This window comes from Gymnodraco acuticeps, unplaced genomic scaffold (genome assembly GCF_902827175.1).
Source record: "Gymnodraco acuticeps unplaced genomic scaffold, fGymAcu1.1, whole genome shotgun sequence".
Taxonomy (NCBI): Eukaryota; Metazoa; Chordata; class Actinopteri; order Perciformes; family Bathydraconidae; genus Gymnodraco; species Gymnodraco acuticeps.
In genome coordinates this window covers 82,534-217,348 of record NW_022990871.1, presented here as the reverse complement: position 1 = coordinate 217,348, position 134,815 = coordinate 82,534, and the positions used below count along the sequence as shown (strand labels likewise).

At 41.0% G+C, this 134,815-nt stretch overlaps 4 protein-coding genes across 7 annotated transcripts; 2 read left to right on the top strand and 2 right to left on the bottom strand.

The window, feature by feature from the left end:
• Positions 1–4,476: 4,476 nt before the first annotated feature.
• Positions 4,477–15,286, top strand: zbtb16a (zinc finger and BTB domain containing 16a; the record flags this gene model as incomplete). The annotated part of the gene is given in 2 exon segments (XM_034233357.1): positions 4,477–4,647; positions 9,613–15,286. Coding segments are annotated over 2 exon segments (401 nt in total), but the record flags the coding sequence as incomplete, so codon positions are not given.
• Positions 15,287–22,321: 7,035 nt separating this feature from the next.
• htr3a (5-hydroxytryptamine (serotonin) receptor 3A) lies at positions 22,322–33,423 on the bottom strand. The gene is made up of 10 exons (XM_034233353.1): positions 33,354–33,423; positions 32,449–32,612; positions 31,831–31,875; positions 31,365–31,474; positions 31,105–31,274; positions 25,841–26,001; positions 23,786–23,996; positions 22,974–23,210; positions 22,624–22,651; positions 22,322–22,589 (listed from the first exon to the last, which is right to left on the bottom strand). Exons 1-10 carry the CDS (start codon positions 33,421–33,423, stop codon positions 22,322–22,324), a joined length of 1,464 nt encoding a protein of 487 aa, XP_034089244.1.
• usp28 (ubiquitin specific peptidase 28) lies at positions 24,774–113,803 on the top strand. Of its 4 annotated transcripts, none has more exons than XM_034233352.1 (26): positions 24,774–25,047; positions 65,329–65,403; positions 66,013–66,127; positions 66,356–66,443; positions 70,902–71,064; positions 78,801–78,887; positions 79,656–79,793; positions 80,765–80,832; positions 80,933–81,009; positions 82,231–82,379; positions 83,063–83,190; positions 83,330–83,425; positions 84,795–84,962; positions 85,265–85,473; positions 87,541–87,611; positions 88,475–88,703; positions 90,288–90,608; positions 92,015–92,130; positions 93,759–94,001; positions 95,476–95,571; positions 98,063–98,241; positions 99,976–100,054; positions 101,664–101,743; positions 104,924–105,047; positions 105,571–105,769; positions 112,517–113,803. In XM_034233352.1, the coding sequence occupies exons 2-26, from the start codon at positions 65,341–65,343 to the stop codon at positions 112,690–112,692; spliced, it is 3,462 nt and encodes a 1,153-aa protein (XP_034089243.1). In that variant the 5' UTR covers positions 24,774–25,047; positions 65,329–65,340; the 3' UTR covers positions 112,693–113,803. The 4 variants fall into 4 exon arrangements, with proteins under 4 accessions (XP_034089243.1, XP_034089242.1, XP_034089241.1 ...); XM_034233351.1 differs by having other exon boundaries at positions 65,326–65,403; XM_034233350.1 differs by lacking the exon at positions 24,774–25,047 and adding an exon at positions 60,675–60,844.
• Positions 35,502–59,077, bottom strand: htr3b (5-hydroxytryptamine (serotonin) receptor 3B). The gene is made up of 9 exons (XM_034233356.1): positions 59,050–59,077; positions 58,143–58,306; positions 54,126–54,170; positions 53,823–53,932; positions 52,905–53,074; positions 52,349–52,506; positions 46,953–47,163; positions 45,435–45,644; positions 35,502–36,269 (listed from the first exon to the last, which is right to left on the bottom strand). The coding sequence occupies exons 1-9, from the start codon at positions 59,075–59,077 to the stop codon at positions 36,004–36,006; spliced, it is 1,362 nt and encodes a 453-aa protein (XP_034089247.1). The 3' UTR covers positions 35,502–36,003.
• Positions 113,804–134,815: the final 21,012 nt, after the last annotated feature.

Sequence of the window (134,815 nt, the reverse complement as noted above, 5' to 3'; positions counted from 1 at the left end):
CTCCTGCTGATTTCAGGTGGTATATCAGTATGTAGTGTCTCTACTTTAAAGAGTCCTCTCCTGCTGGTGTATATCAGTATGTAGTGTCTCTACTGTGACATCCATGCTTTAATGTTCAAAAAGCTCTTTATTTTTCCTCTTTTCACCCTCCGTCTGAAACCAGAGCCCAGTCTGCTCTGATTGGTTAGCTAGCCGGCTCTGTTGTGATTGCTTAGAGATGTCCCGCCCCTTAGCCTATCACGTACAATGTGTTGGAGCGCTAGCCAACACAAGCGTGAGGGTTACATAGTGATGTCACTAGGTTCGGGAGGTAAACAAAGGAAGTCCAATGGAGGCGTTTCAGGCAGGGGGGCGGACAGAATATTTTAGCCGCTGCAGACCATTTACATATCACATATATACCACATAAAGCACAACAAGGGCCTCCTTTGTATTAGAATAACAAAGAAAGGAGCTCCTGCAGAGCGTGCTGCAGCAGCAGGACATTAGGCGTAAATAACTGAGAGTATTAGCGTCCCTCCCTGCCTCTGATCGGCTCTCTAATTAAAGTCAGGTGAGTCTGATTATTATTCTGAGAGCGTGTGCAGCCACTCGGTGATGGATTGTGATCTCTCTGCGGCTGAAACGCTAGAAAGAGCACAATGTCTTACAGCGGGAGCCACTGATAACTTCACGCAGACAAATAAAGACTGTCACTTTTATTGATTTTCACCCCCACACCCCCCCCTCCACCATATACACCCACACCCGCTGCTCCATCCCTGTCTGTGTTTTAACCCCCCTCCCTCCTGCACACCTCCATCCCATCAAAGCCCCCCTTTAATGGGGAGGCGTCCAACAGCAGGCACGGAAAACGTTCCTACTCTCAAAGTGTAGCACATAGGAAGATGTTTAGGGTGGCCGAGGGGCAAACAATGGGGAATTCTTTGCTTTAAAGGCAGGTTTGATTTTAACCAGACAATTCAAACATTAAAAAATAGAGACAAGGATATTAAGAAAATACAAAAATAATAGGTTGACTCCTTGTCTGTCTCTCTTGCTAAATAAACGTGCATACTGTATATACAGGCATAACAAAAAAACACTTTCAAGATATAAAATCATTGTGAGAAGATGTCAAATAAATACAAATTACTTATCATATTCATCCGTAGTTAATCCCCCAAGTCTGTTTCTCCTTATAAATAAATGTGTGTTCTGTACATACAGATATAAAATGATAAATAATGAAAAGCAATCAGGGTTTTTTTTGTAGCTCGGCAAGTCAAATGTTTTTAAATAACACACAAGGCATTGAGAAAAGATAATATGAAATGAAATGGGTCATCGGAAATGTCATCAACCTTTAGGAAGTGGAATACAAATTGTGATTTATTGGATTAAAAGGCAAGTTTAATTTTAACCAGACAATTCAAACATGTTTAAATAAAGGCGAAACAAAAAGGCATTAAAAAAGATAAAGGAAAGAAATAGTCCAACATGTGAGGGTCCTTTTATCCCTCTGTCTGTTTCTCCCTCCAGATAAACGTGTGTACTGTACTATCAAATGTTAAATAAAGTCAGCAGGATGGAGGTGAAATTGTCTCCTAACAGCGTGGCGGCGGCACATAACGAGAAATGCAATTTATTCGTGGGCACGTTGCTGCTCGGACAGCCACATAATGAAAGGCATAGGTCATCGACGGAGACTTAAACCTGCAGCGGCGGAGAGAAATACATTAATAAATATCCACAACATTACTCCTAACCCACGGAGGGAGAGGGGGGGGGGGGCTCCTTATCAAACACCAGAACACAATTAGTGTTGGAGCCTCCTGCAAATCATAATATCCCCGATCATTGACATGTGAATACCCATTACAGCCGCCCTGTGGGAGGAAGGTGAAGCGTGCCGTCACTTTCACTCTGCGGGCCACATGGGAGACTTTATCGTCTGTGGCATACATGTGAGAGCAGGAGAACACTTCTTATAAATTAAATGATGTGTGGTTTGCAGAGATCCACAGGTATGGAAGGAAATTCATAACAAATCTATACAAATATCTGAATCTGTGTCTGCTTTTAAAGAGGCTCTATTTGGCTTGTTGGGTTTTCTCTTCCTTGTAGTGTTTTGTGCATGCATGTAAATCAGGGGTGTCAAACTCAATTTCATCGCGGGCCACATCATATGGTTGCACTCAAAGGGCCGGTTGTAACTTTAAGACTATATAAAAATACATGTATAAATATTTAATATATATAACATAATGTACATGATTGCATCTGCATTGGATTATTTTCAGATATGGTAATAACTTCATAATTAACTACGTCTGAAAGCAGAAGTCTAGGGCCAATAATTGCAAGTCTCTTTAGTGAGAATGTCACAAAATGATTTAAAAAGAAAAGCTAAATTCTGGAAAAACAAAAAAAAAGGGACATTTTGAAAAAAAGGCAAATTCTAAGAAAAAAGGCAAATTGAAGATGCATTGTGGGACATGTAGTTTATGGGCAACGTGCTTCTGTAAAGTAGCATGTAACCGTACAATAAACATATTATATTCTTTGCAAGCTCTTGTGGGGCCACACTTCCTGAACATAATGACATCACTTTGAAACATTTGCGTTTCCATTGGCTAGCGCTCCAACAAAATGTACATGATATAAGGGGCGGGGCATCTCTAAGCGGATGACCAATCACAACAGAGCTGTCCAGCTAACCAATCAGAGCAGATCTGGGCTCTGGTCAAAACATCTTCAAAATATAAATATTTGTTTTTATTTTAATAAAACTTAAACATTTTAAATTACTTAAATGTCAACAAATATTTTTCTCTCAAAAACCTGTTTTTAGAAAAACTGTTGGCTACTTTAATGTACACCAAAACATCATATTTTATAAACCCTAAAAACATCATATTATATAAATTATTTTGTATCCAAATTCATTCATTTGAAACGTTACTTTATGTAATAATGAAAACATAAAAACTCACTACAGTTTACTCAATGCTAGATTAAATTAGGTCTGTTCTCAACCTGTAACAATACTTCTGATTGTCTGTTGGAGCCATTTGCTAAATCACCCTGTTTACGTGTTACCTTAGCAGAGAGCAGGTGTAAAATATATATTGATGTATATAAACATACGTCGGTGAGGTTATCCATTAATGCTCTGAGAGACGAGGCTGGTCAATAACACATCTCACAGCCGGTGAACGGGCATGAAAGGCGCCAATTATTCTGCACAAAGAAAAAATAACAGTGCGGGTGATTCTCAGAGAAGTAGAAAACACTTGGGGAGTATTTTCTCCATAAAGAGGGACTCTACTCGAACACAAACACCTACATACTCAGACAATTGGTGCCATGTGGGGGTTCAATTTGTATTAGATATTCTACTTAACCCTCCTGTTGTCTTCCGGTCAAATCTGACAGATTTACTACTTTCATCAATCATAACTTTTTAGTTTTACATTCGATTGCATTAAGGCTTCATGATATCCTTCACAGTAGACCTTTGAACATATACAATTGCTGATCACCACTTTCATTGCATTTTGGATGATTTAGTCAACTTTGTAACACCATGGTGTTCCCGCTCAAAATGACCACCATAAAGAATTAGTAACCATCCGGATCAGATAAAACACACACACACACACACACACACACACACACACACACACATAGGCCTACTCTAGATGTGCCCCCCCCCCCCCTTATGTGCCCAATCCCCCCATGTGAATCGCACCTGGCACACACAAACACACACACACACACACACACAGAACAATTTGATACATTTCCCGCTCTTATGTGCCCATCCCCCCACATGGATCACACCTGGCACACGCAATACATGTTCAATGTCTGTTCTTTGTATATTGACTGCAGTTCTTCATGTGTACCAGTAGTCTGATGCAATATGTACAGTTTGAAAGGGTGTTAAAGGAAATTTGGTGATGATTAATGTTTTTTGTGTTAATGTAATAGCAGTTAAAACAGGACCGGTCAAACACCAAAGTAAGGGGGGGGGGGGGGTTTATTTGATTTGATTACGTACAATATCGGCTTCCTAAATGTAGTGGATTAAGAGTATAAAGTAGCATCAAACGGCGATACTCACTTAAAGTACTTAGAAATTGTACTTCCGATTTGTATTATTCTGGTGGTGCGAACATAAACAATCTAAGAAAATAAGTTGCAAAGTAAGTAGAAAAATAAATATATTAGGATAATAATAAATAAGTATTGTTAAGAAACAATTTAGCATTCAAAAAGGATGCTAAAGACAAGTATTCACACCAAATTAAAATGCAAACTATACAAATAACCTAAAAAGCAAAGCACTTAGGACAATGAGTATACGGCAAACTACAGTGTATTATATTTTATACAGACACGTGTGCAAAAATGTGCAAAAAGCAAGTGGTATACTTTGTCCTTTTTCACATGAAGTAACATTTCCCCCCCCGTTTTTCCCCATCCTTGCAGCCGGGGACCATCCATACGAGTGTGAGTTCTGCGGGAGCTGCTTCCGGGATGAAAGCACGCTGAAGGGCCACAAACGCATCCACACCGGGGAGAAGCCCTACGAATGTAACGGCTGCGGGAAGAAGTTCAGCCTCAAGCACCAGCTGGAAACTCACTACCGCGTGCACACAGGTACGGAGAGCAAAACTCAAAGTCTGCACGCTAAAAGACAACTATCTGAAGAGTTCACTGATGTGTATCAACTGATGAGGATGATCAAAGGTTTGGGAAGTGTTTGAGCGAGTTATGTGCAGGAAATATTGATTTAGGAACAGTTTATCCTTCTGCAGAACCTGGAGTTATAGTATAGGTTGCCAGATATGAGCAGAGGTTTTAGTTTTTGTGTGTTCATGGTACCAAACCTTGCAACCTTACGGCCCGTCCACACGGCGGCGTGCGTTGAAGCTTCAACGCTTCTGCCCGTTCACTTTGAATGGGGTGACGTCACAATTTGCCGAACTGCATTGTGGGAGCGTCGCTTTGCGTTGCTCGCTTCAAAAGTTGAGCAATGTTCAACTTTTGAAGCTTCGGCGGAAGCGTCAGCCAATCAAATCATATGCCAGTACAAGCTCTAGCCAATCAAACCGCTGCTTGTGTGTCCGGGGCGGGAGATTCATGTGATTGGTTGTTGGTCGAGTTTCAGACACGCCCACCGGCAAGCTTCAACGCACGCCTCCGTGTGGACGCAGCGTTACTGTGAATAAAGGCAAGGCGTTTACTTACAATATACATTTTCTTTTCAAGTGTTTTACAAAAAAACATTAACGTACCAGCGGCGACAGCAACCGTAGTTAAAATATGGCAGCACTGATAGAGGTTTTCTGTAACCATCCAAAGTATTTTTAATGTGTAATTGAACTGCTTCTGTTAAGGTAAACTGATCACACTACACATGTAGAATATTGGAATTAGCTAGCTTGATAGGAGTTAGATGTTAGCATGTAGTTAGCCAGGCTAGCTGTTTCCCACTGCTTCATGCTAAGCTAGGCTTAACATTCCTGCTCCGTAGTTAGCAAACAGAGAGGAAGCTGATATTAATCTCTTTGCCATCTAGAAAGAAAGTCGGTTAAAACACTTATCAAAAATCTCATTGTGTAGTTATTTTATGAATGCAGCAAAAGTCAAGTATTTTGTCAAAAATGTCGATATAAATTATTGTTCTTCATATCGCCTAGTCCTGTGTTAGGGTTTTTATCTCTGAAATATCACTATTGTCACCCTCCTAAGAGATACAGTATATACAGGGGTATCAATAACACTTGATATCAGTCAGAAATCAGCCCATTCTTCCACTTCTCCTAATTTGATTTGAGTGCAACCTTCTATCTCATAGCAACCGCGTCCAAACACATTAATGCAGCTTTCTGTTGTAGGAAATCCTCGTTGCAAAGCCCAGATGAATATCTTTGTTGCTGCGATACAGTAGACGAATGTCTCCGAAGACTCTGTATTGATCTCAGTATATTTAGAGCCCCATAAAGATGTTGACACAGTGATAAGCCGGCTGCCCTGGAGAACGAGTGCAGACTGAGCGAGGATATCAAGCGATTCTCCCCAGAATGGCACCCAGCCAAGGCTTTATGCTTCCTCACCGTCTCTTTTCTCTCACACACACACACACACATCTCCCATTCAATAAGCCAGCTGTTAAGCCACACTATCAAGGCAGCCTGTCCAATAATTGGCTCCCCCCCGTCCACCCTTTTCCCCTTTTGTGTGGGGGAGGGGGCTTTGCGTTAAGCCGCAGAGCAACAGCAGATAACAAGAGCAAGTGACAAGCTCACAGTCAAAGGCCACCTCGCACAAAAGGGAGCTGCTTGATGAATCATCGACATTGGCAACATAACCCCCCCTTCCTTCGTCTCTCCACACATCCCAAATGCCAATGTCGGATCAATACCCCGGCCTCATTTGCAATTCATTATTAGCTGCTTATTTGCGGCGACCCTATTTACAGTCCGGTTATCAATAGCAACAGAAAGAAGGTGTCCGCGCTGTTTCAATGCAACACGACGACTTTCAAGATGTGTTTACGCCTATATTGGCTGAATGGAAGCTACATGAATGCATCTTTACTGTATGTCGTTGTTGCTGCGATATAGTAGATGAATGTCTCTGAAGACTCTGTATTGATCTCAGTATTCTTAGAGCGAAGTAATGCAGGTGTCCACGCTGTTTCAATGCAACACATGACGACCCACAACGCTGTGTTTACGCCTATTGGCTGAATGGAGACTGGATTATTGCAGCTTTCTGTGGTAGGAAATCCAAGTTGCAAAGCCTAGATGAGTATCTGTGTTGCTGCGATACGGTCGTTAACACTTTAATGGTCAGATCAAGTGTGAAATGTGACTTGCATCACAGCAGCTCCATGTGTAACATCAACAGACAAATATACATGCGAAACAAACAACAAACATTTAACATAATCACAATCGCTGAGAGAAACCTGCTCAAAGTGCATTTGATCTGGATTCAGCTCTGTGCTCACTGAGACGACCGACTGGAGCACAAAGGATGCTTCAGTCTGACTTTATTGAATCTCCATTAGATGGTAGCAGTCCATATTCTCTGTTCGACATGCTTTGGGTCCCAGATGATGTTGTTGGACATGTTATTATGGTATGCTAAGTCATTAAGTCTCTGACAGGGTTGACCAACAATGAGCAGATACAGCAGACAAATGTCTCCGACGACTCTGTATTGATCTCAGTAGACAGAGAGCGAGGTAATGCAGGTGTCCACGCTGTTTCAATGACAACCCACAACACGGTGTTTACTCCTATTGGCTGAATGGAGACGTAGCCGAGGCCAAGGTTAACCCTGTTGATCCAAAAAGGACAGGCACGAGTTTGCCAGTTTTCTTGTCGGCACACAAACCCGAGCCTCCAGCTGAAAGGTGACAGCGAGCGAGGCTAGATCACATCCGACAGCTCATTTCAAATGCCATTGGAAAAGGTCAGTATTTACATGTCTAATTTGCCGTCTGCCCGGCTTGAGCGCTGGTGGGTTATTCCCCGCCATCACTCAAATCATTAGCACATTTAGGACGGCTGCTGCTGTTGCTGAATTGAAATTTTTTTCCTAATATGGCAGCCCCCCCACAGCAAGAAAGCAGTGCCACGCTTTGATTTATGACACCTCCAGGAGATCTCCATGAAGGGAGCGGGCGTTTTGTGTAATGTGCCAGATTGATTAAATGTGGCTTTAAAAAGGAATGGCAGATATTTAAACATCACATATTCTAAGGGGTTTAGCACATTTAGATGTTGTGTTTATTCCTCATCTCAGTCACTGCAGGTTGTGTGAGTATTAACACATTTATTGCACTAGGGATGTGCTTGTGCCACTGAATTTGAATATTTGTAGTGAGTCTATACAAGCGTTAACGGTAGCAACTCTACAGTTTACGCACGGCAAAAGCTGCCGTGAAAATGCGATGTCCGTAATATAGTCAAATCCTAATTGAACGCTTTGGAAACAAGTCATAGTTCGGATTGGCCAACACAAATAGTTGTTTTGTTCGCTCTGGGCACCTGTACCGTAACTGTAGAGTTGTTTAACACACACATCCTTATTATTTTCTAAGGTAATGGCATGGACAGGCGCGCTGAAAGGAAACATCCCAAAGTGGTTGTTAACGAATGTTGACACACTGTTGTGTAGATTTGTATTGGTATTAGTACTTTTACGGCTCAGTGAAGGCACTTTCTGTTATCCACAGCTTTCTACAGAAACGCTGATCAAAATAGCCTCACACAGAGCACCACAGCAAAACACACGCCAAGCATGAAGAAGAATTGGTGAAGCGACCTTGGGTTTATGAAAGGCACTATTGAAATGTATGTTATTTGTATTATTATTATTATAGGTTGGCGAGATAATTGAAACTTAGACGTAAGGCGTAACCGTTGTCTCCGACCCCACTCTTTATCATGGGCAGAGGTTGGAAGTAGTGGAGTACAATTACTTTATTACTGTACTTAAGTACATTGTTCTGGTACCACTACTTTACTCCACTACCTATGTTGAACACAAATACCTGTACTTTCTACTTCTTACATGTTGAACTGAAATACCTGTACTTTCTACTTCTTACATGTTGAACTCAAATACCTGTACTTTCTACTTCTTACATGTTGAACACAAATACCTGTACTTTCTACTTCTTACATGTTGAACTCAAATACCTGTACTTTCTACTTCTTACATGTTGAACACAAATACCTGTACTTTCTACTTCTTACATGTTGAACACAAATACCTGTACTTTCTACTTCTTACATGTTGAACACAAATACCTGTACTTTCTACTTCTCACATGTTGAACCCAAATACCTGTACTTTCTAGTTCTTACATGTTGAACTCAAATACCTGTACTTTCTACTTCTTACATGTTGAACACAAATACCTGTACTTTCTACTTCTTACATGTTGAACTCAAATACCTGTACTTTCTACTTCTTACATGTTGAACTCAAATACCTGTACTTTCTACTTCTTACATGTTGAACTCAAATACCTGTACTTTCTACTTCTTACATGTTGAACACAAATACCTGTACTTTCTACTTCTTACATGTTGAACACAAATACCTTTACTTTCTACTTCTCTCATTTTCCAAACAGCTGGTTCCTTTAGTCTGAATGTGTGTTTGGTGCGTGATCATTATTCTTTAGAGTCATTGCGTGCCTATTGATTTGAACACGATCCGTGTATCCATCATTTCCTGGTCTTCTCTAAAGAAGAGGGACCAATGGAAACGTTGTCATGTTGCCGTTGTTCAGCATGGAAACATTCATTAGCTAACAATGACATTATTGTTCTATTAATATAAAGGGAGGTCAGGTACTCTTTAAAGCAGCTGCTAGTTATGGGTACTTTTTACTGAAGTACATTTCAAAGCCTCTTTACTTTCACTTGAGTAAAGAAGTTTAGTCAGTACTTCTACTTTTACCAGAGTATTTTTAAACACGAGTATCTGTACTTCTACTTGAGTAAAGGATGTGTGTACTTTTGCCATCTTAGGTGAGAAGCCACATCCTGTCACTGAGCGGCACTTTGTCTAACGTACCCCACTCTTTATCATCCGTAGGTGAGAAGCCATTTGAGTGCAAGCTGTGCCACCAGAGATCCAGGGATTACTCGGCCATGATCAAGCACCTGCGCACCCACAACGGAGCGTCGCCCTACCAATGCACCATCTGCCTGGAGTACTGCCCCTCTCTGTCCTCCATGCAGAAGCACATGAAAGGCCACAAGCCGGAAGACGTGCCCCCAGACTGGCGCATCGAGAAGACCTACCTGTACCTGTGCTACGTCTGAGGAAGAGAGGAGGAAGAGGGGGGTGGGGGGTGAGAGGTAAGGGGAATGTAATCGGGAGGATAGGAGGCTAGGGGTCAACCATTTCTTTTTTTAGAGAGACCCCCCGAAAAGCTAGAAGGTTTGTTTTTCTCTTTTTTACTTTACATGCAAAAAGGCGGCGACGACGACCAGCTGTAAGGGTGGTGACGGAGTAGCTAAGTGCTAAAGAAGAGCAGAGGAAGACTTGGACACGGAGAGAGAGAATCTCCATCATAGTTCGGATTCACCGGGTCATTCACTACATCTGCAAACTGTGGTTTTGTTTTAGGTCATCGGACGCAGCATGCACAGAGGTGACTTTTTTTGTAATGCTGCTGCGAGAGAGAAAGCAGATTCTCAAGGGCTGTCTGAACCTGAACCGGCTCCCATCACTCCATCACGAGTGGTTTGTTGTTATACTTGATATTGGTTTACAATTACCCTGCAGTCATTATAGTTTAGAACAAGAGCATCGGTTTAGACCCCTAAGTTCATCATGTCATGGTTTGCTTTCAATGCCAAAACCCTTCCAACAAACCTTCTTTTAACCGCATACAAAGGTATCTTATATTTTCCAACCCGCCAAACAAACTAAATCATGACACGCTCCAGAGTTTGAATGATGGGTGGAAATGCCCCAAATCGTTTCCATTCCTAACATTTCTGCTTTTGCAGTAGACACAAATGATCCCAGTTTTTTTTTTTTACAGAAATCCAGCAGAGAAACATGTCAAGACTGTTGGCAGCGGTGGCGGTGAGATAGCCCCTGAGAATCTGAGACAATATGCAGTAGATGAAGCAGTTGAACTGGATGAATGGGAGCACTAAAATACTGGGAGGGTTGGGGGGGTGCTAGTGCTGCTTTCTAGTTTGAACTTTTCTCAGCAGTCTTCCTGGTTCTCCGTCGATGAGGCCTGGAGAACGTCGAGTCACCACTGGCCCACTTGTGTCACTTTTTCATCTTATATATGTTCTTAGCTCCGCATGGTAGTTCATCAAGGCTTGATCACAGGTAACAAATCACGACAACAGTCTTTGTTTGATGTCTTCAGAAATATATCTTTCATTAAATCATAACTCAATATTACAGTGTACCACATTAAACCCAGCATATCCGCCTACTCAATAGCAATAGATAACTGGACTGCTTTGTATCCATGTACATTTAACCTGATGACTATCATTATCTCACACTAATGATGAACTATACACAAACTAACACGTTAAGAACACTTGCAGCAGACCTGTCCACAGGGATGGAAAACAAAATGGGAAAAGGGTTGCTTCTCGTTGTGAATGTTTGAAGAAGTTGCTGGGAACACCTGAGCGTTTCCCAAAGATGGTGTGGCAAGTTGAAGACCGTTATATGTCATCAACACATGAATGTGAGTGACTGTGAGCCGGGTTCGAACGTGGCTGTCGTCAAAATACAAACCAGGGTTAATGCTGCCCTTCATTAGGAGTCAGGGGGTTATTACTCTCCATGCCTTCATGTGTCAGTGGAGTTTTATTTAGAAGAGTACCTCCAAACAACGGCCTTAACCCTGAAATTAGTCATTATTCAAGCACTTCTTCACGCCTCGCCTCAAAGTCAAGGCGTTCTTTGAATGTGTTTTTAGTTAGATGCCCTAAATTAGGTCTGGGGTTTAGATTTGTATGTTTTGTTCTATGAGATAAAATGAGTCAGTAAAGACCCCACTGATGAATGTCTAAGGCGTGTATGTGTCTTTAAAAACATCATTGTTATACGTTTCAAGTCTCAACGTCATCCCGCCAAACATTAGCCACCTTTAGCTTGGAGGTAGTTACGTGAAGTCATGATGTAGCTCCTTTATAGCCTCAAGTTAGCTTCTTACGTCTATTGATTGCATAACAAGTGTCATTTCTGCCACAGAGCTTATTTAATGCACTATTCCAAAATCCAGCAGTAAAATCTCATTGGCTTTTTGAGGAGGGAACCAGGGAGATGCTAACTTCAGGGTTAGCCTATAAAATACGCCATCAGGGCACCACTTTTGCCAATAGTTGAAATGGTGCATATACCAGTATGCATCGGTATTTGCCAAATGTCCAACTTTCTGACGCCACTGAGGGCAGCATTGGTCCCGGATGAGTGACGCAGCCACAGGTATTGAAGATGAACCTTTTAGCGCGCATGTCACTGCAGCACGGCGGGATCACATATCCAAACGGCCGGTGGAAAAAGGGGGAAATCACTGATCGGACGAGACACTGCCCGGCAGCCGAGCGGCTGTAAGACGACAGAATAAATCGACTCTTTCTCTTCGGTTTTCGTCCCCGCGCTTCGTCTCTCTCGTCTCCTGTTGATGTTGTTGTTGTTAATGTTGTTATTATCGACCTTGAGTTTGATCTCAACGCATCGTACTTGAATTACCTCGTTATGTGACCTCATGTTGCTTGTGTATTTGTTTTCCCTTTTTTGTTTCATTTGTACACTTTTTATTTGTGGAAAAAAAGATGCATTGCACAACATGATGCAGCGATGTGTACGCAGAAAAGAATAAGTGCCACGGTGAAGAGATTTCTAATGTTGTTGTATTTGTTTGTGCATTACATGTTACCAAACTTGGTATTATTAACCCCGCTTGTTAAAGAGTCGGTCGGTTTGGTCATTTGTTATAAAAGCTACCTCTAAGTTGTTTTCATTTTTTTGGCAAAAGCACATTTTATTTGTGTTTTGCATTATGTTATCATTGCTACTTCATCTCATGCTTATTTTTGGTGATTTATGATTGTCTGTGTTTTTTCTAAGCAAAATGTACATAAAAGTGGAAGCGAGTACAAGAGGTTGATGGGATTTTGGAAAGTCATTCAGCGAGGCGTTTATTCTTCTCCTTTAGTCTCCCCCTGCCCCTCCGGCCACAGAAGAGCAGAGCAACGTAAACAAAAAAAGCAATTTTGAAGCCTTAAGTGATGAGTTGGGAAGCGGCAGATAAGAGGAAGTACTATTGCTTTTTGAGAGGGGTTCAAAACAAGAATTAAAACTTGAAAATGTGTGAATACAAGTGTAGTTTTGTAATGTGAAAAAAAAAACGAAGGTTCATGACAAACGCTGAACCGACGAAGACAGGTTTGATTTGCAGCGATGCAGAGTGCGTTGGACAATTGGAACTGCAAGTGGTAATCAAAAAAGAAAAAACCAAGAAGGTTAAAGATAGAGATTTCTCTCATGAACGTATTCCTGAACAAGAGCCAACAGAGGCAATTTGATATATAAAAATGGTGATATTTTTGTATTCAGTGTCAGTCCTTTTTCCATTTGTGGAGGGTTACAGCAGGGCACAAATATTTGTATTTCTTTTATTTTGTACCTGTTTTAGTTTTCTCTCTATGGGTGTGAATCATGTTTGCCTTGCTCCCCTTTGATATTGTTGGACAAAAAAACGTGTGTGAACATATTGTAATAATAAGTGTTGCTTTCTTGGATGTCAATTGCATTGTAGGGTGAAGGACTAAAATCTATCCGCCACAAATTCTACGAGTGTCTGTGACAAAATGTTTAAAAAAAAAAAAAGATAAAATACGGCACGGCAGGGGGGCGCTGCCAAACCGACCAATTAGTACTTCACAACTTTTCAATCAAACTTGACTGTCAACATGTCTGTTGTTTTGTTTTTGTATTTGAAAAAAAAGAAGGGATGGCATGTCCCGTGGTGATTTTATTCTCAAACACTGTGAGCCGAGGGGCTTTTCCCCCCCTCGTGTAATATCCACCCACTATGATATACCGCGTCAGTCTGAACACCACAATGCAAGACCTGAGCAGTTATTCCTCTCATCGTCCTCTGAATGTTTTCTACTTTTTCGTGCGGGTGAAAGAGTGCGTTAAAGAGTGCGTAACTACGTGTGTGTGCGTGTGTGTATTAGTGGAAAAATGCACTAATCAGATCAGATACAAAATAAATATTCTATGCCACTTTTTTTCTCTATGTTGGAAAAAATATATATATACATTGGCATCGATATAGTTCTTCCCTCAGTGTTCCTCCGATGTTTTCTGTACTATCTTTGTGCCTAAAAATGGAATTTGTTCAACAAAAATGTCCATCTATATCTGCTTAGTTTCCGTATTTTTCAGAAGAAAATAAAAATGGTGTATCCAGCACACTAGGGATGTCATGACGCTCTTAGTTTTTTATTTTATTCGTTTCTAAATCCTGAAGAGAGCAGGTCTGCAATAAAACCCTTAATGCAGATGTAACTACAAATCTGCATTCACTTATTTTCTCAGGCCGTGATTTGACAAAAGCATTTATTTAGCGCCATTTTCTGGAGTCGGGACAAACTCGGCTCCAGTTAATAGTTTTTCTGCCAGAAAACAAATCCCAAGTCTAGTTTTTGACTTATTTGTGGCTCTTTTAGTCAGCAACAGGTTTGCTGACGAGCTTAAGATACAAAAGACCTCCATTTGGGCAGGTTGGCACTCGGGAGTCCCCCTTCTGCTTTCTGCAGTTTTTTTATTAAAGTACTTTTTCCTTTTCTACACAATGCATTTAAAAAATAGGGCGGGGGAGGGTGGGGGGTTAAATTGTTCAGAGAGGAATCATGGCATCCCTGGAGCGGGCCCTCTGTGTTTTGGTGTGGTGTTTCTAGAACAAAGTAGCCATTTCATGCAGTGTTGCAAAAGCATGTGCCATCGAGGTCTAGACTAAAAACTGTTTTGAGTAACAAAGCACCAAGACATTGTATTTTTTTATATTAGCACTGAGGACCAATCGCCCTGTCGGACCAAGCTTAACGAAGCGTTTTATGTAACGAAGCTTTTCTCTCTTGTCTTTCCCCGGCTTTGTCTGTTTCTCTCCTCCATTGTTGTGACAGCACAAGTGCCAGTCAATTTGCTCTGTATTAAGAAAATAGTGTTTTTATTATGATTTGAATTATAGTTTTTGTCTACCTCAGCACCTAACCTTAGCCTAATCTTAGAAGGTGCCCAATTATTATTTTATTTTTCTTTATTTCTTATCGTTGTATGATTATTGTTTTTTGTGTGAAAATGTTGCATTAGAGCTTTGCAAAAGGTCCTTTGTCTTTTCCAGCGACATCGTGCTATTTTTTTCCGTGGCAGTACGTATTTTCCTGTTGTGCCACCAATCTATAGCCACCGTCTGTTGATAAAGAGGTTGTTCTTTTGATTTTGTTTTTATTTCCATGTAGAATCAAGACACCTCTCTTTGTAACATTTCAGTGTTCTCTGATGGAGTGTGAAAAAAAATAAAAATAAAAGATTTAATGCTGCAGGTTCTCCATGTTGTCACTAAAGTCAATGTTGTGCCTTTGATAGTGAAAAATAGAAGAAAAAAAAGAATATTTCTTTTTCTACATCCTACTAACGGTAGATTGTTTTTTGTAGTGGAATTTTTTTTGTATTTTTATTTATGAGTCTCATAATAAAAATCAAATCATGATGTTCAGTTGTATACTTTCAGTCTGCGGTTAGACAAAAATAAAAAATGGACTTCATGTTGTTTTGTCTTAGCCCTTTTTCTGGCTCCATATTTGTTTCACAACAACAAATATAACTTACGCAATAGCTGTGTGTGTTTATTGTACTCCTACAGTACTTATACTACATACATATACTATCAATATATAGTATTTAAGTCAAATAAAATGGCTTCATTTACAACAATTTAATTTGTTTGTATAAAAACATTGTAATCCCTTATACGTATACCTTTAAAGCTCTTTTGCATAAAAGATCAAACTAAGAATGAAAAAATACATTTACTTCGCAGTGGAATACTAAGAAGTAAATGTATTTTTCATCCAAAAATGTTAAGCTTTTTAAAATGACACAATAAGGAGTTACAGTATTTAACAACAGAGTGGTGCAGGAATGAGTCCTATAACCCAGAAATTAGTCAGCATGTTATCACTTCCTGTTGCCTGGTCTGTAAGTCAATGGATTTATGAATATGTTTTTGGATAATGAGTCTGTGGTTAACACTAGTTAAATATATTTATATTCAACCACATAAAAATCATCAGTAAATACTCCACTAGTGAGTGAAAAAACAAGTGTCTAAATGAGAAGACTAAACGTCATCACGCCCAACATTAGCCGCCGTTAGTTTAGTGGTGGTGACGTGAAGTCATGTGACCGTGCTGTAGTTCCTTTATAGCCCAACATTAGCCTCCTTTAGCTTAGCGGTGGTGACGTGAAGTCATGTGACCGTGCTGTAGTTCCTTTATAGCCCAACATTAGCCGCCTTTAGCTTAGCGGTGGTGACGTGAAGTCATGTGACCGTGCTGTAGTTCCTTTATAGCCCAACATTAGCTGCCTTTAGCTTAGCGGTGGTGACGTGAAGTCATGTGACCGTGCTGTAGTTCCTTTACAGCCCAACATTAGCTGCCTTTAGCTTAGCGGTGGTGACGTGAAGTCATGTGACCGTGCTGTGGTTCCTTTATAGCCCAACATTAGCTGCCTTTAGCTTAGCGGTACTGACGTGAAGTCATGTGACCGTGCTGTAGTTCCTTTATAGCCCAACATTAGCCGCCTTTAGCTTAGCTGTGGGGACGTGAAGTCATGTGACCTTGCTGTAGTTCCTTTATAGCCCAACATTAGCTGCCTTTAGCTTAGCGGTGGGGACGTGAAGTCATGTGACCGTGCTGTAGTTCTTTTATAGCTGGCTATTTATTTCAAAAATCCTAAAGTGGTGTTAAAATGTAGAGATTATCCTGCTGAACAAAACATGTAGGCCTAAGTATCATAAACGCTTGAGATCATCTTTGCAATAATCCAAAATCCAACAGAAAAATCCCATTGGGTTTTTCTCTATTGAGCCCTTGCAATGCTAACTTCAGATTGGGTCTACAAAAATACATTATTACTGCACCGCTCTATAATTATATTTTAATACAGTCCATCTGCTATTAAACCCAGTAGAAAACCTTTTAAATAACCAAAGAAACCACATTATCTATCTACTAATACATGTAATTTCCAGTTGTCGTAATGTGTGAGACTGCATGCCTGCAGAGAGAAAACCTTATGGAAACATAATCTGATGCTAGAAAGCAAACTGTTGCATACATTCAATTTAGATTAACCTTCATTAACAGTTTAACTTATCTCCCTCCACAGGCTGTTGTCTGTTCCCACATTAAAAGCTCCATTTCCTGTGTGCTAACAGTTTCTGCTGCACTTCAGGCCTCGCTGCCTTCTGTCTGCTCTCCACAGAGGTCACACATGCTGTCATTAGATATACTGTGTGTGTGTGTGTGTGTGTGTGTGTGTGTGTGTGTGTGTGTGTGTGGTGTGTGTGTGTGTGTGTGTGTGTGTGTGTGTGTGTGTGTGTGGTGTGTGTGTGTGTGTGTGTGTGTGTGTGTGTGTGTGTGCGTGTGCGTGTGTGTGTGCGCGCGTTACGTGTGCAGCGCTATCGTGGCACATGATTGTCATTACAGAGGATATGAGCCGAGACACAGAGCTTCAGACAGATTCACCTGAGGCAGCTTTTAGTGGCACGTTGTTGCTCATATTTGACCTCCAAGTAACAGAAACAGATAAAAGGAAAACAAATAATTAGATATCAGTAAATTACATTCAAAATAAATATTGTGCGATGTTAATTGTGGGTGGAAATGCATTATTTTCAAGTCTTATTTGCAAATTAGTCGTGTATATTCTTTTTTTTATGACACAGTGTTGGATTTATAAGTCATTACGAGATTGATATTTAATATTATGATTTCCAGAGGATGTTTAAAAGGTATTATTGTGACCTGAGCATTCCTCTAGTGCCACCATCAGGCCAAATACCTCCACATGCTCTCCAGAGGATGAACCACTTCCAACCACAAAAGTGTACTTTATTTATTCAGCTATTTGCAAGGCTGATAAAATGATTAGTTTTCAGAGAAACACCTCCTTCGATTTGGTGATTTTACTGGATTATTATGTCGAACAATCCATAGAATAAACTTTACACATGGTCTCTATTCTGCTTTTCATGCAGTGTTATAGGTTTGTGTGCATGTAAACGGTCTGCAAAGGCTAAAATCCCAAAGTCTGGAACCCTTGCGCTCCTATTGGCTAGCGCTAGACTCAGGGGCGGGACATCTCTAAGCGTTTGACCAATCACAACAGAGATAACCAATCAGAGCAGACTGAGCTCTGGTTTCAGACAGAGGGTGAAAAGAGGTGCAAAACAAAAACACTTGAATTGCAACAAAACAGCAACAGTATGCTTCGTTAATATTAGAAAGTGAGTCTCACAATTTATATGTTACCTGCTGTCTGTGATTTTGTCCCCAAAAAGCTAAAAAAAGGAGAAGCTAGTGTCCAACAAATAAGTTGTACATGAAAAGTGTCCCGATATCGCCGCTACACTTTCTCATTTCCTCTGTGTTCTCATAAGGAGGATCAGATCATGACTTGTGGAAACTAATGAGGCCGCTCTCCACTTATGCACCAAACACTTTACCACACACTCTCTCTGCTTATGTATCTATTTATTTATGTTAGATTGTGGCATGAAGGGAAAACAGGAAATGGGGGAAGAAGGAAAGTCTCATTGTGAAGGGTGTGGTTGGTTTTTGGTGAGACTTTGATCTTATTTTGGGGCGAAGGAAAGGGCTGGTGAACAGTGAAGAGCCTTTGTGTTGCAGAATGACGCTCCATCACTGATCTGTAAAACACTAAGTGCATTTTACTACGCTATTTTAATATGAAAGCCTAAATTACTTTACGGATTAATATTTTGCATGTAATACACTTTTACCATAATGCTTCTCTAAAGATTAAACCAGTGGGATTACTGCTTGAGGTACAAATTATTCAATATATTACCAACAATGTATACATATTTTTATCAAAACGTACCCTTTGTAATAACATCAAATATATCACATACAGTATGGACACGTACTGTACTGTAAGTAAGTAAGAAATTGAGGTACTTGCACATTACTGGAGTATTTTAACCTTATGCTACTTCATACTTTTAATCCACTACATTTGTTTTACAGATTTAGTTACTAGCTACTTTGCAGATTGAGATTATAAATACGAAATCATATATTATCATAGGTTAAGCTACCCAGTAGAAGATAATAAGTTAATAAGTAATTAAAACAACCCCCATTTCAACAGGTGCAATATTGAAGTCATGAACACATACATTTTAACGCAATATTTGAAATGTTGTGGTGCTTAAATGGGCCATTCTGTCACAAACGAGCTGAGAACCCAAATGCAACACACGGGAAACCAGGGATAGTCGGTAACCAGCTGTAGGCTATTAAAGGCAATAGGCTGGTAGGAGACAAAACGGCAGATAGTAGGCAAAGGGCCGGTCGGGGACAGGCGAGGGTTCCAGGAGAAAGCAAGACGGGAGTCGCAGGTAGGCTACAGACCGGGTCAGGGAGCAGGCGAGGCAGGCTGGTCAGGGACAGGCAGGATCGAAACCGGGAGAGCAATCTGGAGGATAATGCGGGAAAGACTGGCATGCTGCAAAGTACGATCTGGCACTGAGGTGAAAGTGAAGTGGGCCTAAATACTAATGGAGCTGATGGGTGTAACAGAGTGAGAGAGAGAGAGAGACAGGGTGTGACTACCAGGTGGTTAATGCAGAAAATAGTTGAGTGAGAAAGCAGACTGTGACACATTCTGCACAGAGTAGGCTACCTTTTACTTTGGTACCTAAAGTATATTTAATGCTAAAACCTTTGTTCTCTTTCTCAAGTACATCTTGACTGCAGGAATTTTACTTGTAGAGGAGTCATTGGACATTCATTGTATGCTACTTCTCCTTAAAGGTAGGGTAGGTAAGAATGGAGAAACCAGCTCGAGTGCGTTAGAATTAGAAAATACGCAGCCGAAAGAAATCTGCCCCTTCCTTCAGACTTCCTTACAGAGCCCCTCCTCCAACACGCACGAACGCGCACATGACCAATGAGGGCACGAGATAAGTTTGTGCCCAGATGGAAGGCTGACAGGCAGGTAGGCCATCCAGTTACTTTAGCCGGGCCGGCTCAAATGATTGGTCGTGCTTTTTACAGTACTACGGCTTCCACAGATGAAATATTTGTATATATTTATTGTCAAAGCATTTCATGTATTCATTGCTATCGGGATGTTAAGAGCATTCCATGGAATATAACAAGTGTTTCGGAAGTGAATTACCTACTCCACCTTTAACTAATACTTCTTCTTAGTGGCACTACCCCAGAGTCAGGAGGAGCATCTGTGCAGCTCCTCTCTGATGTTTTTGTGCATGGTGCCATCTGCTGGCTGCATGATGAACTACAGGAGGAAACTCTTAATCTGCAGCTTTAAAAAGTAATATATCATAACGTTTTTAAAGTGGCTTCCAAGAGAACTACTTTCTTCCTTGTACTTTGGAAAACACCAGAAGAAATGAAGAAGAACATATTCCTATCCTAGTTATTAGAGTAGCAATGATTCAATAAGTGACAACAAATTGGTAAACATATAACTTAAATTACACTAAACATTGGAAATAAAATAAAATGGTGTGCCGGATTTTTGAAAAGGTACATCTTGATAATGTTGAGACTTTATTTGATTTATTGAAATATGATTAAATAGACAATTCCTTCTTTTTCATTGTATAATATTTCAACTCGTCTCTTGTTGCAACACAGCTGTGTTATAACAATTACAACAGTTATTATACAGATGTTATTACATACAGTGACACAATGTTAAAATGATGTTGATTATCATTCTCCTTACAGGCTTATGATTTACAATATAGTGAAAAGTTATGAAAACCATGAATAATTTATGTTAATATATTTGAAATGTCACATGCAATCAATACATGTAGTGCAAAGAACATATGCATTTGTTGCCTTAATAATATAAAATCCATGTACATACTTATTTTCTATATTCATATAGGTGTTTTACATTGTTTTATTACAACTTTAAGCATTTACAAACATCCTGCAGCTGTTTCTTTGTCTATATTTTTAATTTAAACTGTCTCATGAATGTTGGATATCTCCTGGTTTGACAGCTTTTAAAGGCACATATTTTAGAGGCGCTATTTTATATTTGTTTTGATTTGGGTAAATATATCCCAAAACGTTTTCCTCCAAGACACGACCAGAGCAAACATATTTACAGATTGCAATAGCCTTGCATTTTCGTTTCTCAGTTAAATGACATGGTGCATTTCATGCTTGGGCAACTTGTTAATATACCTCTACTGTATAGTCCCAACTACAGGAGCCTCTTCCTGTCCCATCACCATGAGGCTGCCTCTCTGAATCCACAGAGCTGTACAGGCCATGGAGCTGAAACTCCGGCCTTTTGAATTCAACGCTCTCCTCTCTCTCTGTGTCTGTGTGTGTGTGTGTGTGTGTGTGTGTGTGTGTGTGTGTGTGTGTGTGTGTGTGTGTGTGTGTGTGTGTGTGTGTGTGTGTGTGTGTGTGTGTGTGTGTGTGTGTGTGTGTGTGTGTGTGTGTGTGTGTGTGTGTGTGTGTGTGTGTGTGTGTGTGTGTGTGTGTGTGTGTGTGTGTGTGTGTGTGTGTGTGTGTGTGTGTGTGTGTGTGTGTGTGTGTGTGTGTGTGTGTGTGTGTGTTTGAGAAGATCTAATACAGTGCTGTGCTTCAATCTCACTTAATTGCATATTTACACTTACAGTAGTTTTTCTAAAATAGTAGTGGTTGCAGTCTTTGAGGGGTGGAGTTGTGTGTGTGTGTGTGTGTGTGTGTGTGTGTGTGTGTGTGTGTGTGTGTGTGTGTGTGTGTGTGTGTGTGTGTGTGTGTGTGTGTGTGTGTGTGTGTGTGTGTGTGTGTGTGTGTGTGTGTGTGTGCCTCAGGCAGAGGTGGGAATTAGTGAGGTACAAATATTTCGTTACTGTATTTAACTACATGTTTCTGGTATCAGTACTTTACTCCACTACTTATTTTTCTGACAATTTTTTACTTTTACTTCTTACATGTTGAACAAATACCTGTACTTTCTACTTCTTACATGTTGAACTCAAATACCTGTACTTTCTACTTCTCACATGTTGAACACAAATACCTGTACTTTCTACTTCTTACATGTTGAACACAAATACTTGTACTTTCTACTTCTCTCATTTTCCAAACAGCTGGTTCCTTTAGTCTGAATGTGTGTTTGGTGGCGTGATCATTATTCTTCTTGATTTGAACACGATCCGTGTATCCATCATTTCCTGGTCTTCTCTAAAGAAGAGGGACCAATGGAAACGTTGTCATGTTGCCGTTGTTCAGCATGGAAACATTCATTAGCTAACAATGACATTATTGTTCTATTAATATAAAGGGAGGTCAGGTACTCTTTAAAGCAGCTGCTAGTTATGGGTACTTTTTACTGAAGTACATTTCAAAGCCCTCTTTACTTTTACTTGAGTAAAGAAGTTTAGTCAGTACTTCTACTTGTACCAGAGTATTTTTAAACACGAGTATCTGTACTTCTACTTGAGTAAAGTATGTGTGTACTCTCAGGCCACCTGCCACACGGACCACAGGGTTCCCAGAGTGATGCTGTAGGCCACCACGGCCACCAGGTAGACCCTGAAGAGCAGCACGTCCAGCACGTAGCCCACCTGCAGCCACTCTTTGGCCACCTCCCTGCACCGGTCCCTCTTCTCCAGGAAGTGGCGTATGGCCGTCACCTCTTGTAGGATGTTGTCCATGACGGGCGGGGTGGGGTCTCTGGGGAGGGGGCGGCCGAGGCCCAGCAGCACCCCCTCCAGAGACCCCCCCCCCCTCTCTGTCCAGGTGGCTGCGTCTGCGGCCCAGCTCACAGGTGTGGTGCAGAGGGCACTGAGCTGCAGGAGAGGGGCAGGGAGAGGGTGTGTTTCACTTTCACTTATTCATTAAAGTCAACTTTAAAACTGAATATGTTAAGAATACTGAGTGAATAAGATGTTTTTATATATTTATTTTATTTTATAATGTTTACCTTTTAGGCATTCCTTACATTTTTTTAATTTTAATTTGTTTTGACTTTTTGACTTATTAAATTTGACTTTTTTAAATGTTTAATTTACATATACATTTTTGTATCTACAGTCAGAATATTTTTGAATTTCTTTCTAAAATGTATTCTTATTTTGCATCGATAAACATTCAGAGAGTGCTTTTCCTTACCGGTGCCGTAGCTGCTCTCCTTGTAGAGCTCCAGGTCGGGGGGCTGTGAGGTCAGATTGGAGCAGAGGCGGGGCTTCCTGTGGATGCAGAACAACATGGGGGCCCGCTCCAGGATCAGGTACTTCAGCCAGGGCGGGACGGGGGGCTGCAGGTCCTGTTTGTGGACCAGACGCACGATCAATACGGTCTCTGTCAGGCTGATCACCAGCAGGGCCATGCACACCACGAAGTACACACCTGGGGAGAGGAGAGGGGAGGAGGATGCTCTTACAGATATTATTATTAAAGCAGGTAGTTTCATATTATTTATATATACCTTTAATTTGGCTTCTTTAGAATAAAAGAAATTGTAATAATATTAATAATTGGAAGGAAAACAATTATTAAGAAAAATACATTAAGATAAAATACAAATAAACAAACAAAAAAGTCAATACAAAATTAATTAAATATAAAATCAAATAAAAAAAATCAACATTTTAAATCAAAGTTTAAAATTAAACGTATAAAGGTTATACAATATTTACAAAAATACAATAAAAGGTGTACATTGTATTGAAATATAAAACAATGTGCAATATGTGAAAATGGGTATATAAGACTCTTAATATATATATATAACTCATTCTTATTTATTTTAAATCACAAAATGCATCTTCAGTTGGACTATTGGTTTTGATTGGCCATAATTTGTGGCCGGCAGTAAAATAAAGCAAAGTATTTTTGAAATCACAAGTTATGAGTGTTATGAACGATAACTGTTGATAAGCTGAAATCCTGTTCTGAATAGTGTTCATGGATCCCATCATCACCTATGAGCGGGGTTCCTATGGCGGTGGCAGGTAGGGTGTCAGACACGATGATGAGGAACACAGAGTACCCCAGCAGCAGAGTGATCTTAAAGGAAACCCTCTCCCCGCTGTCTGGAGGCAGGTAGAAACCCACGATGTCCATGACCATCAGGAACATACTGGGCAGCAGCAGGTTCACCGTGTAGAACAATGGCCGCCGCCGGATCACCACCTGGGGAAGAAGGGTTACAGTTATTTCAAAATGTCTGCTGGGGGGAAAAAGGCCGGACATGGTTAACTTAGCTTAGCATAAAGACTGGAAACATGGCTCAGCATGTCTTAACACTGTAAATCATTTTTAATGTTGTGTTGATTGATGTAATTAATGCACAAAACACTACTAGGCCTATATGTACTTACTCCTGCTACATGCTAAACACAATCAATATTCTCATCCCCCTCTCACAAAAAAAGCAATATTTCCCCAAAAATATACAACTGTTTTGTTCCCAATACTTCCTTTTTTATCGTTTGCAGGCATTTAATGTATTTAACAGAGGCAGTAACAGATGTAAAACTGGGATCTTGCACTTGATGGTCACCGCTTTACACCTTTCAGGGAACAGGTATTCTCAATTTAAGACGTGTTCTCAATATATTTGTAACCCTGGTTAAAAAGTGGAGATTCAAGTAGTTACATTTTGAAGTAAGTAATGTAATAAGTAATTTATTTGAAATATAAAGTTTTTTTTTTTAAATATAGTTAGATGTAAATAGTTCAACAAAGACAAGTAAACATTATTCATAGGAGAATATTTGAGGTTAAAAAACACGGAATACACCTTTAGTTACAATCTCGTTTTTTATTGGTCAAAAATAAATAGGGGTTAGAGACACCTGTTGTGGTTGGTGGAGGTGAGGAAGTAAAACATGTAGGGCGAGTATAGCGCAAACTGGCGAAGGTAAACAAATTGATAATGGAGTAAATAGAGGAAAAATAGGGGCAGTCGAATAATAAACCAACACGCACTTTAATCCACATAATCTCTTTCAACTAGCCTGAACATTAGTGTTTGTGTGTTTCCGAATATTTGAATTATGTGACCAACTGAAATCGCGTAGCAGTTAACGGCTAAGCTAGTTAGAGCAATGATGCTAACGGTTAGCTGTTTTTAGCATCTATTAGCATAAAGATTCCTGTTGGATGGAGCCGTTGGTGACCCGAAAATGCTACTCGATGCCTTAAGGAGATGTCTACTTCCCGCGACCTTTAACACACGACTGTAAGTCTTTAACTGTATTTACCTTTAGTAGTAGGTAGCCTACTTGTATTTTACTTGTGTATTTCCATTTAATGCTATTTTATACTTCTAATCTTCTTAAATTCAGTAGCCAATATTGTACATTTTTGTTATTCAACTACATTAAACTGGACAGCTTTAGTTAGCCTACTTTAAAAACTGATATTTGTGGCTTATACTGAATATGAATAATACATAAATAGATAGTGATAGCTTAAGATGTACATACATCAGGCATAGCAGTATAACGTTTTCCAGATGTGTTGAACATTCATTAATTATCATAATCCAGTCATTTCACTGTATATGACCTGAAATGGGCTATTATGGATAATGAGTACTTTTAGTATTTAAATGTCAACACTTCTTGAGTTTTCATTTAGTGAGATTTTGTATGAAAGACTTTTACCTAAAACAGTACTTTTACGATTTAGTATTGCCAATGTTATACTCAATTAAATGTATTTGATCATTTTAAGATGCTGCGAAGACTCAGATTCATACTGTATAAATTATACATTATTCAATAAAAAAATAAATGACTACATAGGCCTGATGCCTTGGTGACCTTCCAATATTATTATGAAATTGGTTATGCATAATGAGTAGATTTTTATTGTAATACTTTTATATTTTTTCGTGGAGGACTTTTACTTGTTACGTGTACCTAAGTAAAATATCTGAGTAGTTCATTCATTCCTTTCGTTTGATCGATTGCAGTAAAGATGACAAGTATTTCCTTACACATATATCTATAAATCTTTTGAATACTCACGTGGAACTTCATCTCAGCGTAATAGTCGTCGTTGTCCACGCTGAAGATCTTGTAGTTGGACAGAATGTGCAGCAGCTCCCACTCTCCCTGGTTCATGAACACACTCTTGTCCTCCCTGAGCTCCTCGGGGCTTCGCATCAGCGTGATGTTGATGTCGTCAACTAGATCAAAGTCAAAATCAACTTTATTGTCAATCTTTCAGTTTGTGCAGTGATTCCCGCAGAAATGAAATATACTTTGGGGGAACGAGTCGGGGTGGGGTGGGGGGTCGGTGCGTGAAAAAAAATCTCCTCAGAAATCTCTCAAAAATGTAGGAGCGGGGCTAGTCCTGGTGGGCTACCCAGGCTGAGTGACAAGGTGGCATCCAGGAAACTGACATTTGCAGGTCACTGCCATCGACACCAGGAACTTCCAGCTGGCAAGTTAGTACTCTGGGAGCCAACACACGGGCACCGACCAAGAGGGCGCCCCACGCCAACATACGTGGAGGTGCTGAGGAAGGATGTGGGGGTGGAAAGCTCCACAGAGCTGGCCGGGTGTATGGAGGACCGTGAGGATTGGCAAACCCGTTGGCAAACTCGTCTAAGGACGACCTAGTAGTAGTAGTCCTTGATTGGCTCAAGTTCACACCTTTTTAGGGGCGGGGCTAGTGATGTTGTCCCGGGGATGCTTAGGAGTTGATAAAGGAGATAATCCCACTGACGTCATCATTTGATTCCAAAAGTGGGTCTGGACTCGCGCCCATAGAGGCTGTTTACCAGTATAATGGCTCCCCCCCAAAGTATAATTTATGGGTGGCTCCCCCCAAAGTATAATTTATGGGTGGCTCCCCCCAAAGTATAATTTATGGTTTTTTAAGTTTTTTTTACTCACTGAGCACTCATTGCCACCAATGTAAATGCAAATGAGTGCTCACTGAGTAAAAAAAAACAAAAAACACACAAATTATACTTTGGGGGGAGCCATTATACTTTGGGGGCCCCCCAAAGTATTAACATGCTGTGGGAATCACTGTTGTGTGTACAGAGAGATCGAAATACCGTTTCCCACAATACAAAAACAAATGTATATAAAAAAGATGTATGTATACTAGGGCTGCACGATATATCGTGTCGTGACGATAATCGCGTTATGCACATGCACGATATTGACATTGCAGGACAATAAAAAATGTTTTAGGACGTGCGATATTAAGTAGGCAAATGAACTCAAACACGTCATGTTACAATTATTTTTGCTGCTTGCTACAAAATGAAAACTTGCGCGGCTCTCATGTCAGGGGTTCTTGAGTGAGTGACAAGCCGGTGTTATGCCGTAGGTTGAAGCCTTGCCATAGATTTAAGCCCTGTTCGCGGGGACGCGCAAAGGTGACGTCATCGCCTGTATTGAGCTTTTGCCGTTTTTTCACCGTTTTCTAAGCTTTTTTCACCCTTTTGAATGATATATCAGATTAAACAGCAAACGGCTGAATAAATAATGTGCATACAATTGCGAGGAGGCTCGTTTTAAGGACACGTTTCTCAGATCTGTCACAATCTTCGTATTGGAATAAACTTCCGTTTTTGAGTGCAGTCCCACTCTGTTATATTCCTCCTTCCTACAGAACAGACAATGACAGGATAATATGTGATTTGTCAATAGTCATATTTCTTAAAAACTTCTCTGTTGTTTAAGTGTCTGATAACCACGAATAGTAAGCAATGATAAAACCGTAATGATATCACATGATCATGTCAGACACTGTGTTATTTTCAATCAAGCCTAAAAGATAATGTGTTCAAACCGGCTTCACTCACTTGAATTGCTCCTTTGAATATCATTTTTATATATTCCTACTCAACACATGTTTGCATTGTAATGCCACTCCTATTTTTTTTTTAAATTGTATTTTAAGGTGACATTGAATGCTTTGAAAGGTGCCCTAAAATAAAGTGTATTATTGATCTTATATCTGTGCCTCTATTACATTACATTTCATTTTCTATCACACTATTAATGTTCCTTATTTTAGACTAGGTTAATCCTGGTGTCAATAGGGAAGATCTGCACTGTTCTCTACATAACATGTTCAGAGCAGGTATTTCTCCTGCCGGATTTGGAACCCCCCCTATATCTTTCTCCAGGATAGTCACAGACTCACCAAAATCACACTGGTGCTTGCTGTTCCCCTCTAGGTTGTGATCACAAAAGCATTTCACTCTGGGCCCAGCAGGTACAAAAATAAAGAGGGGCTTCAAAATCCGGCAGAGCAGGTGTTGGTGCTGCCGGATTTGGAACCCCCCCATATCTTTCTCCAGGATAGTCACAACTTCACCAAAATCATACTGTTGTTTGCTGTTCCCCTCTAGTTTGTGCTCACAAAAGCATTTCACTCTGGGCCCTGCAGGTGAAAAACTAAAGAGGGGCTTCAAAATCCGGCAGTGCAGTTGTTAGAGCTGCCGGATTTTGAAGCGCCCCCTGTCATTTTGGCCAGGATAGATAAATGCTTTTGTGAGCATAAACTAGAGGGGAACAGGCAACACCAGTGTGATTTTGGTGACATTGTGACTTTCCTGGCCAAAATGACAGGGGGCGCTTCAAAATCCGGCAGCTCTAACAACTGCACTGCCGGATTTTGAAGCCCCTCTTTATTTTTGTACCTGCTGGGCCCAGAGTGAAATGCTTTTGTGATCACAACCTAGAGGGGAACAGCAAGCACCAGTGTGATTTTGGTGAGTCTGTGACTATCCTGGAGAAAGATATGGGGGGGGTTCCAAATCCGGCAGGAGAAATACCTGCTCTGAACATGTTATGTAGAGAACAGTGCAGATCTTCCCTATTGACACCAGGATTAACCTAGTCTAAAATAAGGAACATTAATAGTGTGATAGAAAATGTAATGTAATAGAGGCACAGATATAAGATCAATAATACACTTTATTTTAGGGCACCTTTCAAAGCATTCAATGTCACCTTAAAATACAATTTAAAAAAAAATAGGAGTGGCATTACAATGCAAACATGTGTTGAGTAGGAATATATAAAAATGATATTCAAAGGAGCAATTCAAGTGAGTGAAGCCGGTTTGAACACATTATCTTTTAGGCTTGATTGAAAATAACACAGTGTCTGACATGATCATGTGATATCATTACTGTCATATCATTGCTTACTATTCGTGGTTATCAGACACTTAAACAACAGAGAAGGTTTTAAGAAATAGGACTATTGACAAATCACATATTATCCCGTCATTGTCTGTTCTGTAGGAAGGAGGAATATAACAGAGTGGGACTATACACTCAAAAACGTAAGTGTATTCCAATACGAAGATTGTGACAGATCTGAGAAACGTGTCCTTAAAACGAGCCTCCTCGCAATTGTATGCACATTATTTATTCAGCTGTTTGCTGTTTAATCTGATATATCATTCAAAAGAGAGAAAAAAGCTTAGAAAACGGCGAACGCTCAATACAGGCGATGACGTCACCTTTGCGCGTCCCCGCGAACAGGGCTTCGACCTACGCCATAACACCGGCTCTGCATGCACAGCAAACCACCAATCACAATCATTCTTGATCAGATCACAGCAGGATAACCGAGCTAGCTCAGCTTGTTGCTCTGATAGCTTAAGATCCAGAAGTCTGTGACTAAAATCCTTCATCCGGTTAAATATTGTTAAAAAAATACGAATTGTTATAGCTTTAAAGTTCAAGAGAGGATGGCTTACGGACAAACAAAACTGTCTTCTCTCCAATTCCTGTATTTTTTTCATATCGCAATAGGTGCTTTCACACCGGAGTACTTGTACCCGTACTTTTCCCGTTTAGTTCCGTTAGTGCCTGGAATTTTGCGTTCACACCAAAAAGAGAACTTAGTTCCGAGAACTTTTACCCCCATGTTTAGTGCCTGCTAGAGAGGTGGTACTTTCCTGGGGAGAACAAATTGGCTGGGCGAATTGCAAACCACGCCCTGTAAAACTCTGAAAAGTTTTTTGAAGCCGCCATTGTATTTGCTGGCATTAGCATTATTAGCATTAGCCCCGCGCACCAACGGAGAGAGAATAACTTATGGCAACACAAAAAAAAACATGGGAGCGGTGGAGATGAGGAGGTGTCGGAAGGCTTCAGTAGACGCCGTGAAGTTGTTTGCGGCTGCCAGTAAACCCAAAGAAGAAGAAGTGACGTTAGCGGCTTCATTTGCGTAATCTTCCCTCGGGGACTTATCCGGTGTGAACGCGATCGGCTCTTAGTTCCATGGGGGTACTAAGTACTGGGAACTAAGTACGGCAAAGTACTTGGTGTGAAAGCGGCTATTATATATCGCAGGGGGAAAAAATATCTTGCAGCCCTAGTGTATATATATATATATATATGTGTGTGTATATATATATGTGTGTGTATATATATATATGTGTATGTATATAATATGTGTGTATATGTATATACATATATGTATATATATATATATATATATGTATATATATACACACATGTATATATGTATATATACACACATATATATATACACAATCAAAAGACACATTTATACATATGCTCACATTAAGACCTAAATAAAAGCACACAAATAAAATAACAGTCACTTCAATATCTTTGAGAATGTACATTAGTGCAAGACTGTCCATAGCAGTGTAAAAAAGGCAAAAAAGTGTCTCGAAAAATAATATGGTGAGCAGCGTGAAGCGGCCGTCAACAAGTTCCCCTTCACCCTCCACTCTGATATGAGAGTGGTATCATAGTATCACAACAGAGCAGTTGTCTCACTCGAGTCTTAATGAGAATATTTGAAGAGAGAGTTTGATGTTGTTCTTCTGATTTTAGGTTAATATGTCTCAATGGTAATATGGTCTACTTTCCTGCTGTCTACCTGAGTCTGGTGCTGCCATCAAATCGAAATCTGTGTGACAGATAGTTGACTAATGGTTCAGTTGACAGTATTGAGGAGCATTAATTCTGAATCTGAAATATACTATGGATATTTTGGAGTCACACAGATTTAATCTGTATTTATTTTATTGCCACCTAATCCGCCTAAATGAGCTGTGTTCATTTTTGAGTTAACTCCATATTTTGCACTGTACTGCGACAATATTAATGTGCGTTTCTCTTCATTTAGAGATGTTATTCTCCCACACTCTAGCCTGTTAGGAAACAACACACATCCAAACCCTTTATAACAACAAGCTTGTACTAGTGATGTTTTTAAACCAAACAAAAGAGCTAAATCCCCCAAAATATGTGTTAGTTGAGTGAATAAAGCCTTACTGGTGTGCAGCCAGCTCTGGAAGGTGAGGCTGCATTTCTGCACATCGAAAGGGAAGTTGTAGATGTTGAGCGTGCAGGCCGTCACCACCTGGATGGGCTTGTAGTTTCGCACCAGTCCATCGTGGGTCACATAGACGTACGGTATGTCCGGAGACTTCCCCACATCCACACTGTCGGTTAGAGGCAAAATATTGACATTATTTGAACAGACTCTCTGAGAATAATGATTCAAGCGACAGAAAATAGGATGTTTCTCTTACAACTCATTGATGAGGATGTCCGGCACCCACACGTTAGCCGTAGGTAAAGAAACCTGTTTCACTTCATCAAAATCCTCCGGGTTCCACACCAGGAATTCATCCGTCCATGACTAAGATATGGAAGAAATAAAGAGGCTAAATTATTATATATTAAATATAGATTAGGGCTTTTTGCACAGGGTTTAAATATACTATAAATGTTAAAGTAACAGAAGATACATGTTATACGTATACATACTGTAAAGACATAAGGAGTAGGGTAACATTGGTATTGATGAGGTATACGATAACTCAAACACCGTTAAAACTAACAGGTTGTCAGTACTAATAACAGTAATCATAACAAATTGGTTTAATGGATCCAGTATTTGATAGTGAAAAGTTGCAGTAGCTTCGCCCAGATCTTTAGGACAAATCACAGTTCATGTTGTGATTTGTCATTTTTAGAAACTAAATGTAGTCTTACCTGCCTGTACCACACATACGTTGTCAAAACCTGGTTCTTCTCGTCCTGTAATTGAATCGAAATCTTCAGTTAGAGACACATTTGTAATATTTATTTGTATTCTTATGTATACTCTACTCTATTTATTTTTGTATTAGTACATTTATTAATATGTTAGAAACAAACAATAATAATAATAATTATAACAAAGAGACGCAAAATAAAACAAACGTTCAAGGTATAAACAAATAAACTCTCAAATAGTTTCCGTCATGTTCAAAAGCGGCAAGAAGAAGCTTGAGAACGTTTCTGGTCCGACCCCCTCTTGCGTGCATTGTTCATGAAAAATACATAAGTATAATAATGTAACGTTCTGGATGTGTGTAATTAGGGCTGCTCGATTATGGCAAAAATCATAATCTGCATTATTTGGGTCAATAATTGATATCACGATTATTAAAAACGATTATCCATTTACTTTGAAAACACCCATTTATTAAAAAAATTCATAAAAATAAATAAATAATCGTTTTATTTCGATTATGTTGTTTTCATAATCGTTGCAAGCCAAAATCGTAATTGTGATTAAAATACGATGAATTGAGCGCCCTATGTGTAATAGTTTATTTGTTGACTCACCACATTGAGGATGGAGTACACCATGAGGTCGATGGCCACGATGGTGGACGTCCTCCAGTCCTTCACCGGTCTCACTCCCTTCTTATAGCCGGCACTCAGAAACTCAGAGAGACGCACCAAGGTGGCGTTCGCAAACCTCCCCGTGCTGCTGCCCGACTTCTTCACTGAAATGTATCAAGTTTTCATCTTTTATACGAGCTGACGCCGCGACTGTTAATATTACATTTTTCTGCAGAAGAGATGCATAACAAAAAATCTGAAGTTAATTTAAACGTTATAGAATGACATTGTTTCTAAAGCTAATCTACTTTTTTAGAATAAGATCTGCCTGATTTCAGTGTAAATAGTGTTTAAATAAATTGCAAATAAACCATTTTGTTTGAAATTAGAAATCTGTTGAATATATTGAATAATTCAGATACAAATTCAAACCAAATACAGTTTAAAATTAAATATATTTAATAGCAGATTCCGGCTATTATAAGCAATATGACTTATAAAGAATGTATTAAGATATGGTATTTATTTAGTGCAATAGTAATAAATAGGCAAGCATTTTGGGTTAATAAAATCAAATACCAAGTATTGTAAACAAAACAAAAAACAATTAAATAAGTAGCAGCATTATAAAATAAACAAACTAGCTGCCAAATCATAATAATAATAATAACTTAGATTTATATAGCGCCTTTCAGGGGACCCAAGCTCGCTTTACCTAAACATAATAAATAATTAAAACCATATATTGCACTTAAGCATATTTAGAGCTCATCAGTCAGCAGTTAATTCCATTTTATTTTGGTACTTCCTTGGTACCGCCATTCTCTATATTCCTGCTAATAACCAATATACTACAGTTAAATATTTAAAGCCACTAAATGTAGTTTAATGAGAATCTGCTGTACCTGTGCAGGCTCTGGTCGCTCCTTGAATAAAGAGTAAAAGGAGTGCGGTCCACGCTGATGAGGCTCTCATGGTGCCGCTTCACCTGGAAGTCTTCCTGCCGCTCTGATGAAAGGCCTCTGGACGCCTCACTCACATATCCTCCGTATCCCTCCACCAAATCCATCACTACACCCTCCTGCACTATGAAAACCTTGTTAGTGTCATCGCAGTCTGACGCCACTCCTCCTCCCGGTCAATAAAGATCTGCCAGATAAGTGGAGCTAAGAGAGTGCAGAAATTAAAACTAGTAAAGTGGGTACTATGTCATGTCTGAGTAATCGTTTAATTAAGTAGTGCGTCAACATCAGACCACTGGAGTAATTAAGAGACTGTTAGACAAGACTGTTAACTCACTTACTGGCGCCTAAGATTCACAGTTTAACATAGGGCTGCACAATTAATTAATACCTTATTAAAATATGGACTTGTGCAATATCCAAATCATTGTAAGGCGATTTCTTTGTCTATTTATTGTTCAAATATTCTTTTTTTTGCTCCTTTTTTCACGACATATTCCTCTTAATGTGTTTATGTATGCATCATGCACAACAACAAAGGAAATTCCTCATATGTGTAAACCTACTTGGCAATAAGCCGATTGTGAATCTGATTTTAAAGCTAAATATGCGGTAAAATACCATTCAAAAGAAGTATCGTGGCTCGGCCTACACACGGGTTATGCCTGGCTGAATTATCATTTATGAACTGAAACATCACGTAAAATAACCGGCAATCTTTCCTAGTTTATTGTCCAGTTCCGTCCCAAATCGCATAAAACTCAATGACACATTTCAGATTCAACTTTATTGTCATTACATAGTACATATACTAGTGACGAAATGTAAGTTAGGCATCTGACCAGAAGTGCGAAATAGCAGTGCAGGAGTCTACATATGAGAATAATTATAAATAGGCTATAAACAGATGCGTATGTACAGTGTAAAGGGCATTGACAGTCAAATATATAAACAGGTGGGTGGTGGGCATGGGTTTATCAGGGAGCCGAGTTCAGCAGGGTAACAGCCCTGGGGAAGAAGCTGACCCTGAACCTGCTGGTCTTGGACTGGAGGCTCCTGAGGCGCCTCCCCGAGGGTAGGAGGACAAACAGATAGTTTGCAGGATGAGAGGTGTCTTTGAAGATGTTGTGCGCCCTCTGCAAACACCGTATCCCCTGGATGTCCTCGATGGCAGGGAGTGGGACACCGATGATGCGTTGGGCGATTTTCGTCACCCTCTGCAATGCCTTCCTGTTGAGCATTGAGCAGTTCCCATACCAGGCTGTGATACAGCATCAAACAGAAATGTGGTTTGATTTTTCACACAGATATATTAGGTGGTTTACTTTTTGAGCTCTTAAACTGCTTTCCACTATCCACTGATTTCTCATGTTTCGGTGTAATTCAGAATAAATAATAGGCAGGTTCCTGGTTGATTCGACTTCATGAGACTTTTATTTTCACTTGTCCTTTATTATATTCACAAACCATTCATTTTAAAGGCTTATCTTTTCAAGCATTGATCGAGTCTGTCCACAAAGAGATTAGAAGCTTCATACAGACTGTAACTAAGCACTTTATCGCCAGCTCTGGTTGCATAACATCATGAAACCAGATCCACTGGTTCTCAGATGTGTGTAAATTGTGTTAATATGGATCTTTCCAGTATAGCAAGTTCTCCATGACGCAGGTTTGATATTCTAGTCAGGATATCAGGAAACCACCAGGGAAAAGAGGCAACGCAGCAGAGCTCTGAATGCTTTTATTGATCTGTTTTCTGGAAACTGGATTGAATACAATAGCATAACATCACACTGAGGCTTTATCACACATTATCTTTGAGTCAAGCTTCACTGTCGGGAATACACAACAGACGCGATGTCTTTCTCAGACTGATGTTGCGTTACGGTGGCAGTGCAATATCTGGATGTTAGGCAAACTGAATATTTAAACAATAGTACTAGTTTCAGACAAATTCTATTTCATTCTACTCGTTTGTTTTAAATTATTTGTATAGTTTAGCGATAGATGGGGGAAGAAAGATGATCAGATAAAACAAAGGCAAACGGTTACATGTTTTCCCAAATTGTTCGTTTCTCGGTTACATTCAATACGAAGTTGAAAAACATGGCATAACGTAAAAATAAAGGTATGTAATATATTGGTTAACAACAATGCAACAGCATACTGTATAAAGTGTTTCCTATACGGCCTTATTACTTTTGTGGAAGGGAAATTAAATAGCAACAGTCTTTGTATACATGTGAAATGGGACACCCCAATTAGCTATGTGAAGCTTTACAATAAAAGCCCAGACACTAAAGAGAACATATATATCTTACCAACACTTCTAGAGTTGGAGAGAGTTTGTATTATAAAGAAACCTAATAAGCTTAAAAAAAACTAACACTAATCAAATAGCCTAAAACGAACCTAACCCTTACTACGAAATGCTCCCAAAACATTGTCAATCAGTCAAATCAATGGTATAAAACAGGTAAGATGATAAACACGTATACTGTATGACAAAGGGAAAAGCATGGTACACATCCAATGAGGTTCAGAGTAAAGGAACATGTTCACATCACAAGCAAGGGGCTTCACAAACAAAAAGTCAGGCGAAGCTCCAGCTGGCCCAGAGCATCAGCAGCGTCCCGGCGTACGAGATCAGGACTACGAGGTAGAAGCGAAACAGGAAGCCGTCGAGTTTTGAACACAGAGCCAGCCAATCAGCATGAGCCGAAGACTCGCTGTCCTCCTGAGATAATGCCAGGCGAAGAGTCACCAACTCCTGCAGGAGCCAGTCCAGACCAGAGGGAGACTCCTGGATCTCATTCAGCGAGAGCAGGTCCTCCTCCATAGATGCATCCATATCATACTCTAAAGAGAAGATCAAGGAGTCTGAGTTATAATGTGACAGTTAATCAGAGATGGCAAAAGTACACACATCCTTTACTCAAGTAGAAGTACAGATACTTGTGTTTAAAAATACTCTGGTGAAAGTAGAAGTACTGACTAAACTTCTTTACTCAAGTAAAAGTAAAGAGGCTTTGAAATGTACTTCAGTAAAAAGTACCCATAACTAGCAGCTGCTTTAAAGAGTACCTGACCTCCCTTTATATCAATAGAACAATAATGTCATTGTTAGCTAATGAATGTTTCCATGCTGAACAACGGCAACATGACAACGTTTCCATTGGTCCCTCTTCTTTAGAGAAGACCAGGAAATGATGGATACACGGATCGTGTTCAAATCAATAGGCACGCAATGACTCTAAAGAACTAGAAAATGCATTTCTTGCAGAAAATGCGTGTGAATGCTGTAAACTGTGAACATTTAAGGCTGAATTTAGCTGAAAATGCAGAAAAAGCTGAATATGTTATTAGCTGAATGGTAGCTGCTTTTAGCTAAAAAAAATGCAGAAAAAGCTGAATATTTAAAAGAAAAGGTTTAAAAAAGGTATAAACAACAACATGTATAGCCTTGATGTCCTGAAATAGCTGAATAATGTAATAGTTGAATGGGTTCTGCAGCTGAAAATAGGCTGAAGGAGTTAAATATCAGATGTAAGTAGTAGTGAATGAATTTGTATTAAGATGAGAAAAGAAAGTAAAAAGGCTTGGGAAACTTTTGAACTAACTTGATGGTGAATGATCTGTCGCCATGGCAACGGCATTTGATGACATCCCATAATACTCTTAGATGTGTTGATGGCTGCATTGTTACCAAACCTGTGAAGTTTTGGGCCATTTCGAGTATTTTCACTGAAGTTATGAGAAAACCGTGTTTCATGGTGAGCATTGTGTTGCCATGGCAACGACATTTGAAGAAATCTCAAAACTGTCACGTAGATGTCTTCACGGCTGGACTGTTAGCATACATGTGAAGTTTGCGCACACTTTGAACATTTGCATAGGAGTTATAGTGACATCATATTTTATGGCGAGGGATGCGTTTCCATGGAAACGGCATATGGTGAGATCTCAGATTTGGCGTAGAGCTGTGGAGGCATGGACCGGTGATATACAAGTGAAGATTGGGGGACGATTGGACCGTGTCCATTGGATTTATAGCGACATCAAGTTGTATGGCGAGGGATGCGTTTCCATGGAAACGGCATATGGTGAGATCTCAGATTTGGCGTAGAGCTCTTGAGGCATGGACCGGTGATATACAAGTGAAGATTGGGGGACGATTGGACAGTGTCGATTTGACTTACAGCCTCATCGTGTTTCATGGCGAGTGGTCTGTCGCCATGGCGATGACATTTGATGACACCCCATACTACGCTTAGATGCATTGATGGCTGCATCGTTATCAAACCTGTGAAGTTCTGGGCTGTTTGGAGTATTTTCACTGAAGCTATGAGAAAACCGTGTTTCAAGGCGAGCATTGTGTTGCCATGGCAACGGCATTTGGAGAAATCTCAAGACTGTCCCGAATCGTCTTCACAGCTGGACTGTTGAAGTCTGCTGCATGTCAGTTGGAGCGATGACATCATCGTGTTCCATTACACAGGTGTTTATAGTTGAACTAACGAGCTCTGTAGAGATCACAGGTTTCCATTGTTCTGAATGAGAGATGAACCTCTTACATGTGAACGTTTTGTGGAAGAACCGTAACAGATATCTGTGAAATTTCAAAACGTGAAGCATGTCAAGGAAGTTGAGTATCTGAAGTGTAATTTTTGTGTAGTTTTGGGTTAATAATGTGGCCTTTTTGGCAGTTTAACTAAAGGTGTGCGGCTGCTACCGTGAGGAAATATCTGCCTGAAATTACAATGGGCTTCAATGGAGGAATGTTGAACGTTTTTGTCACTTAATGCCCTCAAGAGGCATTTTCTTTAATATCTTTTCTTATTTTTTCTTTATTTTCCAAGCTAGGAGAGGTTTTCCTACGTTTTCCATGAAAAAATATGTCTGAGGAGTGTAGGGTTTGGGAAGTATGGCAAGTGTAAAACATTTTTGGGGGAGAATTTTGAGCTGTCCTGCACTCTGTTTTGAGATCAAAGCACTCTAGAGTTAATGAGCTGCTCCATCCACTCTAATGTAAAAATCTTAAAAATGCCTCTCTACCAAGCTCCAAACTAAATTCAATATCTCAAAAAGTTGAAAAGATATCAAAATTATTTTATACAAGTTTTATAGCTGAAGGTATTGTGATCATTTGAAAGTTGGAATGAAGTGTCTGGCTGAAATTATGTGGAAGGAGATGCATTTGGCGCAAAGTGTAGGAAAAGTGGATTTGAAGGCTCTTCCCATTGACTTCAATGTTAAAAAAAAGAGTTTAAAAAGCTGAATATTTCAAAAAGTATAAAATATTTTGAAAAAGTTGAAGGTTTCCCATCGATTCCTGAACAGGCTGAATAGTTTAATATTTGAATGGTTTCTGTAGCTGAAAATAAGCTGAAGTTATGGAGTGCCAAAGTATTGGCTGAAATAATAATAATAAGGGGAAGAACTAGAAAATGCATTTCTTGCAGAAAATGCGTGCGAATGCTGTAAACTGTGAACATTTATGGCTGAATTTAGCTGAAAATGCAGAAAAAGCTGAATATGTTATTAGCTGAATGGTAGCTGCTTTTAGCTAAAAAAATGCAGAAAAAGCTGAATATTTAAAAGAAAAGGTTTAAAAAAGGTATAAACAACAACATGTATAGCCTTGATGTCCTGAAATAGCTGAATAATGTAATAGTTGAATGGGTTCTGCAGCTGAAAATAGGCTGAAGGAGTTAAATATCAGATGTAAGTAGTAGTGAATGAATTTGTATTAAGATGAGAAAAGAAAGTAAAAAGGCTTGAGAAACTTTTGAACTAACTTGATGGTGAATGATCTGTCGCCATGGCAACGGCATTTGATGACATCCCATAATACTCTTAGATGTGTTGATGGCTGCATTGTTACCAAACCTGTGAAGTTTTGGGCCATTTCGAGTATTTTCACTGAAGTTATGAGAAAACCGTGTTTCATGGTGAGCATTGTGTTGCCATGGCAACGGCATTTGAAGAAATCTCAAAACTGTCACGTAGATGTCTTCACGGCTGGACTGTTAGCATACATGTGAAGTTTGCGCACACTTTGAACATTTGCATTGGAGTTATAGTGACATCATATTTTATGGCGAGGGATGCGTTTCCATGGAAACGGCATATGGTGAGATCTCAGATTTGGCGTAGAGCTGTGGAGGCATGGACCGGTGATATACAAGTGAAGATTGGGGGACGATTGGACCGTGTCCATTGGACTTATAGCGTCATCAAGTTGTATGGCGAGGGATGCGTTTCCATGGAAACGGCATATGGTGAGATCTCAGATTTGGCGTAGAGCTGTGGAGGCATGGACCGGTGATATACAAGTGAAGATTGGGGGACGATTGGACAGTGTCGATTTGACTTACAGCCTCATCGTGTTTCATGGCGAGTGGTCTGTCGCCATGGCGATGACATTTGATGACACCCCATACTACGCTTAGATGCATTGATGGCTGCATCGTTATCAAACCTGTGAAGTTCTGGGTTGTTTGGAGTATTTTCACTGAAGTTATGAGAAAACCGTGTTTCAAGGCGAGCATTGTGTTGCCATGGCAACGGCATTTGAAGAAATCTCAAGACTGTCCCGAATCGTCTTCACAGCTGGACTGTTGAAGTCTGCTGCATGGCAGTTGGAGTGATGACATCATCGTGTTCCATTACACAGGTGTTTATATTTGAACTAACGAGCTCTGTAGAGATCACAGGTTTCCATTGTTCTGAATGAGAGATGAACCTCTTACATGTGAACGTTTTGTGGAAGAACCGTAACAGATATCTGTGAAATTTCAAAACGTGAAGCATGTCAAGGAAGTTGAGTATCTGAAGTGTAATTTTTGTGTAATTTTGGGTTAATAATGTGGCCTTTTTGGCAGTTTAACTAAAGGTGTGCGGCTGCTACCATGAGGAAATATCTGCCTGAAATTACAATGGGCTTCGATGGAGGAATGTTGAACGTTTTTGTCACTTAATGCCCTCAAGAGGCATTTTCTTTAATATTTTTTCTTATTTTATTTTAATTTTCCAAGCTAGGAGAGGTTTTCCTACGTTTTTCATGAAAAAATATGTCTGAGGAGTGTAGGGTTTGGGAATTATGGCAAGTTTAAAACATTTTTGGGGGAGAATTTTGAGCTGTCCTGCACTCTGTTTTGAGATCAAAGCACTCTAGAGTTAATGAGCTGCTCCATCCACTCTAATGTAAAAATCTTAAAAATGCCTCTCTACCAAGCTCCAAACTAAATTCAATATCTCAAAAAGTTGAAAAGATATCAAAATTATTTTATACAAGTTTTATAGCTGAAGGTATTGTGATCATTTGAAAGTTTGAATGAAGTGTCTGGCTGAAATTATGTGGAAGGAGATGCATTTGGCGCAAAGTGTAGGAAAACAGGATTTGAAGGCATCTCCCATTGACTTCAATGTTAAAAAAAGAGTTTAAAAAGCTGAATATTTCAAAAAGTATGAAATATTTTGAAAAAGTTGAAGGTTTCCCATCGATTCCTGAACAGGCTGAATAGTTTAATATTTGAATGGTTTCTGTAGCCGAAAGTAAGCTGAAGTTATGGAGAGCTAAAGTATTGGCTGATTTGAAGGCTCTTCCCATTGACTTCAATGTTAAAAAAAGAGTTTAAAAAGCTGAATATTTCAAAAAGTATGAAATATTTTGAAAAAGTTGAAGGTTTCCCATCGATTCCTGAACAGGCTGAATAGTTTAATATTTGAATGGTTTCTGTAGCCAAAAGTAAGCTGAAGTTATGGAGAGCTAAAGTATTGGCTGATTTGAAGGCTCTTCCCATTGACTTCAATGTTAAAAAAAGAGTGTAAAAAGCTGAATATTTCAAAAAGTATAACATATTTTGAAAAAGTTGAAGGTTTCCCATCGATTCCTGAACAGGCTGAATAGTTTAATATTTGAATGGTTTCTGTAGCTGAAAATAAGCTGAAGTTATGGAAAGCCAAAATATTGGCTGAAATAATAATAATAATAATAAGGGGAAGAATAAAGATTTGAAGCACTATAGTGGAATGCTGTAAACAGCATTCGCACTAATAAAGATTTGAAGCACTATAGTGGAATGCTGTAAACAGCATTCGCACTAATAATGATCACGCATCAAACACACATTCAGACTAAAGGAACCAGCTGTTTGGAAAATGAGAGAAGTAGAAAGTACAAGTATTTGAGTTCAACATGTAAGAAGTAGAAAGTACAGGTATTTGTGTTCAACATGTGAGAAGTAGAAAGTACAGGTATTTGAGTTCAACATGTAAGAAGTAGAAAGTACAGGTATTTGAGTTCAACATGTAAGAAGTAGAAAGTACAGGTATTTGAGTTCAACATTTAAGAAGTAGAAAGTACAGGTATTAGAGTTCAACATGTAAGAAGTAGAAAGTACAGGTATTTGTGTTCAACATGTGAGAAGTAGAAAGTACAGGTATTTGAGTTCAACATGTAAGAAGTAGAAAGTACAGGTATTTGAGTTCAACATGTAAGAAGTAGAAAGTACAGGTATTTGAGTTCAACATGTAAGAAGTAGAAAGTACAGGTATTTGTGTTTCAACATGTAAGAAGTAGAAAGTATAGGTATTTGTGTTCAACATGTAAGAAGTAGAAAGTACAGGGTATTTGAGTTCAACATGTAAGAAGTAGAAAGTACAGGTATTTGTGTTCAACATGTAAGAAGTAGAAAGTACAGGTATTTGAGTTCAACATGTGAGAAGTAGAAAGTACAGGTATTTGGGTTCAACATGTAAGAAGTAGAAAGTACAGGTATTTGGGTTCAACATGTAAGAAGTAGAAAGTACAGGTATTTGGGTTCAACATGTAAGAAGTAGAAAGTACAGGTATTTGGGTTCAACATGTAAGAAGTAGAAAGTACAGGTATTTGAGTTCAACATGTAAGAAGTAGAAAGTACAGGTATTTGGGTTCAACATGTAAGAAGTAGAAAGTACAGGTATTTTGTGTTCAACATGTAAGAAGTAGAAAGTACAGGTATTTGAGTTCAACATGTAAGAAGTAGAAAGTACAGGTATTTGTGTTCAACATGTAAGAAGTAGAAAGTACAGGTATTTGGGTTCAACATGTAAGAAGTAGAAAGTACAGGTATTTGTGTTCAACATGTAAGAAGTAGAAAGTACAGGTATTTGTGTTCAACATGTAAGAAGTAGAAAGTACAGGTATTTGTGTTCAACATGTAAGAAGGTAGAAAGTACAGGTATTTGAGTTCAACATGTAAGAAGGAGAAAGTACAGGTATTTGGGTTCAACATGTAAGAAGTAGAAAGTACAGGTATTTGTGTTCAACATGTAGAAGTAGAAAGTACAGGTATTGAGTTCAACATGTAAGAAGTAGAAAGTACAGGTATTTGGGTTCAACATGTAAGAAGTAGAAAGTACAGGTATTTGTGTTCAACATGTAAGAAGTAGAAAGTACAGTATTTGGGTTCAACATGTAAGAAGTAGAAAGTACAGGTATTTGTGTTCAACATGTAAGAAGTAGAAAGTACAGGTATTTGTGTTCAACATGTAAGAAGTAGAAAGTACAGGTATTTGGGTTCAACATGTAAGAAGTAGAAAGTACAGGTATTTGAGTTCAACATGTAAGAAGTAGAAAGTACAGGTATTTGTGTTCAACATGTAAGAAGTAGAAAGTACAGGTATTTGGGTTCAACATGTAAGAAGTAGAAAGTACAGGTATTTGAGTTCAACATGTAAGAAGTAGAAAGTACAGGTATTAGAGTTCAACATGTAAGAAGTAGAAAGTACAGGTATTTGAGTTCAACATGTAAGAAGTAGAAAGTACAGGTATTTGTGTTCAACATGTAAGAAGTAGAAAGTACAGGTATTTGAGTTCAACATGTGAGAAGTAGAAAGTACAGGTATTTGAGTTCAACATGTAGAAGTAGAAAGTACAGGTATTGGGTTCAACATGTAAGAAGTAGAAAGTACAGGTATTTGTGTTCAACATGTAAGAAGTAGAAAGTACAGGTTTTTTGGGTTCAACATGTAAGAAGTAGAAAGTACAGGTATTTGTGTTCAACATGTAAGAAGTAGAAAGTACAGGTATTTGAGTTCAACATGTAAGAAGTAGAAAGTACAGGTATTTGTGTTCAACATGTAAGAAGTAGAAAGTTCAGGTATTGTGTTCAACATGTAAGAAGTAGAAAGTACAGGTATTTGGGTTCAACATGTAAGAAGTAGAAAGTACAGGTATTTGTGTTCAACATGTAAGAAGTAGAAAGTACAGGTATTTGGGTTCAACATGTAAGAAGTAGAAAGTACAGGTATTTGTGTTCAACATGTAAGAAGTAGAAAGTACAGGTATTTGGGTTCAACATGTAAGAAGTAGAAAGTACAGGTATTTGTGTTCAACATGTAAGAAGTAGAAAGTACAGGTATTTGGGTTCAACATGTAAGAAGTAGAAAGTACAGGTATTTGTGTTCAACATGTAAGAAGTAGAAAGTACAGGTATTTGAGTTCAACATGTAAGAAGTAGAAAGTACAGGTATGTGTGTTCAACATGTAAGAAGTAGAAAGTACAGGTATTTGAGTTCAACATGTAAGAAGTAGAAAGTACAGGTATTTGTGTTCAACATGTAAGAAGTAGAAAGTACAGGTATTTGAGTTCAACATGTAAGAAGTAGAAAGTACAGGTATTTGGGTTCAACATGTAAGAAATAGAAAGCACTGGTATTTGAGTTCAACATGTAAGAAGTAGAAAGTACAGGTATTTGTGTTCAACATGTAAGAAGTAGAAAGTACAGGTATTTGTGTTCAACATGTAAGAAGTAGAAAGTACAGGTATTTGAGTTCAACATGTAAGAAGTAGAAAGTACAGGTATTTGTGTTCAACATGTAAGAAGTAGAAAGTACAGGTATTTGTGTTCAACATGTAAGAAGTAGAAAGTACAGGTATTTGAGTTCAACATGTAAGAAGTAGAAGTACAGGTATTTGTGTTCAACATGTAAGAAGTAGAAAGTACAGGTATTTGTGTTCAACATGTAAGAAGTAGAAAGTACAGGTATTTGTGTTCAACATGTAAGAAGTAGAAAGTACAGGTATTTGTGTTCAAAATGTAAGAAGTAGAAAGTACAGGTATTTGTGTTCAACATGTAAGAAGTAGAAAGTACAGGTATTTGTGTTCAACATGTAAGAAGTAGAAAGTACAGGTATTTGGGTTCAACATGTAAGAAGTAGAAAGTACAGGTATTTGAGTTCAACATGTAAGAAGTAGAAAGTACAGGTATTTGGGTTCAACATGTAAGAAGTAGAAAGTACAGGTATTTGTGTTCAACATGTAAGAAGTAGAAAGTACAGGTATTTGTGTTCAACATGTAAGAAGTAGAAAGTACAGGTATTTGTGTTCAACATGTAAGAAGTAGAAAGTACAGGTATTTGTGTTCAACATGTAAGAAGTAGAAAGTACAGGTATTTGTGTTCAACATGTAAGAAGTAGAAAGTACAGGTATTTGGGTTCAACATGTAAGAAGTAGAAAGTACAGGTATTTGAGTTCAACATGTAAGAAGTAGAAAGTACAGGTATTGTGGGTTCAACATGTAAGAAGTAGAAAGTACAGGTATTTGTGTTCAACATGTAAGAAGTAGAAAGTACAGGTATTTGAGTTCAGCATGTAAGAAGTAGAAAGTACAGGTATTTGTGTTCAACATGTAAGAAGTAGAAAGTACAGGTATTTGTGTTCAACATGTAAGAAGTAGAAAGTACAGGTATTTGAGTTCAACATGTAAGAAGTAGAAAGTACAGGTATTTGGGTTCAACATGTAAGAAGTAGAAAGTACAGGTATTTGTGTTCAAAATGTAAGAGGTCAAAGTAAAAAGTCGTCAGAAAAATAAGTAGTGGAGTAAAGTACTGATACCAGAACAATGTACTTAAGTACAGTAACAAAGTATTTGTACTCCACTACTTCCCAGAGTATTTTTAAACATGAGTATCTGTACTGGAGTAAAGGATGTATGTACTTTTGCCATCTCTGGTCCTCCAGCTTGAAGCTCACCTGTGGACAGGTTGATGTGATCGAGGGTCCTGGTGGAGGTCAAAGCGCTCTCCGTGAACCCGTGCCCCACAGATCCGTATTTGTCGAGCAGGCAGGCGGACACGGACATCTGCCGGACCTCCGCCTCGCTGTGGTGCAGCAGCTTCACCACCAGGATGGACTTAGTGAGGCTCAGCATCAACATGGCCATAGACACCGCGAAGAACACGCCTGCAGAGTTTAGTTTATTTGTTTATCGTGTCGTGGACAGTCCCCATTGATCGACTGTCACAAATAACAGTAAATGGAGCAGCTTTAGCCGACATTGCTAAACTCCAGCTGTTGTCCGCGGACAGATGATAATAGACACCCTTAAAATCACAATAAAAAGAGAAACAGAGGAGAGACAATAACCAGAGTGATGCATTATTAATATTCAGAACTTAGATTAGATGTGCTTTAATGATCTCAGGTTTGGAAACCACATATTCACAATGACAACAAAACTGATGCTAATACTTAATAATTTGTTTTAATAAGAAAATGTAGAGAAAATATACAGGATCATTAATTATCCACGAAATTTCAAAACTCTTCCTAAGATTAAACATTACGGTTATGTTCTTTTGAAATGAATATCAACTTGTTTTATTAACTTTGTTACAGAAACCACTAAACCACTGTTTCCTGCAAGTAAATGCTCGAAAAGACAGTATTTTTAATTTGGAAGTAATGTTGGAGTTGTTTCCTCTTGTATCAGTCATGATTGATTTGCACTGAAAGTAACTGAGCAATGTGGAAAATAACTTCACTGATTGCCTTTGTTATTTGTTCAAAATAAGCTTGGCCCAATGTTAATTTAAGAACTCTTCCTAAGTTAAAACATAATAGCTTTCTTTAAAATGTATCTTCTATTCTTTGCATTATCAATCAATCAATCAATCAATGTTTATTTATAACCCAATATCACAAATGCTACATTTGTCTCAGTGGTCTTCACAGTTTGTACAGAATATAAGTATAACAATACGACACCCACTGTCCTTAGACCCTCTGTCCTTAGACCCTCTGTCCTTAGACCCTCACATACTTGAGGTCTCTCATTTTGAACTTCGGAGTAATGTTGTCAGTAGTTTAGGATTAAGCTCAAATGTTCACAAAAACAATCCTATGAATATTAAAATCTCTAAATGTTTTTGGAGCTGTGCTGAAATGAATGTAACCTTCCTGTTGTCCTTGGGTCAAATTTGACCCGTTTCCCAATTATTTTATCCAAATTGATAGCATAGCAGATTTGTAGAATTAGTCAACATTTTTGCCTTTTTTTAAACTCAGAATTTAGGTTTGAATTTGCGTAAATGAAGTCTATTGACTGTACATTTTTGAAAAGAAGAGTAACTCTTAAATCGGAGTAAAGTGTGCTCAAAAGGTGCTACACAGATTTGCGTAATTATTTATACTATATGCTTTAAAAACAACCCTGAGGACAAAAGTTGCACAGTTGATAGGAAGACAACCCAAGGGTTAATAAATACGGACCAATGAGCGGCGTCCTGAGCGCGGTGTGGGGCAGCTCGTCCGTCAGGTTGACTCTGAACACGGTGTATCCCAACAGGATGCTGATCTTAAACACGATGCGGGTCCCGCTGTCCAGAGGCAGATAGAAGCTCGTCACGTCCACCAGCATCAGGAAGATACTGGGGATCAGCAGGCCCACCACGTACAGCAGGGGGCGCCGCCGGATCAGGACCTGAGGGGAGGGGGGGAATAAGGAACACAGAAAGAAAGAATTAAGAAAACAGACATCAATACAAAAAGGAGAAAAAGACAAAGAATCAAGAACGATTGGGAAAGATTAAGTATTTTTTTGTATTAAGAGGAAATAATTAGAAAGATTTAATCAAGCAAAAAAAATGGAAGAATTAATTCAAAGAAAAATAAATAATTGAAATAATAGTAGAAATGTAAATGAAAATGATAAAAAAAAAAGAAACACTTACTTAATATATATAATTTATGTAAAAGCAATTAAGAAAACTTTTCAAGAAGACATAAGAAATAATTAATACATATACAATAAAAAAGAAATAATTTAAATGCTTAAAGAAAAGCAAATGATAAAGTTAAAAAATATATATTCAACAAAGAAATAAATGAATAAAATATCAACAAAGTGAAAATCAAGAAAGAAACAGAAAGTGAGATTTGGAATATCAGACTTTTACTAGCAATGGAGTATTTTGACATCTATGTATCGGTACATATACTGAAGTACACGCTCTGAATCTTCTTCCATTAGCAGAAAGCCTTTCGCTCTCTGAGCTGCATGAATAGCTCCCTGCTCTCCACCTGCACTAACAAGCAGTCCATTGATTAGGAGCCACTGAGACAGTCTCATTATACCCCCCCCCCCCCCCCCATCCCCATCCCTCTTTATCTGTCTCTTTACTTGCCAGAAACAGCCCCCCCCCCATCATCTGGCGTTAGCTCACTATCCTGATCCATGAAGGCCAATTGCTTTACACTTTACTGCTAACCCTCAGAGGGCAACAGTTAAAAGCTCGCCATCGATAAGCAATCACTGCAACGTGCTCACTGGTGTATCACACAGAGAGCTGCAGGAATGAGTCCTAAAACCTAGGAATGAGTTTGTCACAGTAGAGCGAAGGAAGCAGGACCCAAATGCAGATTAACCTGATATACCTTTATTTCAAGGATAATGAAAAATAGAACTAGGACAGACAGAACACTCACCGGTGAACACAGTCAACAACGAAAGACGAACCGACAAAGACAGACAGAAAAACCAGAACTTAAATACACACAAGACTAATCACACAAACAAGACACAGGTGAGGAGGGAGGAGAAAACACAGGGGCCACAGGTGAACACAATCGGGTAATCAGACACACCAGGGAAACTAACGACAGGGAACCACAGACAGATCCAAACAAGACAAAACACAACGCAGAAAGAAAACCAAAAACAGATCTAGACAAGACACCACAAAGACAGATCGTGACAGTACCCCCCCCCTCAAGGGACGGATCCCAGACGTCCCAAAAAAAGAACACAAAAGTCCAAAGCCTCAAGCAGGGTGGGTGGAGGGGGTCCGGAGGAGGGACGTATCACTAGGCCACCAGGGTGGGTGGAGGGGGTCAGGAGGACGGGACTGAGCTGACCGCCCAGAGGCACAGCAGAGGACCAGGAAGGGATCTCGGGCGGACGGCCCGGGGGCAAGGCAGAGTTCAAAAAGGGGGATTCGGGCAGACGGCCCGGGGGCAAGGCAGAGTCTAAGGTGGGGGGACTCGGGCGGCCGAGCATGAGGGCGAAGGCAGCGGCAGGAAGAGTCAGGGGGCCGGGCTCGAGGACGAGGGCAGCGGCAGGAAGAGTCAGGGGGCCGGGATCGCGGGCGAAGACCACGGCTCACAGAGAGCCGGGATCGAGGGCGAAGACCGCGGCTCTCAGGGGGCCGGGATCGCGGGCGAAGACCACGGCTCACAGAGGGCCGGGATCGAGGGCGAAGACCGCGGCTCTCAGGGGGCCGGGCTCGAGGGCGAAGACCGCGGCTCTCAGGGGGCCGGGCTCGAGGGCGAAGACCAGAGAGCTCCGGAGGCCGGGCAGGAAGGCGCTGACGGGCCAGCGCCGGAGGCCGGGCAGGACCCGGTGTCGGCCGGACAGGAACCGGAGCTGGTGGGACAGGCCTCGGCAGGATCCCCCACGGAAGAGGACCAGGACACGGGATTGGCAGGACCCCCGGCGAGACAGAGGATGGCGGGGCCTCCAACGGAACAGGACAAGGGGTTGGCAGGACCCCCGGCAGGAGAGTAGACGGCGGGACCTCCAACGGGACAGGACATAGGGTTGGCAGGACCCCCGGCAGGAGAGTAGTCGGCGGGGCCTCCAACGAGACAGGACAAGGAGCTGGCAGGACCCCCGGCAGGAGAGTAGACGGCGGGACCTCCAACGGGACAGGACAAAGGGTTGGCAGGACCCCCGGCAGGTGAGTAGTCGGCGGGGCCTCCAACGGCACAGGACAAAGGGTTGGCAGGACCCCCGGCAGGAGAGTAGTCGGCGGGACCGCCAACGAGACAGGACAAGGAGCTGGCAGGACCCCCGGCAGGAGAGTAGACGGCGGGACCTCCAACGGGACAGACATACGATTGGTAAGACCCCCGGCAGAGGAGTAGTCGACGGGGCCTCCAACGGGACAGGACATGGAGTTGGCAGGACCCCCAGCGGAACCTCCAACGGACCAGGACATTGGGTAGGGACTTGAGACGTGACTCGAGAGGGGACTCGAGAGGAGACTAGAGGAGAGACTAGAGGAGGGACTAAAGGAGGGAACTCGAGAGGGGACTCGAGAGGGGACTCGAGAGGGGACTCGCGAGGGGAACTAGAGGACGGACTAGAGAGGGGACTAAAGGAGGGACTAGAGAGGGGACTAGAGGAGGGACTAAAGGAGGGAACTGGAGAGGGGACTCGAGAGGGGACTCGGGTAGGAACTTGAGAGGTGACTAGAGAGGGGACTGGAGAGGGAACTGGAGAGGAGACTCGAGAGGGGACTCGAGAAGGGACTGGAGAGGGGACTCGAGAGGGAACCTGAGAGGAGACTGGAGAGGGGACTCGAGAGGGAACTCGAGAGGGGACTTGGGTAGGAACTGGAGAGGGGACTCAGGTAGGAACTTGAGAGGGGACTCGGGTAGGAACTTGAGAGGGGACTTGAGAGGGAACTTGTGTCGGTCGGTACGCCGACAGGACACGGGGAGCTGGCGTCGTCTGGGGAGCCAGCAAGAGACGAGGTGCTGGAGTCGGCCGGTACGCCGACAAGACTCTGGGAGCTGGCGTCGGCTGGGGAGCCAGCAGGAGACGAGGTGCTGGAGTCGGCCGGTACACCGACAAGACTCGGGGAGCTGGTGTTGGCTGGAGAGCCAACAGGAGACGAGGTGCTGGAGTCGGCCGGTACGCCGACAAGACTCGGGGAGCTGGCGTCGGCTGGGGAGCCAGCAGGAGACGAGGTGCTGGAGTCGGGACCATGACTGCTGGAGCCGGTACTTGAGCCGGAACCATGGCTGGAACTGGGGCCGGAACCATGGCTGCTGGGCCCGGTACTTGAGCCGGAATCATGGCTGGAACTGGGGCCGGAACCATGGTTGTATGGGCCAGCTCTGGTGCAGGGACCACGGTTGTAAGATTCAGTTCTGGAGCCGGAAACATGGCTATAAGGTCCGGAGCTGAAGCCTGGATCATGGCTGTGTGGGCCGGTTTTGGAGCCGGAAACATGGCTGCTGGGGCCGGCACTGGAGCCGGAACCATGGCTGCTGGGCAAGGAACCGGAACACGAATCCATGGCTGTGTGGGGTGGTACTGGAGCACGGTACCATGGCTATGTGGGATGGTACTGGAGCACGGTACCATGGCTGCTGGGTCCGGCACTGGAGCCGGAACCATGGCTGTTGGGGCCTGTACTGGAGCCGGAACCATGGCTGCTGGGGCTCGGGCTGCTAGCCTGGCCTTGCGACGACTCCTCTTAGCAGCCTCCTGAATACTCCGTGGACCTCCATAAGCCTGACGAGTTCCGGAATACGACTCCTGGACAGGAGCAGGAACTGGGGCAGAAGCACGGGTTGACTTCAAGCGGAACCCACCAAGGCGTATGGGGCCAGGTTGGGAATTGGGAGACAGGGAGCTAGCATGCCTGGAATCACATGCTTGAAGGAAGTCCAAAATCCAGCCAGGTAAAAACTCAACAAAACATGGTTCTCTGCTGCCAACCGGAGCGCCTCTACCAGAGCGGCCCTCTTCTGCCGAACACTGGATGCTCCCTTCCACCAATCGAAGCAGCAAGCCAGATAGAAAGTTAAATGCTGTAATTCAACCTCCCATGGATCATCTGCTGGGTCCATTTTGTGGTCGGTTCGTTCTGTCACGGTAGAGCGAAGGAAGCAGGACCCAAATGCAGATTAACCTGATATACCTTTATTTCAAGGATAATGAAAAATAGAACTTGGACAGACAGAACACTCACCGGTGAACACAGTCAACAACGAAAGACGAACCGACAAAGACAGACAGAAAAACCAGAACTTAAATACACACAAGACTAATCACACAAACAAGACACAGGTGAGGAGGGAGGAGAAAACACAGGGGCCACAGGTGAACACAATCGGGTAATCAGACACACCAGGGAAACTAACGACAGGGAACCACAGACAGATCCAAACAAGACAAAACACAACGCAGACAGAAAACCAAAAACAGATCTAGACAAGACACCACAAAGACAGATCGTGACAGAGTTAGCAGCACTTCCTGTTCCTTCGTCTGGAAGTTAAAGGTCCCCTGTTATACTGTGGTATAAAATAAATGTCATGTCAAAATCAGTGTAGAAACCATCCTACAGTATGAAGGCTTTTCACTTTTTGAAAGGAAGGAGAAAGCTAAGAGTAATTCAGTTTTGAGTCCTAAAACCCAGGAATGAGTGAGCATTTTAGCACTTCCTGTTCCCTCGTCTGGAAGTCAATGGTTTTTTGAATGTGTTTTTTGTTGTTAACCTGAAACAAGGTCTGTTGAAAAATTGCGCCGATGATGATCTCTTTGGCTCGTCTCCAACTCTGCCTTTTTTTCGTATTATTTCAGTGTTTGTTTCTATTTTATTTGTATTTACTTGCACTATGTTATCTGTTTTATTGTGTTCGCTGTTGGAGGAGCCTGGTACCTAAGATTTTCATTGACATATCTACACTGTAGCTACTGTATGTATGACAATAACAGCCTTGAATCTTGAATCGTGGTTAACACAAGATTTTCTGTTTAAAAAAAGTCAGTAAATACCCCACTGGTGAATTCAAAAAGGCGGTTGCTAACAAGTGTCTAAATGAGACGACCAAATGTCATCACGCCCAACGTTACACATAAGGACAACGCGTACGTTGAACTGGAGTTGGGCGTAGTCGGTGTCGTCCTGGTGGATCAGCCAATAGCTGGAGGGGATGGACAACAGTTCCCATTCTCCGTCATTCATGAACTTCCTCTTGTCGTTAGCGATGGCCTCGGCGCTCCTCCACAGAGCCAGGTCTATTTCCTTCACTGTCAGAGGGAGAGAGAGAGAGGAAAAGTATGAGGTGGCTTACATTTGGAGATGCATTTCTGGTAAACTGACCTAACTTTATTCTATGATGTAGCTTGTTGAATGCTCTTGAAGGAACCTTTAGTTAAGTTTGGTCATGCTCCCCATTAGCTTTTCTTTTTTAAAGCAGTTGAACCAAAATCCTGTTCCTCATAGGTATGGTAATGTTGTATTGTGGTAATGTTGTATTGTTTTGTAAGCGTGTTCAAAAGTATATTATACTTATACTGTTATTTGTGATTGCACCATCGGGAATGCTTGGAATTTCGCTGTACTCTGTGTAGTGACACTAAAGGAATCTAATCTAATGACAACTCTCCTCCGCAAAGATGTTTATTCATGTATCTCAGAGACTGACCTGAGTGCAGCCAGCTGCGGAAAGTCAGGCTGCAGTTCTGCTTGTCGAAGGGGAAGGCGTACATCTCCAAACTGCAGGCCAGAACCACCTGCATGGGCCGGTAGTTCTTCACCATCCCTGACGAGTTCACGTACACGTAGGGGATCGTGACGGGCTTCCCCTCGTCCACACTGAGGACACAGGAAGGAGAGGCGAGGAGAATAAGATAAGGGTTGGGAAAATAGTTAATATACGCTTCCAATATGAGAGTAACATGATAACAAAGGTATCAACTGAAGCTGTGAACATGACAGGATGTGTGATTACCTAGAAGAGCATCAGGACTGTTTGAGGCATATGATAGCTATGTGATTAACATGATGATTCAGCCTCTATGGAGAGAGACATCAAGCATGCTCATTTCTGACGTGGAGCTAATCTGAAGTAAACATTGAATACTGCTTTCTATTCCTCCATCTTGTGACTGTGTAACTCCCTCTCTTGGATATCAGCATGTGAAGGACACTGTTCAGGAACTAGTTGATGCTCGGTATGTGATGACTACTTCCATTCTGGAGAGGATCACAGACACATGGATCCTGAGGTTGAAGCTCAAGCCGGGGACGAGTGATACTTTTCTAACAGAATATAAGGAGTACTTTATTTGGGAAATGATTTTGTTGCAGCAGCATAAAAAGAAATGGCACTGTACAATACAAATGTAAAGACTAGAAATAAACAAGAAAGTAGAAAATATACTTGTTGAATTAGAAAATGTACAGTAACAAATATAAAGCAAGTTATTATATATACATAAGTATGTGAGGCATGGAATATTAAATGTTAAACTGAATACATAAATGTAAAATGTACGTAATGAGTAGAAGAAGTTGAATACTGAAGGAAACTGTAAAATGAGAACGAATTGTAATTTCTTACAATTCACTAATGATGACGTCAGGTGTCCAGATGGCGTCAGAGGACAGAGAGATTTCATTAATACCATCAAACTCCTCCGGGTCCCAAACCAGGAACTCATCCGTCCAGATCTGAACAATTATATCATTTATGGATTAGCAAACATTTAAAAACACCATCAAGTCCTAAACAATAAACTGGATGTAATTGATCAAGTGTAATCCAATCTTTAAATCAATACAATTGAGCTGTTTCATTTCTATAATATGGATTTTATGAAGGAGAAAAGTGTTTGTTACACGAGAAACAAAAATAAACGTGTACCTGTCTGTACCAAATACTGGTGGTTATGCTCTGCGTCTTTCCATCCTGCGGGGAAACGAGAAAGTTCAAGTTGTAGCCAATACATTCATGTATTTTAAAGGGGACCTATCATGCAAAATGCACTTTTTGATGTCTTTTCTACATAAACATGTGTCCCCGGTGTGTCGGGGAACTCACGCAGCGTCATCAAATAAAACCCTCTCTCTTTTCCTCCGTACACAAATCTCTAAAAACGGGGAACAACGGAGCTGATCCAGATTTGCGTCCGATATGACGTAATATCTGAAATGTGGACCCACGGCCCGATCAGAAACGTTGCTATCAGAAACAATGGCCGACTGTTTTGGACGTAATATGGTCTGTGTTTACATTAGCATCGCTAACACTCAGAGCTAACCTGTACTGGAGAGCATGTGTGTGAAGAAGCAGGAAGTAAAAAGGAACTCACCTTGTGGTATAACCGGCAAGAGAGAAAGCCTTTGAGCTCCAGACTGTTTCAGAGAGAATCCTTGATAATCCATGATATGGCGTTTCATCACGGCAGAATTTAGTTTAGACCAGGGGTGGGCAACCTCTGGCACGCTGCACCGTAACCAGTGGCATGCTAGGAATAAGTGTGCAAAATATTTTTTTTTTTTAAATCGGATCCTGAACGAGACCGCCGCCAGAGCGCGTCTCCCCGTTACCTGCAGAAGGAGCATGCACGCAGCGCAGCCCCGCTCTCTTTATCTCCAGGTGACTTTCTGCCGCTTTCCTCCGTGGTGCTGATCGTTTCACCACGGAGGAAAGCACTTCACTAATTGCAGTACCCATAAGGAACTGTGCAAAGGCCGCAGTTTTCACATGGCTGTGTCTTTAGTTGAAAGCCCAGTGGCGATCTGCTCATCTCTCATCGAAATAATATGCTACACAGGGGCGGACTGAACATCTGTGTGTTCTGGAGAATCACAGAACGGACGATCGTCCTTATTATTATGCCGTTCAAATCAATTATTAAAATGTATTTGTTAAATTCGGCATCATGTAAGTTGCGCTGACAGGTCCACACACTGCTTCCCCGCAGCGAGGCTCCCCCGTTAATTTTTATTAATGGCACTTCATATCAAAAAGGTTGCAGACCCCTGGTTTAGACAGTAGCTGCCGGGTCCCGCATGAGCTCAGCCCCCTCCTTTTCTTTTTATCAATTTCTTTATTTTGTAAAGCTTTATCCCCAAATCAGTTTGAAACAGGAAGTGAAATAGAGGGATATGAGGCATGGCTAGAATGATCTGTTTGGTATTTGGAGCAAAACACTTAATAGACATGTTTCTATATATTTTTATATATCTGAGACCTACCTTATGCTATTGCCTAAAAATAGCATGATAGGTGACCTTTGAGATAAGATTATAGAAGATACATGTGTTCAAAGGCCCATAGGGTGCATCAATTACAGTGGAACAGAGGGATATAAGAACAACCCAAATACAAATAACAAAAGGTCTAATTTTTCTCAAATTTGCATTTTTCGAAAACTAATATAATAATTTGAAAATTTATTAAATAATTATTAATAGGATTTATTTTATATTTTAAGCTCAAGTCTCGTTTGGCTGTGAGTAGATTATTGTTTAAAATATTGTTTTTATTATTGTTGTTTGGATCCCTAATGACCTATTAGTTTAAAAGGAAACCAGAACATTTCCCTCTTTTACAGCATGCAGCCAACGAGGTATTGTTGGTATTTACTTTGATTCACTCTGGGAAAAAGTTATCGTGCATGCTGTTCTTTATGTAATATGCTCTTTCTTTTACTGTTTAAAATGTGTGTTTACGAATATTCAAGGTTTTTTTAATAACATAAAACCTACAAGTAATCTGTATGTGGTTGCTTATTTAAAGCTATAGGTACTTATTGTTTTATTTTATATAATAGTTTTAACCACTTTATTCATCCGACTGTGTTTATACAGTATATGCACCATGTTCATGTGTTTTCGTGTTTCGCTCAAAATACCGAACAGATCATGCATTTTAGACATCCCTCATACCCCTCTGTTTCAGCCCTGTTTTCAAAAGGGCTGATTCTATGTCTGTAGATGTAAAGGTCCCCTATCATACTGTTTTTCATCAATATATCACAGGTCTCAGATATATCCAGAGCCTGTCTCTGATTGGCTGAAACACCAAACAGATCATGGCAGCATTACCCATAATCCCCTCTGTTTCAGCCCTGTTTCCAAAGTGCTGATTCTCTGTCTGTTACTTTAGATGAAAATAAGGAGCCCCTCCCCACGCCCCTCTGAGAGAGATTTGGTTACAAAGAACTCAATGGAGCTCTAGGAGGAGATTCAGGTGATAAGGGGGGGGGGGGGTTACCTTGGTTGCTGATTGGCTAATGGTTACACAAGACAAAACATCGTTATGACATCATAAAGTGGCCAAAATCTGATCAGCTCATTTTCAGACAGGTTTTTATAGAAATGGATCAAAAAGAGAGAGAATCTTTGTTCCTGAAACTTTCAGAGTCTCTTTCCACAGAGGGGACACATGTTGATGTAGAAGAGACATGAAGAAGAGGGGACACATGTTGATGTAGAAGAGACATGAAGAAGAGGGGACACATGTTGATGTAGAAGAGACATGAAGAAGAGGGGACACATGTTGATGTAGAAGAGACATGAAGAAGAGGGGACACATGTTGATGTAGAAGAGACATGAAGAAGAGGAGACACATGTTGATGTAGAAGAGAGATGAAGAAGAGGGGACACATGTTGATGTAGAAGAGACATGAAGAAGAGGGGACACATGTTGATGTAGAAGAGACATGAAGAAGAGGGGACACATGTTGATGTAGAAGAGACATGAAGAAGAGGGGACACATGTTGATGTAGAAGAGACATGAAGAAGAGGGGACACATGTTGATGGAGAAGAGACATGAAGAAGAGGGGACACATGTTGATGGAAGAAGAGACATGAAGAAGAGGGGACACATGTTGATGTAGAAGAGACATGAGGAAGAGGGGACACATGTTGATGTAGAAGAGACATGAAGAAGAGGGGACACATGTTGATGTAGAAGAGACATGAAGAAGAGGGGACACATGTTGATGTAGAAGAGACATGAAGAAGAGGGGACACATGTTGATGTAGAAGAGACATGGAGAAGAGGGGACACATGTTGATGTAGAAGAGACATGAAGAAGAGGGGACACATGTTGATGTAGAAGAGACATGAAGAAGAGGGGACACATGTTGATGTAGAAGAGACATGAAGAAGAGGGGACACATGTTGATGTAGAAGAGACATGAAGAAGAGGGGACACATGTTGATGTAGAAGAGACATGAAGAAGAGGGGACACATGTTGATGTAGAAGAGACATGAGAAGAGGGGACACATGTTGATGTAGAAGAGACATGGAGAAGAGGGGACACATGTTGATGTAGAAGAGACATGAAGAAGAGGGGACATATGTTGATGTAGAAGAGACATGAAGAAGAGGGGACACATGTTGATGTAGAAGAGACATGAAGAAGAGGGGACACATGTTGATGTAGAAGAGACATGAAGAAGAGGGGACACATGTTGATGTAGAAGAGACACGAAGAAGAGGGGACACATGTTGATGTAGAAGAGACATGAAGAAGAGGGGACACATGTTGATGTAGAAGAGACATGAAGAAGAGGGGACACATGTTGATGTAGAAGAGACATGAAGAAGAGGGGACACATGTTGATGTAGAAGAGACACGAAGAAGAGGGGACACATGTTGATGTAGAAGAGACACGAAGAAGAGGGGACACATGTTGATGTAGAAGAGACATGAAGAAGAGGGGACACATGTTGATGTAGAAGAGACACGAAGAAGAGGGGACACATGTTGATGTAGAAGAGACATGAAGAAGAGGGGACACATGTTGATGTAGAAGAGACACGAAGAAGAGGGGACACATGTTGATGTAGAAGAGACATGAAGAAGTGCATTTTGCACGATAGGTGACCTTTCAAGTTGGATGTGTTGTGTTTTTCTCACCACTTCCAGCACGGACTGCAGCAGCAGGTCGATGTACACGGTGGTGATGCTCGTCCAGTTGTTCACGGGTCGGACCCCACAGTCATATTTCCTGAGGAGGGTCCGGGTCAGCTGGTTCAGAGCCGACCTCTTGGGCTTCTCTGGGATCCCCTCAGCCAGAGGAGCTGGGGAACACAAAACAAAGACACAGTAAAAACTTAGCAGAGTGTGTACAGAGGTACCTTTTAGTAAAGTATAATCACCACAGTGTCGAAATACAGTAATAGTAGTCCTGCATTCAAAAAAAGTAAATGGCATCAAAATGTAGTTAAAGTATCAAAACTAAAAGTACTTATTGTGCAGAATGGCCCATTTCAGAATCATGTATACACAGAGTTATTATATCAACCAAATACCCTGACCTCGGTGCAGAATTGGCTTGATGCTTTCACAATGTTTACACGATGATATTTTGATTAATAATCATCATTAATTTGGTTTTAATGGCTAAGCAGTAGTGGACAAAAGTAATCAGATCCTCTACTTAAGTCAAAGTACTAATATCACAGTCTATACAGAAGTATTATCAGCTAAATGCACTCAAGTATCAACAGTAAAAGTACTCACTGTGCGGAAGTGTTGTATCATTATGGAATATTATATTATTCAATTTTTATCATTATAAAATACATATAAGTGTTTTTTAATGTTGAAATGTGTCAATAAGTGGCACATTTTGTAGAAGTAACGAGTGCATTGATAACATTAACACATATTTGTCAAATGTAGACAAGAGCCTTATACAATGTAAAGATATTCACAACCTAAGACAATATGTAGCCAGATGTTACGATATAGATTAAATATATGAACATTTCCCAGCCTGACCTGCAGATCATTCTTAGAGTAAGAAATGAAATTGTCTTACCTAGCAGTGTGAGCCAAATGAGAAACATGACGGGAAAACAAAGATCCAGATTTCACTTGAATTTCTGCCGGTTTGTTGACATAAAAATATCCACGATTTGAAGAGTAGCGTACGCTGTGTAGGGAAACAACAATGAAGGGCAGTGCAGACATTTTGGTTTCACTGATATCGATTTTCCCTGGGTAAGGTGATCCATCCCATAATGACTCCCTGGAGGTGTAGCTGCATTACAGAGGAGCATTTCAACTTCACTCTGTTATTGTAAAGGGGTTTCAACAAACGATCTAAACTTTCTAAACTACGCAATTCAGCATTAATACCTTTTATTTGACATTGTGGATTGTGAGTGTTATTTTATTTGCCACGGTACAAATTCCATTACTTGTACATTTAATGGACAATAAAGTGTTTTGAATCTGAATATATTATAATTGTATTTATTCTATTCTATTTGACTTTTACTGGACATTTTACTTCAACTTCTTATGTTTATATACATATTTCGATTTTATTTGTTATTGCACAATCTTAATTTAACTTACTTCTTAATAAATATACATTTTTCTGTCTTTTATTTCATTTGAAAGACATCAACATACATTTTAACCCATAAGGACCCACCGTGACACGGGTATCACATGCACTTTAAATGTTCTGGAAAGTCCCTCAGTGACACACACTGAACAGTCTGCTGGGTCCTGGTCCAGGTCATGTGATTTTGTGTTCCCATAACAACATGTCCAAGATGTCCATGTGCCAGACATGTGACATAACTAGCTACAATTCAAAAGCTTTTTTTGTTGTTGCTAAAGGTCAAATTCAAGCCATTTAAGAATTAAAATGCTTACATAACATGTCCTTTATTACATTTAACCTGTTGTGGAAACATTTATTGATCAAATTGATATGAAACAAATGAGATAAATATCGCTGTGACACAGATCATTGGGACTTTAACCCTAAACGTTCACAGTAAACCCGGGGTGACATATATGCACAATTATAAATATTATTATGATCTGCTCAGTTAATTTAGCTGATTCAATTATATTTAGTTAATATGTTCTTATTCTTCAATTCAAAGAATGTTCAAACTAATTTAAACCAAAAAATCATACTCATTAATTAAGTTAAAAATAAGAGTTATTTTACCATTAAAGCCCAATGTGACATTTCACACTAGGGGGTTTCTTGTCAGAAATGTGTTCTAGGTGGTCTATGTAGTCTAAATTACGTTTCCCCTTAATTTCCCCAAATGTAGAAATGGGTCCGGGTTCTTATGGGTTAAATTTGACAAAGTGTGTTTGTTTTTTTCAAATCATTTATTGTAAGGTATTAAAGCTGTAAGTTAGTATAGTGAGTAACACGTTTTACTCACTTTAAGTATTATAAAGTGGTAGTAGGCTACTAGTACAATACTTGAGTAATTGTACTTCCAACATTGAATAAAATACTTTAATACAAAGACATGAACATTACTATTTGTGTTGCATATATCTTTGTTAGAGCACTTCTCTATAAATACATTATTTACAAACCGGAAGTCTTGTGTCACAGTCAAATCTGTCCTGTCACGTCCGTCGCGACCGTTTCGTGCACGCGCGTGCTTTGACAGGTGAGCGCGCGCAGCTGGCCGGTTGCTCTCGCGGACTGACAGATGGAGTGGTTGCAGTGACTCGCGCTCGGACTCAAAGCAAAGAAATTGTTTTTATTGAAAAACAGGAGGAAATCAGTTTTAATTTAATCTGCAATGAGAGGGGAACAGATCGAGAATGGAGAGAACTCAACAAACTCGGTGAGGATTAAGGAACTAACGTTACAATATAACACGAGGAACTAACGTGAACACTAACCCCTGTCCAAACCACACACTGTATAACTAACGGTCCAAACCTGTACTAAAAACCCTCAAAGATTCTTTTAACATAATTTAATAAAACACAAACATTTCAAACATCATAATATTTAGACAGGAATCTTACTAAGTAGATTCAGTGGAGTTTTCCATTTTCTCATTTAAAATGTTCAATTTAGGACTTTTACATGTCATGGAGTATTTTTAAGACTGTAGTATTAGTACTTGTATTAAAGCTTATTTTTGTAGCTTCTAAACTAGGGTCTAAATCCTGTAGGCTTAACTAAAATGCCCACTTTTAAAGTTATCTTCCAAATTATTTGATATTCACACTACTAAAAAACACCTTTAAACATTATCATAACATTGTACTTTATTTCATATTCATTACAACATGTATTTAATATGCCTAAACCTTGCAACTAATATACATGTGCTTCTATATGTGCACATTATGTATTCATATTATGCATTTATTTATTTTTACTTTAACATTGTTTATGTGAATTTACTGAAAACTCAATCACTTTCTTCATCTTTTCAATTTCTGGTTTGATGATTGAACTGTGACAATAACATTTAATATACATCTAAAATCAAATCCTAATATTCTGACTAGACTAGATTTGAATTAAGTACATATAAAATACACTTAACATGATTTCAATTAAATCGTATTTGTTTGTTATTAGCGAGCTCGCAGTTCATATTCCTTTAGCTTCTTAGCTGCGTGTTAGCTCGCTAACTTACTGCCATTTGGTTCATTTATCTAAAAAAAGGATGCCTATTTATTATCCAGTTACTATAGTAAACAAATGATAAAAAGCTTCACATCTTAAGTCTGATTTTAATATAATATTTAGACAAGATCGTATTTTATTAACATCTTATTTCATAAGTGTTGCTAGTAAGCTAGCTAGCAGGTAATTTATAAGCTAGTTTTTGGCTGCATATTTGCTCGCTGAATTTCTGACGTTTGTTTTTTAAAAAGCTAACTATTCCAGTTAATATAATAAACATATGCTGAAGTCAATGTTAACATCCTAAGGGTTATGTCGTCAGTTGCTTATTTTAAAGGACACTTCATAGCTGTATAACAAACATAAAAGCTTTTTATTTTTGACTTCTAACAATCAAAAAGAGGATATAGTTTGACAATTAGCCTATACTATAATAATTATATAATAACAATATAATATAATCATTTTGCTCTTTAGCCATCCACAAAAGTATCTTTATCAATAAGCCTTTATAATAATCATATTAGTATATTAAGCCAAATGATTTAATGTACTAATGACTCAACAGAATAACATTTGTTATTGTTTTACTGTTTGTATGATGTGTGTGTCCGAGTGTGTGTCCGTTTGAGTGCGAGAGAGAGAGAGACCCAGTGCCTTTGTCACTCGGGTCTGGTGGCATGGTGAGTGGAATGATAAACAGAGCCTGTGCTATCCATGTCAGCGGCCCAAAATAGAGGCTAACCAAGAGGGTCTCAGATAGCCCCCCGACTCCATATAAGTCTGCTCAGCCTGTGTGTGTGTGTGTGTGGTCTAGCATTACTATACTTGTGGGGACCTAAATCTGTTTACATAGTCACGTGTGGAGACTGGCTTCCCTTATGGGGACAAATTGGAGGTCCCCATGAGGGGAATCATTAATTTTAGGGTGAAGACTTGGTTAGGTTTAGGATTAGGATTAGGGTAAGGGTAAGGGTAAGGTTAAGGTTAAGGGTTAGGCATGTGTTGGTTATGGTTAAGGTTAGGATAAGTCTCCAGGAAATGCATGTAAGTCAATGTAATGTCCCCTGAAGTGGTGTATACATGGTATGTGTGTGTGTGTGTGGGGGGGGGGGGTACAGCAGGCTTTATATAGCGCCTCTCACTCAGCAGACTTGTGTTATTGCTATACTCATGATGCCTATGAAGTCAAAACATATGACGGCCTTTCTGAGTGTGTGTTTACAAATGTCTTCATGTTGCACACAACTGGTTTCCTTAGTATATTTGTTGTGTTGTTTTAAAGGGCACAGTAGGTTGACCGGGGGCGGTGGTGGCGAAGTCGATAGGGACTTGGCTTGGTAACTGGAAGGTCACCAGTTCAAGTCACGGCAAGACCAAGTGCTACCGAGGTGTCCCTGAGCAAGGCACCGTTCCCCACACTGCTCCCCGGGCGCTATTCAAAATGGCAGCACACTGCTCCTAACACTAGGATGGGTCAAATGCAGAGAAACAATTTCCCCACGGGGATTAATAATGTATATCATCATATCAAGTAGTTTATTTTACGTGTCTCTCAGCACTAGGTGACAATTCATTGATATTCAAGTCTTCAAACACTGCATTTATGGAACAGTTAGGGAAATATGCAGTGGTGGAAGTACATTTACTCAAGCATTGTACTGTGTAAACTTGAACTTACTTGAGTATTTGTCTCTTCATGGCACTTTATACTTCACTCCACTACAATTCAGAGTGATATTGTACTTTTTACTTATCTTACAGCATTAGTTAATTAACAAATTGAGAATTCTTCATAAAAACTCTTTAAATTATGACATTTTGATAGCTTATCAAATATTTAGTTTGGTTTTGAATCAAAGTAGCCAACACTTTATTGGACAGCTATTTAAAATACAATTAATTGGAATCGTTTACCTTTTACCTAAATAACAATTTCAATGCATTAAATGTACTTGTACCAGATTATTTTTGACAGTGTTGTATTAGTACTTTTACTTCAGTAAAGGATCATGAATACTTCCTGTTCGTCAGTGTAAATATGAAGCTTGTTAGCTTAGCTTTGAGGAAATACTGAAAACACTAGATCGACCAATCATCACCTCTGAAGAGTAAATATGAATATTTGCCATTTTAATTGCGGGTTATGTACTTGACTTTTCCTATAGCTTAAGACCCCATTTACACCGAAACGTAAACAAACCGATTCCATATCAAAAAAGTATTCCGTTCACACGGTAACGGCTCAATAAACGTGTCCGTCCACACGAGACCACTCGACCCGCTGGAGACGCTGTAGTACATATGCCGGGCCTGTAAGTGGCGCTGTACTTCCGCCACAAAATACACTAAAAGCAGCGAAGAAGACCCCCGAGCATGGTTGCCATGGTTGCCCTTCTGTTTATTCTCCGCGGTGGATTTAGCAACATGTAATTCATGTAGTTCTCCATGTCCACTTGTTGCTGATGGTTGTGGTAGAGGAGCTGTAGATTTTGTACTAACATCTGTAGCATGGTCAGTAGCAGTAGCAGTAGCTACTGACCACGCTACAGCTGTGAGCAGCAGAGGTGGGGAGAGGCGGGGCTATGGCTTCATCTTTATCAGGAAAATGATCGTATAGAACATACACACTGAGACGTTTGGCCCCCCACAGCGTTCCGTCCACAGATCTATCCACCTTGGGACCCGTTATCGTTTTAGGGGTCCGTTTCCGCGGTTCCGTTACGGCCTCGTGTGAACGAACGGGCTATACGAAAGAGAAAAGTAGCAGATACAACCCGTTTCGTTCCCGTGTAAACAGCACCTAAATCAGTATGTTCCTCTTGTGTAACGTTTTGGGAAGAAAGTGAACAAGCACATTATGAAAAGTCAATCTACTTCTTTAATGATTTGAAGCCACTAAATTCATTCAGTCATTGTCCTGTTCAAACTGCCTCATGGACACAGGCATGCAGGCTGGCATTTGTCCTTCAGATCCATTTATAGCCCGTGTGTTCTGCGTCACACGTTAATGGTGAGGCCCACCATTATCTTCATGGGGGAAGCATGTTCCCAACAGCAGAACATGACTCATGGATTATTTGAAGCTGATGTACTTGAAGTATTCTTGCTGTTCTGAATGTGTATAATTCAGCTAAATGTAATGTAGATGGAGCAATCTCGGTTAGAAACGAATCATTTTAAATAAATATATTTGCTTTCTATGTGGAAGAAGTGGTAGGAAATTAGCTAAATTGCAAAACCTACAATATTATGATTTGCCTATTCCTGTTACACCAATAATGTACTTAGGCTTGGCTATATGTGGAAATTAATATATCAAAAATATTTCTGAATACCTCAATATTTATATTCCGACGATATTGTAGGGTTGACTATTTGTCATTTCACAAAATAGTTTCACATTGATATTTTTGAGATATAATCATTATCATTTTATATATCATGGCTTAGTGGGTAAAGGCAAATAATATAAATATTGGTAATTTCAGAAAATTACATCACTTCCCTGCAATGCATCCTTTAAATAAAGGAAATGATCACAATGTAATATTGATATATTTCACAGCCCTTAACTGTACCCAAAGTATAGCCAGTTGGGGGCAAGTTTTCCTTCTTTTTCAATAACCCAAACTTCCCGTCTCAAGCTTGACTATTTCTTTATTTGCTGTGTGTCCTCAGCAGAGCGAAATCCTGATGAAGCAGCTGAGGGAGATCACCGGCATCCAGGACTCTCAGATCCTCTGCAAAGCCCTCAATGTAAGACCCTAAAAACTATCATGAGCTTTTATCCTTTCATCATCTCACCCCAACCCTCTGAAATTAAGAGGATTAGAAGCGTAAGGAAGGATAGAAAGGAAATATTCATTAAATGTCAAAACTGTATTTAAGTACACTTTATAAGCAAAGCACTTTGTTACATTTAAATCGATCACAGCACTTAAGTACTAATATTATGAAAGTATTTCTATTTTCTTAATGACTGATTTTAAATGCCATTTTCTTAATGTCTTTCGTTTTTTGTAAAGCACTTTGAATTGCCTTGTGTTGAAAGCTGCTATATAAATAAACTTGCCTTGCCTATTTTACCACAGCTTAAAGGGGTCCACTCAGCTCATTTAAATACGCACTACTGTATATATCTGAGACCTATAATATATTGGTGAAAAACAGTGTAATAGGGGATCTTTCACAGAAAATGAAGACTGACTGAAATAACTTTTCCTGAGTGGAATCATTCATCAATCAATCAAAAATACGTTATTAATCCCACAGGAAAATTGGGCACTATGTGCACTATATTAGAATAAAAGACATATTTATATAACCATATTAAAAGATGTTCTGCCCTGATCTCTCGTCTCTCAGGCCAGCCAGGGGGACATCGGCCATGCAGTCGGGCTGCTGACCAATCAGCCTGCAGAGCTCCAGGATCCTGAAGATCCCCCAGAGCCGTCTGCAGAGGCCTGGGACAAACAGAAAGGTACGCTGGGAACTAAACAAGTGTGCACGATATTAGATTGGATTAGAAAAGCGCTATATTTGAGTGCAGAGCATTGAATACATGTGAGTCAGTGTCTCCTGATTGACAATATATGGAGTAATCACTATGGAGGGTCAGAAGTAAATGTGTGAGAGATGGCAATAGTCGAAGGTAACTTGGTAGATTTACTCAAGTACTGTTCTTACTTATTATTGTGTGTTTCTTCAGGACTTCCTAAAGATGAGCTGCAGACGGCCATAGAGCTCAGCCTGCAGGAGTCCCAGAATGTCCAGGAGGAGGAGAGAGAGTTCAACAGGTATATACATGTGTTTTTATTTTCTTACTACTTTTATTTGAATGAAAACAGTCGATGTGGACACTGAGTTTTTTTGGCCTAGCAGCTACAATGCTCTATTTTCCTACAGGCTATTGATTGAGTCTGACATGAAGCAGGTTACTAGGTTCCACTTGACTGCGCTTGTATTTGTGAGGGAATAATTCTTGCTTACGGTACGTCCACACAGCAGCTTTTCAAAAATCTTGAAAATCTTGGAGCTGGGCGAGTCTGAAAGCTTGGGGATTTTTTGCGAGCAACGCGACCAACAACCAATCACATGAATCTCCCGCCCCCGACATACAAAGCAAAAAACCCCGGGGATTTTATGCGAGCAATATATATATATATATATATAAACTCCCCAAACAGGCGAAAACCTACCAGTTTCACCCACTGTCTCTGCCACCTCCCTCCATGCCTGGTTCCTCCGGTTTGTATCCCGTTAATAGTTCTGGTCGTAAAGAACCGGGTGATTTGCTACCGTAATTTCTCGTTTGGAATATGAGGAAATGAACTGCGGTCTGGCTCTCCCAGCTTGCACGCGGTTTGATTGGCTAGCGCTTCTACTGTCAGATTTGCATAAACGGGATTTGATTGGCTGACGCTTCCAGCTCAGCTTCAAAAGTAGAACATTGCTCAACTTTTGAATCCTGAAAATCCTGGAAATCTTCGCTTCGCTCCCCCACAATGCAGTTCGGCGAAAAGCGAGGCAAAGTGACGTCATCTCCATTCAAAGTCAATGGGCAGAGAAGCGTTGGAAGCGTTGGAAGATTTGTTTAAAGCTGCTGTGTGGACGAACCTTCACTCCTAAGATATTTAACCTTATTGCCTGTTGAGGTTTACGACCAAACCCTGGCTCTGTTATCTCTCTTAAGGAATGGGAGGCTCCAGCTATCTTGATAAACCAGTTCAACTCTCGGTCACAAAATGGTTTACGGCTGTGGGAACGCTGGCTTTCTAAGCTCCAGAGATGTTTACGCCTCCCCCAATATGTTTATTAACTCTCTGTAAACTAGTTAAAAGGTCTATCGAGAGATAGGCTGGGCAGAATTGACATGACAACCCACCCGTGCAGTCAGAACCTTTTGCTGCTGTGACTTGTGATATGAATTCTCCGGCCGTATCCTTGCAATAAACTATCATTGTTTGACATCAAAGCTCCAACTCTCCTCGTGTCTCTCTGAGTCCTGACTCTCCATTGCTGCAGAAGTTTCCCTTACAGTATTATATGTTGTTTATTATTTACACAGAGCAGAGAGTCTAACTATATGTCCATGTTACGTTCCCTTCTAAATCTAGGGGGTACAAAGGGAAGTAACAACACACCAGGATGACCAAGCACGACAAAAAGGAGAGAAAACCGATCTCTGAGTAACGATCCAGTCGTTTAATGAACAAACATGAACACGGCTCACCAGCCAACTTGCAAAACAACTCTAGCTACAAAACGATATGCTGGAGACATGGACACCACGCTGCACACATCCAGCCCGGGGAGAAGGGGGGAGATAGAGACAGCAACCTTCCTCCTGTCCTATATGGAGGCCCTGATTAGGAATTAGGAGCACCTGGGGAGAGGCTGCACCTGGGGACAATCAGGCTGCACCTGGGGAGTCAGAGGGAGAGAGAGAAAAACACACACACGACCACACAAACACTACGGCACGTAACACTTCCCCCCCCATAAAACCAAACAAGTGTTTGGTCACAGTTACCAACAACACTCATTACCTAGTTCACCAGCATACTATTGGATGCTTGGAAGCTGCTACCTGCTGCTTCCAAGCCACACACTCCGCCACTAAATGACCAGGGTCAAGACAAAAGAAACACAATCTCTTAGTGTCGGGACCTGGGAGAGAAACATACTGAGCACGTGTGACACGTCTGTTACGAGCCCTACGGTGAGGATAACTGCCCTGAGGATATACTTTACTCCCGGCTATATCATTACCCATTATGACATCCACACCGTCGACAGGAAATTTGGGGAGCACAGCAACTGGAAAGAAACCAGTAGCCAGTTCAGACTAGACATGGACATTGTGAAGATGTGCGGGCACAGAACCCATTTCAATACCTCTCACCACCATATCCGCATCACAGGCAGACTCAGCACTCAGGGGCAGGGCACCGCCAAGGATGAATGACTGTGAGCCACCACTGTCTCGCAACACCGTGACCTACTGCTGGTCCTCCACCTTTCCTGACAGAGAGACAAAGGCAGTAGAGATGAACGGTTTCAAACACTCATCAGGCCCTTTGTTAACAGTGGCCCGTCCACTAGGACACACTGTTGTAACCAAACCCAACCCCTTCTGGGCGCTTGCCATCCACTGTCTGCTATCATATGACCTGGGTCCAGACAAAAATGACAAGCTCTGTTTATCCTGGGACCTAACAATGGAACACTGGCACCGGGAACGTAATTGTCAGGAGCTCTACGATAAGTTTCCCGCTGAGGAGGATCACGCTGAAAAAAAACACTCTTGTGTATCAGCGCAAACTCGTCTGCCATAATGGCAGCCTGCTGAAGGGTAGTCACTTTCTGCTCATTCAGATAGACTACCGTACGCTCCGGTACACAGTGTTTAAACTCCTCTAACATCATTAGCTCGCACACTGAAGCAATGTCATCAGCTTTACACGCTCTACACCACCTGTCAAAGAGGGCTTTCTTCTCCCTCGCGAAGTCCACGTACGTTTGGCCAGAAGTTTTCTTCAGGCCGCGAAAACGCTGCCTGTAGGCCTCAGGCACTAGCTCATATGCCCTGAGAATAGCACCTTTCACATTGTCATACACCAAACTATCCTCGACAGAAAGAGAAGAGCAAGCCTCTTGAGCCTTGCCGACGAGCTTGCACTGTAAAAGAATAGCCCACACATCTTCTGGCCAGTGCAGGGCAGCAGCAATGCGCTCAAATGCACCAATATAGACATCGACCTCTGATTCACGAAACACAGGGACCAAAGAAATATGCCTGCTCACGTCAAAGGAGGCAGCAGGACCAGAAGGTGTAACTGCAGAATCACCCACCACAGCTGCTTGGAGCTCTAGCTGACGCATCCGGACAGCAGTGTCTGCCTCCAGCTCCTGCTTCCTGATCTCCAGCTCCTGCTTCCTGATCTCCAGCTCCAGCTTCCTGATCTCCAGCTCCTGCTTCCTGATCTCCAGCTCCTGCTTCCTGATCTCCAGCTCCAGCTTCCTGATCTCCAGCTCCCTCCTGAGCTGAAAATCCCTATCACGCTCCTCCCTCTCACACTGGAGACGAGCCATACGCATTTTTACCCTAGCATCTAATTTAGACCCCGTAGGTGAGGATCCTGCCGAGAACGAGCCAAACTGAGGTGTGGTGAAAAGTTTTGCCCGTTCCGTAGCACTCTGAACACCAGGAGTAACACCAATGCGGCCTCCACCATGAGATACTGCTGCTACAGCCCCGGCCACCGTGCCAGGAGATTCCACTAAAGTAGGCCGACTCAAAACCCCCTGTTCAACTAGTCCAGTTAGCAAAGTAGCCTTGAGTTCACTTTTAACAAGAGCAGAGGAGACAGAAACGTGATAATGGTCAGCAACTAACCGCAAATCAACCTTCCTACAGCAGTCTAGCTGACCCACAGTAGGACTGGCCACAAACTGCTCCAACACAAAAGCCATCCTTAGCAACGGCTACTTATAAATATATATATTATTATTTTTTTTATATTATTAACTTCCCCAGATCCTGCCTACCAAACTTACCTAACTATCTTCTGGGGCGTGCCGGGCTCGAGGCGACTTTAAAAAGGCAAACATCAGCGGCCGAAACCCTGAATCGCCTGCCCCCACCAGGGAATAAATCCCCACGCAGGATTACCCCGAAAATAAAAAATGAGTGCCTGAAGGAAGGACTGATTCAGCCCAGCTAGACACTCCCCTGTCTAAACTGAGGAAGTCAATGCTACTAAACTACAAACAAATACTCACTCTTTTTCTGAAAGATTGGACGAGCCCCCATGTTACGTTCCCTTCTAAATCTAGGGGGTACAAAGGGAAGTAACAACACACCAGGATGACCAAGCACGACAAAAAGGAGATTAAACCGATCTCTGAGTAACGATCCAGTCGTTTAATGAACAAACATGAACACGGCTCACCAGCCAACTTGCAAAACAACTCTAGCTACAAAACTATATGCTGGAGACATGGACACCATGCTGCACACATCCAGCCCGGGGAGAAGGGGGGAGAGAGAGACAGCAATCTTCCTCCTGTCCTATATGGAGGCCCTGATTAGGAATTAGGAACACCTGGGGAGAGGCTGCACCTGGGGACAATCAGGCTGCACCTGGGGAGTCAGAGGGAGAGAGAGAAAAACACACACACGACCACACAAACACTACGGCACGTAACAGTCCTCTACATGTGTCTGACTGTATTTCTTAATGTTCCTGCAGGGCTCTGGAGGCCAGCGCTGAGGAGAGCGCAGCGAGGATGAAGAGGAAGAGGAGTGAAGCTCAGAGTGACATGTGCAATCCGGCAGAGTGGATCCGGCAGGACGAGTGGCCCGTGGGCATCAGAAACGTGGGGAACACCTGCTGGTTCAGCGCCGTCATCCAGGTGAGAGCCTCACAGCAGAAACATGATGAACGCCAGATTAGATAAGCTTTTAATGATCCTCCGAGGGGAAATAAGGTTGTTGTTGCAGCAGGAGAACAGACATAAGTAGGGGATACATATACAAATACACATTATTACTTAGACGTCAGCTTTTAGGAAAGACATTATGTAAGAGCATCGAAGAAAACAGCCTATACTAGAAATTGGCACCAATAAAAGTATGCTGAACTAGCTATTATCCAACCCAGTCTCACGGCATTTCGTGTTACAGTCACGAAATTAATTTATTCTATTGATTCGTGTTCACCAACCCGATTTTTGCATTTGTTTCGTGTCACACAGAGCGATTTTAAAAGCAATGTATTTCTATTGGTAGTGTGTTTAGTGCCAGCAACACGTCTTTTTGTCCGGTCGGGTCTTGGAAGACCGGAAGCTGTGGTTCATAAAAACATTTATTGTGGCAATTCCAAAACAACACCAAGAATATGAGAGGATGGGCGAGGGGAAAGGATGGGCGAGGGGAAAGGATCCCGGCGAGAGTCTTCCTGCAGCGGGCTTGGAGAGAGTCACGAAGGCCATGTGACTCCGGCAGCTGGGCTTAAGCAGCACCTCGGCTCCGGCCAGGTGTCCCCAGTCATGCTGATTGTCTCCTCAGCTCCACCCCCATCGCAGGACCTGCAACACACCTGCACACTCACAGGCCCCCCCCCCATAAAGTCAGGGAACCCTGGCACCTAAATTAATCACTTTACCAAGAACATAGTGCCCACAATAACGAAAAAAACAAACAAAAAATAAGTCTTTGTTTGTTTTTTTCAACTAAAAGAGAAAAAACAACAGGACATTACTCACCGGGGGCCGAGACAGTGCATCCGCCACCACATTGTCCCTCCCCTTGATATGGTGAATGTCCAAATGATAGGACTGGAGCATCAGGGCCCAGCGCATCAGCCTTTGGTTAGGGCACTGTAGAGAACTGAGAAAGGTTAACGGGTTGTGATCCGTAAAGACCACAACCGGTACCGAGCCAACATACACACTGAAGTGCTGCAACGCCAAAATCAAGGCTAGCGTTTCCTTCTCAATCACTGAATAGTTCAGCTGATTGGTCAACTTTTGTGAAAAGAAACAAACTGGCTTATCCACACCCAAATCATCAGGCTGCAACAGCACCGCCCCTGCACCGACGTAACTTGCATCCACTTCAAGTTTTACTGGTTTCTCCCACTGTGGAGCTGCCAACACAGGAGCGTTACATATACAGTTGCAAGAAAAAGTATGTGAACCCTTTGGAATGACCTGGATTTCTGCATAAGTTGGTCATAACATGTGTTCTGATCTTCATCTAAGTCACAACAATAGACAAACACAGTCTGCTTCAACTAATACCACACAAACAATTATATGTTTTCATGTTTTTATTGAGCACACCATGTAAACATTCACAGTGCAGGGTGTGAACCCCTAGGCTAAAGACTTCTTCAAGAGCTAATTGGAGTCAGGAGTCAGCCAACCTGGAGTCCAATCAATGAGACGAGATTGGAGGTGTTGGTTAAAGCTGCCCTGCCCTATAAAAAATACACACCAGTTTTGAATTTGCTATTCTTAAGAAGCATTGCCAAATGTGAACCATGCCTCGCACAAAAGAGCTCTCAGAAGACCTACGATTAAGAATTGTTGACTTGCATAAAGCTGGAAAGGGTTACAAAAGTATCTCTAAAAGCCTTGATGTTCATCAGTCCACGGTAAGACAAAGTGTCTATGAATGGAGAAAGTTCAGCACTGTTGCTACTCTCCCTAGGAGTGGCCGTCCTGTAAAGATGACTGCAAGAGCACAGCGCAGAATGCTCAATGAGGTGAAGAAGAATCCTAGAGTGTCAGCTAGAGACTTAGAGAAATCTCTGGCACATGCGAACATCTCTGTTGACGAATCTACGATACGTAAAACACTGAACAATAATGGAGCTCATGGGAGGACACCACGGAGGACACCACGGAGGACACCACGGAGGAAGCCACTGCTGTCCAGAAAAAACATTGCTGCACGTTTGAAGTTTGCAAAAGAGCACCTGGATGTTCCACAGCACTACTGGCAAAATATTCTGTGGACAGATGAAACCAAAGTTGAGTTGTTTGGAAGGAACACACAACGCTATGTGTGGAGAATCCAAAGGGTTCACTTTTTCTTGCAACTGCAAGTGACTTAACGCTCTCAAAACTCTTTTGACACTCAGAGGACCTCACATATTTAGCGTTACCCCTTAGCAGATCGGTGAGTGGCGCAACCACAGCAGAGACATTTCTGCAAAAACAACGGTAAAACCCCACCAGCCCCAAAAACCGCATGAGCTCCTTCTTAGTTGCGGGTGGAGCATAGTCATCAACAGCTTGCACCTTTGCGCGCACCGCACACACTCTGCCTTGCCCCACTATACGACCCAAGTAAGTAACTGTGGCCTTTGCGAACTCACACTTGGCGAGGTTAAAGGTGGGGTAGGTAAGTTTGAGAAACAGCCTCGAGATACACTTGTCGTTATATTCCATGGAGTGCTCTTCACATCCCGATAGCAATGAATATATTTTTGACAAAAAATCCATAAAGAAATATCATCTGTTGAAGCCGTTGCGCTGTAAAAAGCACGACCAATCCTCTGAGCCGGCCCGGCTAAAGTAACTGGATGGCCTACCTGCCTGTCAGCCTTCCATCTGGGCACAAACTTATCTCGTGCCCTCATTGGTCATGTGCGCGTTCGTGTGTGTTGGAGGAGGGGCTCTGTAAGGAAGTAGCAGATTTTTTCCGGCTGTGTGTTTTCAAATTCTAGCGCACTCGAGCTGCTTTCTCCAAAATGACCTACCCCACCTTTAACTGTCAGATTAGCCAGGCGGTCAAACCATGTTTTCATGCGATCAAGATGGACTCCCCAGTCATCCGAGTAGACGACCACATCGTCCAGATATACCGAGCATTAAACTGAATGAATGGGGGATATCACTTTAATGCAGATCACAGGAAATACAAAACACTCCTTATACTTTTACAACATGTGCATTTATTTCTAAAGTGAAAATAAATCTAAGCTATATCACAGAGAGTGATTTAACAGCAACACTTTCTGACCGAATCCAAGGTGCGACTCCTCTGACTCAACTAAAGTTAGAAACTCAGGAAGGGGAACTCCAGCCCATCAATATGAGTTATTTTAAGCGGCAGGAGACACTTAGAAAGACCTTAGTGCACCTCATGACCTCTCAGCTGTGTGCTGCTAGTTCATTCTGCAAACTGTCAGGGAAAAAAGTAAAATACTGCCGTTTCTTGAAGTCCAAAGTAATGTTTTTACTTTGTGTGTAAAATATAAAACAGAAATAGAGAGAACTGAGAAAAGCAGTCATCATCATTTTTTAAAACAGCATTTTCTGCCTTTTTTGCGGTAAAAAGAACTTAAATGATTAATCTGTTATGAAATAGTTAGTGTTTATGTATGTATTTATTAAGGACCATGCAGACAAATACATGAGATGATTTATGCCAGATTAGAGCTAATAGCTCATTTCCCTCTGCAGTCTTTAAGGTAGTTGTTTTTAACTGGCTAATTTTGTTCCTACAACTTCTTTGTTTAAAACCCATTTCCCAAATTGTTGTAATGGCAGTTTTTTCCATCTATAATCAAGTTTATATCTTTGGCTTCCAATTAGAAATGTTATAATTTACATTGATTATTAGACGTTGTTGCATCCATCGTCCATGCCGGCGTAAACATTGCTGCTTTTATTTTGTTGTTTTTGTTGTTTTGTTTCAACCATTTTACTCTGTAGCACTTTGAGTTTTGTTTACTCAAATGAAAAGTGCGCTTGTGAATAAAATGGATTATTATTATGGATTACATGTAATGGGATTAAGTTATCAGGGTACATAACAAAGATAACGGCATTCTCTTATTTGGGGATTACAAGCAGGATTACAATGCTAGTTAAATCTCTGTGCAGAGGACAACCCTAAATATCTTGGTTTCTTCAATCAATCAATGTTTATTTATATAGCCCAATATCACAAATGTTACATTTGTCTCAGTGGACTTTACAGTTTGTACAAAATATCAGTATGACAATACGACACCCTCTGTCCTTAGACCCTCACATCGTACAAGGAAACACTTCCGGAGAAAACCCACAGTTTAAAGGGAAAAATGGGAGAAACCTCAGGAGAGCAATAGAGGAGGGATCCCTCTCCCAGGACGGACAGACGTGCAATAGATGCCGTGTGTAAATTGAAAAGACAATACATTTGCAACATAGGTAGACCAAATGTTTGGAAATGCATGTGTGTATAATAGGAAGATGAATCCACGAGGATATCCATCCAGGACCTATGATCCAGGACCACAGCCACGACTCAAGATCCAGGACAGAGGAGCGCAGGATCATCCATGACTCCGGATCCCGGCGTATACAGACACCAAAAAGAAAGACATTTGGGGAAGCTGGGTTAATCGGAACATGAGAGTACACAGGTATAGACAGAGAGAAGGAAGAAGTAAGATGTCCCCCGACAAACTAAGCCTATAGCAGCAAAACTAGGGGCTGAATCTAATCAGCCCTAACTATAAGCTTTATCAAAAAGGAAGGTCTTAAGCGCACTCTTAAAAACGGATAGGGTGTCTGCCGCCCGAACACAAACTGGAAGCTGATTCCACAAATGTGGAGCTTGATAAGAAAAGGCTCTGGCTCCCATTGTACTTTTAGAGACTCTAGGAACAACCAACAACCCTGCATTCTTGGAACGCAATGCCCTAGTAGGACAGTAGGGTATAATGAGTTCTTTAAGGTAAGATGGCGCCTGCCCATTAAGGGCTTTGTAGGCGAGAAGAAGAATTTTAAATTCTATCCTGTGTTCTATAGGCAGCCAGTGTAAGGCAGCCAGAACAGGAGTAATGTGGTCCCTTTTCCTAACTCTGGTTAGTACACGAGCTGCAGCATTTTGAATCAGCTGAAGCGACTTGACTGACTTCTTGGTTAACCCTGATAATAAAGAGTTACAATAATCCAACCTTGAAGTAACAAATGCATGGACTAGTTTCTCTGCATCGTTTTGAGGCAAGATATGCCTGATTTTTGCAATGTTACGTAGATGGAAGTAGGCGGTCCTTGAAATTGATTTTATGTGGGCGTTAAAGGATAAATCCTGATCAAATATAACACCAAGATTCCTTACAGTCTCACTGGAGGCCAAATTAATGCCATCCATAGTTAATATATCCTTAGATAATTTGTTTCGTAGATTCTTCGGGCCAAGTACAATAACTTCAGTTTTGGTCGTGTTTAACATCAAAAAGTTTAAGGTCATCCACGTTTTTAAGTCTTTCTTCTGTTCTAAGGTCACATTGTTCTGTTCTCTTACTTAATACACTTACGTACTAATGCTGTTACAGGTTTCTGCTGCAGAGGGTTTTAGTCTCAGGTGTCAGAAAGCGAAGCCTCGTTGTGAGAGAAAGAGGATCATTAAATAGTGAGAAGTGATGATGGACTTCCTCGTACCACAGCGAGAGCAGACAGTGATTGTTTGTCTCTGTTGAACTGCCTCCACATCGACTCAGCTGGACAGGCGTTATTATCTGAGAGTAGAAATGGGAAAATGAGGCGATGTTGTTTAAATACAAATGCCGTTGAAATGATACCCCGTTTGCTGTTGTTTTTTTAACTGAATTGATTGTTGTAGATTCACAGAGCCTGACTCTTGATAAAGCGCTCTGCCTTTAAAAAGTAATTATGCTATCAGATTAAAGCTGAGTGACCACATGATTCAGTTGTCAGCTCATATTCCCTCCATTATCCTTCGTGGTATAAATTACAGTAAAACTCAGATAAGCCGTAATTGAATTTCCTGCTCGGATGGAAAAATATATATCAAGATATTCATAAGTGCTCGCCGCCACACACGGCGCATAGAAGACCCGTAATAATGCATTTAGTTTATTGGGAGAAGCATCTTATAACAGAGAGGCATGGTGTGTAGGCTTCAGAATTAAGTGTAAAATACCAATTTAAAAAACATAAATTCATGAATTATTCTCACACATCACTCTCTCTTTTTGTTTGTGATTGAAGCCAATTCTTATTTAAATCTAACGCAGATAAGTTAGTAACTCATATATACCTTATAACAAAGTGGCATGCTTTGTAAGCCTCTATCTATATTATATGTGAATTACATTTGAAACAAGAAAACTTAAATCTAACCAGAGCCCAGTCTGCTCTGATTGGTTAGCTGGCCGGCTCTGTTGTGATTGGTCAACCTCTTAAGGCCCTGACACCCCAAACTGACACCAAAGAACACGTCCCGACGGACCCGATTGCCTCACTTCTCTGCGTCTTGGCCAAAAAGTCGCACTGGAACCGCAAAGACTTCAACCGACGGCCAAGTAGCACGTACGAACTGCGCATGCGTGAGTGGCAATAACTCTCCTTACCAGCAGGCGGCGGCAGTGTGTATTCGTCATTCAAAAGAGGCAACCGGAAGACAGGCCGTTTCTCAATCGTGAGGATGCTGGCTTGGTAGTCGCGTACTTCCAAGTCACTTCCTTCAGAACCAAAGCCAGTGTGCTTCCAAGCCACGGCTTCGGAAAACGAAGAAGAATGGAACAGGCTAACAAGTGTGCCACTCTCTCTAACGGTTTCAACATAAACTGTACCGAAAATAAATACCTCACGATGTCTATCTAATTATGAACTTGCTTTACTTTCAGGAACACATGTTTGGTGATAACAAACAAATGTAACAAAGTAACATATTTACCAACACATGTTCTACGCCACTACACACTTGCATTTAAATGTGTGCTGCGTCGGTTCAGCCATTCTACGCAAGGGTTTTTGAAATTGGTCCGTGCGCAAAGCATTGTGGGGATTTTAAGGACGCGAAGTCTACCCATGTGCAGCCTCGAAATTTCCCCCAAACCAAGGACGCGGCCTCGGTGGAATTCCAAGTATGCTGGAGATTGGAACAGTCCTTCGGTGGCACTCGATGACGTAGCATCCTTGAAATATTGGCTTGGAAGCCAGTATCCTCGAGATTGAGAAACGGCCAGTCTGCGTGATATGTACAAACAACAAATAGCGTGCGTTCCATTTTCACTCTCGTCCAACACAGACTGTTTCATATCGACTTGTAATCGAAAACATGTTTAGTGCGGAACTGGAAAATGAAAAATAATGGCCGTCTGTGTGTGCCTTCTTCACTTCCGTTTCGCTTCTCATGCACTGATTCGCTAAGCTGAACAGCCAATCAGAGTGATTTATTTTGCCGACAGCCTCCCGATTCAACATGTCGAATCGGCGGCGGAAGGTGTCGGCACGGCCGAAAAGACACAACGCTCATCGACGGCCAGACATGTATCGCCGGCCAAAATCGGCTCGGTGTGTAAGGACCTTTTAGAGATGTCCCGCCCCTTAGCCTATCACGTACAATGTGTTGAAGCGCTAGCCAATAGGAGCACGAGTGTTCCATAGTGATGTCATTATGTTCCAGAAATGTGGGATTTTGAGCTTTGCAGACCATTTACATGCACAACAACTTCTATAACACATGTATAACAAAAGCATAATAGGTCCCCTTTAATTTGACCGCGATTCAAGTTTTTTCAGGTGAAGTTAATCGTAGTTTTGAAAGTGCTGGTATCAATATGTTTATCATTGCTTTAATTTAATCTCTAACAGGTTGTTTTTCCGTCTTCTTGTTGCAGTCTCTCTTCCACCTGCCCGTCTTCAGGAGGCTGGTTCTCAACTACCATCTGTCTGAGAGAATACTGGAGAAGTGTAAGAGCCACTCTGTGAGTAAACACTCTGCTATACCGCCAACACAAGACACATATTGTGTTATAGGTTATTTATTTCTAACAATGTCTAATTCTCGTACACTAAGGAGAAAAGGTGAACAAGCTGTGGGGTTGTTTTGTTAATATAGACGCAGCCACTATGTGATATATAACAATAATAATCAATATTCAACTGTGTACTACTTGCTCCACATCCTTACTGTATTGCACTTATAGCAATAATCTGCTTTTTGAGCATTATTTATCTCATTATAAATATGAATTACACTACTGTATTCATTCTACATATCTTTACATCATTTACTGTTCGTTTTTGTAGTTCGTTATACACATTTTGACTTTTCTATGATCTTTTATCATTTATTTTAGTTTATTCTAAGCAACTGTAACAAAATCTCAATTTCCTACTGGGGTAAATAAAGTATTCCTGATTCTAATTTAACAATAATAACCTTTATTTTATTTATATATATATATAGCACCTTCCAAATAGAGACAGAAACACATGTCCGGCAATGGCTCAGTCAGTAGGGTCTTAGACTGTGAGCCGTAGGGTCGCCGGTTCAAGTCCCTGACCTCTAAATATGGAGTGTGGACTGCTACTTGGAGAGGTCCCAGTTCACCTCCTACCCTGCCTTGGTGCCCTTGAGCAAGGCAAAACCAAACAAAGACAGCATCAGAGGAGACATTCATTATCAGGGCACACTGAAGTTGGTTTTCTAAATGAACAGGTTTGACTGTGAGACCCTAACTTGTGAACAGGACAAGAGGAACATGGCCTTCATGCAGGAGCTGCGCTGTCTCTTCGCTCTGATGGTGGGATCCTCTCGCACGTTTGTGGACCCGTCGGCTGCCGTGGAGCTGCTGAGAGACGCCTTCAGGACCAACGAGGCCCAGCAGGTACTTAACTTAGACTTAAAAAACTTAACTTAAGGTCCTGTTGTATTTTTGACTTTTTATTTTACTCCTGCAGTTTTTTGACTTTTTACTTCAATTATCCAGAATATTTTATATTGTTTTGTTAAATTTGATATAATATGTGTTCCTTTTTTCCTTTTATTTATAATTGTCAATTGTCTTTTTTACTTTTTTAAAGTATTTTAAGTATTGTACTTTAATGTCTGAACACAATTCTGCTTCTGTGTTGAAATAATTTCCCAAATTGGGATCAATAAAGTATCATCTATCATCTATCATCTATCTATCTATCTATCTATCTATCTATCTATCTATCTATCTATCTATCTATCTATCTATCTACCTATCTACCTATCTATCTACCTATCTATCTATCTATCTATCTATCTATCTATCTATCTATCTATCTATCTCTATCTACCTATCCATCTATCTATCCATCTATCTATCTATCTACCTACCTATCTATCTATCTACCTATCTATCCACCTATCTATCTATCTATCTATCTATCTATCTACCTATCTACCTATCTACCTATCTATCCGTCTGTCTGTCTGTCTGTCCGTCCGTCTGTCTGTCTGTCTATCTAAAGTTAAGTAGCCTCCCATTTGTCAATAATGTTGGCCTGTTCTCAGAGTCACCAGATCGATTTTTTAATGGTTTATTATGAAGATTTCAGACACAAATAATAGGATAATATAAGTTTGACAGACATGCTGTTATGAACATTTCTGTGAGGATGTTATTCTGGTTTAATTGAAGAAAGTGACCAAAATGAAAGAGCGACCAAGTTATGGCATGTTTTTGTTGAGGCTTCTTAGCTCACCTCTTATATTGTGTGTGGATCGTTTCCTCAGGAGGGAGATGAGGCCCTTTTTTGTGTTTTGAAGGGAAAATATTAACAGTTTTTAAACTTATACTGATCTTAATCTAATGTTTTTTTATTTCAGGACGTCAGTGAATTTTCCCACAAACTGCTGGACTGGCTGGAGGACGCGTTTCAGCTCGCTGCCAAAGAGTAAGTTAAAAGTGTACGTCCTTCACATGCAGGGACTATTCTCCTTCTCCCTTTGTTTACTGTTTTAAACTGATATAAAATGTCATGTTTTTACTTTTAGTAAAATTGAAGACAAACAGAAGAACCCAATGGTCCAGCTTTTCTACGGTACCTTTGTGACAGAAAGAAGACACGAAGGTATGAGTTTCTGTCCCCGTGAAAATCAATATGAATTGACCAATACACATACTGTATGTTGGTATAATGTGAAATAGAACATACCCTACCAAGACGTTGGTCACAATGCTAATATTGCCAGGGCTGAGTAGGTATGGTCCTGTTTCTTTCTGGGGGCTGTTATTTAGAAAAACAAGCCTAAATCTGAACTTCCTATAACAACAGATGTTTATTGTTTATACTCTTTCAATGTCTCTTATGTGAAATGCCTTGTCTCTTATGCTGCTGCAACGCAAACATTTCCAACATTTAGATAAATAAAGTACGACTTATCTTATCTGTTGGGAAAAATCTCACTGGTCACCGGCTTGATCTTCAATCTCAGGATCCATGTATTTATGATCCTCTCAAGAATGGAAGTAGTCATCACATACAGAGCATCAACTAGTTCCTGAACAGTGTCCTTCACATGCTGATATCCAAGAGAGGCAGTTACACAGTCACAAGATGGAGGAATACCGCTTCTTGTAGATAATCATACATCCTGTCATGTACAAAATAATATTTGTTCTCAAAATGTTGGCTTTTTTCTGAAAATCCCAAAATTCGGACTTTCTCAAAATCAAAAAAATCAAATTCGGACTTTTACTCAAAATCCTGACTTTTTCTCAAAAATCTGACTTTCTGAATACATAACATTGTTAATAATCACTGGTCCCCGGCTTGAGCTTCAATCTCAGGATCCATGTATCTGTGATCCTCTCCAGAATGGAAGGAGTCATCACATACAGAGCATCAACTAGTTCCTGAGCAGTGTCCTTCACATGCTGATATCCAAGAGAGGGAGTCACACAGTCACAAGATGGAGGAATAGAAAGCAGTATTCAATGTTTACTTCAGATTAGCTCCACGTCAGAAATGAGCATGCTTGATGTCTCTCTCCATAGAGGCTGAATCATCATGTTAATCACATAGCTATCATATGCCTCAAACAGTCCTGATGCTCTTCTAGGTAATCACACATCCTGTCATGTTCACAGCTACAGCTGGGATACCTTTGGTATCATGTTACTCTCATACTGGAAGAGGACATTCAGGATTTTCCCAACATTATCTAACACTTACTTTCTGGAGCTTTATTTTTGAATTATGAATCACTGTGCAGGATCAAGCTGATAATATATACTTGTTATACATCAACAAAAAGAAACAAGATGTTCATCCGTGTGAATGTTGTTTCAGGTAAGACGTTGTGTAACATCGAGCAGTTTGGACAGTACCCTCTGCAGGTGAACGGCTTCAACAACCTGGACGAGTGTCTGGAGGGAGCGATGGTGGAGAGAGAGATCGAGTCTCTGCACGCAGATCACAGCGTCACGCCTGGACGAGAGGTGGATAACTTCATAGTACTCTACTACATATCATATTCTATTTACATGTGTATAGACTTTTTGCACTACTTTTTATTTGTATTTTTGTATTTTATTATATATGTTGGATTGTTGGAGAACAATGACACGCTTAAGATTTTCATTTCTACACTGTAGCTTTGTGCTGGCTGACAATAAAACCTTTGAATCTTGAATCTAAAATACAGTTCATACAATATAATGTTTTCTTGTAAATTAAACCGACCAACAAGAAAAGCCTTTTGAGAAATTGAGAAGAATAATTGTAGTTTTTTGGGTGTTTTTTACTTTCACTCTTTTAGATTTTTGAGAATACTTTAAGTACATTTTGCTGATTATACTTACTTCATTTATTTTTGTATTCATATTTTCAATGAAGGACTTTAACAAAATAAGATGCATTAAAAATACAATGTTTTGTTGTAACTTAAGAGAAAAATGGAGGTGAAAAATTCAACTAATGAATTCTGTGTTTCATTTCATTTATTTATAATAATTTGAGTTTTAAGAAATAAATATTTTCTGCATCGGCTACTTTAAGTACTCAAATAATATAACTTCGTTTAGCTGGTTATACCTACTTTTACTTAAGTTGAATTTCAATTTCTATTATATTTTCATCATGTTGATGCTCTGCTAATACTGTTGTTTTCTTTTGGTTGCAGAGATGGTTCAAAAAGTTACCCCCAGTCTTGACATTCGAGCTGTCGAGATTTGAGTTCAACACTCAGCTCGGTCGCCCCGAAAAGATTCACAAGAAACTGGAGTTCCCTCAAATCATTTATATGGACAGGTGAGCTTCTTCTAAGGCCATAGCGTTACTTTTACTTAAGTGAAGGATCTGAGTACTTCTTCCAACACTGAAGTATTATTGTATCGTACAAATGAAGAAGGGAAGATGAATGCCTTACATATTGATTTTCGATTTGCAGATATCTTCACAAAAACATAAACCAGACCCACGAGAGGAGAGGAGACGTGAAAAAACTGAAGGATCAACTTGCAGCCCTGCAACAGAAACTTGAGTGGTAAGAGACTTCAGATATGACTTTATTATCTGCAGGAATGAGTCCTAAAACACTGAAATTAGTCAGCATTTTAGCACTTACTGTTCCTCGTCTAGAAGTCAATGGTTTTGTCAACGTGTTTTTGGTCAGAAGCCTAAAATAAGGTCTGTGCTGAAGATATGTTTTTGGTTTACAACATAAAATACGTCAGTAAATACCCCACTGGTGAATAAAAAATGCGGTTGCCAACAAGTGTCTAAATGAGACGACTAAACGTCATCACGCCCGACATTAGCCGCCTTTAGCTTAGCGGTGGTGAAGTCATGTGACCGTGCTGTAGTTCCTTTATAGCCCAACATTAGCCGCCTTTAGCTTAGCGGTGGTGACGTGAAGTCATGTGACCGTGCTGTAGTCCCTTTATAGCCCAACATTAGCCACCTTTAGCTTAGCGGTGGTGACGTGAAGTCATGTGACCGTGCTGTAGTTCCTTTATAGCCCAACATTAGCCGCCTTTAGCTTAGCGGTGGTGAAGTCATGTGACCGTGCTGTAGTCCCTTTATAGCCCAACATTAGCCACCTTTAGCTTAGCGGTGGTGACGTGAAGTCATGTGACCGTGCTGTAGTTCCTTTATAGCCCAACATTAGCCGCCTTTAGCTTAGCGGTGGTGAAGTCATGTGACCGTGCTGTAGTCCCTTTATAGCCCAACATTAGCCACCTTTAGCTTAGCGGTGGTGACGTGAAGTCATGTGACCGTGCTGTAGTGCCTTTTATAGCCCAACATTAGCCTCCTTTAGCTTAGTGGTGGTGACGTGAAGTCATGTGACCGTGCTGTAGTTCCTTTATAGCCCAACATTAGCCGCCTTTAGCTTAGCGGTGGTGAAGTCATGTGACCGTGCTGTAGTTCCTTTATAGCCCAACATTAGCCGCCTTTAGCTTAGCGGTGGTGAAGTCATGTGACCGTGCTGTAGTTCCTTTATAGCCCAACATTAGCCTCCTTTAGCTTAGTGGTGGTGACGTGAAGTCATGTGACCGTGCTGTAGTTCCTTTACAGCCCAACATTAGCCTCCTTTAGCTTAGTGGTGGTGACGTGAAGTCATGTGACCGTGCTGTAGTTCCTTTATAGCCCAACATTAGCCTCCTTTAGCTTAGCGGTGGTGACGTGAAGTCATGTGACCGTGCTGTAGTGCCTTTATAGCCCAACATTAGCTTTTTACTTCAAAAATCATAAAGTGGTGTTAATATCCAAAAACCAATGCAAAATCAAATTGGCTTTTTGTGAAGGGAACCAGAGAAATGCTGCCTTCAGGGTCCACTACAAAATACGTCATCACTGCACTGCTCTATATACCACTTTGTGGGTCACAAATCTTTAACCTTCTTTATCGGCAGCTATAAGAACTACGGCTCCGGACCCTCGAAGTATCCTCTGGCCGACATGTTGCAGTTTGTTCTGGAGTTCGCCACCACCAAACCCTCCAGTGTTTCCCCCGCTGAAGACCTGAGAGCTGCTTCTCCTACGAGCCCCCTCCCCAATGAACCCCTCCCCAAAGACAACAGGTGGAGTACACACAGGCAGGGGGGGTGTAACTGTGTATATTTAGTAACTGACTTGTACGCTACTTGAGTATTTCCATTTCCTGCTCTGTTTCAATATTTACATTTTTTATTTTCAGGTGAGACAATACAAACACATAATAAAACCCACAAAACAATAACAACAAACAACGATAAAAACAGACAAACATTAATTAAATGTAATTAGTTAATAAAATGTAATGTTTTTTTGTTCCTAACAGGTTTTGTACTTTTACCTGAGTTAGGGTTGAACCCACTTCCAGCCTTTTCTTTGCTTCCCTCAGTGAACCCACAGACGAAGATTCATCAGAGGATCCTGTTGCCGGTGTTTCCAGTTGTCAGCGGACCCCGATCTATAAACCCTTCACCCAGTGCAGACTCCCCATAGACTGCCCCCCCCACCCGGCCCCCCACAGCGTCTCTGAGGAGGAGCTGCACTTTGTGAAGAGCTGCCTGCAGCGCTGGAGGACAGAAGTAGAGAACGACATCAACGGTATGTCTTTAGGTATTCAAGTTCAATTCTCAAATCAAAGGTTTTATTGTCATATGCACAAAGCTACAGTGTAGAAATGGCAATGAAAATGTTCTGACCTGAGCTCCTCCAACAATCCAACATATATAATAAAATAAAATACAAAATAAAAAGTAGTGCAAAAAGTCTACATGTAAATAGAATAGGATATGTACAAGAACATATATCAGCGTTATGGACTCTGCTTCTGGATCTGTTGCTGCTCAATGGTCCACTTTCCTCAGAAGTTAGTTAGTAGAGATGCACAAGGATATTATCTCATTGGTATTCATTTAAAGACTTTAGAATATCTGCATCGGCCAAACATGATGCATATACTGCGATATGACGATATGTACTGCGATATGACGATATGTACTGCGATATGACGATATGTACTGCGATGTGACGATATGTACTGCGATATGACGATATGCGATAGAGCTTAAGGGAGGACCGAAGTAGAGAATCAATGGTATGCACAAAAAAGTCTTGATAAGATAAGATAGTACTTTATTGATCCCAATTTGGGAAATGTTTGTGTTGCAGCAGCATAAAATACATGGCATTGTACAATACAAATTAAAAGACTAGAAATAAACAAGAAAGGAGAAAATATACATGTTGAATTTACAAATTAACAATAACAAAATATAAAGCAAGTTATAAGTTAGATATTATCTGCTTTTGGATCTGTTGCTGCTCAATGGTCCACTTCAAAGTCAAAGTCAACTTTATTGTCAATCTTTCAGTTTGTGTGTACAGACAGAGAGATCGAAATACCGATTCCCACAATCCTGAATACAAAAAATACAAATATATATATATGTATACAAATATGTATATCCTATATATACACAATCAACCGACACATTTATATATATGCACACATTAAGACATAAATAAAAGCACAAGAATCAATATATACAAAATAACAGTCACTTCAATATCTTTGAGAAATGTACATTAGTGCAAGATTGTCCATAGCAGCGTAAAAAGTGTCTGGTGCTGGATGTGAGTGTCTGAGTGTGTGTGGTGTGTTAAAGTCCAGTGGGGGTAACTTTCCTCAGAAGTTAGCTGTAGGGATGCACAATGATATTATCTAATTGGTATCAATTTAAAATATCTGCATCGGCCAAAAATGATGCATGTACTGCGATATGAAGTTATGCGATAGAGCTTAAGTGGCTTGCATATGGAAATATCCACAGATCGTGCAGAGAGTGATCACTTTTGACACTAAAATCCCAGTGAAACCTGACGTGCTTCTCCTACCTCAATATCAGGCTTTTCAAATTAGAATGACTGCTGGAAGTGAGGAAAAAACGTCAACGCACCTTAGGGAAAAACACTTCGTTGGTGAAGAGCTGATTAGATAGATGGAAATAAATGTTAATTGTGGAGTAATATTAGTTTTAATTGAAACACCGACATCTCTCCCAAACGTCCCCATTACGAGGCAAATAGTAGGTTAAAGAACAAAAAGTGCTGAATTCATTTTTATGTTTTCATCCGTATCTCACCATGTTCAAATCACAAATCAAAACTCACCTCTTCAGAACCGATTTTAAAGGTGGGGTAGGTAATTCACTTCAGAAACACTTGTTGTTATATTCCATGGAATGCTCTTAACATCCCGATAGCAATGAATATATTAAATGCTTTGACAATAAATACATAACAAAATGTCATCAGTGGAAGCCGTAGCGCTGTAAAAAGCACGACCAATCATCTGAGCCGGCTAAAGTAACTGGATGGCCTACCTGCCTGTCAGCCTTCCATCTGGGCACAAACTTATCTCGTGCCCTCATTGGTCATGTGCGCGTTCGTGTGTGTTGGAGGAGGGGCTCTGTGAGGAAGTCTGAGGAAGGGGCAGATTTGTTCCGGCTGTGTTTTTTTCAAATTCTAGCGCACTCGAGCTGGTTTCTCCATTCTTACCTACCCTACCTTTAAGTGTCTTTGAGTTTCAAGCAAAGCGCTCTATAAATAAAATGCATTATTATTATTATTATTATTATCATGTCTTCTGTTCGGTTGTTTGTGTTCCAGAGCTAAAGGCCAGCATTGAAAGACTCACTCAGATGCTTGAGGCCATGTACACAGACAACAACCTCTGCCAGGTAAGACTGACATTACATAAGTCACTTTAACACACTGCAGCTTTTACATCTACTGCTGCAATACATGCGTTAGTGAAAGATTGGTGGAAGTGAGATTGGAAATGCAGGACTTTAACTTGTTATGGAGCGTTTTGACACTAAAGTTTTATTACTTCTTCTTTCAGGGGGTCCGCGAGCTCTTAAAAAGTATTACAAGTTGATAAATCAATTTAGCGAAAATTAAGGCTATTAAAAAGTATTAAAGGGCATTTTCCAAGGTATAACATGTTGTAGCTTGTCTTCAATAAGTATATAAATGGTCCAACGAGGTTGTATTCTACAGTCTGGCTGAATGTAATCATTGCGTAGGTGTGTAGTGTGATTCTGTGTAGTTTATTGATGGCATCCCGTTGGATTTGACGTCATCTGAACAGGACATCGCACGCTCACTGCTTGATAGCGCGAAGGTCCGTTTACGCCGGTTGTTAAACAACATCGTTATGGGGAAATGCAAGTCTGCGTCCAAATGATTGGAAGATAAGAAGGAAGGACAATCAATACTGTATATAGTCAATGTGAGGTAAAGTGTGTCGCCAAGGTAACCGGTTATCACTCCAAGTGGAGATGAGGTCTTAAAATGTATGGAAAGGGTCTTAAAAAAGGTCTTAAAAGGTCTTACATTTGACTTCAGGGTTCCTGCATATACCCTGTCTTTAGTAAAGGATCTCATCACTCCTCGGATCCCCGCTTCAGTGTTTTATATGATATTAAAGTTTTTAGTAATTCTTCTTTAGTACAGGAACGCAATACAATACAATACTTCCTCCACCTTAACGCTTCAGTGTTTTCTATTCACCTCCGTCTCTCTCTCTTCTGATATTTAGGCGCCCTACAGACTTCACGCGGTGCTCGTCCACGAAGGCCAGGCGTCAGCAGGTCATTACTGGGCGTACATCTACGACCACGCCAACAAGCGCTGGATGAAATACAATGACGTGAGCATCACTGAGTCGTCGTGGGAGGAGCTGGAGAGAGACTCCTTCGGGGGGATGACCAACGCCAGCGCCTACTGCCTGATGTACATCGACGACAGGCTACCAACCCTCACTACAGGTACACTGTGCTGTGTGTTTCAGTTCATTTGCTTCACATTTAGCTCACGCTCTTATCCACAACTAGAGCAGCAAGAATCCTGCACGTACACAAGCTCTCCACTAGTCCATATCGATAATACTTCGATTCAGTCTGCAGCCCTTAATCTGTTTAGCGTAGCAATGTGAAAGCATTATTTCAGGAATAAAGTTATTTGAATGGCCATTATGTACACCAGGGGTTCCCAACCTTTTTTCCCAAGAGCCCCCCCAAATGACTCCTGTTGGAAGTTGCGCCCCCCCCCGCACACAACCACAGGGGGGGGGGCGGTAATTAAAGTTTAAAAGTCTCAAAATGCAACACCTACTGTCACAAACTGGATGAATGTGAAGTATGTTGTAAAAGGAGGATGAAAGCGTAATCAAGGAGCACTGTTGGAGTGACTTTGATGGCTATTGGACTCAGGATTCATTCATTTGGATTCCCGCTGTATGAAGAAATGAAAGGACGGCGGAAGTGGAAACAATTCACAAAGGGATTAAACTGTTTAAAACACATGCTCAAAGTAAACCGGATTTTGCCGATGTGTTTATGTGGATTCAAAAGTCGTAAATAATCTACAAAATGGAGGAGACCGATCTGATCGGAGCAACTGTGACAAATAATCTGAGACCGGCATGGACAATGACTATGTTTTAAAAATGCACTTATCCAGACAAGCCTGGTTTGGACACTTTACGGGCAGAAGAAACATTTCTATTAAAGAAAGAATTATACATTTCTGTCTTTTTATGCCTTTAATACTAACTTCAATTGTTATTCAAATGAATTAATCAATTATTTTTTATATTTGATTGTAACGTAGAGAAAAGACTTTTAGTGACAATCATGTATTGCTTTACAATTATATGTAAAAAAATCATCTGAGGCCTGGTTCCCCCCCCCCTGCGATCTTTGGCGCCCCCCCAAGGCGCGCCCCCAGGTTGGGAACCACTGATGTACACAATAGATCAGTTACTGTGTCTATGTTGTAGATGTATTCTCTTTTTAATTTACACACAACACCTACTGCACGTCTTTCCGTCCTTAGAGAGGGATCGTCCTCTGTTGCTCTCCCCGTGGTTTCTAACATTTTATAAAAGTGGGGCTTCTTCGGGAATTTTGTATTGTTTTCTGTAATAGTCGAAGCACAGAAGGTGTTGTATTCATGCTCTGTATTAACTGTAAAGCCGACAACGAGAGAGAGACAGATATCAAATGTGTGATATTGGGCTTTATAAATAAACTTTGATTGAAGAAGAAGAAGATTAACCTTTTTAAATGTCAGTTAAATTCAGTTTTTCACTCTGGCTTGTATATTCTTTTGAATACACACGGTATACAAGTAGGTGCACACATGCACATGCAATACACACACAGTTATACACACTATACAGAATACACATGAGGGCCAGAGCGAAGAGGCTGCAGTCTAGCCGGCACCAGCGTGTTTTATAATTGTTTTGGTCGATCGGGACTCGAACCGGTGACTCTTCGGTCCCAGGGATTGATAGTGTTTTTTTGTGTGAAAGTCTTTTAACTGACACTCCCACTCTTCCCCTCCAGAAGCCACAGATGACGAGACAGGCCAGGTTCTGCACGGCATTGAATCCCTTCCTCCGGCTCTCCGGCGCTACGTCAGCGAGGATAACCGCTGGTTCCAGCAGGAGCTCAGCGAGTGGGAGGAGCAGTTCTGCCAGACGGCGGCTCCACAGGGAGGATCCACTGACCCCCGTCCAAAGGAGAAACTCCAGACTACAGTGGAGCCGGCACCTCAGTCAGGACCGTCTGAAGAAGAGCTGGAAGAGGAGGACGCTTCTTCAGAACCACAACCGGACCCAGAAGCGGAGAAAGATCCTGAGCCCGATCCCAGAGAGAAGCCTGAAGGTCTGTAGACGTTTTCACTGCTGGAGAGTACATTGACTCAAGTACTATACTGTAGACCTCCACCAGCCACCTTTGAAGGAAGGGTTTTAAAAAAGTGGTCAATGAATACTATAACTGAACTGCTTGGGAAATGTTCCTGTTGAGTTCATTTCGCTCAATTAAGAATTAAAAAAACAATAGAATATGTTGTGCCTCTGACACCCCTTACCTAACTTCACGTGGCTAAGAAAAGTCAAAGTCTAGGATGAGCCGCTGTCACTGAAAAAGCACAAGAAAAACTGTGATTACAAATATGTGATCTAAAAATAGAGATGAATACCTGTATGCTATTCTCGGAGCAAAGTAAAATGCTAACAATTAGCTTTGCGCTGCATTTATGTGGATGAACATCTTACCTGTGAACCATGTGCCTCGTACGGGGCACCAACTTTCTAAATACACGCAAAGCACATTTAAGGAAACAATAGTGAAAAGAAATCTTTAATGTCCACATGGAATAGTTTTGTTTACCTTTGCTTTTTGGTAACGTGTGTCGTACACCCCTCACCTAACTTCAGGTGGCTACAAAAAGCCTAGGATTAGCCTCTTCACCGTCACTGTGATCACAAAATTGAGATCCAAAAACAGAGATGAATACGAATCGTCTATTCTCGGAGCAAATTCAAATGCTAGCAATTAGCTTTGCGCTACATTTATGCGAATGAACATCTTACCTGAGCACCATGTGCCTCGTACGGGGCGCCAACTTTTCTAAAGTACGGGGCGCCAACTTTCTAAAGTACGGGGCGCCAACTTTCTAAAGTACGGGGCGCCAACTTTCTAAAGTACGGGGCGCCAACTTTCTAAAGTACGGGGCGCCAACTTTCTAAAGTACGGGGCGCCAACTTTCTAAAGTACGGGGCGCCAACTTTCTAAAGTACGGGGCGCCAACTTTCTAAAGTACGGGGCGCCAACTTTCTAAAGTACGGGGCGCCAACTTTCTAAAGTACGGGGCGCCAACTTTCTAAGGTACGGGGCGCCAACTTTCTAAAGTACGGGGCGCCAACTTTCTAAAGTACGGGGCGCCAACTTTCTAAAGTTCGGGGCGCCAACTTTCTAAAGTTCGGGGCCCCAACTTTCTAAAGTTCGGGGCCCCAACTTTCTAAAGTTCGGGGCGCCAACTTTCTAAATACACAAAAGCACATTTCAGGAAAACAATATTGGCGAAATTAAAGATTTATTTTGTCCACAAGGAATCGTTTTGCCAACTTTGCTTTTTGGTAATGTGTGTCGTACACCCTTCAGCTAACTCCAAGTGGCTAGGTAAAAGCCTAGGATTAGCCTCTACACTGTCACTGGAAAAAATAAATATATTTTTATAAAAGTTACGTCCCTAACTCACGACCTCTGCCTCATTTTTTCCGCAGAAGAATCAGAGGTATCACCCCCACCTCCACAGATCGACAGCAGCAGTGAAGCCGTCACTGACACCCTGGATCCCAGCCAGAGCCCCAACCAATCAGAGAAGGAGCTTCAGAGTCAGGTGGGACCCCCCCCACCTTATATACAGGATATGGGTCAGAAATTCAAACCCACAAAAATAAAGTGTGTACATGTAGGTCAAGGATCAAATGTCAGCATTTTGCATAGTGATGGAGACCCAGGCTTAAAGTCAGGCTGTCGTTGAGTAACTGATAGACTGAAGGTGAGGAGGGATTACTGACATCCAAACCGTTTGTTTTTGTTATTGTGAGCTTGTTCAGAGGTCATGTAATTTATACTTACACGGGTATTTGTTGTGGTTGAAAAGAGACTTTAGTGCACTTCAATAAAAGACGCCTCAATCTACCAGGGATGGATAAAACAAACTACATTTACTCAAGCAGGGTAATTATGTGCACATTTAAGGTTCTATAGTCCTTTACTTCTGTATTATCTTGTCATGCCACTTTATATTTCTACTACACAACAATTAATGGGAAATATGTCACTTTTTACTTTATACTTACAGCTTTAGTTACTTTACAAAACAATTAAAATAATATATAATCTCTTGTTATAAATTAAACCAGCCAACAGTTTATACAAAAAGAGATTGAGAGAAATGTAATATCTTATTATATCTGTATTTCATTTTTTCGAATTATTCAGATTTCTAGTTTTAATATATGTATTACATTTTGCTAATTATACACATTGTAACTATCATTTTCAGTGCAGAACTTTTACTTATAAAAGACTATATTTGCAGCCTGTTATTAATACATTTACTTAATAAAGATATCTGCATACTTCTCTCTTCTTTGCAAACTACAGCATGACAACTAACCACACGGAACAATCTGCACTTTCCTCAATAAAAAAATGATTATAATAAATGATTTATCGTCAGCTGTAGCGTTAAATGTAATTAAACACACTGGGGTATTAACTTTAAATTAACACTTGTGTCTTCACCATATATCCGGATGCACTGACACGTTAATTTGTGACATGTAAGGGAATATTAGTCCCTAAATGTGTTTCCAAATGTGACCCACCTGTCATTATATAATAAGACCAACCCTTCACTGGATACAAGACGCTATTTTTAAATTCACATCCTTCCCGAGCCAATTTATGAGCCTTTGGAGAGTTTTAAAATAGAATCACATATACTGCATGTTTACTGTATTTGAAGTGCTTTCTCCTGATGTATTCAATGCTCTCTACATAAATGCCAAGCTATCATGCTCATTTTCAGGTTCACATTACTATGTAGTGTCTCTACATGTCTCCATGCTTTAATGTTCAAAAAGCTCTTTATTGTTCTCATACTGCCTGTGCTGCAGCACCTCTTTTCACCCTCTGTCTGAAACCAGAGCCTAGTCTGCTCTGATTGGTTAGCTGGCCGGCTCTGTTGTGATTGGTCAACCGCTTAGAGATGTCCCGCCTCTTAGCCTATCACGTACAATGTGTTGGAGCGCGAGTGATCAATAGTGATATCACTATGTTTCAAATGAGTCTAATTGAGGCGTTTTAGGCAGGGGGAGGGGGGATCTTGTGGGAGAGAAACAGAGATTTTAGCCTTTGCAGACCATTGACATGCACAAAAACCAATATAACACACTACAGGAAAGGGAACACCCCAACAATCCTAATATAACCTCTTGAAATGTTTCTCTCCATCAGACTCATGACTCAGCGCTCATTAACCCGACGCCCTCTGACCTCCATGTGGAGATGGACGACACTCAGACAGCAGCCCGAGTTCCTCACACTGCAGGCGGGTCAGAGACCTCCAGAGAGACCCCTGAAGAGGAGGAGGAGCAGCAGCAGGAGGTCCCGGTCAGAGAGAACGTAGTCTCCGAGGTGGAGATCCCCAACGTGGGCCGGATCATGGTGAGAGCCGACGCTGACGGATACAACGAGGAGGTGAGGACATGTAGTCATGTTTTCCTATTTGTTTATTCCACACAGTTATTTGAAAACAAAACATGTACACTTATACTAGTTGTTTTTTGGTTTTGTTTTATAGCGCATGTTGGAAAGGAGCAGGGAGAAGAACATGCCCCTTAATGAGTAGCTAATACTACTGTACATCGAAAACGCTTCAAGTTAGTCCCCCAAATATAAATAAATCTGGTTTAAAATTGAGGTTGAAACAATAAAATAACATACTTTACGATATATATTAAAGGGGACCTATGATGCAAAATGCACTTTTTGATGTCCTTTATACATAAACATGTGTCCCCGGTGCGTCGGGGAACTCACGCAGCGTCAGAAAATAAAACCCTCTCTCTTTTCCTCCGTACCCAAATCTCTAAAAACGGGGAACAACGGAGCTGATCCAGATTTGCGTCCGATATGACGTAATATCTGAAATGTGGACCCACGGCCCAATCAGAAACGTTGCTATCAGAAACAATGCCCGACTGTTTTGGACGTAATATGGTTGGTGTTTACATTAGCATCGCTAACACTCAGAGCTAACCTGTACTGGAGAGCATGTGTGTGAAGAAGCAGGAAGTAAAAAGGAACTCACCTTGTGGTATAACCGGCAAGAGAGAAAGCCTTTGAGCTCCAAACTGTTTCAGAGAGAATCCTTGATAATCCATGATATGGCGTTTCATCACGGCAGCATTTAGTTTAGACAGTAGCTGCCGGGTCCCGCATGAGCTCAGACCCCTCCTCTTTTCTTTTTTTAAAGCTTTATACCCGAATCAGCACTTTTGAAACAGGAAGTGAAATAGAGGGATATGAGGCATGGCTAGAATGGGTGATCTGTTTGGTATTTTGAGCAAAATACTTCATAAACATGTGTTTTATATATTTTATATCCGAGACCTATGCTATTACCTAAAAATAGCATGATAGGTGACCTTTAAATCAGATTCATTATTGGCAAGTAACTAAGAACATTTAATCAATTACTGTAATTAAGGTACATTTTGAGGTACTTTACTTGAGTACTTTCCTTTTATGCTACTCTACTTCTACTTGACTACATTCGAGAGAGAAATATTGATTTACTCCATTACATTTATTTAACAAAAGGTTCATATTATCAATATCTTAATGAATAACTTTTATGACTTCTTATTCTGCCATGTATTATAATAAAAATCCGCAATAATACATTAAATGAATTAGTTGATTTATGTGTTTTATTAATATCAGGAACTCGCACTAACTTACGATGTTAAATACATGTAAACAAGAACAAAGTATTTGCCTCTCAAATACTTGAGTGCCTCATAGTATATTTATTTGTATGAACTTTTTGCATTACACATCGACTATCAGAGTTTGATTTTAAATATATCTTTTTAAACCAGTATGTAGTAATGGATGTTTGCACGTACATCATTATCAGCTGGTGTTTTATTTACTCTTTGACTTCCAGATGATGCTGACTCCGGCGATGCAGGGCGTGATTTTAGCGATCGCCAAGGCCCGGCAGATCTTCGATATGGAAGGCCCTGAGGCCGGACTCATCAAGGTGCGCTCTGATATTATTATTATATCTGATTCTGAAGGATGCACGTAATATATAGACTCTAAATCTTTTAAGGATTTCATTTTCTGAAAAGGACTTCTGCCAGCAAACATAAAGTATTGATATTTAACCTTAAATTCAGGAGTTACATTTTCTCTCATTCTCAATCTATTTTTTTACATATTTATTAAAATAAAAGGCAATTAAGGTCAAAGTTGTATGTACTTCCATGTACTATTTTCACTTTAAGCTATTATATACTTTTTTCCCACTACAATTACAATTACTTAACAGCTTTTATTACTAGGTACTTTAAGATTTAGTTTGTTATTCTAAAATATAAATTAGCCAATAAATGAATTGCCATATTAACACATTTAAATAATGTTGTAATTTTGTTAATTATAATAATATATAAGAAAAACAATATATCATATTATAATATATAGAGAAAATACATATAATAAATGGAAAATATTATATATATATAAAAAAAGGAATTACATAATATAATATATGAAAAAAATAACCTAATTTATAATAATATTTAGAAAAAAACATAAATCTGTGAAAACAATTCTGCATTGGGAACTTTTACAGTTAAACCTTAAATATATTTGGATTTTAACTCTTAACAATGTAGTATTAGTAGTTTAATTAAGTAAAGGATGTCTCTCAGTCGCTGTGAGGTCAAATAAACCCATCCATCCAACCCATGTTTCCCACCATAGTGTCATATTTAGATACAATTAAAGGTCACCTATTATGCAAAATCCACTTCTCCATGTCTCTTCTACATCAACATGTGTCCCCTCTTCTTCATGTCTTTTCTACATCAACATGTGTCCCCTCTTCTTCCTGTCTCTTCTACATCAACATGTGTCCCCTCTTCTTCATGTCTCTTCTACATCAACACGTGTCCCCTCTTCTTCATGTCTCTTCTACATCAACATGTGTCCCCTCTTCTTCATGTCTCTTCTACATCAACATGTGTCCCCTCTTCTCCATGTCTCTTCTACATCAACATGTGTCCCCTCTTCTTCATGTCTCTTCTACATCAACATGTGTCCCCTCTTCTTCACGTCTCTTCTACATCAACATGTGTCCCCTCTTCTTCATGTCTCTTCTACATCAACATGTGCCCCCTCTTCTTCATGTCTCTTCTACATCAACATGTGTCCCCTCTTCTTCATGTCTCTTCTACATCAACATGTGTCCCCTCTTCTTCATGTCTCTTCTACATCAACATGTGTCCCCTCTTCTTCATGTCTCTTCTACATCAACATGTGTCCCCTCTTCTTCATGTCTCTTCTACATCAACATGTGTCCCCTCTTCTTCATGTCTCTTCTACATCAACATGTGTCCCCTCTTCTTCACGTCTCTTCTACATCAACATGTGTCCCCTCTTCTTCATGTCTCTTCTACATCAACATGTGTCCCCTCTTCTTCATGTCTCTTCTACATCAACATGTGTCCCCTCTTCTTCATGTCTCTTCTACATCAACATGTGTCCCCTCTTCTGCATGTCTCTTCTACATCAACATGTGTCCCCTCTTCTTCATGTCTCTTCTACATCAACATGTGTCCCCTCTTCTTCATGTCTCTTCTACATCAACATGTGTCCCCTCTTCTTCATGTCTCTTCTACATCAACATGTGTCCCCCTCTTCTTCATGTCTCTTCTACATCAACATGTGTCCCCTCTTCTGCATGTCTCTTCTACATCAACATGTGTCCCCTCTTCTTCATGTCTCTTCTACATCAACATGTGTCCCCTCTTCTTCATGTCTCTTCTACATCAACATGTGTCCCCTCTTCTTCATGTCTCTTCTACATCAACATGTGTCCCCTCTTCCTCATGTCTCTTCTACATCAACATGTGTCCCCTCTTCTTCATGTCTCTTCTACATCAACATGTGTCCCCTCTTCTTCATGTCTCTTCTACATCAACATGTGTCCCCTCTTCTTCATGTCTCTTCTACATCAACATGTGTCCCCTCTTCTTCCTGTCTCTTCTACATCAACATGTGTCCCCTCTTCTTCCTGTCTCTTCTACATCAACATGTGTCCCCTCTTCTTCATGTCTCTTCTACATCAACATGTGTCCCCTCTTCTTCCTGTCTCTTCTACATCAACATGTGTCCCCTCTTCTTCCTGTCTCTTCTACATCAACATGTGTCCCCTCTTCTTCATGTCTCTTCTACATCAACATGTGTCCCCTCTTCTTCATGTCTCTTCTACATCAACATGTGTCCCCTCTTCTTCATGTCTCTTCTACATCAACATGTGTCCCCTCTTCTTCATGTCTCTTCTACATCAACATGTGTCCCCTCTTCTTCATGTCTCTTCTACACCAACATGTGTCCCCTCTGTGGAAAGAGACTCTGAAAGTTTCAGGAACAAAGATTCTCTCTCTTTTTTTCCTGATCCATTTCTATAAAAACCTGTCTGAAATGAGCTGATCAGATTTTGCCCCCCCCCCTCTGCTCCTCAGGCTTTCCACGAGGAGTACTCCCGGCTGTTCGAGCTCTCCCAGGAGGAGACGACCCCCTCGGAGGACGTGCGCCTGCAGCACTCTCTGGTCTACTTCTTCCAGAACAAAGCGCCAAACCGCATCATCGAGAGGACGCTGCTGGAGCAGTTCACCGACCGCAACCTGAGCTTCGACGAGAGGTACGGCCACGAATAACATCAGAGGAAAAGATCCCTGTTGAATCTCAGATATCTGTCTTTTGAAAACAAGTTTATTATCGCAGCACGTTTCAACACAAGGCAATTAGACGTGCTATACAACAAACATTATAAGCATTTAGACAACTGCAAGTATTTGAGGTATTTACTGACATTCTATACTTATATTACACAACTATTCGAAGGGCTTTTATAATACTTTTTTACTTTTTACAGCTTTAGTTACTGTAACAGTACAAATGTTTTGCATAAAAAGAGTTTAATGAATATAAATAATTAAACGAGCCAACAGCTTAATCGGTTAATCAACTATTCAGTAGTCATTTTTGTTATTCATTTTTTTCTTCCGCGAACCAAGTGACGTAACGACGACCCCTCCGTGGATTGCTCAATTTAGACCAATCCTCGGACTTAACGTAACGGCTCCGTGGACGCAACTTAACGGCTCCATGTCCATTTTGACCAATCCACGGAGGGGTCGTCGTTACGTGACTTGGTTTTTGGAAGAAAACAATTGAAAAAGAAAATGTCCAACGAGGCGTTCTGGGGCAGCACAGACAGGTCCTTTCTGTGTTATAGTTTTACTCGCTACAGGGTGTACTTTGAGGGTTTGTGACTGCAGACCGTCTACATGCAGAAAAACCTTCATAACACACAAGGGGAATAACCAGAAAAGCATGACATGGGCCCTTTTAAGTAAAGGATCTGATTACTCTGTCTACCTCTGCCTTAAAGGTCATGGGTGACAATACTCATGTTACTTTTTCATTTCAGGACTGTTATGTGTAATGGTGTATTTTAGGATCATGGTGTTACTTTAGAGCTACAATTATTAAAACTGTCAGATCTTGTTGAATTCCAAATTGCACAAATCATGTTTAAGGCCAAAAACGTTGAATTACCTGGAATATTCAGATATTGTTCAATGAAAGACAAGGGAATTATTATTTACGTGGTTCATTTATATTCACTAATGTTAGGGTGCGCACAACAAAGAGACGTGTTTGTGTTTGTGGGGTGAAGATCTGGAACAATGTGAGTGAGGAGCTAAAGGGATGTCCAAACATCAAACTATTCAAAAAGAGGTATAGAGACACAATTCTCACAAGGTACAGGGACTGCTAAACCATAACTGTTTATATTCTTGTTTTGTATTCTATGTATGAATTTGTGTATGTACATATGTGTGTATATATATATATATATATATATAGAGACCATTCTCCTAACTTGCCTGTATATATTATATGAATGATTATATAAATTATTCAAGAGTATAAGTATGTATACATTGATATTGTATGTTAACACATATTAAGATGTAAACAAAAAAATGTAAGAGAAGGGAGAAGGGGTCGGATTAAATAAGTGTAAACTTCTTCCGACCCCTTTTCGGATGTGTAATTAGCTAAAGCTTTGTTGTTTATTGATATCAGACAATGATACTACAGATTATTCAATTATTAATTACATTTTTCGTTTTGTTATTGCATTCATTTGTATAGTACTGTATCATGTTTGTATCACCTTTTGTTTCATTTGTATTTTCTTTGGTTTTACACGCTCGAAATAAATAAACTAAACTTCATCTGAATACTTCCTAGAGCATGGCTTTGACGCCCTCTAGTGTGCAGAGCAGAGACCTGCAGCTCACTGTTCCTGCATCAGTCCTTTAATCAATTAAGAAACATTAAAATCTTCTCCATGTGTCTGCAGAGCCATCAGCATCATGAGGGAAGCTCGAACCAAGCTGCGCCTCATCAAGCCCGAGGACATGGACATGGACGAGTACCTGGTGGGCTTTTAACACAATATTCAGGGTTACATGCTGTTCATTTTTGTTATATTTTCACTGGGTGTAGCGGCTCAATTTCCAATTCAGTTTGAGTCGCCGAGAGGCTAAGCTTGGCTATAAGCTGCGACACGTTTTCAAACAAAGTCCATACTGAAGTAAGATAGTTTGACGATTTTTCATAAACAAAATCAAAACACAATAACGAGACGGACAAAAACGGAAACAGAAAAAATGACAGCACAAGCTCACCCTCTGTCATCCGCACTCGACATGAAACAGAGGTCTGTACTAAGGCCCGTACTACGAAGCCGGATTTTCGCTTAGCGAGCTGACTTCAGGGAAAACTCTGGGTTTCCGGTCCTACGACGCTGGTTCACTTCTTAGTGGGCTAGATCTCCACGGTAACTTATGCTGAACGGCTAGCCTGCTCCGGATATTATAGTTCACTTTTCATTCAGGAACTATGACGCTGCTGTCAGTACGCTTCTCCATGTTTGTGATTGGTCACATGTTGCTAACCCCGCCCCTTTCATGTGAACGCGCACATAACTAGATGGGGCAAAGCTGGCTTGAGTTAACGAGTTGATAACCAGCGTCGTAGGATCGCTTAGCGAGAGCGCGTTTGTTTTGGATTGGGTAAACCGGGTAACTCAAACATATCCAGGTTATGTTGAACCGGCTTCGTCGTACAGGCCTCTGGTGACCTAAATACACAAAACACACCCATGTGACAATTACTGGAAGTGCTCAACAAACAAATAAAAGTGACGTAAACAAATAATACAAATAATGAACTCCGGCTAAGTAGCATTTGGCGCCGACACTGGATATTCACCTTGTTTAACGGTTTTATGTGTACATACAGCATCCTCATCGTTAACATGTAGACATCAATATTACAAGTAAGTTAGAGACGGATAATAATAATAATAATAATATATTAATTTTATATAGCGCTTTTCTGGACCCAAAGACGCTTTACATTTGGGAGGGGGGGTATACAAACAAAACAAAACAAAACAAAAAAACACAACAGAAAAGCAGTCAGGAGGAAGTTGATTAAGAGGGGGGGGGGCTATATAGATAAAGAGTTGAAAAGGTGGGTTTTGAGGCGGGACTGGAACAGGGTGAGGGACTCAGACTCACGGAGGTCTTGGGGGAGGGAGTTCCAGAGCTTCGGGGCTGCCACAGAGAAGGCTCTATCCCCGAAGCTCCGGAGTTTGGCCTTGGGGATTGAAAGCAAACCGGCTGAGGTGGATCTGAGGGACCGGGGTGGTTGGTAGAGGGTGAGGAGGTCAGTGAGGTAGGGGGGGGCCAGATGGTGGAGGGCTTTATAAGTGAGGACCAGGAGTTTGTAATTGATGCGGTGTGTAACGGGGAGCCAGTGGAGTTAATAATAATAGTTAAAAATGACATCAGATCCATGTTCTATATGACAATGATCTGAAAAGAGTAGTACTAATACCAATTAAACAACATTACAGAACACCAGACTCATTAAAAGGATAATACTGGTGGTATTGGATTTCTTTCTCATTGTCAACAAATCCCCAGCTCTTACGTAGACGATTCTGCTGTTGACTGTTGTTCGTCCCGTGTTTCGTTACAGCAGTGGCACGATGACTACCGGCTCTTCAGGACGGTGTTCGTCTACCTGCTGACCGGACTGGAGCACTACCAACACGGGAAGTACGTTTACAACAACCGGCATGTGTCAGATTAACAAAAAACTAAATACCACAGATTTATTTGAAATTGAACTAAAGGAAAAGTTGCAATCATCATTCTGCACATACAACATAATGAAGAATACATATGAGCGTGTATAAGGTTCGTACTCTTCTAGTGAGAAGGTTTTAACGATTCAAACTTAAGCAGGAATACAATTCTGAGCTTGAGATGATAACCTGAAGTGTTTCTCCCTTTTTAAATAATCTCAATGATTTGTTTACATCCCAAAAAGGTGTTTCTTACCAATCGTGGGACTACAGGTTTTTGTAAATAATGACATGTTTACTTAGGATTTGTTTGGCATCCACACAACAAAACACATCCATGCACAAGATTCTTAAACACTTTGATCGTTTTGCGACATACTTAAGCAGGAATACACTTGAGAGGATAACCTTAAGTGTTTCTCCCTTTAAAATATCTCTCAATAATCTCAATGATTTGTTTACATACACAAAAAGGTGTTTCTTACCAATCGTGGAACTGCAATTTTTGTGGAGAATTACATGTTTATACGGATTTTGTTGGCATCCACATACAAACATTCTTAACCACTGAATCTAAGTGAGATTTAATGTTCAACATGTGACTCCAGGTGTGACTCCAGGTGTGAGTCTCTCAGGTGTGAGTGTCTCAGGTGTGAGTGTCTCAGGTGTGAGTCTCTCAGGTGAGTGTCTCTCAGGTGTGAGTCTCTCAGGTGTGAGTCTCTCAGGTGTGTGTCTCTCAGGTGTGAGTGTCTCAGGTGTGAGTGTCTCAGGTGTGTGTCTCTCAGGTGAGTGTCTCTCAGGTGTGAGTCTCTCAGGTGTGAGTCTCTCAGGTGTGAGTCTCTCAGGTGTGTGTCTCTCAGGTGTGAGTGTCTCAGGTGTGAGTGTCTCAGGTGTGTGTATCTCAGGTGTGAGTCTCTCAGGTGTGAATCTCTCAGGTGTGAATCTCTCAGGTGTGTGTCTCTCAGGTGTGAGTGTCTCAGGTGTGTGTCTCTCAGGTGTGAGTCTCTCAGGTGTGAATCTCTCAGGTGTGTGTCTCTCAGGTGTGAGTGTCTCAGGTGTGAGTGTCTCAGGTGTGAGTCTCTCAGGTGTGTGTCTCTCAGGTGTGAGTCTCTCAGTTGTGAGTCTCTCAGGTGTGTGTCTCTCAGGTGTGTGTCTCTCAGGTGTGTGTCTCTCAGGTGTGAGTCTCTCAGGTGTGAATCTCTCAGGTGTGTGTCTCTCAGGTGTGTGTCTCTCAGGTGTGTGTCTCAGGTGTGAGTCTCTCAGGTGTGTGTCTCTCAGGTGTGAGTCTCTCAGGTGTGAGTCTCTCAGGTGTGTGTCTCTCAGGTGTGAGTCTCTCAGGTGTGAATCTCTCAGGTGTGAGTCTCTCAGGTGTGAGTCTCTCAGGTGTGAGTCTCTCAGGTGTGTGTCTCTCAGGTGTGAGTCTCTCAGGTGTGAATCTCAGGTGTGAATCTCAGGTGTGAATCTCTCAGGTGTGAGTGTCTCAGGTGTGAGTCTCTCAGGTGTGAGTGTCTCTCAGGTGTGAGTCTCTGAGGTGTGAGTCTCTGAGGTGTGAGTCTCTCAGGTGTGAGTCTCTCAGGTGTGAGTCTCTCAGGTGTGAGTCTCTCAGGTGTGAGTGTCTCAGGTGTGAGTGTCTCAGGTGTGAGTCTCTCAGGTGTGAGTCTCTCAGGTGTGTGTCTCTCAGGTGTGTGTCTCTCAGGTGTGTGGCTCAGGTGTGAGTCTCTCAGGTGTGAGTGTCTCAGGTGTGTCTCTCAGGTGTGAGTGTCTCAGGTGTGAGTGTCTCAGGTGTGAGTCTCTCAGGTGTGAGTGTCTCTCAGGTGTGTGTCTCTCAGGTGTGAGTCTCTGAGGTGTGAGTCTCTGAGGTGTGAGTCTCTCAGGTGTGAGTCTCTCAGGTGTGAGTCTCTCAGGTGTGTGTCTCTCAGGTGTGAGTCTCTCAGGTGTGAGTGTCTCAGGTGTGAGTGTCTCAGGTGTGAGTGTCTCAGGTGTGAGTCTCTCAGGTGTGAGTCTCTCAGGTGTGTGTCTCTCAGGTGTGAGTGTCTCAGGTGTGAGTCTCTGAGGTGTGAGTCTCTGAGGTGTGAGTCTCTCAGGTGTGAGTCTCTCAGGTGTGTGTCTCTCAGGTGTGTGTCTCTCAGGTGTGAGTCTCTCAGGTGTGAGTGTCTCAGGTGTGAGTGTCTCAGGTGTGAGTCTCTCAGGTGTGTGTCTCTCAGGTGTGAGTCTCTCAGATGTGAGTCTCTCAGGTGTGAGTGTCTCAGGTGTGTGTCTCAGGTGTGAGTCTCTCAGGTGTGAGTCTCTCAGGTGTGAGTCTCTCAGGTGTGTGTCTCAGGTGTATGGCTCAGGTGTGTCTCTCAGGTGTGAGTCTCTCAGGTGTGAGTCTCTCAGGTGTGTGTCTCTCAGGTGTGAGTCTCTCAGGTGTGTGTCTCTCAGGTGTGTGTCTCAGGTGTGAGTCTCTCAGGTGTGTGTCTCTCAGGTGTGAGTCTCTCAGGTGTGTGTCTCTCAGGTGTGAGTCTCTCAGGTGTGTGTCTCTCAGGTGTGAGTCTCTCAGGTGTGAGTCTCTCAGGTGTGTGTCTCTCAGGTGTGTCTCTCAGGTGTGTGTCTCTCAGGTGTGAGTCTCTCAGGTGTGAGTCTCTCAGGTGTGTGTCTCTCAGGTGTGAGTCTCTCAGGTGTGAGTCTCTCAGGTGTGTCTCTCAGGTGTGTGTCTCTCAGGTGTGAGTCTCTCAGGTGTGTGTCTCTCAGGTGTGTGTCTCTCAGGTGTGTGTCTCTCAGGTGTGAGTCTCTCAGGTGTGTGTCTCTCAGGTGTGTGTCTCTCAGGTGTGTGTCTCTCAGGTGTGAGTCTCTCAGGTGTGTGTCTCTCAGGTGTGAGTCTCTCAGGTGTGTGTCTCTCAGGTGTGAGTCTCTCAGGTGTGAGTCTCTCAGGTGTGAGTCTCTCAGGTGTGAGTCTCTCAGGTGTGAGTCTCTCAGGCGTGTGTCTCTCAGGTGTGAGTCTCTCAGGTGTGAGTCTCTCAGGTGTGTGTCTCTCAGGTGTGAGTCTCTCAGGTGTGAGTCTCTCAGGTGTGAGTCTCTCAGGTGTGTGTCTCTCAGGTGTGAGAGTCTCTCAGGTGTGAGTCTCTCAGGTGTTGTTTCTCTTGTTTTGTTAAACGCTGTTGTGTTTCTTCAGGATGCGAGAGGCTCTGATTTTCCTCACTCACGCCTACGAGACGAACAGCGCGCTGCTGAAGCACGGAGAGAGGCGGGGCTTAGAGAAATCTCTCATCTCCGTCTACAGGAGGAAATGTCTCACTGTGAGTAACACAGGCCGAGTGTGGATACAGAACTGAGCTCAATAGTAAAGCATACAAAAATAACAATTATAATTTGTTTAGATCTCTATCTGTGTTCATATATATATATATATCTGTGTTCATATATATATATGTATTTCTTGTTGGATATGTCGGAATGTAGGATTGCTTTTTATTTTTATTTTATTGTACCTGGTGCAATGACAATAAAGGAATTGTATTATATTTATAAATACTGTTTGGCAAAGTGAAAACCTCCTCTTCCTCTACCTCCTCATCATCTTCCTCCTCCTCTTCCTCCTCGTCCTCCTTCGATAAATAATTTGTTTGCAACTTATAATGTATGTATCTAATATCATATCCCAATGACTTGTCTATAGACTCTCCTTGCACTAATAACTATTTGTATCTGTTGTATTGTGTTGCACTGTGGGAGGAGCCTGTGACCTCAGATATGATATACTATAAGCTATGTACTGGTGATAATAAAAGCCTTGACTCTTGACATCTTGACCCCCTGCAGGTGTTGAATGACAGTGCGTCCCAGCTGTTCTGCAGCGGGGATCAGCACAGTGTGGAGGAGGGGGTTTCCATCATGGAGGAGGCTGTGATCCCCTGCCTTCACCTGATGAGTCGAGAGCAGAGTCCGACCCGAGAGGACCGGGACGCCATGGAGAGCATCCGGAGCCACTGGTGCTGCTGCCTGGGGAGAGACATGGAGGGTAGGAGGAGCGAATACTCAGTCATCAGAGAGGGCAAGAGTACACACATCCTTTACTCAAGTAGAAGTACAGATACTCGTGTTTAAAAATACTCTGGTGAAAGTAGAAGTACTGACTAAACTTCTTTACTCAAGTAAAAGTAAAGAGGCTTTGAAATGTACTTCAGTAAAAAGTACCCATAACTAGCAGCTGTTTTAAAGAGTACCTGACCTCCCTTTATATTAATAGAACAATAATGTCATTGTTAGCTAATGAATGTTTCCATGCTGAACAACGGCAACATGACAACGTTTCCATTGGTCCCTCTTCTTTAGAGAAGACCAGGAAATGATGGATACACGGATCGTGTTCAAATCAATAGGCACGCAATGACTCTAAAGAATAATGATCACGCATCAAACACACATTCAGACTAAAGGAACCAGCTGTTTGGAAAATGAGAGAAGTAGAAAGTACAGGTATTTGAGTTCAACATGTGAGAAGTAGAAAGTAAAGGTATTTGAGTTCAACATGTAAGAAGTAGAAAGTACAGGTATTTGAGTTCAACATGTAAGAAGTAGAAAGTACAGGTATTTGAGTTCAACATGTAAGAAGTAGAAAGTACAGGTATTTGAGTTCAACATGTAAGAAGTAGAAAGTACAGGTATTTGTGTTCAACATGTAAGAAGTAGAAAGTACAGGTATTTGGGTTCAACATGTAAGAATTAGAAAGTACAGGTATTTGTGTTCAACATGAGAGAAGTAGAAAGTACAGGTATTTGAGTTCAACATGTGAGAAGTAGAAAGTACAGGTATTTGTGTTCAACATGTAAGAAGTAGAAAGTACAGGTATTTGAGTTCAACATGTAAGAAGTAGAAAGTACAGGTATTTGAGTTCAACATGTAAGAAGTAGAAAGTACAGGTATTTGAGTTCAACATGTAAGAAGTAGAAAGTACAGGTATTTGAGTTCAACATGTAAGAAGTAGAAAGTACAGGTATTTGAGTTCAACATGTAAGAAGTAGAAAGTACAGGTATTTGAGTTCAACATGTAAGAAGTAGAAAGTACAGGTATTTGAGTTCAACATGTAAGAAGTAGAAAGTACAGGTATTTGGGTTCAACATGTAAGAAGTAGAAAGTACAGGTATTTGTGTTCAACATGTAAGAAGTAGAAAGTACAGGTATTTGGGTTCAACATGTAAGAAGTAGAAAGTACAGGTATTTGAGTTCAACATGTAAGAAGTAGAAAGTACAGGTATTTGGGTTCAACATGTAAGAAGTAGAAAGTACAGGTATTTGTGTTCAAAATGTAAGAAGTAGAAAGTACAGGTATTTGTGTTCAACATGTAAGAAGTAGAAAGTACAGGTATTTGAGTTCAACATGTAAGAAGTAGAAAGTACAGGTATTTGAGTTCAACATGTAAGAAGTAGAAAGTACAGGTATTTGGGTTCAACATGTAAGAAGTAGAAAGTACAGGTATTTGAGTTCAACATGTGAGAAGTAGAAAGTACAGGTATTTGAGTTCAACATGTAAGAAGTAGAAAGTACAGGTATTTGGGTTCAACATGTAAGAAGTAGAAAGTACAGGTATTTGTGTTCAAAATGTAAGAAGTAGAAAGTACAGGTATTTGTGTTCAACATGTAAGAAGTAGAAAGTACAGGTATTTGAGTTCAACATGTAAGAAGTAGAAAGTACAGGTATTTATGTTCAACATGTAAGAAGTAGAAAGTACATGTATTTGGGTTCAACATGTAAGAAGTAGAAAGTACAGGTATTTGGGTTCAACATGTAAGAAGTAGAAAGTACAGGTATTTGAGTTCAACATGTGAGAAGTAGAAAGTACAGGTATTTGTGTTCAACATGTAAGAAGTAGAAAGTACAGGTATTTGTGTTCAACATGTAAGAAGTAGAAAGTACAGGTATTTGTGTTCAACATGTAAGAAGTAGAAAGTACAGGTATTTGGGTTCAACATGTAAGAAGTAGAAAGTACAGGTATTTGAGTTCAACATGTGAGAAGTAGAAAGTACAGGTATTTGAGTTCAACATGTAAGAAATAGAAAGTACAGGTATTTGAGTTCAACATGTAAGAAGTAGAAAGTACAGGTATTTGAGTTCAACATGTAAGAAGTAGAAAGTACAGGTATTTGGGTTCAACATGTAAGAAGTAGAAAGTACAGGTATTTGAGTTCAACATGTAAGAAGTAGAAAGTACAGGTATTTGAGTTCAACATGTAAGAAGTAGAAAGTACAGGTATTTGAGTTCAACATGTAAGAAGTAGAAAGTACAGGTATTTGGGTTCAACATGTAAGAAGTAGAAAGTACAGGTATTTGAGTTCAACATGTAAGAAGTAGAAAGTACAGGTATTTGTGTTCAACATGTAAGAAGTAGAAAGTACAGGTATTTGTGTTCAACATGTAAGAAGTAGAAAGTACAGGTATTTGTGTTCAACATGTAAGAAGTAGAAAGCACAGGTATTTGGGTTCAACATGTAAGAAGTAGAAAGTACAGGTATTTGAGTTCAACATGTGAGAAGTAGAAAGTACAGGTATTTGAGTTCAACATGTAAGAAATAGAAAGTACAGGTATTTGAGTTCAACATGTAAGAAGTAGAAAGTACAGGTATTTGAGTTCAACATGTAAGAAGTAGAAAGTACAGGTATTTGGGTTCAACATGTAAGAAGTAGAAAGTACAGGTATTTGAGTTCAACATGTAAGAAATAGAAAGTACAGGTATTTGAGTTCAACATGTAAGAAGTAGAAAGTACAGGTATTTGAGTTCAACATGTGAGAAGTAGAAAGTACAGGTATTTGAGTTCAACATGTAAGAAATAGAAAGTACAGGTATTTGAGTTCAACATGTAAGAAGTAGAAAGTACAGGTATTTGAGTTCAACATGTAAGAAGTAGAAAGTACAGGTATTTGGGTTCAACATGTAAGAAGTAGAAAGTACAGGTATTTGAGTTCAACATGTAAGAAGTAGAAAGTACAGGTATTTGAGTTCAACATGTAAGAAGTAGAAAGTACAGGTATTTGAGTTCAACATGTAAGAAGTAGAAAGTACAGGTATTTGGGTTCAACATGTAAGAAGTAGAAAGTACAGGTATTTGAGTTCAACATGTAAGAAGTAGAAAGTACAGGTATTTGTGTTCAACATGTAAGAAGTAGAAAGTACAGGTATTTGGGTTCAACATGTAAGAAGTAGAAAGTACAGGTATTTGAGTTCAACATGTGAGAAGTAGAAAGTACAGGTATTTGAGTTCAACATGTAAGAAGTCAAAGTAAAAAGTCGTAAAAAAAAAGTAAAGTAGTGGAGTAAAGTACTGATACCAGAAACATGTACTTAAAGAGCCTGTGACAGCATCCCAACAACTGTTGTGCAATGAAATATTGGGCTACTAGTAATCTTGAACCGTCAGTTTAAAAAAGAAGGTGCGATACCGTTCCGTTAAATATCAATAATTTCGAACATCGCGGGGAAATTCCTTCGACTCATTTTGAAGTTTTGGGGGAAGCCAGAAGTGACGTCAATGCGGGAATGCTTCACTGTGCGGCGAGAGAGCCAAACAAAGTGTGTTGTCATGCGTAGAAATTGTGAATTACTGAGTTTAGGCACGTTAATAACGTTTTAATGAAGTTGACTACAGTATATTCATATTTTCAGTGCTTTCATGTCAATTCGGTGAACACAAACAGAAATGATCGTGGTGAAGATGATGATTAAATTAGGATTAAAAATCGGTAGTGAGAGCTGCTGAATTTCCTCCCGTAGGATGTGATATAAAAACAAATCGATTATTTTTGTAGTTGTAAACTCAAGTGGATGAAACTACATTTATTAGTGCTTTCATGTCAATTCGGCGAACATATGATACATTGCATGATCGTGAGAATGATGATTAAAAATCGTTTGTTTGTGCCGGTCTGCATTTCCTGATGAGAAAACCACCCGATGCTTTTTGTAGTTGTAGCCTACACCAACATGGATTAAACGTGTGGTTTTTTTTACCACAATGTTGGGGAAATTAATGGATAAAATGCACGGATTATTATTATTATTATTCCCACTCCGATCGGGACACCAGGGGGGTATACTACGAAGCAGGATTTTCGCTTAGCCGCTAAATTCAGGGAAAACTCCGGCTTTCCGGTCCTACGAAGCTGGTTCTCTTTTTAGCAGGCTAGATCTCCATGGTAACTTATGCTGAGCGGCTAACCTGGTCGGGACCAGGTTAGGTTGCAGGCTAAGAGCTCAACTCAGTGAAAGCACCGCCTGCTGACCAATCAGAGCTCAGTGTGCGGAGTTTAAAGCGATCAAGTCATATTACAGGAGAAAGGAAATACAGAAAAGCTGCCATTGCAGGAAAGACGGTCGGCAAAAATCACCGACTGTGTGAACGTGAACATTAATAGAATATCAGCTCCATCTTCAGAGCAATCTGACTATTATAACATTAGCGTTAAGAAAGCTTACTTAAATATCTGCCACAACATAAGTACACTGAGTGCAGACGATGTGTCCCATTATCTTTCATATCACATCATATCACTTCATAATGTATCATATCTCCTTATCTGAGTCAGCTGAGCCGTATCTGGCCGTGCAACACTCAGTGTCACATACTGTATGCAGAAGTATTATTTTAAGCAACACATTAAGTTGACGAAACACTCGAGACAAATGTAATTAAAGTCAGATCGTGTTTTAGACGGGGCAGTGATATCATAAACCTGTTAATGTACGCATTCAAACACTTGTTCTGTTGCCAGCTGTATTCACCTTGCAGGTGCAGCTCTGTGGCTTTGATCCTGGATCAAGTGTTTAAGTCATGGATGTTTAAAGTTTAACTTCTTCATATTTGACTAGTATTAAAGTTCACTTTTCATTCAGGAAGTATGACGCTGCGCTGTCAGTGCGCTTCTCCATGTTTCTGATTGGTCAAATGCTCCAAATACCACCCCTTTCATGTGAACGCGCACCTAACTAGATAGGACACGGCTGGCTTGAGCGATCCACTTGATAACCAGCGTCGTAGTACAGTTTAGCGAGAGCGCGTATGTTTTGGATTAGGCCAACCGGCTAACTCAAACATATCCAGGTTAGGTTGAACCAACTTCGTAGTATAGGCCCCAGGTCCACCGTTTCCCCGCAGCGAGGCTCCCCCCGTTGACAGTTTACCTGGGCTGGGTGCAGTGGCGGACTGGCCATCGGGACGAATCCCGATGGGCCGGTACTGAAGTGGGCCGGTCGGATAAATCACTAGCACATCCCCCATAGGCGGCGCGTGAGGCTCAGGTTTGGGAAGGCTAAATAACTTTTTTTACCTGACGCTGCCCGCCTCCGGCGTTTATAGAAAAGAGATCAACTCAGTGTGCGGAGTTTAAATCTCTCAAGTCATATTACAGGATAAAGGAAATACAGTTTAAACTGCCGTATGCAGAGAAGACGCCGACGTGTCGCACTTATCATTCATATTACATCATCAATCAGATCATATAATGTATCATATATTTCCTTATCTGAGTCAGCTTCTCCAGCCGTATCTGGCCGTGCGACACTTACAGTGTCACATACTGTATGCAGAAGAGAAGTATTATTTTAAGCAACACATTATGTTGACGAAACACTCGAGTCAAATATAATTAAAGTCAGATCCACTCGTGTCTTAGACGTGAACGCGCTCTCAGCTGGAGAGAGAAACCCTGGCTTGATTTACCGAGTTGATAACCAGCGTCGTAGGACCGCTTAGCGAGATCTCGTTTGTTAGTTTGTTGTTGTTAGTTAGTTTGTTACTCAAACATATCCAGGGTCTGTTGAACTGGCTTCGTAGTACAGGGCACAGGTGGCTAGCAGCGCTAATGTCAAAGACACAGACATTGCATTATATTTGTATTTTACCAGGATGCAGTGACACAAATATTTACATATTTACATTTACTATCTACAGCACCCGCCGCCCCTGACATCCCCCACTCCCCCTGTTGACAATTTACTAGCGGTACCGAAGTGGGCCGGTCGAGAGTCCCGGGATGATTTTTAGTCCCACTGGCTACATGACCGTATGATCGCCCATATTGACGCACCTAATTCCTAAACTTCTAACAGATACAACATAAACCGATCCTTCAGCCTCATATGAGCTCTCAGACACGTTCAAAATTAAACTGTCATCGCTGTCTGAGCTTGCTGCTGTGTGCACCATCGGGCGTTTACATGCAGCTGCTGGGATCCTGAACGGTGCAGCTGGAGCGCTGTGCCCGCAATGACGTCACACATAATTTGGCGGGACTTGAAGAATCCCCGAGCAGATCCAGGAAATGGTCAACATTGAAGGGCAGATTAATGGTTATCAAAGTACAAATATCCAAAATCAGTTCAGTAACGGTTTTCAAGGGGACAATATTTACTCAAATTGATGGGTTTGGATGATGGGGGAAACTCGTGTCACAGGCTCTTTAAGTACAGTAACGAAGTATTTGTACTTCGCTACTTCCCACCTCTGATAATAATGCGTTTTACTTTTAGAGCGCTTTTCTTGAAACTCAAAGACACAAAACATCATTAGAATAACACACTTAAAACACAACATTAATGACGGATTAAAATTAAAAATCACTTTGATTTGTACAACAAAGTTTGCACATGTGATCTATTTTTAGCTCAAAATGGAACTATATCAACTAATGTGATTTATATAGCGCTTTTCCTGGTGCTCAAAGCGCTAGATAATCCCTCTTTACCTGTGCTGCTCTTCCTGTTTTCAGACTCCTTGCAGGAGAAGCTGGGGGAGTTTCTGCCCCGGGTTCTGGACGGTTCTGCTGAGAGGATCGTTCTCAAAGACCCCCCCAAAGTCCCGGTGACGGCGGCCCACGACCTGTGCAGCCGCCTGGCCGCCGTCATGGAGTCTCTGCACAAAACCTCCGTCGTCAGCGTTAAGTAAAACCCTCAATTCATCCCCAAATAAAAACTCCTTTAATCGAGGGTCCGACCGTTGTATCTGCTGGTTTAGCACGGCTAGCTGTAAGCTCCAGTGGTGGAAAGTAATGGTACACATGTGGGTTACTTTTATATATTTATTTTCTTCTTGTGGCACTTTATACTTGTACTACACTACATCCAAGAAGTGGATGGTACGTTTTAGTCCACTGCATAAATTACGCTGCTTATATTACTTTAATTTTAAGTTACGAAACATACAAAGAACTTTTAAAAATATATATATATGTTTTGATGTTGATTAAACTGTCCAGCATTGTGTTTAAATACACCCAGAAACACTAGCAATTCACAAACATTTCATATTTCATTTTGATCAAATGTGAGGATTTACCAGATTATTCAAATTAAGTAATTTAAGAATTTTGACTGTCTTTCTGTAATGAGTACTTTTACTTCACACACTTAGAGTACATTTTCCTGACGCTATAATACTTCTACTTAAGTAACATTCTCAATGTGGTACTTTTACTTGTAGTGGAGTATTAGTACTTTTACTTAAGTAATGGATTAGAATACTTCTTCCACCACTGATAGGCTCTCTTGTATGGGATAGATAGGGCCTGTTGAAATACACAAACAGAAGTCCTTAAAGCAGCAGCAAGTTTTGCAAAAGTAGTACACTATCATGGCGAAGAACTGGTGAAAGTATGTATTCGTTTTTAAATACTGGCACTGAACTGAGTAGGAAGTGAGTGGATTGGTAGGATTTGTTGTTGTGTTGCTAAGCAGTGTGAACGCACATTAAGGCCTTTAGACAGGGGTAAAAGAAACACTAGTTTATTACTGCACGGTAACAGATGCTTTTATAATTAAATCTATGTTTTATATAACGTTACCAGGACATTTTAGGTGAAACTAGAAAGAAACATATCCACAGATCTATAATGCATAAGAAAATGATGGAAGTGTATCTGTGCACTAGAGCTACTGGACCTTTGTTGTTAACCATGTAAAGCCTTTGAGAGGAAACATATGGGACAAGAGAGGAAGTGCTTTCTGTCTGGTGTCACTTGTACTCTGTGATGATACTCAATAAATGTTTTAAATACTCTGTGTACACCTTTGTTATTATCTGTTAAAGTAGTGGGAGTTTGCTATGAAGATATCAGCTGTTATGAGCAATTACATTTTAGAAAATACATATAATGAACATTGGGGTACATTTTAGAACAAAATAATGTACCTTTTTCTCCTTGACATGTATGTAGGTATGTTCATTTGCACACAGTATATTGGTCATGGTAGCTCACTATTCTGAACGTATACATGTAAACACTGCTGCCATTGTCATCATCACAAGAACAGAAGGATGACCAACGCTATCCTCAGGATGTCATGTACACATTCGTAAGTTCTCTCTATTCTGCGTCCTCATGCAGAAATCCCGGGGTGCATGAAGAAAATGTTGTCTGAATAACTGAAATAAAATTGTGCAGCTGACCCATGATGTTGCATAGAAACATGCCCTTTTGGAGGCCTGTTTTGTGGATTAAACGTGTCCTAGTATCAAAGAAAACTGGATTAAATGTCTCCCATTGGTGCCTTTTCAGTGGAGATAATGCATAGAGTTCCCATAGGGATACCTAAGAGCAGAGGGAGGGGGATAAAGTGGACTCTAGCTGCCCTTCCAGTCCAGTGGAGAAAACCAGAGAAATAGCACAACATTAGCCACTTTTAGCTTAGCGGTAGTGACGTGAAGTCATGTGACCGTGCTGTAGTTCCTGTATAGCCTAACGTTAGCTTTTTACTTCAACAATCATGGTCTGAAAATAGCACCTTGAAACAAGCGTCTGATGTCTCTTATTACCATTATATATATTGTGTCCTCACCGGGTGAGGACAATACCTATTGACGCAGCAACCACTGTAAGTTATATTATTGTTTAATTAGACTTCTCCGTTTCATTTATTCTACTCTGTATAATTGTTCTGTAGTTATTGTAGCTAAAACGGCGCTTTTGAGAGATTTTAAATCTCAGATCTGCTCAAGCGAAACCTGCTACACAGGTCTCAGTAGGGGCACTCAAGCCTGCATTACAATATAGGCAGGGCCAGTCTACTGATTGCGTGAAGTACAACAGCGTGACTCAGTCATCTTTCAGCTAAAAAAGCATTTAAATACAGCATTTAAAATATGATGAACTCAGTGTGCATCTGGACCGGGTGAGGACAATACCTATTGACGCAGCAACCACTGTAAGTTATATTCTTGTTTAATTAGACTTCTCTGTTTCATTTATTCTACTCTGTATAATTGTTCTGTAGTTATTGTAGCTAAAACGGCGCTTTTGAGAGATTTTAAATCTCAGATCTGCTCAAGCGAAACCTGCAAAAACCCAAAACTGCATCCGTCTCCTCTGTCATCATCCTGTTGGACCTGTCGGCTGCATTCGACACGGTGAATCATCAGATCCTCCTTCGCACTCTCCAAAAACTTGGAGTTTCAGGCTCTGCACTTTCCCTCATCACCTCATACCTCAAAGACCGTACCTACAGGGTGACTTGGAGAGGGTCTGAGTCCGACCCTTGTCAATTAACTACAGGGGTCCCTCAGGGCTCTGTTCTTGGTCCCCTCCTCTTCTCCCTGTACACAAATTCGCTCAGATCAGTCATTAGCCCGCATGGTTTTTCTTACCACTGCTACGCTGACGACACCCAATTAATTCTGTCCTTTCCCCGCTCAGAGACCCAGGTCGTCGCACGCATCTCTGCTTGTCTAGCTGACATCTCTCAGTGGATGTCTGCTCATCACCTCAAGCTCAACCTTGACAAGACTGAGCTGCTCTTCCTTCCGGGAAAAGATTAACCCACTCTTGACCTAACAATCAACATCGGCACCTCAGTTGTTTCCCCGACTCAGACTGCAAGGAATCTGGGTGTGACCCTAGATAACAGCCTGTCCTTCACTGCAAACATCGCTGCTACAACCCGTTGCTGCAGATACACGCTTTACATCATCAGAAAGATACGTCCCCAGCTGACCCAGAAAGCGACGCAGGTTCTGGTCCAGGCTCTCGTCATCTCACGCCTAGACTACTGCAACTCCCTCCTGGCTGGTCTACCTGCATGTGCCATCCGACCTCTGCAGCTCATCCAGAATGCAGCGGCTCGTCTGGTCTTCAACCTTCCTAAATTTTCCCACACCACGCCGCTCCTCCGCTCCCTTCACTGGCTTCCGGTAACTGCTAGAATCCACTTCAAGACACTGGTACTTGCTTACCATGCTGCGAATGGATCTGGCCCTTCGTACATCCAGGACATGGTTAAACCGTACACCCCAGCGCGTGCACTACACTCTGCATCAGCCAAACGACTCGCTGCACCCTCGCTGCGAGGGGGACCCAAGTTCCCATCGGCAAAAACACGTGGGTTTGCTATCCTGGCTCCAAGATGGTGGAATGAGCTCCCCATTGACATCAAGACAGCAGATAGCTTGCACATCTTCCGGCGCAAACTGAAAACTCCTCTCTTTCGACTCCACTTCGAGCGATAGATTTATTAACAAAGCACTTATATACTAATAAAGGACTGGCTTATCTAAAGCCAGTTGAGTAGCACTTGAAATGTTTGGCTCTATGAAACCTGATGTACTTATATGATTCTGTTTTCTTCAAGGTTGTGTCTTCCTGGTCGAATGTACTTATTGTAAGTCGCTTTGGTTAAAAGCGTCAGCTAAATGCAATGTAATGTAATGCAATGTAATGTTATTTGAACATGTAGGTCAATTCAGGGCTGCGACTGGTTCAAAGTTGAATCTGATTTTGGTTAAATTTGAAGAGTAGGCTATGCCGAACAAAACAAGATTCATCAATAAGGCTTGCTGTGTGAGCGTAGCTTCAGTTTCAATAACACTTTATCTCTAATATGTAATGCATGCCTCCTATTTAATATGTTGCTATTTTGCCTTTTTACCTTTGGCTTTCCTGTCTTCATCTGTCCACCATGAAACTGCTTTTTTGATGATTTACAATATGTTGTGAATTTTATCTTTATCAGATTGTTTCCTTTAATATTTGTGAGTGATGTTTCCAGTGGGAGCACTTTCCCCTTGCACATTGTTTTCTACTTCCTGTATGTCATTTCCGCTTTCCCCTCACACTGAAGGAGCACTGTGGAGGGTGAGTTGTGCTAGGAATTGTGTTGCAGTTTATTACAATTTAGTGTGGTAAACCGGCTATTTAAGTTGATGAAAGTGATGTATGTTAAGTGTCAATTTCGGTACAATATTAACCTGTTTTTGTTTAGTTTCCACCGTAGGAAATAGCATTTTGGGTGATATTTATGGTGTGTTTTTGGCGCGAAATAGACGCAATCTGCGCCATTTTGTTTGTTTAAGGCGAGACACCCCAGGTGAATAGGGTCATTTTTTTAACGTAAAGGTATCAATTAGAAATATCTCCAGTTAATTACTTACAATAAGGCAATTGTCTTTTGTATTACAAGTTTTCTGAAATGGCATGTTTAAATATGCAAATTACCCATTATCTCATTAAATATGCACATATTTTAACACATTTCAGGAATCGGAATCTGAACTTTGGATATAGCCAGATTCAAAATGATTGTTTCATTTTGTAGTCATATTAGTATCTAAGGCTTTTACTGAAGGGATATTGGATATCTCTTTGTATCACTCCATAAATCAGAAAATACTGTCAACAGCCCTAAAATTAGGGCTGTGCAATTAATCGTATTTTAATCGCGATTACGATTATGGTTTGCGACGATTATGAAAACAGCATAATTGACAAAATACGATTATTTTGCTGGGTGCGCTTTCGCCCCTCCCTAAAAGCCCACTCGGCCACGTGGGAGTGACATGTGTTGTGAGTGTTCAGCGCAAGCGAAGATGTCAGAACAAGAGCAGCAACTAGTTAAAAAGAAGGGTCGCGGGGAGATTCCCAGTCGATCGCGAGATGTGTCTAAAAATAGAACAACAATATTCTGTTTTATCGTTAATGTCCTGTAACATAATGTTCCCGTGCCAGAATAATGCACTTGAACGCATCAAAGCTTTGTGATTGGCCGGCCTCATCCCATGTGGCTGGTGAGCAGTGCACTAGTTCGCTGACATTGTCCGTGTCAACAGCATGGATGGTCAACAGGAGTGACAGTCCGCACACACACAAGACCGCAATTATGGCAGAAGCAAAAAAGCCCAAAATATATAATTTGCACTCCAAGTGGGAGGATCATTATTTTTGTATCTATTCCAATTCAAAGTCCATCTGTCTCATCTGCAATGCGAGCGTGGCTTTATCGAAGAAGGGTAATTTAGGAGCGGCATTTCAAAACAGTGAACACAAACGCTACGAGACGGAATTCCCTCCTAATTCTGCCCTACGCTCCAAAAGGGGAGGGGCCTGAGAGCACAGCTAAATGCACAGCAGTCCATTTTCACCAGGCCCAACAACAAGAGCAAGGCTGCTACCAGAGCATCTTATCGTGTCAGTCACGTTCTTGCGAAACACATGAAGTCTTTCAAAGACGGCGAAGTTGTGAAAGAAGCTTTCCTGGAGGCTGCGACGCGCTTTTGTGGGACAGTAAAAATAACAGCAGCATTTCAACAGGTTTTTGATATAATAAAAACTCAATTTAGATACCGTTATTAATCTGCTGTAAGTTTTAGTTTGTTTGAATTTATTCATGATAATTATTGTACAAAATGGTATAAGAATGCAAACATTAAGATCTGTTCTGTTTAAATTGATTATAGTCTATCAGTTCAGAAACTAGTGTTGCTTGCATCCTATTTTAAAAGGCATTTATTTTTATACTCTAATAAAATGCAACAAAAAATGGGTTTGATTCTATTAATGTTGTCTTTTTTATTGCACTGTTGCAGCAGATTACTGTGTAGCTTCAGATCTGAGTTGTCTTATTAGTAAGCCTAATTTATACTTTTGTAGCAACACTATTTTTATATAATGGCAAAGAAAGGGTTCTTCAGAGTCTTTTCTTTTTTTCCTGTGTCATGTGGCAGCACTGCCACAAGTTCCTCTTCAGAGAGGGTCTTCAGTACAGGTGGCAATATCGTCACCTGCCTGCGCTCATCTCTGAAACCAGACCATGTAAACAGGCTGGTATTTCTTGCAAAAAATCTTTAAGAGATGACATGAGCAGCCCTACCAGCATTTGCCATGGTGGCCTAAACATTTTTATTTGGTCTTAAATTGTAGTTCAACATTTATTTCCTGTTACTTCTGGACCATGACGGTGGGCCAGCCTTCAACGTTTAACTGAGTGGAATATGTTGAATATGTTTTACCAAAATGTTGGCTATATGTTAAGGAGTTTTCAGTAGGTTGTGACAGTGCACTGCATCATATTTGATTTCATTTATTTTGGTCTAATTTATTTTTATTTATCATATTAATATATGTTTAGTATGGTTTTGGAAGTGCGCTCCAACACATTTATTGATCTTGTTTATTGGTAAAATATTATTTGTTTTAAAGTTCAATAAATGGTCAATGAATAATCGTCAAAATAATCGTGATATCAATTATTGACCAAATAATCGTGATTATGATTTTTGCCATAATCGCACAGCCCTACCTAAAATATCCATTTTCGCCATGTTTTTAGGTATACAATGTTGTATAATTCAGGCTATGAATTATATATGAACAAACCCTTCTGTAAAAGCCTTCATAATATTGATAGGAATATAACTGGAAGGTTTGGTGTATGTACGTGCTACTGAAGTTGAAATTTCGAACTCAGAGTAGGAGAAAAAAATCATTTTGAGAAAACGACCTTTAAAGATTGCAGTGAGGCGCTAGCTAAACCCTCCTGTTCTCTGGATGACAGCTTGCGCATCGACGCACTCCGTGAAGGTATTTGATGTTCAGGGTCATTTTTTTTTTTTATAACCTTGCTTCGTGCAAGTGACAATTGTTGTCGTCTTCTCTGTGAACGTTTTTTTCGCCGTTCTTTTGGCATTTTGAGATTTCAATTTCTAGCTGAAAGCTAACCAGGAAGTGTTTTAGCACACCACGTGACGCATCTGAACGAATCACGTTGTCAGAAATTGACACCAGCCAATGAGATTTCGTTTCTTGGTTTAAGACCCCTTTGTGCTTTCACGATTGGTTGCTGATACAAAGGAAATGACCATATTTGGATCCGATGCGATTGTGCAGGAGAGACACAGCTTTCCAGCGATATCTCTGTTGACATGTTGCACACAGCGGTCGCGGTACTTTATGTTACGTTAGAATGCTAACTTTTGGTGAATTTAGGAGAAATCTACAGACGCAAATAGACAAACTATAGTAACATAAACACTTAAATGTGTATTTTGTACGTTTTCCTTCCAAAAGCCTGAAAGAAAACATGTTATAGAATCAAAATAGCACAAAATCTCAAAATTGACCAGTACTTGAAAAACGATGTTTTTGCCTGCCGTGTCTCGTCTTAAGTGGCAACACTTTCTGATTTTTCTTTTCTTTTGTAAAGATGTGCAACGTAGATGTAAAGGACTTTTTGTGATTGTTCTTATGGAAATGTTTTTTTTGATTGACAAAGATCATATGTGTAATTCATGGCACAATTCAAACGGGATCGAAAGATAAGTTTTCTCTCTCCATTCTTTCACACACAGTGACGTCACGAGCTACCCACAATGCAACGCGCGCCATATATATATATATAAATACGCCATTTTCCTGGAGGTGCAAATATAAACAGCTAGCTAACGTAGCCGGGCAGAGCGCACTAGGTTTTTTTTCTGAATTAACGACCGAAGAAATCGCTGCATGTCTTCGGATTACATCTCTGGACTTGAGGGGTGTGCTCTAGGTCGTTACCAGCGTAAACTAAAGCTGTGTGGGTTGTCCGATTGCCCTTACAATGTATGGAATTACGACCCTCGAAAGTGGCCTTCGTCGATTTTGGCCGCATCTACGTCTAATTTCTGGAAACACCAGGTGAATACCCCACTTGTCACAATAATATTATCATGCCATTGCATATATGTGGTATGTTAGAGTTGACTAGATATTGATTAAGGCAATAGACTATGATATTCAGTACAGGAAGCTTAGCAACATCTAGACGGTATACGGCTGCCTGCTTGCACCTCGCGTAAAACGGCGGATACCGGAAGTACGGTGTCGTCCTCGGCTCAATACCCGTATGTGTGTGTGAAAGAATTGACTTCAATACATACTTTTTCCGAAATAAGGTCCCATGGAGCTCCCCCGGAAGGGAAGGGACTTCGCCACGCTATTGATGTAATCTAACACTGTTATATAACACAGACGTAACAAACACTTTCTCCGGATACTAAACCATGGCACGAATAGGACAATAATGTAAGTTTACGTGTAACGGGTCACAACCATAAGTGACTCGTTATCGATCAGGGACCGGAAGTAGATGGGCGTGACTTCGCCACTCTATATGTATATATATACTATATATATACATACTAGGGGTGTAACGGTACACGTACCCGTAATTCGGTACGGGCCCTTCGGTTCGGTACACGTGTGTACCGAACGAATATAACGTTAAACGTAAAAAATTGAGAACGTGAACAACTTTTAGGAAGTAATCTCAGGTGCTGCGTCGCAGCATTCAGAGTAATTTGCTCACATTGGGTTCAACATGTCATAGAGCGAGTAAGTCATTTCATTGGACGAGAGGCACAGGGATGCGTTCAAATGTAGTCAGTAATTTGAGGAAATGGCGAACGCAGATAAAGTTGAGCTCGAAAATCCTCCAGCATCATTGAAATCTCCGGTTTGGGAACATTTTGGTTTCGCAGTTACGTACAAGGATGACGGACAAAGACAGGTGGACCGAACCAAAGCTGTTTGTCGGCATTGTTCAACTAACATTGGTTACGCGGCTGGCAATACAACCAACTTGCACACTCATTTGAAAAGGCATCACCCGAACGTGAATATCACCGGTACCAAAAGTAAAAAGACTGAAGTGCAAACCCAACTCCCACTAGCATTTAAGCCTCCACCACTCGCAGAGAGTTCAGACCGAGCCAAAGCTATTACAAACACCAAATATCCTTATGTTGCCATGTTAGCAAAGCGCTACCTGGCTGTATCTGCTACCTCTGTCCCTAGCGAGAGGGTTTTCTCCACAGCAGGAGACATTGTTAGTGCCAGCAGATCTGCCCTTTCAGCAAGCAATGTGGACAAGTTCATCTTTCTTTAAAAAAAACATGAAAATACAATGAAAAGCAAGTCATTATGTCAAACTGGCTGCTTAGGTGCTAGTACAGTACAGTTCAAATACAGATTATTTCAGTTAATCGAAAAGCTGCACCTTAATGTTTATTTTATTATATTTTGTATTTATTTGAGTGAATACATTATTCACAGTTTAATAATAATTTTAAAAAAACAAGTTTTTTTTATGTTTTGTGAAAAAAAATACTGCTGTACCGAACCGTGACCTAAAAACCGAGGTACGTACCGAACCGAAATGTTTGTGAACCGTTACACCCCTAATATATACACTATATATATATATATATATTAGGGCCGGGACTTTAACGCGTTAATTAAGATTAATTAATTACACAAAAATTAACGCGTTAAAAAAATTAACGCATTTTAATCGCACTTATTTTTGCACCGCGGAACGTTTCTCACTGGATGAGTTTCAGGCGTACCGATTATACTGGAGCACCAACTAACGTTCATGACTTCAGACAACAACAAACCACAGTGAACAACAGTGGGAAATGTTGTTTTAAAAAACGGACGGATGGAAGCGTCGATAAGAGCACGGTTGTGTGCAAATTATGCAAAAAGGAATTCGCATATCACCGCAGCACATCAAGCCTCAAGTATCACCTCAATGCAAAACATATAGCAGCTAGCGTGGACGTTAGCCTCTTTTATCGCGTTCACACCAAAAAGAGCCGGTACTAAAATTAGTTCATGAGAACCTTTTTACCCCCACGAAAGTCCCTGCTAGAGAGCAGAGAGCTGCTAGAGAGCAGGGACTTTCGTACGGCTCTCTTGTGAGAAAAGAGCTATATTTCTGATTGGCTGGGCGGATTGCAAACCACGCCCCGTAAAACTCCCAAATATTTTGTGAATTTTATTATCCTCGCATTAGCATTATTAGCATTAGCCCAGCGCAGAAACGCAGAGAGACTAATTTATGGCAACACAAAATAAAACATGGGAGCGGTGGAGATGAGGAGGTGTCAGCGTTCTGGCGATTTACTCGGAAGGCTGCTGGGACTCCCTAATCCACCCCCAGGTTCAAAGAGTTCTCATGAACTAAGTTCTCATGAACCTTTGTGGGAAAAGTACTGCGGTGTGAATGCGCCTATAGGTATACTAAAATCCATGTGAAAAAAATTGCTTCTCACTGTTCTCAGGTCAAATATTTATATGTGATTAAAAATGCGATTAATTTCGATTAATTAATTACAAAGCCTCTAATTAATTAGATTAATTTTTTTAATCGAGTCCCGGCCCTAATATATATATATATATATATATATATATATTAGTGGTGCACGATAATTATCGGTCCGATATTAGGAATTATGACGTCATCCCGATAAACCCGATAACAGTATTAATAGCCCCGATAATATACAATATATTTTTTTGGGTAAAAAAGAAGAAAGAAATACTGCGGTGTGGGTGGATTGGGATGAGGGGCGCTTGTTTTTCACTCGGCTCCTCCCGTTTTGCCAGTACTGTGGTATTAGTGGTTTAGGAAGAGGGGAGTTCTTCACAAATCCAGCGCTCCCTAACTCATGCCTGGCTGTGACGTAAATGGTGTGCGGCCGTGAAGCCAGGACAGTAAACAAACATGTCGCCGGGACTATTTCAAAGTTTCAGAGTTAGATAGTTCGCTTGCTATTTGTATTAACAAATGCAATGCAGAAGTTCCACGAGGAGGGAAAAAGGCAACGAGCTATAATACTTCAAACCTGGTTAGTCATCTGAAACATCGCCATCGCTACGATGGTGTGTTAAAAGCGTACGAAGACGCCTGCGCTGCTAAACTAGCGGCGAATCCAAAGCCAGCTGCAAAGGCACCGGGGCTTTTACCTATCCACGAGGCTTTTGAAAAAGGCAAGAACTTTATTTGGGAAAATAAATATGGTCACTTTGAAGAGTCAAAACTGTTCTTGGCTTTGTTTTGTTCATAGTAGTAATGCTCATGTCATTTGCTCACTACTAGTCTTTTTTTTACCACCAGGTGTGCAAAAACTACAGGTACATTTAATATATACAGTGGGGCAAAAAAGTATTTAGTCAGCCACCAATTGTGCAAGTTCTCCCACTTAAAAAGACGAGAGAGGCCTGTAATTTTCATCCTAGGTACACTTCAACTATGAGAGACAAAATGGGGGGAAAGAATCCAGGAAATCACATTGTAGGATTTTTAATGAATTAATTGGTAAATTCCTCGGTAAAATAAGTATTTGGTCACCTACAAACAAACAAGATTTCTGGCTCTCACAGACCTGTAACTTCTTCTTTAAGAGCCTCCTCTGTCCTCCACTTGTTAACTGTATTAATGTCACCTGTTTGAACTCGTTATCAGTATAAAAGACACCTGTCCACAACCTCAAACAGTCACACTCCAAACTCCACTATGGCCAAGACCAAAGAGCTGTCAAAGGACACCAGAAACAAAATGGTAGACCTGCACCAGGCTGGGAAGACTGAATCTGCAATAGGTAAGCAGCTTGTTGTGAAGAAATCAACTGTGGGAGCAATTATTAGAAAATGGAAGACATACAAGACCACTGATAATCTCCCTCGATCTGGGGCTCCACGCAAGATCTCACCCCGTGGGGTCAAAATGATCACAAGAACGGTGAGCAAAGATCCCAGACCAACGCGGGGGGACCTAGTCAATGACCTGCAGAGAGCTGGGACCAAAGTAACAAAGGCTACCATCAGTAACACACTATGCTGCCAGGGACTCAAATCCTGCAGTGCCAGACGTGTCCCCTTGCTTAAGCCAGTACATGTCCAGGCCCGTCTGAAGTTTGCTAGAGAGCATTTAGATGATCCAGAAGAGGATTGGGAGAATGTCATATGGTCAGATGAAACCAAAATAGAACTTTTTGGTAAAAACTCAACTAGACGTGTTTGGAGGAGAAATAATGCTGAGTTGCATCCAAAGAACACCTACTGTGAAACATGGGGGTGGACACATCATGCTTTGGGGCTGTGTTTCTGCAAAGGGACCAGGACGACTGATCCGTGTAAAGGAAAGAATGAATGGGGCCATGTATCGTGAGATGTTGAGTGACAACCTCCTTCCATCAGCAATGGCATTGAAGATGAAACGTGGCTGGGTCTTTCAGCATGACAATGATCCCAAACACACCGCCCGGGCAACGAAGGAGTGGCTTCGTAAGAAGCATTTCAAGGTCCTGGAGTGGCCTAGCCAGTCTCCAGATCTCAACCCCATAGAAAATCTTTGGAGGGAGTTGAAAGTCAGTGTTGCCCAGCGACAGCCCCAAAACATCACTGCTCTAGAGGAGATCTGCATGGAGGAATGGGCCAAAATACCAGCAACAGTGTGTGAACAGCTTGTGAAGACTTACAGAAAACGTTTGACCTCTGTCATTGCCAACAAAGGGTATATAACAAAGTTTTGAGATTAACTTTTGTTATTGACCAAATACTTATTTTCCACCATCATTTGCAAATAAATTCTTTAAAAATCAGACAATGTGATTTTCTGGATTTTCTTTTCTCATTCTGTCTCTCATAGTTGAGGTGTAGCTAGGATGAACATTACAGGCCTCTCATCTTTTTAAGTGGGAGAACTGGCACAATTGGTGGCTGACTAAATACTTTTTTGCCCCACTGTATATATATTATATTATTATCGGTTATCGGTATCGGTCTTGAGAAGCAGGAAGTTATCGGTATCGGTTTCAAAAAACCAATATCGTGCATCCCTAATATATATATATATACTCTAAACTAACTAAGTACATTTACTCAAGTACTATAATTACGTTTAATTTAGAGGTACTTACTCTGTACCTCTACTCCACTACATTTATAAAACAGCTTTTAAACTAAATCTAAAAATGAAACTAGTGTACTAACTCTTTAAGACACAGAAGAGTCAACTTATTTAAATATTACACCATTTTCCTTCAATGTTTTAATTATAAATATTTTTTTGACTAAACTTAATTTAAATATTATTTTTTATCACTTCCTTGTTTCTCATTTTTTTGTAAGAGTTTTTTAAAAATGTTTTATTTAAAGATATCTCTTTACTGCACGTGACTTATCAAGTTGTATGAATGACATATTTATGACATCTGCCATTGTGATAAAGTCCAAAGTAATTTGTTGATGGGCAAAAAGTCAAATTTTGTATTTACTTAACTACATCTGCATCTAAATACCGTACTAAACGAACCAGCTGTTAAAAAAAAGGGGGAGGGGAGCCATGACTGACTGTACGTCCTCTCTGCTGTGTTTCAGCTTCATTCAGAGACAACATGGCTCCCAGGTTAGAGGAAGATCTCTGCTGTCCGGTCTGTAAGGACGTCTTTAGAGATCCTGTTCTTCTGTCCTGTAGCCACAGCTTCTGTAAAGCCTGTCTGCAGACCTGGTGGAGAGAGAAACCAACACGAGTGTCCAGTCTGTAAGACAGAATCTTCAAGAAGGAATCCCCCTGTAACCTGGCTTTAAAGAACCTGTGTGAGACCTTCTTACTGGAGAGAGATCAGAGATCTCCAGAGGTTCTCTGCCGTCTGAGAATCTCAGACTCTTCTGTCTGGACCATCAGCAGCCAGTGTGTCTCGTCTGCAGAGATTCAGAGGAACACAGCGACCACAGATTCAGACCCATGGCTCTCAGGAGAAACTGAAGCTCTTTGAAGAAGTTAAAGTGAAGTTTGATCAAACAGCAGGACACATGAAGGTCCAGGCTCAACACACAGAGACGCAGATTAAGGAGCAGTTTAAGAAGCTCCACCAGTTTCTAGAAGAAGAAGAGGAGGCCAGGATGGCTGCACTGAGGGAGGAAGAGGAGGATGATGGAGACTGTGAGCAGAGAGATAGCAGCTCTTTCACACACAGTGGGTGTTTCTCAATCGCGAGTAAAGCTGCTTCAGAGCCACTATTTCAAGCATACTACGTCATCGAGTGCCGCCGAAGTAGTAAGTACTGTTCCAATCTCCAGCATACTTGGAAATCTACCAAGCCCGGCGTACTTCGTTTGGAGAAATGTCGAGGCTGCACATGAGTAGACTCCGCGGTCTTAAAATCCCCACAATGCTTTGCGCACGGATCAATTTCCCCAAATCTGTGGCGGAAAATGTAAGGCGGGGCCTCTCATATGACGCACACTTGCTAGCCTGTTTCACTCTTTGTTTTCCGAATGCCAGGAAGGATTCTTGCCTTGCTTCTGAAGCAAGTGACTCGGCAGACATGTGCTACCAAGCAAGCGTACTCGCGATTGAGAAACACCCAGGGCCCTTCTCACTTCTCTTATTTTTCATTTCCTCGCTCCTCGGTCTCACCGGAAGTTGATTTGTCTGCGCCATCTTGAGTAGCGTCCCAATGGCCTTATTTTTGCCGGAGGAGCGAGGAGCGATAATGGAGGAGCTATAATCGAGGAACCACCAGACCATCCTTCGATGAAATCCTCTGACACTCGCCCCGCCCCCTTACTGTGTATCGCTCACTGATTGGACGAGGCAGTGCATGCACTGATCTGATGCTTCTTGACATGAGAGCAGTTTCCCAGCGGAGTGAAGAAAATACATGAAACTCACGAGAGTCACTCCTCAGTTTATACCGTCTTTTTTGGTTTTACATTTTCATTTATTGTCATTTCCATTCAGTCAGTCATTAAGTGCTATTAAAATGTTAATGTGCTACATATCCACACAAACAAACAAAGTGTGCAATCCAATGAATGTTAATCTAACTGGGTTTTGATAGATAACATCTCTCATTTTCTTCTCTCAATTATTTTATTTCTATTGTGCACTCTAATCAATATTAATATTAATCCAACTAATGTTCGTTTATACATTTTAAGAATGGCGTTTATCTTTTTTGAGAATGAGTTCTTATTTGATTTAATGTATTTGGGTCTACAACAGATGATACAAATGTTTGTCAGTAAATGTGTGCTAACAGAGGGGGGGGGGCAGGTGTGTGTGGAAATAACGGGGACAGAGCTGTCAGACGATCAGCTGTGCGGCGTCATCACAAACGGACGTCGCTTCACGTGACGCTCCGGAGGAAAGGACGTCCCATTGCTCTTAAAACTAATTTCCCTGCTTCTCGTGGTTTCCTTGCGTCCCTCCATGCTTCCCTGGTGGGAGGGACTAGTCGCAGGGAAACGACGCAAGTGAGGGAAGCAAGGAATCCATTTAACCGAAGTGAGAAGGACCCCCAGTCAGAGATACAGAGGAGGAGCTGAGAGCTGAAGACGTCTCCTTCCTGCACAACTACAAGGCACTACAGCGCCCCCTGCTGGAGGATCCACAGCTGCCCTCAGGAGCTCTGATAGACCAGGCCAAACACCTGGGCAGCCTCAGCATCAACATCTGGAGCAAGATGAAGGACATGGTGTCCTACTCGTCACTCATCCTGGACCCAAACACTGCTGTTCCATTTCATTTCAAACCTTTATTTATACAGATAAATCCCATTGAGATCATTGATCTCTTTTTCAAGGGAGACCTGCTCAAGTAGTTCCACATGAAACATAAAAACATAAATAGAACAACAAAAGGACATCATACAGCATCATTTACATAATGATCCACATGAACAGGTACCAATAGCTTGCGATTGAGTAGCATCCAACCGAGCTTTAAAAACATTTGGTGGCACCAGATTGTTCAGTTTCCATTTAATTTGCAGACTATTCCAAGACAAAAAGCTGTCTTCCCTAAGACAGTCCTAGCAGTTGGCACATTTAATAAAACCACAGCCACTTACAATTCTCCGTGAGATCAGGGAGCAGATATAAGATGGAAGTTTCCCTAACATGGCTTTGTATATAAAAATGTACCAGTGACTGAGCCTCCGTACAGTTAGTGAAAGCTAACCAGCCCTTGCATACAGGGTACAGTGATGGGTTAATGCTTTACAGTTTGTCACAAATCTCAGTGCGCTGTGATACGCAGCATCTAACTTGACCAGGTAATCAGGTGCATTCATATAGATCAAATCACCATAGTCCAGCACAGGTCAAAAGGTCACAGTGACTAGCCTTTTCCTGGCCTCAAGCGAGAAACAGGACTTGTTCCTGTAGAAGAAACCTAGCCTAACCCTCAGCTTTTTAAGCAGGTTATTGACATGAAGTTTAAAAGTGAGACAATCATCAAGCTAGATACCAAGGTATTTGTAACAGGTACAATATCTAAAACAGGCTCTGGTGTCTTTTTAGCTTTAGAAAAGAGCATTACCTTGGTTTTCTCAACATTTAAAAGAAGCTTTAGTTCAGAGAGCTGAGTCTGAGTAATGTTAAAAACAGCCTGTAATTTAACACCAGCCTCCTTAATGGAGGGACCTGCCCAGTACATCACGGTATCATCCGCATACAAATGTAAAGTAGCTTCATCCACATTTTCACCTAAACTGTTGATGTAGATGGAGAATAAAAGTGGACCTAAAACAGAACCTTGAGGAACACCATTTGCAATGTTTAACCACTCAGAAGACAGCCCATCAAAATGAACACATTGGGACCTTTCAGAGAGGTAGTTTACAAACCACCCCACTGCATGGCTGGACATGCCGATACTGGCTAGCCTCTGCTTTAAAATGTGATGATCGACGGTGTCAAACGCTTTTGAAAGGTCAATAAATAGAGCTTGTAATGGCAAACTTTGTATATATGTAGTTTAAGGTTTCTTATAGTGCAGACTTTCTATAAGACCATACATGGACACATCCACTGCAGTTCCTAGAATGATGTGTTCTGCTTGTAACCTTTACTAGCACTTTCAGCAATTTCTATAATAATATATTTCTGCTTAGGACCTCTGTCAGCATTTTGCAAGTGTGTCTGTAATGATGTATTGACACTCATGACCTTTAAAAATGTCGAAGTAAGTTCTGCGTGATGTGTTTTAGTTCATGTCCTCTGTCTCCCTGGAAAGTGACATTTAAGGTCGCCTGAGGTCTGAACTTGATGAGGGGGCTGGGTACCAAGCGCAGGGCAATGGGCAAGTTCCTGTTTAGTTTCCCTGTCTTATAATCAAGTTCCCCATTTCTTAGCCCTCCATCTGTTGCTGACAAGTTTCCTCACTTCCCTCTTGCTGAACAGGCCCCTGGTTCAATCTATTAGTGATTGACAGTTTCAGTTCCTTTGGAAAGCTTATCTCTCCTGCCAGGGCCCCTCCTAATAAGTGACGGGATGTTGTTGAACTGACCAAAATCCTATATAACCTGTATGCATTTTCTACTCTGCGCGCACTCTCTAAGGATACTCTGTGTTCTGTGAGACCTGTGTCTTTGAGGCCTCAAATAAATAACCCGAAAGACAACTCTGTCTGTTTCACCATTTATTGTTTGATATTTCTGACTTGTGTATCTCCACAGTATTGACTAGGTCTAAAGATTTCCATAACAAGCTGCACAACTCTGCTTATTATCTAAAATACTCGCCACATCATTCACCACTTTCATTGTGGCAGTGATGGTGCTGTGTTGCTTTCTGAAGCCTGACTGATGTTTAGACAGGATGTCATTGTTACATAAAAACACCTTTACCTGCTCACTCACTAAGCGTTCAAGAACCTTAGCCAGAACTGACAACTTAGAGATTGGCCTATAGTTATTTAATAAGGTGGCCTCCCCTCCTTTTAGCAAAGGCAGGACATACGCTGACTTCCACAATTTTGGAATTGTGTTAGTGCTGAGGGAGAGGTTAAAAAGAGTAGTGAGAGGTGGAGCAATAAAATCTGCAGCTATCTTTAAAAAGAAAGGTTCTACGTTGTCCGGGCCGGCCGGTTTCTTAGGATCTAACTTGGTTAAAGCTTCACGAACAACATCAACAGTAAAAGGGGTAAAACTAAAAGGGTTTTCCAACACACGTTTTTCAGAGTCACATACTGTAGTGTTCACAGAAGCAGAGTTAGTGACAGAATCAAATAGAGAACCACAGGACACAAAATGCTCATTAAAGCAATTTAGCATAGTAGCCCTGTCCGATATAGTGCCAGATGCTGTGGTAAGGCACGGAGGTAGCTCATTACGGATATTGCCGGTGGATAACGATTGAATGGCTTTCCAAAATTGTCCAGGATTATTCAGATTCTTTGTGGTTACTGACAGATAGTACTTTGATTTAGCACTTTTGATATGTGAAGTGAAGCTATTCCTTAGCTGCCTGAAACGCAGCCATTCGACCTCTGAGCCTGATGTCCTAGCCTTTGCCCAGGCCTTGTTTCTCTCATGAAGGAGACTGGACAGATTAGCAGAAAACCAAGGATTGTCTCGTCCCTTTACTCTAAATGTACGCAGGGGTGCATGTCTATCAATGATCTCCATAAAACCAAGATAAAAATAAGACCATGCGGTTTCTACATCAGCACACAGATCGATTTTACCCCAATCAAAATCAAACAGATCATGCACAAAACCCTGCTCAACAAAATGTTTTTTGTCTCTCTTAATGATAATGCGAGGTTTAACCTTTTGGACCTTAGTGTCCCTAATTGTGGCTACAACACAGTGATCACTCAGATCATTTGCAAATACTCCCACAGATGAATATTTATGGGGAACATTAGTTAAAATGAGATCAATTAGGGAGGATTTATTAGGGGACTTAATGTTAGGGCGAGTAGGACTGTCCACAATCTGAGTAACATTTAAAGAGATACAAAGGTTTTTAAAATCCTCTGACACTGCAGTTAACCAGTCCCAGTTAAAATCTCCAAGTAGCACTAATTCCTTGTAGTCTAGTTGTGATAAAAGATTTGCTAGTGAAGACAAGGAGTCTTTGACAGCTGAGGGGGGTCTGTAACAACTCACTACCATGACCTGTTGACCCTTTGCCACTTCTATATTTATGGCTAAAAATTCAAATTGCTTACTGATTGATTTGGAAACGAATGTGGTTACACTGAACTTCTTAACATAAATGGCAACGCCACCACCTTTATTAGGCCGGTCGGTAAACCATTTAAGGCAATGTCAGAGGCCAAAATAGATTTGTTTAGCCATGTTTCTGATAAAACAATGACGTCAGTGTCAGTTGAGCTCGCCCAGATACGGACAAAATCTATTTTACCTAACAGACTGCTTACATTCAAGTGGATGAAACCCAACCCAGACCTAGCTTTAAAATCAGCAGGAGTAGCGATCTGACTACTACTACTGGGCGGACCAGCGTTAGGTTGTACATTTCCTGACAGTAATAACAAAACAAAAAACAGGCATCTTTTCCTCTTAAACGACACACATACATTGTCATCTAATTTAGAAACACCGGAAAAGTCTGTGAGAGTGTGATTTGAGCTTAAGAAGCAGTCCTGAAGAACCATCATCGCAGGAAAACAAAAAAGACAAACATATTTTGTCGAGCAGATTGTCTGTGACAAGGCAACCGGTAATTGTTTGAGCAACACATCCGAACCTTTGCAGGGGATGCCCACTGCGGGTGGCAGAACAGACCTGAATCCAGTAGACTTCTCAGAATGACTAGAGATCTTCTCATAGTCCAAAACAGTTAACAGGCACAGCAGAATCCCGATATGGGCCATTTCCCCAGACCAGCACACAGTATCCGCGATGTTCCTGGAGCAAAATCAGCACAGCAGCAAAGGACAGGTGAAAACAGCAGCGTGGAAGCGCTCCGGTCCCTCCGTGGTATCCCCGGGGTGAAAGCAGGCCTCTGCAACAGCAGAACCAGGACAGGTGGAAAGCAGGCCCCAGCGGTGGTAAAAATCCTCCTCCGTACAGCAGCACACGCCCGGTGGAAGCAGGCCAAGCCCGAAGCGTGGATGCACTCCGTCTCTCCGCAACGACTCCGGGGTAAAAACCTCTCCAGTACAGCCGTATTCTACAGGTGGGAGCAGGCCTCCGTAGATCGCAGATCGCAAGCAGCAACAGGTGGAGCCGCTCCGTCTCTTCGCGACGTCTCCGGGGGAAAACACCTCAGTACAGCCGTACTCGACAGGTGGGAATAGGCCTCGGCAGATCGCAGACAACTAAAACTACTACTTGTATAAGCAGGGATGGCTAAAAGTTTGTAAGCAGGAGAGCTAGATGCTAACAGATGCCAGATGCTAACAGGTAGTGCGAGCCTGTAGAAATGGCGACTGCCATTACTCATCCTGTCTGAAGATCTGACCAGTGTGAGACGAGAAGAGAGAGACAGAAACTTCCTGATAATCCAGAGAGGTTTGATGTTGTCCTAGCGTTTGTTTTGCTAATGCAGCGTTAGCTAGTGCAGCAGCTCCCGCAACAACACCGGGGGACCTCCGGGCGACGTTTGAGTCTACGTCAACCCTAAAAGCGGAGTTACTGTGGACTCTAAATACCGTAGCTAAACACCAATCATACAACAGCATGAAGGCAGTAGAGCTCTGAATATAGCTCTTGTCACACACACAGACACACTTGTCTCTCACGCTAACACAGTTCTGTGTACTGTTATGCTGTTCAGTCATCGTTCTTATGTTGAACGTGAATATATTTACTTTGTAAGTAATTATGGGACGTATTTCTTCTTTTATAGCAATTTTCCTTCATACTTTCTTGCCGTGAAATAGGTCTTAAATTCTATTCAAAGTGGTCTTAAAAAGTCTTACATTTGAGTTGGTGAAACCTTTAGGAACCCTGTTTATTCCAAACGTATTTATTTATTTTTCACTATTTATTTTCTTGTAGTTGTTGTTTATGATAATCTGCTTTTTAAATATATTGTCAACTTTAATTAAATTGAAATTCATGCATTTAGCTGACCCTTTATCCAAGGGACCAACATGTAACTGCAAGAATCCTTCATTTAAATCACATGTGCTGAACTGCTACATTTAGAGGACATTGTATATTTATATATATCTTCACATTTTAAATGATCTCAACACGTTTCAGATTGGTGAGTTACTTTAACCTTTTTATGTTTCATGTTTGTCAATTTAAACTGTTCATTTGTTACCACTGCATGATGGGATTTAAAATAAAGAATACATTTATCCAAGTTTGAGCAGCGAATCATTGATCAATTCCATTTTAAACATTACATTACATTGCATTTAGCTGACGCTTTTATCCAAAGCGACTTACAATAAGTACATTCGACCAGGAAGACACAACCTTGAAGAAAACAGAATCATATAAGTACATCAGGTTTCATAGAGCCAAACATTTCAAGTGCTACTCAACTGGCTTTAGATAAGCCAGTCCTTTATTAGTATATAAGTGCTTTGTTAATAAATCTATCACTCGAAGTGGAGTCGAAAGAGATGAGTTTTCAGTCTGCACCGGAAGATGTGCAAGCTATCTGCTGTCCTGATGTCAATGGGGAGCTCATTCCACCATCTTGGAGCCAGGATAGCAAACCCACGTGTTTTTGCTGATGGGAACTTGGGTCCCCCTCGCAGCGAGGGCGCAGCGAGTCGTTTGGCTGATGCAGAGCGTAGTGCACGCGCTGGGGTGTACGGTTTAACCATGTCCTGGATGTACGAAGGGCCAGATCCATTCGCAGCATGGTAAGCAAGTACCAGTGTCTTGAAGTGGATTCTAGCAGTTACCGGAAGCCAGTGAAGGGAGCGGAGGAGCGGAGTGGTGTGGGAGAATTTAGGAAGGTTGAAGACCAGACGAGCCGCTGCATTCTGGATGAGCTGCAGAGGTCGGATGGCACATGCAGGTAGACCAGCCAGGAGGGAGTTGCAGTAGTCTAGGCGTGAGATGACGAGAGCCTGGACCAGAACCAGCGTTGCTTTCTGTGTCAGCTGGGGACGTATTCCTGATGTTGTAAACATGTTTAATCATATTAAAAACTGGGTGAACTGGGTTTGAATCAACTGACGGAGCTCCTGTCAGTGAGTTAAACATAAGTATTTAATACGTGGAGTAAATATTAAACAGTTTGACCAGGAGAAACCTA

Coding starts and splice junctions, on each gene's coding strand:
- htr3a (XM_034233353.1), bottom strand. CDS start 33,423: ATGAGAGCCTCATCAGCGTGGACCGCACTCCTTTTACTCTTTATTCAA. Junction 31,876..32,448: donor TGTACTCCATCCTCAATGTG/GTGAGTCAACAA, acceptor ATTCAATTACAG/GACGAGAAGAACCAGGTTTT. Junction 31,475..31,830: donor CGTATGTGTGGTACAGGCAG/GTAAGACTACAT, acceptor TCCATATCTTAG/TCATGGACGGATGAATTCCT.
- htr3b (XM_034233356.1), bottom strand. CDS start 59,077: ATGTTTCTCATTTGGCTCACACTGCTAG. Junction 53,933..54,125: donor CCAGTATTTGGTACAGACAG/GTACACGTTTAT, acceptor ATAATTGTTCAG/ATCTGGACGGATGAGTTCCT. Junction 47,164..52,348: donor ACGCCCAACTCCAGTTCAAC/GTACGCGTTGTC, acceptor CCCTCCCCTCAG/GTCCTGATCCGGCGGCGCCC.
- usp28 (XM_034233349.1), top strand. CDS start 60,800: ATGAGAGGGGAACAGATCGAGAATGGAGAGAACTCAACAAACTCG. Junction 83,191..83,329: donor CAAATCATTTATATGGACAG/GTGAGCTTCTTC, acceptor TTCGATTTGCAG/ATATCTTCACAAAAACATAA. Junction 84,963..85,264: donor CCCCTCCCCAAAGACAACAG/GTGGAGTACACA, acceptor TGCTTCCCTCAG/TGAACCCACAGACGAAGATT.